Below are 144,179 nucleotides of genomic sequence, written 5' to 3' on the forward strand. Positions count from 1 at the left end.
GCAGAAGCAACTCTTGGGCCTCTCGACATCCCAACTACCAACGTATGGGTTACCTTCATAAAAAATCTACCCAGCTAATGTGTCACGTCTCTAGGACCTCACGGTACCTCAAATTACCAAGTCAGGTCTCCCCCTCAGAACTTGACCTATCGGCTGATGGATCACCACCTCTATGGGTAGCTTCCATGACATTCCTTCACACTATCCACCACGGGTACTTTTCCATAAATTTTCATCTTTATGGGTTTCCGACCTCTCGGGTATGACCTTACCTTTGTGGTGTGAACCATGACCTGATCCTTTCCCAAATTAATTCCACGTGTTGCCCGTAAGTGGCCCAATGGATGCCCGGGATGACCCACTGCTGACCATGTGTCCCGGAAGACATTGTGCCAGTCTGGTCTCCACGCGAAAGGAAAGGAATCCATTGGAAATTGATCTCATACTAGGCCCCACAAGTGGTCGAACCCATGAACCCGGGATATAGTAAAGGATCATTCATGCAGCTCCATGGGGTTTTGACCTTCCGGGTTCTCGGGGTGATTCCTCCTCCCGATAGCCTTTCCTCATTCAATGGTTCGAGAAATAGAAGAACTCTCATCACCATCTCTTTACAAAACCCAATTCTCTCCTATTTTTAGGTCTGTGGTTCCTAATTCAAAGTACCTTCCAGCTTCTGCCCTACAACCTTTTTCCATGTCATTCTAACCAATCTTGTGAAGGTAATCTCCTTCCACCAATCAAGAGTCTCCTTTGACTAGGGTATTGATCATTCTGAGGATAAGGTTGGACCAAATTTTCCCATAAGTTATTGGCCTCCTACCCTTGAGCTGCAACAAGGATCTTCCACTCCTTCCCGCCATGGCTCAGTTTAAGGCGTCCAACTCTGTACTACGCGGTGCCTTACGGGGAGGACTTGGCAACCCTCTCAGCAGCTAGCTCCGTTGTTGTGTGAGTTTTCTTGAACTAGAATTTTCGGCTATGACTTTCCCTCAAGAGTTGGTAGACCTCCATATGAGACTTACGGATTCATTGCAACACTCTTGGTTACCTAGGGCAATTTATGACGTTATCCCTCTCAATCTTAAGTGATTGATTCTCCAGCGATTTCCTGAGTTGTGAGTCTACCCATTCCATGAGGAGGCAATGCCCCCAATGGAGGCGTAGGTGCTCATACATGGATTACCTACCACAAACTTGGCGCAAACTCTAGAGAGGATCCACCCTCGCCTGCCACATGCCAACTGTGCCAGAACTTGTGTCGAACCTGCAGACAACTCCATTGCCGATAAGCAGAGCCTTCAGGTTTGTTGGCCATTGCTTTACGATGCCAACAATAATTATACAACTTGCTGAAAATAAAAGGTTGAAGGATATTAAAGTAGGTGGCTCAACCGATACTATGGAAACTCCCTCGGATGTTATGAGGTGCTCGTTGAGCAACACAACAACTTGTAACACAACCATGAAAGACTCACAAATGAATATAGACTCTACTTTGTAGAAGGTCTCTCTCTTTGTAATTTTATATTAATAAATTGTCACAGAGACCACCATTGACCCAATCTTTCATGGATCGATGTTGTATTATGACTTGGTCTTAGTTAACATGCAATTAATATGATTTTATGTACTAGATGTTTCGTGCATGTCGTTTAGCAATCATTAACATATTTTCACTTTTCATCTTTCTTAGGCATTCGAGCACATATTCCACACAGATACATGCACATATGCAACCATTTAATACATCACACAACACACAAGGGATATAATTCATAAGCGGTTCTTCATCAGTACAATGTAGTCCTTATATTCAAACCATTATCCATAAACATAGTAACATCATTCTTCATACGTTAAACACAATACAGAGTTACTTATATTTAAGTAGGCAGAGCAAGTGAGTCTGGGAAAAGGACTCTCCACCCAACCATAGACAATTGCAGCCACACTTACTTTGCAGTCGTCACCCCTGAGCCAGATTCCAGAGTTCACGGGGGGAATGCTTGCCAATCCGTCGCTGAATTTTAGGACTCCAGTGGACCTCCTTCCTCAATCCCACCAATTGGCAACTTCTTTCTTGGTTGACGCCAGGAGTCCATAGGTGCACAAGCTCACCCCCACGTGCTTGCAAAGTGATTCAACCCCTTCCAGGGAGTTCAAAATCCACTATAACATCCAAGCATTTAACCATTATTCTTCATTCCGGTCTTCCTCTGCTTCTATTTAAGGATGGCCTCTACTCAAGTTGTTACAGGGCTCCATAGTTTGTTATCTCAACCCACAACCTTAAGGGGACCCAAGCTGTTATAGGTATCCAGAGATTCTATCCCAACCCACAACCTCTAGGGACCCAAGCTGTTAAAAGAATCCAGAGACCTCTGTCACAACCCACAACCTCCAGGGACCCAAGCTGTTAAAGGGCTCTAAGGATTCCATCTCAACCCATAGCCTCTAAGGACCCCAAGAAACTAGAAGCTCAACCCACAACCTCCAGAGATCAAGAGTCAATCCCCTTCTCTTCTCTTCTCTTCGGCACTACCTGCGGAGACTCGTGTCGAACTTCTCATGTGCTCCACATTGTTTCTTGTTCTCTCCCATGTTTCTCCCATATTCCCATCTCTCTCTTTTTTTCTCTCTTGTTGATCTCTCCTCTCCTCTTTCATGTTCCACCTTTTCTCATTTTCTTCCTCGATCGTCATTATTGTTGCGTCCTCCCTAGACTGCAATGTGCCATCCCCTTTCATAAATTCCTTTCCTTTTCTTTCTTGTGGTTTCTTCCCAAGCTGCATGGACCTGTATACCTCTTGTTTTGCTCATTTAATTTCAAGAGCTATTTTCTTCAATTCTAGCATCTACCAATATTTAATGGTTGTCCTGTGTTTTCAGGTTTCCTCTCTTGCACAAGAAATCAAGAAATCACAAGCAAGCGACTCCCTTCTGTGCTTTGGAATCTGTGTCCTTGACTCAGTCCCCATTTTGACTTCAATCCTCCGTACAATATTTACAATGCCATTTGCATGGGATCCTAAGGGGGGGTTGTCACAGTCCTCTCCCCTTGAGGGAACATCATCCTCGGTGTTTAGTTTTCCATGAACAATCACAGAATCAAAATGCAATACATATTATTTTCACGGAGCTTTATACACACAACTCTATACAATATTTATAGTTATACATACTTGTTTTACCCATCGAACAAGAACAAATAATTAGTGTTCATGGCATCAACCATTTCCCACGTGGCCTCCTCTAGCCCGAAGTGCTTCCACTGTACCTTGACTTGCTCTATAGCCCGGTTCCGGAGCGTGAGACTCCTCCTGCCCATAAGGCACATTGGTTCCGGTTGGAAGTCTCTGTCTGGTTCCACTTGTAGCATAGACCAATCAGTTAGATGTTTAAAATCTTACACAAATTTTTTTAGTAAAGAAACATGAAAAACATCATGAATTGTAATTGATGGAGGTAATGCCAGCCTATACACTACTGGTCCTATCCTATCAAGTATTTAAAATGGCCCATAGTATCATGGTGCCAGCTTGGCACATGTCCCCACCCTTAGGGAACTCCTTTTTGGCTTAACCCTCAGATAAACGTGTTCTCTGACTTGGAACTCCTTGTGGATCTTGTGCTTATTTGCATAGCTCTTCCATATGTCCTATGCCACCTTTAGATTTTTCCTTATGATCTAAACTTATTGGTCCATGTCTTTAATCATATCAAGTCCTACATGAAATCTGTTAATGGGGTCACTCCAGCTAATACGAGTATTACATTTCCTGCCATATAATACTTCAAAGGGGCTCATCCTTATGGATTCTTGTTGTCCATTGTTATATGCAAATTCCACAAGTGGAAGATACTCTTCCCATTTCATCGGTTGATGCATCACATACATCTTTAATGTGTCCTCAAGTATCCAGTTGGTCCTCTCGATTTTCCCATCGGTCTATGGATGATATGCAATGTTGAATGATAATTCCATCCCTAAGCTTGCAAACAGTTCCTTTCAAACCTGGAAGTGAATTTTTATCATCTCTATCAGACACGATATTTTTGGGGATGCCATGCAGCTGCATGATTTTTCTTATGAATATTTGTGTTATTTTGCTAGCATAATGGGTGGATTTAACAACGACAAAATGAGTTGACTTGCTAATCTTGTCAACCACTACCATGATTGCATCATATTGCTTCTTAATTTTGGGTAATCCCATGATGAAATCCATAGAGATTACATCCCACTTCCATTCCAAAATGGGGATGGGTTGTAGTAATCTTGATTCGATCTTCAGTTGCTGGCATTCCAATCATTTTTCCATGAAGTTTGCTACTTCTTTCTTCAATTTCAACCAATAGTATCTCCTGGCTATGAGGGTCTTTTGATACCCTAGGTGTCCTAAGTAGGGCTTAGTGTGTAATTCTCTCATTATCAATCCTTTTATTTCATCATTGTTAGGCTCATAAATTCTACCTTTAAATCAGATTAAGTTTTCCTTAGTGAGGTGGTAGTCGCCATTCTCACCGTCTCGTCGTAATCCATCCTTTACTCGTTGGTATGCTTCATCCTGCTATCTAGGTCTTTTAATCTTTTCATCCAGTTTTGTATGACAATGGGCTTACAATTTCCAATTGTTTCACTTGGATCCTCCGACTCAAGGCATCAACAACATTGTTTCCCTTGCCCTTTATATACTTGATCTCGAAGTCAAATATGTTGAGAGTGGCTAACCATCTAGCTTACCTAGAATTCAACTTTGGCTATCCAAACAAATATTTGAGCCTGTTATGATCTGTCATGAGTGTGAACTTTTGACCAACGAGGTAGTTCCTCCACATTTTCAAAACATGAATGATAGAATCTAATTCCAGGTCGTGAGTCACGTAATTTTCCTCATGTACACTCAATTTATGGACTCATAGCACACAACTTCTCCTTCTTGCATTAAGACTCCACTGAGTCCCTCCTTGCAAGCGTCATTGCATTCTACGAAATCCTTATCTGGATCGACAATTCTCAACACTAGAGCACTGGTTTGAAATTTATTTAACTGCTCAAAGTTGTCTGCACACTGTGTGGTCCACTCAAATCTCTTCCCTTTCCTTTGTAAGGTTGTAATGGGATGCCTTATTTTGCAGAAATTTCAGATAAATCTCCTATAATATCTTTCCAATCCCATGAATGATCTGATCTCATCCACATTATTTGGGGTTGACAACTCTCTTGTGGCCTTGACCTTATCTGGATCAACTGACATGCCTTCCTTAGATATGATGCACCCTAAGTAGTGTATCTATGTCTAGAATAAATCACACTTATCAAGATTTGCATAGAGCTTGTGCTCTTTCAACAACTGTAACACAACTGCTAGATGCTGCTCATGCTCTTCCTCAGTTTTGGAATAAACCAATATATCATCCACAAATACAATGACAAACTTGTCCAAGTACGATTGCAACACCTCATTCATCAGACAAATGAATGTGGCAGGAGCATTAGTGAGTCCAAAGGGTACCACTATGAATTCGTAGTGCCCATATCTCGTTTTGAAAGTAGTCTTATGTATGTCATCCTCATTGATCCTGTTGATGGTGCTGGACCCGCCAACATGTCAAGGGGATCTCCCCAGTAAGAAGTCCCAATTAGACCTCAGACCATTTGGTGTAGGAGTCCCAGCAGTGGGTCGTAAGGTAATGCCTTGATCGCGATGTCGCACAGAGGCAAGTAAGATAACTCTGTCAGTAGAAAGGGTGTGACTGATGCAGTGAGTCAAGGAATGAGTATGAGAGGTTCCAACACTTCAAAGGGGGAGGAAGGTGAAGGTGAGTTCCAGGTTGAAAGGGATCAGTCCCAACTCGGCTAGGAACACACAACACAAAGGACATGCACAACTTCTGGCATAACAGTTTACACGGATGCGGCAGTCCCAACATACAAGATAACACGAATAACACTCACGGATCAGTATGAAACGAGAGTGACGGTTGATATAACAAGGTTCATAGAAAGGTTTGTCTGATGTCTAGTAGAGCAGTCGACACGAACGGTGACGACATTAACAACATATGCAACACATTAACAACAAGATTTATATAATTACATACAAATCAGTTCATATACAAGTATGTAAGTTAAACAACATATATCATTAAGGCAACCGGAGCAGTTTAGCTACAATAACAACATATGCATGAAAATGTGCTGGCTTTTAGTATATAAAGAAGTGTAAGTCACAATCATACAATACACCATGTAAACCTGCTAGCCCTATCAGTAGAACGTTACAACCACATCCACCTGCTCCTCCAAAGAGATGCACTAGCTCTGTGTAGTGAAGAAGCCAAGCTGCGTTACAATACTATCTAAGCCTTCTTCAAGATAGTCTTAGTAGAAGCTTGGCTGACCAAACGCCCATACAATGAGTTATGAGGGACTATTTATAGCAAAGGGTGGGGTGACCCTTGACATTCCCCTTTTTGATAGTTCAACTACCCTCATGACTCTTCACCTACTCAATCATTGTTACATCCAACTGTTGACACTCGAATTACACTTGACATGACTCAAAATTACAATGCACATGTACTCATGTGAGACAACATGGCTTGAGAAACCCTTGAAAGACATCATTGGCACTCGGTGCGCTATGGTGAGACCAACTCTTTCACATGCTTGTGATGGTGAAGCTAGTGAGCCAATGCCAAGCTTGGTTGTACGTGATGGTGTGCATGTACCTCATTGTGACATCTTGCCAAAGTGAACTCTTGCCTCTGTTGCAACCGGTGCATTGGTTCGGCCCCTTCATTCAACTCATCTGATAACATGCACATGGTCTTCTTAGGTATGGTTGAAACATCAACAAACTAATGCATAGTGTCTGTACTGATTTTCAAGTGTGTGTTGGTGGTCATGCGCATCAACTTGCAAAAGTGCATGTTCAACCCTAGTTGGACTTTCTTCTTGTCTTCGCCTTGGTGAGTGTGTTGAATGGGTTGGATTGCATGTGTGCGCTTAATGACATGCACGCTGCTAGATCCTTTGCACGTGATCAACAACACTGCTCACCATGTTTGCTATGTGTCAGCTACTGGGATGGATCCTTAACTTGTACTAGTGCAGTTTCATCCGTGAGTGCATGTTGCGCCCACTGTTGTTCCTATTCCTGTTGCAACTCATTGGAATGTCTGTGCAGCTTCATGTTCTTCCTGAGTTTCTGCTTCGACACATGCAACTCCTTATTTGTTCCATCTTCTGCCTTTGCGCAATCTTCATGTCACATCGTCACTTCATAGCCTGAGTCTCCAAAGTTGCTTTCATTATCAATGTATATGCTTGATCTTGCAACTTTGCTTCGCCTCTATGTTTTCAACAACCTTCCTCTTGTATTCGCTGCGTTCGCTTCATTTGGTGCATTCGATGAATTCGGTATGCTGCCTTCAGCTGCTATTCATGATGCTGCTCGTTGTGACGCTACTACTTGATGTCCTTCTCCACGAACTACTTGATGTCTTCGTGAGTAAGTGAGCCCATGGACACTTGATCAATTACATCCCCAAGCGTGCTATGAACGGTGTCTTCATCTCTGCTCTCATGGAAGCCATTATACCTATACTGTTGAGAGGTAGATGAACACCTGTGATAACTGGAGACATGGAAACACTCATAGCAAGCAATCTGTCAGTTGAAAACTAGAATGAACATGAGAACTGACTTGCAACATACCTAGGTGAATGATCATGAAGGTTGCGCAATTTCGTCCAGGAGGTCGGGAGACCGACTGCCAAGATTGCACAAGGCACAGTCTGGGCTGCTGAGAGACTTACTGACTGCTGGAACTGCACAATGCATAGTCCAGTTAGGCAGTTGGCTACAGGGATTGCGCAATGAGAAATCCCAGATGGGAAGCATTGCTGGCCCATGGGCAGATTTGTGCAAATTTTTGGGCCAAGCAGCCATTGACCTCTAGAAATGTGAAATTCAGTCTAGGAGGCCAGTGTTGGGCTAGAATGTGCAAATATGGAGAGGAAGGTGAGCCTTCCTTCTCCAGATTGCGCAATGAAGCCTTGGTGAAGGCAAAGACCAGGCCAAGGTTGGCTCGACTCGCCAACGAGAAACTGAAAGAAAGTAAGTCGATGAAATGCATGACGACACTAAGTGATAGCAGAAGTGATAAATAGTGCATGCAACATGAATGGAGGATTGAGAAAACAAATCAACATGCATGTGGGTGAGGCCGCTCGTGCAAAACAGTTTCATGCATGCGACAACAGTGAGATAGCAAAGAAAATTGAAACAGAGCTAGGAAAAGATAGAAAATATGTAAATGACAACAGGCGTTCAAAGAAATAAAGAAGAAAGCACTCACACAAGTGAATACACAAAAAGCGACAGAAATGATGAAAAAGACAAGCTGAGGCCACTTACCTGTGAATAGCTGAGCCAAATGTGTCGAAGAGTCCTGGATGTGCTGTGGGATGTTAGATCTCCAAGATCGATGTAAATGAATTAGCTTTGACACGTCGAATCAATAAGTTTTGTCTCAAGACGCGCATGCCACAAATGTAGGAAAAAGTGACACTTGGAGGGAAACTTCTAAACAACTTTGCATGTAACCCCCAGCTGCTAAAAATAGCTCCCTGAATCATGGGATGCCTTTTTCATGTTGCCTCTTGTTATTCCGGGAAGATCAAGTCATGCATGCATGCAAGTAAAGTTGCCTCAGTCCTGGGTGGACCTGGTCAATTGGACTATCCATGCATGCCAGTGCTCAACTTCTTGGGAAAAATGTGCATTCTTGACTGTAAGTTGGGTTGACTGCCCAAGGGGATTGCACAATTTCTAGGCCCAACAGCTGACTGTTGCCTAGATTTGCGCAATCCTAGCTGAAATACATGTTGATGGGAAAAATAGTGCAATTCCTGTTGGGGGGGTTCGCTGGAAGGATTACACAATCCTAGAGCCCAGTTGGCTATCAAATTGAATTGAGAAATTCTTGGAGGGAAAGGCTGGTTGCCCTCCATAAATGCGCAAATTTCACTGGGAAGTTTCTCAGCCTGTAGTTGGACCAAGTCCGAGTGAGCAGCCTATGAAGGGAAAAGATCAAACTGTGATTGACAGGCTGCCTTTGAGCAAGAAAGACACTGAAGCTTTAGGACTTGATGAAGCAAGGCAAGCTGCTATGTAAGGTTGGTAGGGAGGCTCCAAAACAGGCTAAGGAAAAATTTTGGAGGGTGGTTGTAGCCGCTACAACAAATCCTTAGTAGATGGTAGTCTAACCTCAAGTCAATTTTTGAGAATATTGCTACTCCCCTTAACTAATCAAAGAGATCATCAATCCTTAACAATGGAAAATTCTTCTTGATGGTTACCTTATTTAGCTTCCTATAATCAATTCATAACCTCAAAGTTCCATGGTTATTTTTCACAAATAATACTGGTGCTCCCCAAGGAGACACACTTGGCCTTATGTACCACTTGTCCAACATTTCTTTCAGCTACAATTTCAGGTCAACAAACTCCAAAGTGCTCAATCTATTTGGGGCCTTAGATTCTAGTGTTGCTTCAGGCATCAACTCGATAGAGAATTCTATCTCTCTATGAAGGGGTAATCTAGGAACCTCTACTGGAAAGACATACACATACCATCATAAGAATGGGTACCTATGGAGCATCTGATCTTCCTCTTTCCTTGTCACCCCATTGGCTCCCCCTCTTTGGTAACTTGTACTGTGAACAACGTACATCCCTTCCTACAACTGCGTTTGTCCTGCATAGCGGTGTTCAACCTCACTGATACGATATTTTCATTTCTTTTCAATGTTCTCTTTGTTCCTCGCTTATCCAAGAATTCTACTATTTTTTCGTAGATATCCACCTTGGTCCAGTTCACGTACAACCAACCCATTCCCAACAATATGCCATACTCACCCAATGGTAACACATTCAAGTGATTTGTTGTGATCATGTGACTGAGTTCCAATAAACATGACTTCACCCATTGGCCGATCATTCTCTTTGTCCTTGTTACCAACTAAACCAACCATGGTTCTTGGTGCAATTCCTTATCCAATTGACACTTTTTGACAAGCTTTTGGTTTACATAGCTACGAATTAGAACTTGGATAAATCAAAATAGAAGCAACTTGCTCTTGTAGCTTACCTTCCATCTTAATGATCAATGCCTGGTGATATTCTTGGTGGTTGTCTAATATTGCGTAAATCTTGGGAACACCCTGATCTACTTCTCCCACCGTGCTCGCTTCCTTAGCACTCTATATTGTGGGTCCAACCTCTTGTTAATGAGGACAATCCCTTCTCCTATGATTCCCATCGTAGGTCAAACACTTAAGTGGTTCCTAACTTTCAATCCTGGGTTGCACCGATGTCAGTTGTTGTACATTCCCTTTAACCATGTTGCTAGCCCTCTACTGAGACTGTCTTGTGTGAGTTGGGAATTTCATCTCCTTTCCTTATGGGTTCTTCCTAGACCAACTCACATTTATCCTATAAATGATCTTGGCTATCCAGTTACTCTTAGTCTCAAGCCTACATCTTACTTGCTCGCAACAATGTTCTAGCTTCTTAATAGCATCCTTTAGAGTTTGGGGTTCCAATAACTCAATTTTATCTTTGAATACCATAGGAAACCCATTGATGAACCTCTGTACTTTTACCTTATCGTCCTTGAGATATGGAACATATCCCAACAACCCCACAAACTTGGTGACATACTCCTTGCTAGTCATCTGTCCCATTATGAGTTCATAAAATTCCTTTTCCTTATTGTAGTAGAAGCGTTCATACATGTATTGTTCCCTAAAAAGATTCTCAAACTCATCCATGCCAGCTCTTCTTTGGTGATGGATCTAGTATTCTTTAGGTCCTCCCACCAGATATCTACCTTTCCTTTTAAAATGTAAGAGGCAACTCTGGCTTTCATATTCATCGAGTAGTCATGTATTCCAAAGAATTTCTTCATCCCTACCAACCATGCTTCTGCATCCTCTTCCTACTTCACATAACCATTGAAGGTGGGTGGCTTTTCCTTTTTAAATTAATTAGGCATAATCTCCCTCTCCTTTCTCCCCGAGCAATGATGGTGGCAAGAGTGATGACACCTTTGGATGGCAGATCTACATGGGTTGCTTGAGTGAGGTGCCTGTATTCAAGCCCTTCCCTTGGGAGTACTTAAAGATTCTCCCCCTAGCACAGTGTCCTCACTACCCTCCTTGAGCCTCTTTAGGGATCTGCTGCCATCTGTGCCATTGGTATTTTCTTTTGATTCTTGATGGTTCACCCTATCTCTAGGACTGGTCCTTACTTCATATTTCATTTTCCTTTTCTAGTCCAAGAGACTTTGCATGATAGAAACATTAATATCAGCATGCCTCTTTGGGGCTCTAACCAGCCTTTCATTATCGATCTTAAAACTTCTCACCTCATCTTGAAGGCTTCTCAGAGTTTCAATCCAATTCGGGGATTGATTTTCTCCCCCTTGCCCAATTGACCTATCTTCATCATTGGTTATGAACCCATCACTTCCATGTTGGTACCAATTAGAACTATATTCAACCATACCAGTTCTCATCATTGTATATTTTCTATGTTATGCTTCTTGTGATGTGCTATCAATCACACACGTTATTAGACCTTATAAAATGACATTTAAACATAATCAAGATCATGAGCTTGCATTTACGGAGTATCATGGGATTCCTGTGATAACAAAACAACCTGGTTAATATACAAGCCATCTATAATTAATTGCAATAATCATTCAATTATGCAATTGGTACATAGCTAATGACATAATTCATTTACAATCATAATTCCTACTCCCGTGGAGTTGTTAAACATCAACTAACATATCCTATAATAAATTTAGTAATCAATACGTGAGCACATTCCAACTGAATTAGTATTCTATATTCAAGTAACAAAACTTCCTCACTTTCCCATGATAAAGCCCATCCAATCCAAGTTTTGAACCCGGATGCTCTAATACCACTTTGTAACATAACCTAACCCCTTTAGTTATATTGGAGGGATGGGGTAAATATTTTAGGCAAACTTTATTTCCCTTGATTATTTAATATGGTATTTTTCTTTTCCTTTCTTGTACATATATGTATATACATTTTCTCACAAACACACACACACACATTTGTATATGGATATACATATTGTGGTGGCTTCAAGGCCTCTCAACACCCGCCGGAATACCAATGTATAGCTTCCCCCTAGAAAAAGTCTACTTGAATGACGTGTCACATCTCTGAGACCACCAGTACCTCAAATTACTTAGTTAGGTCTCCCCCCGGAACCCAACCTGTTGGCTGATGGATTTCCACCTCTATGGGCAGCTTCCACGTCATTCCTTTTCACTATCCACCATGGGTACTTCCCTGAAACGTTCCTTCCTTAAAAGGTTCCGACCTCCAGGGTCTGACCTTGCCCATGTGGCGTCAACCATGCTATAAGATTGTCCCAAAATAATTCTGCATGTCGTCCATAAGTGGCCACTTGGATGCCGGGATGCTCCACTGCTGACCACATGTCCCCCAAGACATCGTGCTATTTTAGTCTCCACACGAAAGGAAAAGGAATCCATTGGTGATTGATCTCGTGCTGGGTCCCCATGAGTGGTTAAACAAATGAACCTGGGATATAGTAAAGGATTGTTTATGAATCTTCCCAAGGTTCCGACCATCAGGGTTCCCAGGGTGATTCCTCCTCCTGACAACCTTTCCTCACTAAAATTTTTGGGCAACGAAATAAATCCCATCACCATCTCTTGAAATAACTCCAACGCTCTCCCACTATTAGGTCCCTTGTTTGTAATTCAAAGTACCTTCTGGCTTCTGCCCTGTCATTCTAACCAATCCCATGAAGGGAATCTCCTTCCACCAATAAGGAGTCTCCTTTGACTAGGGTCCTGACCATTATAAGGATAAGATTGGCCCAATTTTTTCTATAAGCTCTTACCCTTACAACAAGGATTTTCCACTCGTTCCTACCATGACTCGATCGAAGGATTCTGACTCCACATTGCACGGTGCCTTAGGAAGTGTACTTGGAAACCCTACCGGCTACCAGCTTCACTTCTGCATAGATTCTCCTGAACTAGCCTTTTCGGCTATTATTTTCCCTTAGGAATTTGGTAGACCTCCATATGAGACTTACAGATTCACTATGGCACTCTTGGTTGGATAGGGAGATTTATGAGGTTATCCCTCTCGAGTGTGAGTGATTGATTCTCCAGTGAGATCTTGACCTATGAGTCTACCCATTAGATGAGGAGGGAATGTCCCCATGGTAGGCGTAGGTGCTCCTGTGTGGATTACCTACCACGGACATGGCATAGAATCTACGGAGAATTCAACCTCACCTACCACATGTCAATGGTGCCAGACCTTGTGTCAAGCCTGCAAACAACTGCATGCCAATAAACAGAGCCTTAAGGTCCCTAGACCATCACTTTATGATGCCAACAACATTTATACAACCTGTTGAAAATACGAGGTTGAAGGACATTCAGATAAAGAAGGTGGCTCAACTAATACCAGGGAAACTCCCTTAGATGTTAAGTTGTGCTCGTTGAGCAACATAACAACTTGTAACACGACCATGAATGAACACAGACTCCGCTTTGCAAAAGGTCTCTCTCTTTATAATTTTATATTGATAAAGGGTCACAAAGCCCACCATTGACCCAAGCTTTCATGGCCTGATGTTGTATTATGACTTGGTCTTATTTATCATGTGATTAATATGTTTTTATGTACTAGTTGTTTTGTGCCTTCCATTTAGTAGTCGTTAACATATTTTTGACTTTCATCTTTCTTATGCATTCAAGCATATATTTCACACAGATACATACACAGATGCAACCATTTAATACATCACACAACACATAAGGGATATAATGCATAAGCGAGTCTTCATCAGTACAATGTATTCCCTACATTAAAACCATTATCCATAAACATAGTAACATCATTCTTCATACGTTAAACAAAATACAAAGTTAGTTATCTTCGAGTAGGCAAGGAAACTGAGTCCAGGACAAGGACTCTCCACCCAACTATAAAAAGCTAAAACCACACTTATTTGCAGTCACCACTCCCGTGCCAGATTCCATAGTCTGGGGGAATTCTTGCTTTAGGGAATAACTTGATAATTTTTTTTTGAATTATGGGACTCTGGAGGACCTCCTTCCTCAATGCCACCAACTCGAAGCTTCTTGCTTCTTCGACACCAGGAGTTGAAAGGTACCCAATCTCACCCCCAGGTGCTCACACAATGATTCACACCCTTCCAGGGAGTCCAAAATCCATTGTACCATATGGGAATTTAACGTTAGTATTCATTATGGTCTTCCTCAGCTTATGATTCATGATGGCATGTACCCAAGTTTTTATAAGGCTCTAGAGTTTTCTATCTCAACCCACAGCCTCTAGGGGACCCAAACTATTACAGGGATCCAAATATTTTATCCCAACCCACAGCCTCTAGGGACCCAAGTTGTTACAGGGCTCTATAGACCTATGTTTTAACCCAAAACCTCCAAGGACCCAAGCTGCCACAAGGATCCAGGGATTCCATCTCAACCCACAGCCTCTAGGGATGAAGAGCCAATCCCCTTCTCTTCCCTTCTCTTCAACACTGCCTGTGGAGAGCTTGTGTCGAACTTATCATCTGCTCCACACCGTTTCTTGTTACCTTCCCCATTTCTCCTATATTCTCATCTCTCTTTTTGATCTCTTGTTGCTCTCTCATCTCCTCTTTTGTGTTCCACCTTTTCTCAGATTCTTCCTCGGACGTCATTGTTACACTAAAAAATGTCACCATGACTATTTACAGTTAGTATGGCTCTATCAACAGTCATGCTATCCTCTTAGGCAAGTCTTATGCCTCTGCTCTCCATGTCAAACTCCAAAAAGAGAGAAAGTCTTTATAAATGTATTTATCTCTGGGTACGCAGGTTCTCTCAACCTTACCTGCGGGTACGCACCCAATGTTCACAAAAGCTGCGTACTTGTACGCTCTGTATGTAAAGGGGCAGGTGCGTCCCCCTGTAAAGGTCAAAATGCGCAAGTTTCATCTTTAAAAAGTTACTTGTGGTCATTTCTAGAGCATTCTAGAAGGTTTTTCGACGTGTATTGAGCGCCTCCAGATGTTTCATGTACCCCTACCAAAGAGGAACTTATCCCATCAATGAGGGAGCTATCCCATCCAAAGAGGGGATTATCCCATTGATGGTGGACCTGAATAACTTCCTCTAGACCACTATAAATACAGGCATTGGGCCAGAAGGAGTGGAGGTTGGAAGCTAAACATTTCTAAGGGTAGATGCTGCTGGAATTAGGACTCCCATTTAGAAGCTTGTGAGGAGAGATTGCCATCTTTGCTTGTTCTATTTGGAAGTGGGTGAGCTTTGTCAAAGTAAAGGAGAACTCTTGATGGACCCTGGGAGGGACTTGCACAACACCAAGGCTCAAGTTGTAATTGTTCCTTTTGTTTCCTATTAATGCAAATGAGTCCATTCTTCTCAATAACTTGTTATTTATGAGTTGTTTCATGTACTCCTTGGTCTATGTGTTAAATATGTTTTATTCTATGAGATTATCAAGTGCTATTTAATCATTTGATTATTAGTGGATGCAGGTTTCAAAGTGAAGGAGGAGCTCATCCGGATCAGTGAGGCTGGACTGCTACAACAGCATTGGATTACAGGTAGGATCTAAACACTTGATTTCTTATATAGTAAATGCATGTTTAGAGAAGGATTGCTCTTGTTTGTCTTGTTTGTCACTAGAGAGTCTTAGGCTCCTAGGGAGGTTGGTTGTGTCCGCACTATCGACTCTTTCCGCCTGACAAATTGGCGACTCCATTGGGGAATCCATTGATGTGAAAGTCTTTTCCTTTGTATGCCACTTTGATCTGAGAAAAGTCATTTATTTTCTGATTTTTGGCTCTGTGACTTTGTATTTGGGTGGGTTAGCTTAGGGTTAGATTGAATTTAGTTTTTCTTGGTTTTTTCAGTAGTACGCACCCTCTGAGTATTGCACAGTGCGTACTTGTACGCACTGTTGCTGTGTGCACAGAGCGGGCCCGCACCTGGCTTAACAGGTTGCCTGCGTACCCTGCTAAAAATTAAGAAATTTCCATTTTTTACATTTTTCCTCTTAGATTTTGCTTTTTCTTAGTTTTTACTGCCCAGATCCATTAGTCTCCTGTCAAAGATCTTCACCTAAGCTTGTTTCATTGGCATTCCTGCTTTAAGCTTTCATCAATTGGGTGTTTTGAGTCTCTTTTTGAGAAATTCTTGATTTGATTTCCTTTGGTCATTACTTGGAGGTTTCTCTCAGTCCTTTCACAATTTTGCATCTTTTTGCTTTCGTTTTTGCAAAATTGTGTATGAGTGTTAATCGCCTTTGAGTGTTTTTATTTTTGATCTTTGGAACTCTCACCCAATTTTCTCAATTTGCACTTGATTGGTTCTTAGATCACATTAGAATCGTCTTGTGTTTGAGAATTCTCTTGCATAGATCACATTTGCATAATTAAAATTCTCATTTTCAGAATATGAATGAAAAATGTGAATAGATTACATTTGCATACTTTTCAAGTGAATTGTGCTTAGATTACCATTGCATAGTTTACATTCTGAAAAATCAATCGTAGATTTAGATCAGCTTTCTTTGATTTGAATTTACACAAAAATAAAAATAAAAAAAATGGTTTGGAATTGATTTGCATTAGTTTTTCTTGATAAAATTAGTGCATTAGAGAATTTGTTATATTTTCTCTTAGTGATCAATTTTTTGCATTGTTGGAAGTGAATGGAAACTCTCTCCTTACTCTAGTTAGGATTCATCGAATTGAAAGGATTGCATTATCATATTCGATTGCATTCAGTTGAGTCGGGTCATAACACCATTGGTTTCATATCCATTTACCCATTTGAGTAATAACAGCCTTAATAACATAGTGCTTAATTAAAATTCATCTAGTAATTTTTACATTTCTAGGGCTCTGAAACACCAACATAGATCAGGCTAGTGTCTTGGCGTAGGAGAGTAATTAACTCTCCAAGACAGCAAAACCAAACAAGTAGCTCATCTTGTGGTAAGATAAATCCAACTGTTACATTTATGCTTTGGGAAAGCTCCTCTTAAAGGAGAAGCACGAGACCGTGTCCGAACCAGTGAGGGGATCAATCCTCCTTCATTAGGAAAGACGCCAGATACGCACGTACTACAAACGGTAAACCTCGGATTATTGTCGAGGAGCCTGGGGTCACTTGTCGGTAAACCTTGGATTATTGTCAAGGAGCCGGCAAGGGGATTGAGCTTGTTACTCTGCCCTTGCGTGCTATCGGGTCGTAGACTGTTCCCCCAGGTGTATTTGTTGCTGTTGGTGACCTTAGTGACCATTATCTTTAGGTTTCTACCCAAGGTGACGGTGGAGGGAAGATCCCACTGTACCTGGAGCAGACGTCGGCTAGACTCACTTGGATTTTCTGGGGGGTTCACTTCACTCGAGACGGTTAAAGTGGAGGAACTTGGTCCAGTCTATTCATTAAGCAGGTTGCCGGGGTAACTGTTCCACCCGCCACTTCTGTACTGAATTCTGCGATGTTGGATTTCATCCCCAACTAGTGTTTTCGGTCCGGAAGGTTACTGTTTGTGTATGGTTTGACTCCTAGATTTGATAGCGCGTGTTAATTTGTTTGTTTTTACTTTTAGAGACCATAGGTGTGAATTGTGAATTTTAATTGTTAGGTGTGAATTGTGAATTGTTAATTTTAGTTTTAAAATTGTTAATAAAATTCACTGAAGTTGAATATAATGGCAAATGTTCCGGAATTTATCAACCTAGGAACCCCTCCTAATGAGAATCCTAGTACTTTTCCTTACTTTGGAAATGTTGGTCCTCCTTATATGGCTACTTTGTCATTACCTGGATTTACAATAGGTTTACCGATATGGTTATTTTCAACTTCGTTGGCCAAAATACTCCAATTTTTCCATCTCAACCGGATGCTTCACCTCAACAGAGTTCACCATCTCAACATCACCAACCTTCTGTTGACCCTTTACCTTCTTTGCCTAATTTTTCTTCCTCCATTTCTTCCTCTTCGCCTGGTAAAAGCCTTGATGCTAGTAACCAGGAGGCTAAGAAGAAGAAGAAAGGGAAGAAGAAGAAGAAGAAGAAGAAGAAGAAGAAGCAAGATAAGAAAGAAGTCAACCAACCAACCATGGCTGTAAGTGTTGGTTGTGTTGAGGAAAATTCCGACATGCATGGTAAACCCAAATACCCTTGCAGGCTTTGTAAGGGTGACCACTTCCTTGTCAATTGTCCTGGTATTCCAAAGGTCTTGGAAGTATGGTCAGAAAAATCTCATCAACTTTCCATTGATCCATCAACCAGTGATAGTCAGGTTCCTGGGAAAAAGGGTAAAGTTAGGTTTCCTTGTAAGTTATGCAAAGGGAGTCATCAAACTCACATTTGCCCTCACATGGATGAAGCCTCAACGTTGCTGGAAAACCTTACTGTTCCACAGCAAGAATTTCCAACTGGTTACCGTAAACTTTCTCCCAACCTACCGTCAACTAACGGAGTGGTCGATTCAATTTCACGTACAGTCGATCACACTCTCCCATTGGAGAGTGAAACTCATGTCACTCAGGTTGACGATCAATTAGTTGATCAAGTGGTCGATTTAATTTCACAAAGAGTCGATCCCACTTTCCCTTTAGAGAGTGAATTTCATACCGCTCAGGTTCTTCTTGTTACATCAGATTCTTCTATGCCAGGGGGCATTTCACCTGTTTCTACAGAACCCCCTCCAAGTACTGAGGTCTTTTCCTTTGATTGGACTAGACTGACAGAACCTCGTCTTCCTTCCTCCATCCCTTTCCAAATCATTGTCAAGGCTGGTGGTAGGGACATACATCGTACTCGGGTAGATGAAGGTGCTTCTGTTAGTATTTTATCCTCAACTGTTTGGAAAGCTTTGGGTTCCCCTCAGCTTGTACCTATTACGCAGAATCTGAAAGCTTTTAACAGAACCATTAGTGAACCTTTAGGGATCCTTCCTAAGTTTTCTATTACCTTGGAAGGTAAAACTGTCTGTATTGATCTTATGGTCGTTCGAGGTCCCTTGGATTTCAATTTACTCCTTGGGTGAGACTATGTTTATGCAATGAAAGCCGTTGTATCGACACTCTTTCGCGTGATGTCTTTCCCTCACAATGGCAATATTGTGACTATAGACCAGCTTTCGTTCCCTAGTCTTGTTTCAACTACCAATCATATGACACCCCTAAATGTTCCTGATTCTAAAGTGGTATCTACCCTGCCACGGGTTAATTATGTGGCAACTGGTCCCATGTTTTCAGTTACCGATGTAAGTGAGCCTCTCACTGTTGATTTAGATCCGGTAATTGACATGGAAAACTCTATGGGATTATTTGAACACGATGTTCTTATCCCTTTTGAGTCCCTTGACATGTGTTCCTTCCAGAGAAGTGTTCTTCCTTCTGATGAAGACCTTTTGGAAGCCATGATCAAGGTGTGTCCATTGACATGTCTTTCTTCCAGTTGGAAGCCATGATCTGTGTGTGTGAGGATAGTTTCTTCTAGTCTCAACCTCATTAAAAAATGAAACTGGAAGTTGCGAGCATAGTTCCTTATCTTGTGTCAAGCTCGTTAAAAAATGAAACAAGGATAGGTTAGATAGGTAGATTTTAGAGAGTAGTTATGAGCAAAGTTCCTTGTCTTGTGTCAAGCTCGTTAAAAAATGAATCAAGGATTTTAAGAGCATAGTTCCTTGTCTTGTGTCAAGCTCGTTAAAAAATGAATCAAGGTTTTTAGAGTAGAATTTTTTGTTAGGTAGATTGTAGAGAGTAGTTATGAGCATAGTTCCTTATCTTGTGTCAAGCTCGTTTAAAAAATGAAACAAGGGTTTTGAGGATAGTTCTTTTCCTGTGTCAACCTCACTAAAAAATGAAACAGCTCCCACAAGTCTTTCCAAGATCTTGAAAGTAAAGCTTCATTCCATCCACCTCATTGAATGCAATGAAGCTTGGGAGGCATGTACCTCGTTTTGCGTCATTATGCTGGGGGCATGTGAACTTATAACAAGCATAGTTTTTCGTTTCAAGCTTGCGTAAACATGAAACCGAATCCGAGCATAGTTCTTTTCCTGTGTCAAGCTCGTTAAAAAATGAAACAAATCCTCCTCTACTTGAGTCGAGAGATTGACTAGATCTCGTAAATGTTAAGTTGTATATTTAGGTTAGTTATTTCAGTTTTTTGCATAATTTTCTTACGGTTTAGGTCAAGTCTTTCAAATGATCCCGTAACTCAAACCTTCATTTCATCCAACTGGTTGAATGAAATGAAGCTAGGGGGGCATGCACTCTAGCAGTTATGCTTAGGGGGCATCAAGCACTGTTTCAAGCTTGTGTTAAAATGAAACTACTTTGAAGCATAGTTTTTATCTGTTTCAAGCTTTTGTAAAAATGAAACCTATCTCGAGTCATTTTCAGTTATTTTCAAGACTCGTTAAACTCATGAAAATCTCGAGATTATTTTGCTATTTTTCATTCTCGTAAAACAAATGAAAATGCCGAGTTCTTTCCGTATTTTCCTGCTCGTAAATTAAATTGAAAGTCGGCCATATGAGTATATTTTTATCATTTTTTCGAACTCATTAAAAACTTAACGAAAAAATGAAAACCATGAGTACATTTTTATCATTTTTTCGAACTCATTAAAACTTACGAAAAAGTGAAACATTGGAGTTCTCTTTTAAGCCCTTTTCAGACTCCTAAAATATGAAAAGATTGCCGAGCGTTTCTTTTACACTCGTTAAAACGGAATTAAAAGACGGTCCCCTTATAGCCCTTTTCTGACCGTAAAAACAGGAAAAGATTGCCGGATTTTTGTCGTTTAAAATTCGATACTGGAAATAAAACGACGTGTCCTTGATCGCTTTTTACTTTTCAGGTCAAAGGCACTAATCATGAAAGTACTCCTTGGTCGCAAGATCAAGCGGTTCTCCCAGGTATTATTTTATACTTTTTCGGGCTTGGGGGACACAAATTTACAAAAAAGTTCAACTTGGAGTCTTCTTAAGTTTTTCAGACTCTCTAAAATTGAAAAACGCCGAGTTTCTCCTATACTGGGCTCGTTAAAATTTCACAGTAAAGGACCTGTTCAATTACAAACAGGAACGAACCACTCCTTCCTAGGGTTCGAATCAAAACTAGGTTGGACTCGTCCGAAGGATGAGCTTATAATCAAGCATATGTTATCCTCCTCAAGCTTGTTAAAAATAAAGAGGTACTTGCCAGAAATGGTGGGGGAAAAGAGAGAAGAATGAGCCTATTTGTTATCCTTTGTCTCAGAAGAAACCTTATTACCACTCTTGAACACGACACTTTTCATTCACCTGGGTTGGGAAATCCTTTGCCTCACAGTTGATCAAACCACATTGAAAGTCTTCAGTCGGGTTCCGGGGATTAACTTTGAGTCATTCGTCACCAAGCCATCTGTTGTGTCGTTATGTGTTCAACAGGTCTGTAAGCAAAACTTTCATCTGCAAAATACTTGTCATCCATTTGACCATCCCTGAGTCAGTCCTTACAGCAACATTTCTTCAACTTGAACAAATGATTTCGTGTTGTGGGCTTGCCTGCAACGGGTCGCTTTCTATTGACATCAGCACATTATCTAGAGAGATGACTTAGAAATCGTCAGTACCTTGAAGTCTGCATGCATCAATGGCAGGTTTCTCGCCTTTGACGTCAGTTTACATCATTGACTTTCGATCGAAGGATTCCGTGAAATGTTCGACATCAACTCATTCATTCACATCTCATGGATTGTACTGGGTACTTTGAGAACCATTGACATTACTGGTGGTCTCTCTCACACTTGTTAACAGTTTACATCATCGACTGGTAATCAAGTGGTTTCTACCATGTTCGACATCAACTCATTTATTCGCATGGCTAGAATCGTACCAATTCGGGAAGTAGAAATGAAGACCCTGGATCTAGTTTCCACCATCCAGGCTGCGAGGAGTTTTGTATTCATTATCTAAGTAGACTAATCATAAACAGATGGCTGCGCCCATACTGTGTCTACAAAAGTCTATGATTATGATGTACTGCAAGATCATTCCTATATCAGAGTAGTTAGCCTGTTAGTTAAAGTTTTGATCTGAGTATGGGAATGCCTACCTCAGCGATGATATAATCTTATACATGTATTTTGTGTTGAAAATTGCAGGTTCTGACCAGGCTCTCCACGAGATAATCCTTGAAATGATAAAGCGCTTCACCCTTCCTAGATAATACGAAACCCTAATCTATTACAGGCTTCGCACTTTAGGGGGCAATCTGTTACACTAAAAAATGTCACCATGACTATTTACAGTTAGTATGGCTCTATCAACAGTCATGCTATCCTCTTAGGCAAGTCTTATGCCTCTGCTCTCCATGTCAAACTCCAAAAAGAGAGAAAGTCTTTATAAATGTATTTATCTATGGGTACGCAGGTTCTCTCAACCTTACCTGCGGGTACGCACCCAATGTTCAAAAAAGCTGCGTACTTGTACGCTCTGTATGTAAAGGGGCAGGTGCGTCCCCCTGTAAAGGTCAAAATGCGCAAGTTTCATCTTTAAAAAGTTACTTGTGGTCATTTCTAGAGCATTCTAGAAGGTTGTTCGACGTGTATTGAGCGCCTCCAGATGGTTCATGTACCCCTACCAAAGAGGAACTTATCCCATCAATGAGGGAGATATCCCATCCAAAGAGGGGATTATCCCATTGATGGTGGACCTGAATAACTTCCTCTAGACCACTATAAATACAGGCATTGGGCCAGAAGGAGTGGAGGTTGGAAGCTAAACATTTCTAAGGGTAGATGCTGCTGGAATTAGGACTCCCATTTAGAAGCTTGTGAGGAGAGATTGCCATCTTTGCTTGTTCTATTTGGAAGTGGGTGAGCTTTGTCAAAGTAAAGGAGAACTCTTGATGGACCCTGGGAGGGACTTGCACAACACCAAGGCTCAAGTTGTAATTGTTCCTTTTGTTTCCTATTAATGCAAATGAGTCCATTCTTCTCAATAACTTGTTATTTATGAGTTGTTTCATGTACTCCTTGGTCTATGTGTTAAATATGTTTTATTCTATGAGATTATCAAGTGCTATTTAATCGTTTGATTGTTAGTGGATGCAGGTTTCAAAGTGAAGGAGGAGCTCATCCGGATCAGTGAGGCTGGACTGCTACAACAGCATTGGATTACAGGTAGGATCTAAACACTTGATTTCTTATATAGTAAATGCATGTTTAGAGAAGGATTGCTCTTGTTTGTCTTGTTTGTCACTAGAGAGTCTTAGGCTCCTAGGGAGGTTGGTTGTGTCCGCACTATCGACTCTTTCCACCTGACAGTCATTATTGTTGTAACGTCCCTAGCTTGCAATGTGTCACCCCCTTTCATAAATTCTTATCCTTTTCTTTCTTGTGGTTTCTTCCCAAGTGAAATGGGATTTCATACCTCTTGTTCTCCTTATTTAATTTCAAGAGCTATTTTCTTTAATTTCGGCATGTGCCGGTCTTTAATGGTTTTCTCGCATTTTCAAGTTTCCTCCCTTGCACAAGAAAGCAAGACGTCCCAAGCAAGTGACTCCCTTCCCCACTCTGGAATTTGTGTCCCTATATCAATCCCCATTTTGACTTCAATCCATCGTATGATATTTACAATGAATTTACGATGTCATTGGCATGTGATCCTCTGTAGGTTTTAACCCCGTACAGAAATTACCTGCATACGAATTCTAAAACACAGAAAATAAACATTGTGAGAGCATAACACATAAAACACATATACACAGAGATTTTCCCCTAGATGCCAAAACTACGACTACCACATTGATTTTTCATTATGTTCCTTTCAATGGTACAATACATTATACATGCCAAAGCATCCAATACCATGGATTGAAAACCATCGCGTCCAAAACCATGGACCGAAAACCATTGTGTCCAAAACCATGTGCGAAAACCATGCACAAAACCATAGGTAGGTCCGCCCAACCTAATATAGGGTCCAAAAAAAAATTCCTGGGGTGCTGCCTCAGACCCCGTAGAGGGGGGCTACCTGCCCCCCTCAAACCCCCTGTGACCCCCCGCTATGCAATCCGCGCAACGAAGGGGGGGCTCCACTCCCCCTCTAACCCCCTGGTTAACTACGTAGGCTAGTCATGGAAAGAATATAACACAACCCAACATTCTCCCACTTTTTGTTTTATTTCCACAGGGGGCCACAAGAGAGCTTAGTCATTTATCCAGCCCTACAATGCCCATTGTTTCTCTACACCAAGAGAACTTCTCAAAGTTGACAGATTTTGTCAATGCATCTGCAGTATTCTTCAAAGTGTCCACCTTTACCAACAACACCTTTTTGTCTTCTATCATATCCCTCACAAAGTGATACTGAACATCAATGTGCTTTGTCTTTGAATGATAAGGAGGGTTCTTTGCCAAGAAAATTGCACTTTGGCTGTCATAGTCTATCCTTATAGCTCCCTGTACTAACCCCATACTTGAACACAATCTCTGCAACCAAACTGCTTCCTTGCTTGCATGAGTGGTTGCCATTTATTCTGCCTCTGTAGTTGATAGTGCCACTACAGATTGTTTCTTACTCATCCAACTGACTACACCTCCAAATAGGTTAAACACATACCCACTTGTAGATATTCTCTGATCCAGATCTCCAGCCCAGTCTAAATCAACAAAGCCATGAATATCCAAGACTCTGTCCAATCCTGGTCTTGCTTGGTAGCACAAGCCATAATCACTAGTGCCACGCAAATACCTGAAAACTTGCTTCACTATTGTCTAGTGCTCCTTCCCTGGTTTTGACATAAACCTGCTCAATACTCCCACTGCATGTGCAATCTCTGGTCTAGTACAGATCATCACATACATCAGGTTACCGACTTCACTTGCATATGGAACACAGGACATGTCCTCTTCCTCTTCTTGTGTATTGGGACACTATTCAACAAATAACTTTACACCTACAAGAATAGGAACCTTCACTGGTTTACTATCTTGCATATTAAACCTCTGTAATATTGTCTTGACATACTTCCTCTGGTTTAACCAGAGCTTCCACTTTCCCTGATCTCTTATAATTTCCATGCCCGAAATATAGTTTGCAGCACCAAGATCTTTCATGTCGAATTTGGAGGAAAATTTGGTCTTCAAATCCTAGATAATTTCTTTGTCATTTCCAACCAGCAACATATCATCCACATACAAGACCAGATAAATAACACGGTCACCAATTAATTTAAAATACACACAGTGATCTGCTTTGCTTCTGGTGAAGCCAAGTCCCTGTATAAGTGTATCAAATTTCTGATACCACATCCTTGGTGACTGTTTTAACCCATACATAGAATTCTTTAACTTGCATACTAGTTCTTTCTTACCCTTCACTGCAAAGCCTTCAGGGTTCTTCATGTAGATCTCCTCTTCCAAATCCCCTTGAAGAAATGATGTCTTCACATCCATCTGTTCTACCTCAAAATCAAAAGCAGCAATAACAGATAAAAGTAATCTAATAGAAGCTTCCTTGGCAACAGGAGAAAAAATATCACCAAAATCAATTCCCGGCACTTGGGAATAACCTTTTGCTACCAACCAAAGCTTTATATTTCTCCACCTTTCCTTCTGCGTTTGTCTTATTCTTGAACACCCATTTGCTGCAAATGGGTTTCATTCTAGCCGACAACTCTACCAGATCCCAAGCCTCATTTTTGCGCAAAGATGCCATTTCATCAAACATGGACTCTTTCCAGAGTTTGCCATCCTTTGAATCTACTACTTCCTTCACAGTGTTGGGATCATCATCAGTAACAGATAAAGAAAAATTTGAACAGAAAGCATATTGACTATACCTTTCTGGTTGCATTCTTTCTCGAACTGATCTTCTCACACCCGGAGTTTGTGGCTCTTCATCTTCTGATTCCTCCTCTGCTATAGAGTCTAATTCTTCCTCCTTAAGCTCAAACTCTATCTTCTCAGATTCCTTTGGTTGGGCTTCATGTTTAATGACATCTTTCACCTCTCTTAACAACACATCTCGACTGTACACAACCTTCCTTGTTACTGGGTTCCAAAGCTTATAACCCTTTAAACCATCCTTATACCCAATAAAGTTACACTTCTCAAATTTACTATCCAATTTGGTTCTTTTCTCCTTTGGAACATGTACATATGCATCACATCCAAATACCCTCAGATGTGAAAGAGAGGGTTTCTTACCATTCCATACCTCTTGTGGAGTCTTATCCTCCAACGCTGATGAAGGTGATCTATTGACTAGGTAACATGTTGTCTCCACCACCTCTGCCCAGAATTCCTATCCTAACTGTTATAGACATTTTTGGGCACTGCAACCCCAATCATAAATGTCCATAAACCATGGGCTCCTAAGTCCCTAAAGGTGTTGTTCCAACCCCTAAAAGAACAAGGTCAACTAATTACAGCATCTCCCAGAAGTTCTCCATGAAAAACTACTCAGAACTGGTCAAAACTGGATCATTTCACTTGCTCCATGGTCAAAGTGCGATGCATCCCACCTAATACACATGAGAAGTGCAATGCATGTTGAAAAGCCCTTCTATGGGGTGTGATGGACGAGAAAAGACAAGTGGCGGAGACAGTTTGCGAGGTGGATGATCATGGAATCTTCCAGAAACTTCTCCTGTGACACTTGCCTCTCAGAATCGCCCAAGGATGAGTAAGAGATCAATGAGATCTCCAAGTGGAATCAAGAACTATCAGAGAGAAGACACTAATCAAAAACCTAGAGCTGACTCACACCTCTGAAAATATCTATATATGGATCTCTCATCCTAGAGACCCAGGAGGTTAGAGGCTGGAATTTTGTATCTTGTAAGGAAGTGCTGTTGGTTTCTTGGTGCAATATCATAGTGTTGGGTGATCTAAGCTTGTCATGAGGTGAATAAGGGCTTCTTGCTGAGAGGATGATGCTGGGTCAGAACAATCGGTTGTAATTCTCTTGGCTCTTTCTTGATTATCAATAAAGCTATTCAAGTTTTCCTCCATACATTTGTGTGATTGATGTTTTATGCATTTGTGTGGTCAATGTACATCTGATCCTATATTGTTTATGATAATAGATCTATGTTCTTGGATAGTATTATGCTACTTTGATTCTACAGGTACCCTGTGAAGCCGGGTGGACAAGGAAGCGAGTAGCAAAAGATCTATCAGAAGGGAGAGGAATCGAACAAGGAACCAAGCGCAAGATAGAGGTTGGTCTCCTTTATTCTTCTCTCATCTATCTCTCATAAAGGAAAATGAAAGTAGTTTTAGTTTGTTTGTTTCTAAGGTAGCTACCAGCCTTAGTGGGATTAGCAGCTCTGCATAGACACTATTCCCGGTAACAAAATTGCAACTCCGCTGGGGATCGAGTAGATTGTTTGTTCATCTACATTTGTTTACTTTATAAACATACAGACGGAGCCTGAAGTCAAGCTAGCAAGCCTTCGAACTGCATTTACTATGCAAGTGCAAAGTAGATCAACGCTGCTTCAGTCAATCTCCGGGTTTTGTTTATGAATTAAACAATTGATTTACAAGCTCTCTAATTGCCCTTGTGGTGGCTCTAGTAACCTCCTTAGATCTACCCCTGTGATTGATTTACTGATTACCACTTGCTCGGCCAAAATCCCTGAACTGAACTGCAAACTGTGACCCGGAACCCAATCAAAGTCTCGTCCCTGGTCTAGCGCACTGTCTGTTCTGTGAACTTCAAATGCAACGCACTTCCCGAGTGTAGTAGGTGCATTGCATTTCAGTTTCACTGTGTTACAGGTGCGCTGATCAGACAAGGCCTTGTTCCTAAATTTTGGTTTCTATGTTCACTCTTTTTAGATCTATTCAGGAGTTTTGCTGCCTGTAGTTAGTACATCTCTGTTTGAAACCCCTTTCCTTGCTGTTATTCCGCCTCCATTGTGCAAAGAACTGTAAATGTTTTTATGTATTTTTTGAGTCATTTTCAGTTCTCCTTTACAAAGAAGTAGCGTAATTGTAATGTCGTTTCTTGATTTGAAAGTGTCGTAATTGTCGTTTTCAGTCATAGAAGAGAATCTTATTGTTCTTGATAGTCGATTACACTGTTACTCTTGTATTTGATCTGAATTAGTAGTTTTTCCTAGTGTCGAAAGCAAGTTTTCAATTCCAAATCGCAAAGTGTTGTCATTGTCCTCATTTTATCTTGAAAAGAAACTTGTTAGTAATTGTCGCTTTGAAAAAATAATTCAGATTTGCGCTTAGCTTTCTTTTTATCATTTACACATTAAGAAGGCTGAAAACAAATACATGCATGTGCATTTTCATTTACACTGTTTGTCGATTTGATTTAGGACAGTGCATATAGTGTGTGCTCTTTGCTCTTTGTTGAAAGAATGCCATCTCTCTTTCCTTAGTAGATAGGATTTTCATTTGCAAAAAGAAGACTAAACGACTGTTTATCATCTTAGATTGCATTTTAGGAATTGTACATCTACATCATGCGGTGAACCTGAAAGGAAAATTTCTTAAGTAAGATCAACCATAAAATAAATTTAATGAATCTAAAAACGCTTTGGAACCTAATGCACAACATCTAGAAGTCTAGGCTAGAGACGTATTCCGACGTCGTAAAGCCTGGTAACTGTTGTTTTCATTGTTGGTTGGGTGATTCCTCCACTTTGAGACGATAAGTGCCAGTACGGACTTGTGCTCCCACGTACCGTCGAGTATATTTTTGGAGACCACAATAGGCTTTATCCTTTATCCGTAGGAAGCCATGTTTGCCGCCCTATCAATCGCAATGCACTAAACACAGCATTCGGGAAGATTGAATGCCGTACCGTAAAAAGTATTCTGCAGTTTTGCGATTGGTTTGGTAACCCCTCTGTCTAGATTTCCAGAGCAGTCCCTTTCGTTCCTTTTCAGACTCCTTAACGGAAAAGGTCCATCTGAGCACTTGTCACTTCAGGCTCATTAAAAATCGAAGGCGACTAGAGTCATCTTTTGTTTTTTCTCGACTCTTAAAAATTGAAAAAACAAGTTGTGTCAAAGCGTCTAAAATTTATTTTAATCGGAATAACGTCACTGTTCCGTCGTTGGTCTTAGAAGTTAGTCTCCCTTCATCGCAAGTTCTTGTAGAATCGCTAGGAAATCTTTTGAATGGACTAGATATGTCTGAACAACCATCAACATCTAGGACTGTGTCATCTGACGCAGCAGCGACAGAGCCTCCTGCTGCTACTCCAAAGATGTTCGCCGGTATACCATCTGTCCCGGCAAGTTATCAACAACAAGCCGGAGTCCAATCAGGGACTGTTTCGACGACATGGTCAGTTCCTATTTCTTCATCCGGATTATCATCTGGTATTTCTTATGTTGAAACTCAACAAATTGATCCAATGTGTCTTCTAAGGCCAATCTACCCTTCAAGGACTGGATTTCCACCATATGGAGGGCAGTATGCCTTTTCATTGTTCCCTCCCGGAGAACAACCATATGAGAGTTTACAACAAAGTTCAGGTCAAACTTGAATTACATCCAGCGGTTGGGTACCAATACTGCCTCAACAACCAAGGGTTGTATATTCAATGCAACCAGTCCACCCTGTGTCGAATATTCCCACTATACCTGCTATGGTGACTGCGTCGCAAGTACAAGCGCTACCTGTTGTATGTCAACCCCAAGTTTCTCAGGTTGCAATACAACAGCCTCTTGTCTCAACGACTCAATCACAACCTCAGGTTAGTGCCTCCTTATTTGGAGCGACTCAGGCTCAAACAAGTACTATGACTCCTCATCTTGGTCAATCATCCAGTATTGGGCAACAACAAATGGTCCAACAACCATGGCTAATTCAATCTCAACAACCGCCATTCCAACAATCATATCAAGGACTTGAGCAACAAGTCTTTGTAAGTAATGGGCAATCGCATTTCCAAAGCGGTTATAAACAACCATATTATAATGGTTATGCCCATCAACCTTATCAAAGTTACCAGCATCAAATACATTATGCTGGTATGCAAAGACCCATTGCTCAGGCGATTCCATCTTATCCTAGATATGCTTCGCCTAACCTGAATCAACAGTTGCCCTTTGTAGCAACTCTAGAATTACCAGATCTAAACCAGCTAACGAATGATCCAATTGCTTATGCCCCTTGGTGGCCGGCGATTCCGCATAAACTTCCGTCAGATATTCCTAAATTTAATGGAAATCCGGGTGAAGACCCATCGAATCATGTGATGACCTTTCATATGTGGTGTTCATCTAACACTCTAAATGATGATTCAATTAGGCTTCGCCTTTTTCAACGAACGTTAACTGGTCCAGCAACAAAATGGTATATCGAATTGCCTAGAGCTTCATTCAATAACTTTAGCACCCTAGCCACAACCTTTTTAACCCATTTTCAGTTACCAATAAGGTACGAAACAGGAACAAAGCTTCTTACCAATTTCAAACAGACAACGGCCACTCACATATCTGATCATATTCATGAGTGGCGACGTCGTCGCAGAATGGTAAAAACATATGTTCCTGATCAGCTGCTAGCTGAATGGTTCATTAAGTCATTATTACCTTCTATCACAGAAGATGTGGCAAAGGGAGGAGTTGTCACTAAAGAGCAAGTTATTGCTCGTGCACAATACCTAGACTTGATCTATACTCAGTCTGGCACGCTCTACGATAAAATCCCTGATGCTCCCAGACCGGAATTTTCCATTCCTCCTCCTCCTAAATCGAATAATGACTCTCATGCCGGCGATGGTGTGATTGGTACTGCAAACACAAAATAAACAAAGGCTACATCTAAAAAGGCCCGTAAGATTTCTAGTCAAAATGCAAATGAGGAACTTCTTGCCTCGGAAGTAAATGCGATGTCGATCGACAAGGGAAAACAACTGAAGCAACCAGGGGGCAAGAAGAAAAATAAAGGGAGAAAAAATAAGCAGGATGAGTCATCTCCTGAAAAACCTTTTGCAAACACTTCTGGGCAAAGGAAACCCCCTGTGGGGTGTCAGATATGCGATGAGGATCATCAGACGAGAGATTGTCCACATAAAGCTGAAGTTAAGAAACTCTTTAAGAGTTCAAAAACCTCATCGGTATTGACTGATCAGTTTCCAAACCCGGGAACCAAACTGATTGCTAATCAAAATGCTTCCTAATCCCAAGTGCTTATATTGTCTATCTCAAAGCAGAAAAACGATGCTTTGACAAGGAATAGTGATTACGGGAATCCACAGCTGTCGAATAACAAGGCTAATGAACAACCTAGTAGTTCAACAACAACTTTGACCAAAGTTGTGCCACCCATCATTCCTGAACCAATGAGAAAGCCACCAAAGGGAGTAGTACACAAATCGACATTTAATCCTCATGCCAAAGTAGCACAGAATTATAATATAGTAAAGGACCTGGCCCAATTGCCGTCCGCTATGTCGACACTTAAGGAACCACAAAATTGCCTCTCCCAAAAGCAGGATCTATTATCAGTAATAGGTGGGATTGACCCAACGGATTCCAATCTTGTATCCTTTAATCACAAAGGATATGACCCTCTGTTACCAGCTCAACTAGCTTTCCTTATTCAAGTGAAAGTCCTCAACAAAAATGTTCATCGAACAATTATTGATGAGGGGGCATCTACATGTATTATGTCGATGAGTTGCTGGAAAAATTTAGGCTCACCACCCTTGTCGCGATCATCAACAATGTTAAAAGCATTTGATGGACGATCATACACTCCATACGGGATTTTAAGTAACTTGCAAGTTGAACTAGGGGGCAAAACAATAGAAATTGATGTTGAAGTAATCGACGGAAACCTCGATTACAACATCCTACTGGGAAGGCCCTGGATATATGCCATGGCCGCAATTGTATCGACCTACTTCAGGAAGATTGCATTTCCCTTTCAAGGAGGAATTACAATCGTCGACCAACAAACATTTCTCCCCAACAGTTCACAAGTTACGGGAAGCATTGCAATGATCCATGGAAGCAATCATTCGCTTCAAAATATCAGAGTAGGTCTCCTAAAAGACCCTGCCTTAATGGGTACTTTTTCCCTACCGCCTCCGAGTAATCTGGTGGAAGTAGCCACAGTGGAAACCTGCAATATGAAATCTTCTATATCTAATGGATTCGGAATATTCATAAACATTTTGTCAGCATGGATCATCGCCATTTTAGAAATATTGTAGCAATCAATTTTCTTGGCCTGGGGGGCAAACCCAAATCAATGCTCATCGAGTGTTTGGATAGATAGATCTAAGGAATATGGTACCTCTTCAGATCCTTGGTTGCATGTACATTCTATAGACAAAGGAATCATTCAGTCAATGATGTTAGGAAAGGCACCATGGGAAGATTACCACCATCATTCCCATCTTCCGGATTACCACGAAGATTATTCCCGTGACCTTAATCATCCTTCAGTTTTTGATTTTCTATCAAATACTGTAAATACGGTGGATTATGAGGATAGTTCTTTTACTAAATCAACCTCATTAAAAAATGAAACAACTCCCTTTCCAAATCGAGTCTTTGATTACGAGCTCGTAAAATCCAAGTCGAGTCCTTCAAAGATATCAAAGGTAAACCTTCATTCCAGCCACCAAGTTGAATGCAATGAAGCTTGGGGGGCATGCACCTCGATTTGCATTATTATGCTGGGGGCATGCAAACTTATCACAAGCAGTGTTACTGCAGGGTTCAAGCTCGTTAAAAAATAAACCCGCATCGAGCAGTTTTAACGCGGAATTCAAGCTCGTTAAAAAATAAACATAAGCAATGAGCAAGTGTTTCCCCCAGCATTTAAGCTCATTAAAAAATGAACCAATTTCTGGTAAATAACCATCGTGAATGTAGTACTTCAGCCTTTGAAGCCTTGGTCATGTTCTCATCATCACCTCCACTCTGTATTGGCTGATCATTCACACTTGATTGTTTACCCCTTTTGAGGAACAGCTGCGAAGAGTGATCCTTTTAGCCATCCTTGTGACACTGCCGTGATTGGAAAATTCCAAACCTTACCTGGAATCAGCTGCTACCCGAATCTATCACTCGTTCCTAAAAAAAACAAGTCTCCTTTAAGCTCTTTTCGACTGACTCGTAAAATATGAAAAGATTGCTGAGCCATTGGCCTCTCCAGCTCATTAAAGTGACCGAAAGTGCTATCCCTCCTTTAGATTTTAATATTTTTGGACCTGAGGGATTATTACACAAAAATATCGAGTGCTTGTCTTGTTCGACTCGTTAAAATTACCGAAAATTCATCCCTTTCGTATTATTTTATACTTTTTTGGACTTAAGGGATTAGATGACGAACAAGGATTTTTGGAGTTTCCTTTACGTTCCTTTTCAGACTCTCTAAAATTGAAAAGGACCAAGTTATCTTTGTTGTTAAACTCGTTAAAACCTAATAGCGAAAAACTTGTCCATAACAGACAAGAACGAGTTTCACTATCGCTAGGCTCGTTAAAACATAGCGATGGGTTTGCCCAAAGGGAAAATTATAGAACAAGCATATGTTATCCTCCTCAAGCTTGACAAAAATAAAGAGGTACTGGTCAGCAATGACTGGGGAAAAATTGGGAAGAAAACTTGAAGAAACTTTGTTGGTAGCAAGTCGCTCTTGAACATGACACTTTCACTCCGCATCCGAGTCGGGTTGGGTTGTTCCATTCACTGGTCACATCACCATGGTTCCATCACACCATCCACATTTGGGGTTAATGCTACCAATCCATCATGTCAGTGTCGCCGATATGTTCAAGAGAAGTCGCTCAGAGAATTCACCTGTGTCTCACCCACTATAATACATTTCCGCTCCATTCTTTCATGACCGCCACCCTGAACCGTATATCACCAGATTGTTTTCACCTCCATTAAAATCATTTGCTCCGTTCCGTGTCATTGATGTGGGATTCACTAAGGCCCTCCTATGACAGATCGCTTCTTGTCGACATCAGCTCATTATCCAAGAAGTCGATCTAGGAACAACCCTTTCAGTGCTTTGAAGCTTGCATGCCTCAATGGCAAGTTTCTCACTTCCGGCGACAGGTTTACATCAATGGCCTTCGACCAAAAGATTTTGCGTGGTGTTCGACGCCAAGTCCCTTATTCACACCACGTGAATTGTACTGCAGTACCTTGAGGATCATTATCATTATCGGTGATTCCTCTCGCGCCTGTTAACAGCTTACATCATTGGCTGGTAATCAGGCGATGTCTTTCCATGTTCAACTCCAGAACATCTCTCACACAGATCGAATTGTACTTTGAGTGAATATCGAACGAGATTGAAGACCCAGGATCTAGTTTCATCCATCCGAGCTGCGATATATATTCAGGAAAATAAAGACATCAAATGTACATCATTGCTGCACAGATAATCATCCAATCTAAGGGATGATGGCTCTACCAGAATCATCAGTCTACACTCAGATGATTGTTTGTCCTATGTACATGAAAATCAATTTATAAAGCTGAGCATGGGAATGCCTGCCTCAGCTAGATCTTGAAAATAAAATGAAGATAATGTATTGTATTGTATCTTATTACAGGTCGCCTCCCAGCTCGAAAAAACTTCGGATCCTCATGATAAAGCATTTCACCCGACATCAAAAGATTAACGACCTCATGCTTTAGGGGGCAACTGTTATAGACATTTTTGGGTACTGCAACCCCAATCATAAATGTCCATAAACCAAGGGCTCCTAAGTCCCTAAAGGTGTTGTTCCAACCCCTAAAAGAACAAGGTCAACTAATTACAGCATCTCCCAGAAGTTCTCCATGAAAAACTACTCAGAACTAGTCAAAACTGGATCATTTCACTTGCTCCATGGTCAAAGTGTGATGCATCCCACCTAATACACACGGGAAGTGCGATGCATGTTGAAAAGCCCTTCTATGGGGTGCGATGGATGAGAAAAGACAAGTGGCGGAGACAGTTTGCGAGGTGGATGATCATGGAATCTTCCAGAAACTTCTCCTGTGACACTTGCCTCTCAGAATCGCCCAAGGATGAGTAAGAGATCAATGAGATCTCCAAGTGGAATCAAGAACTATCAGAGAGAAGACACTAATCAAAAACCCAGAGCTGACTCACACCTCTGAAAATATCTATATATGGATCTCTCATCCTAGAGACCCAGGAGGTTAGAGGCTAGAATTTTGTATCTTGTAAGGAAGTGCTGCTGGTTTCTTGGTGCAATATCATAGTGTTGGGTGATCTAAGCTTGTCATGAGGTGAAGAAGGGCTTCTTGCTGAGAGGATGATGCTGGGTCAGAACAATCGGTTGTAATTCTCTTGGCTCTTTCTTGATTATCAATAAAGCTATTCAAGTTTTACTCCATACATTTGTGTGATTTATGTTTTATGCATTTGTGTGGTCAATGTACATCTGATCCTATATTTTTTATGATAATAGATCTATGTTCTTGGATATTATTATGCTGCTTTGATTCTACAGGTACCCTGTGAAGCTGGGTGGACAAGGAAGCGAGTAGCAAAAGATCTATCAGAAGGGAGAGGAATCGAACAAGGAACCAAGCGCAAGACAGAGGTTGGTCTCCTTTATTCTTCTCTCATCTATCTCTCGTAAAGGAAAATGAAAGTAGTTTTAGTTTGTTTGTTTCTAAGGTAGCTACCAGCCTTAGTGGGATTAGCAGCTCTGCATAGACACTATTCCCGGTAACACTAACCTGGCACCACTGAGCATGCTTCTTGCCCTTTCCATCAATGTCTTGTTCATTCTTTGTGCGACTCCATTTTTCTCAGATGTGTATGGAGTAGTCTTCTACTGTGTTATACCACACTTCTTACATAATTCTTCAAATTCCTTGCTGCGAAAATCTCCACTGTTATCTGACCTCAACACCTTTATCTTCTTCTCTGCCTAGTTTTCCACCGGAGCCTTAAATTCTTTAAACTTGTTAAGGACTTAAGACTTCTTCTTAAGGAAATATATCCATGTATTCCTTGAGAAGTCATCTATAAATGATACATATTACACAAACTTACCCAATGATGGAACCTTCACAGGTCCAAACACATCACTGTGCACAAGCTCTAATATCTGTTTCGCCCTCTTACCACCAGAGGGTAAACTCACCCGATTCTGCTTCCCATATTCACAATTTTCACAGAAATCAAAATCCAGAGAGCTATTACTCATACCTTCTACCATACCTTTACCGTGAAGTATTCGAAGGACCTTCTCTTCAATATGTCTATCAGGCCAGGCAGTAACTCCTCAAAGCAAAATTGATTCGTATGTCATATTCCTTCAGGTGGTATTTATTATATACATGAGGGAGACACTGTTCACTTCATCTCCCGATGACTGTTCATATTACTTATTATTTATTTACATTATATTCACCCAATCTTGATGATTAGGTGTCAACATTCCCCCCCTTAATTTGAAGGGATGTTGGTGAGTCCAAGCATCATTCTGAATCGTTCAAGCTTTTCTCTTCCAAGTGCTTTGGTGAAGATGTCGGCAATTTTCTCATTAGTGGAACAATGACGGATATGGATTGTTTTGGCTTCAACATGATGTCGAATCAGATGATATTTGGTATTGATGTGCTTCATTCGATCATGGAACTTTGGGTTCTTGGCCAACTTTATTGCAGAGGTATTGGCAATCATGAGTGGAGTTGATTTTACTTGTTTTACCTGCAAATCTTCAAGAATGTTCCTGAGCCACACAATTTCTTTTGTTGCTTCAGCTACTGCCATGTATTCTTCTTCTGTTGTGGAATCTGTTGGAACTGATTGTTTGCATGATCTCCAGGAGACAACTCCTGATCCAAGACTCATAGCATATCCTGAAGTAGATACCCCAGTTTCTTTGTCTCCATCAAAGTCTGAATCAGAGTATCTAATCAAGCTGAAGTCGTCCACCTGTGTATACTTGATTCCAAAGTCTTGAGTTCCCTTCAAGTACCTTAGAACTCTTTTTGCAGCAGACCAATGTCCCTCACAAGGCTTTTGCATAAACCTGGAGAGGATTCCAACAGCAAACGAAATGTCTGGTCTAGTAGTAGTTAGGTAGTTGAGACTTCCTACAAGCTATATATACTTTGTTGCATCCTCAAATTCTTTTCCTTCAATAGATGTGAGCTTTAAGTTTTGTTCTGTTGAAGTAGTAAGAGGATTGCATTCTGTCATGCCAAACCTGTTCAACAGATCTCCAATGTATTTCTTTTGAGAAAGAAATATGGACTTCGGATGTTGGGTTACTTCAATACCAAGATAGTAATGAACATAGCCCAAATCAGTCATTTCAAAACTTTTCCCCAATTCCTTCTTTATGGATGCAATGTAGCTTTCATTGTTCCATGTCATCAAAAGATCATCTACATATACCACAAGATATACAACTGTTTTGCCAACTTTCTTAACAAATAAATTTGCATAATCAAGATCATAATGTTTGAAATTGAGTTTCAGAAGATGCTCAACTAGTTTTTCATACCAGGCTCGCAGTGCTTGTTTGAGGCGATACAAGGACTTCACAAGTTTGCATACTTTATGTTCATGTCCTTTCACAGCAAATCCTTCAGGATGGGACACAAAAACATTCTCTTTTAGATCTCCATTCAAGAAAGTAGTTTTTACATCCATTTGATGGACCTTCCAACCGTTCTGAGCTGCTAGGGAAAAGAGTGTCCAGATGGTAGCCCATTTTGCTGTGGGAGCAAAAGTATTCTCATAATCGACCCCTTCCTTTTGTGCAAAACCTTTTTCCACAAGCCTAGCTTTGTTCTTGTCAAATGAGCCATCATCTTTATACTTGTTCTTGTAGACCCACTTGTAGCCAATTGGTTTGGTTCCTAATGGAGGATCAACCAGCTTCCAAGTGCCATTCTTTATGAGGGCATCATACTCCTTTTGCATCGCTTTTTTCCATTCATCATGAGAAGCAGCTTCTTTGAAGGAAGTTGGTTCAAAATCTGTAGACAAGTTCAATTCACAATCATAAGAAACATCCATATCAACAGGTGAATTAGAGTCATCTACATCACCTCCATTTTGTCAGTTTGAATTTCTAGTTCCTGGCTTTCCAACCTCATCAGGATGAACACTTTCAAGTGTCTTTGTCAACCACTTTGGGGGACCTTTCTCAGATGGTCCAAGCTGCTCCGCTGATTGAGTTGGGACTCAATCAAGGCTGAGTCTCCCAATTCTGTCAATCACATCACTTAAAGCATCATCTGTTGTTGGAGTTTCATGCATGGGAGAGTGTTCTTCAGAAGAAGATTCCACATGTTGATCTAGTATAGGAATACCCCCTTCAAGATGTGGAATCTGATTATCAAATTCTTGAAATGATTATGCTTTTGTGAATCTATCCAAGCAATCAAGTTGCCGCTCAACAACATTGTCAGTTTTGGATGATTCAAGAAAAATTACATCTCTAGATACAACAAACTTTGTATTTACTTCATCAAAAAGACGATATGCTTTGGAGGTGTTTGAATACCCTAGGAAGATAACATTTACGACTTCTAGCACCAAGTTTGTTTCTATGTACCTTTGGTATCAAGTCATAATAGGTGGAACCAAAGACCCTGAGATGCTTTACTGAAGGAACATGTCCATACCACATTTCATATGGAGTCTTGTTTCTAATAGCATTAGATGGACATCTATTCTTTATATATGCAGCACATAGAACAGCATCAACCCAAAACATTATCTTTACATTTTTGAAGAAGAGCATGGATCGTACCGTATTTAAGATTTTCCTATTCATTCTTTCAGCTACATCATTATGTTGGGGATTATAAGGCACAATTGTTTGATGTTTGATCCCATGTTGGCGAAGATAGTTTTCAAATTCATTTGATGTGTATTCTTTTCCATTATCAGTGCGAATAGACCCAATATGAGATTGTGAATCATTTTCAATCCATTTATGAAAGTTCTTGAATGTTTGAAAAGCATCAGATTTTTTCTTCAATAAATAAACCCAACACATTCTGGTGTAGTCATCAATAAATGTCATCATATATTTGTTTCCATTTGCATAAGGAACAGGCATTGGACCACATAAATCTGAATGAATGAGTTCAAGTTTTCTAAGTGCTCTTGAATGTGAATCATGAAAAGACTATTTGCTATGCTTTCCTAGAATGAAAGCATCACATTGCTTAAGTCTCCTAGGAATTGTAGGCAAACCAGCAACACCATTTTTCTTCAACAAGTGGAGGTTGTCATAGTTCAAATGTCCAAGTCTAGCATGCCATAATAAACTTGATGGAAGTGTATCTTCTTCATGATGAGAATTGTATGAGAAATGTTGTGCACGAGCAAAGGTACCTTGCAGCTTGAGAAGCCTTTGTTCTTCTATTCCCTTCATGACAAGTGAGTGGTCAGATGCTTTTCTTACCTCAAGCTTGACATCAAACATATGAATGGAGTGACCTTGCTGGCGGATGTGGACCAAGGACAACAAGTTTCTCTTGAGCTGTGGGAGATATAGAACATGATGCAGAAGAAAGTCTAGAAGACCAGGCAGTTTAAGCCTGATTGTGCCAAGCCATGATGGCTTGATTTTTGATTGGTCTGCAAAGTATACTGCTCCATCAACATTGTCAGTGAATTCTTCAAAAAAATATTTTCTATGAGTCATCTGGCAAGTTGCTCCTGAATCAAGTAACCAATCATTTTTCCAATAAGAAAGTGAAGCATTAAATAAATCTTCATTTACTCCAATATTACATTGTGCCACAACATAGTGAGAGGATTCAGGTGCTTTACCTTTATCTGTATCATTAGTTTTACCTTTCTATTGGTTTCTTTGCTGCTCAATTTTGTCCCATGGTAACTTGCATGTAGAGGCATCATGTGATCCATTTCTTTTGCAGCGTATGTAGTGCAGATCTGCCTTTTCTCCTTGAGAGTGTCTACCCCCCCTGCCTCTGAAATATCTTCCTCTTCCTCTTCGACCACCTCTTCCTCTTGAAGAATCTTGAGCAGGATGATTTTCTTTATGAGCAAGGCACACAACGTCTTCAGAAGATTCAGGGGCTGTCTTCTTTCCAAAAGCTTTCTCTCTTTCAGCAAACTTTTTCACAAGAGAGTCAAAGGTGATATATTTGAGATTTCCATTTGCTTGCAATGACTCAAGATAATTGGAGTAAGTAGGATAAAGTGCCTTGAGAAAAGCGATAAGGGGAATATCCAATTCAACCTTAGTGGATTTGATATCATGCATTATAGACTTTACTTCAGATGCAAGAGCAAGAGGATCATTATTTTGCAGTTCAAGAGTGAAGAGTTTAATCATGAGTTGAATGACTTCAAGTGCATAATGTGAGTCATAGAGTTCTTTCAGCTTTTGTAAGGCTTCAAAAGCAGTTGAAAATGGCGAAATATGGTGACTCACCTCTTCATTTACAGATGCTGTGATTAATGCATAAGCTTTGCTATTCTTGTTTTCCCAAATGATGAGCTCTTTGTCTGAGGTAGGCTGTTCTAGTTCTTTGTCTCCGTCTCCAACACACACTCCTTTCCACAACTCATTGAAAATGAGCGTGTGTTTTATCATCCGAGACCACTCAGGATAGTTCTCTTTGCCAGTGAGAATTATGCCCACGATGGATATGATTGAATGCATACTATAACAAAAAAACTTTTGCTGCAAAACTTTTACTCTTAATGGGAAAAAAATAATTCTGATATGACGGGACAACAAATTCAAATGTCAATTGGCATTCATCTAGACAGCGTTGAAGTATAGAATATATATGGGTGAGGCAGCCTAAATATATGGTGAGTGACTGACTATATATATGGCAGCCTAAATATATACACACAAAAAAAACTGTATAGCGATGGACACAAAACTTTACTACGCATACAACAGAGGTATATATCAGTGTTCCAACAGCATTGTAATACCAACAACGTTGTAATACCGAGCGTTTTAAATACTCTATGGCATTCAACGATTTTTATATGCCAAAAAAAAACTTCAACCCACCATTAAAATCCAGAGAGTTACATCTCATCCATCAATCATAGTAGACAGAATGATCTGATACTAAATAAGCACTGCCTTCAATATGCTTGATTCTATCCTGAGCTACCTCGATTGGTAAGGAGTAAAGTATTTTGCATGTGCATTTGTTGTAGACAATAGCTCCGTAGGCGCATTCATCTTTGCTCCATTCAGATTCTCACCCTCACAGTTAGGCATCAATGCATATGCCAACACCAATCTGCAGCACCAATTTTCTTCAATGGAGCAGCGTTCAAGATGCAAGAGCAACAACTTGACCAACAGACCAACGCTCAAGATGCAAGACCAACGTAGTTCGCTCCTGCGTTGAGGCACCAATGCAGCAACGACTTTCAAAACTCAATGCACAGAGAAACTGACCAGGAGTTTAAACGTGCAGAGATGTAGAGATTCAACGCTCCTCTTCTGGAAAACTGAGAGATGGAAGTGGGTAAGGAAACGTTACACCTATACAGGAAAAACCTGCCAACAATGATTATGGTAGAGAGCTAAAAGAGCGTAGAGAGGACAATTATGAACAACCTAGGGAGCGCAGAGGGCGCAGATAATGTCAAAGATTTGCAGCAACAATTGTGGAGGGGGTAGTAGACAGACTCCACAAGGGATAGTGGACAGACTGTAAGAAAATGGCAGAAGGGAGTTACAACTAATTTGGGAGCTAGCTCTAATACCATGTCAGGCCAGGCAATAAATCCTCAAAGCAAAATTGATTTGTATGTCATATTCCTTCAGGTGGTCTTTATTATATACATGAGGGAGAGACTATTCACTTCATCTCTCGATGACTGTTCATATTACTTATTATTTATTTACATTATATTCACCCAATCCTAATGATTAGGTGTCAATAATGTCCAAGCCTTTGATGCCACAGCATGGTCTTCTCTCCAGAGACCACTAGATTTTCTACTCCACTTTCAGGAACCATAGAACTGTTGCACCCATCAATAATAGTGCTACCTTGTAGCTTGTATAGAGTTCCAATCTGAACTCCTCGCATCAATACCAGTGCTCCCCGAACCATCTTGCAGGTATCCTTCTCTAACACTATTTTTACACATGCATCATCCAGCTTGCTTACAGAAATCAGATTTCTGGCTAATGCAGGAATATACAGAACACCCAGAAGTGTTCTAACCCTTCCACCTTGAAACTTCAACTTTACTTTTCCACGACCAATGATTCTAGCCTTCCTATCATCCCCTAAGAAGACATCACCACCATTGTATTTCTCATACTCGCAGAACCACTCTCTATGGGGAGTGAAGTCAAATGATGCACTTGAGTCAATCAACCATGCCTCATGATCTACATGTGTACTTGAAGAAGCTAAGTACACATCCCCACCTTCATCTAAGGTGGTTTTTGTTTAGTCAATTTAGTATGTCTTAAATTGCTACATTAATTATCAATCCGGGAGTCGTAAACTGATGAAGTGTGGCGCACTATATGTGCAAGGCAACCTCTTTCTTACTTTTTATTGTTTTCAATTTTATCTTGTTTTTGTGGGTTTTATCTTCGTTTATCTCCTAATGTGAATGGAAATCCTATCCCTGAGTTTTAAGAATACTCTAGAAGGCAAGTATGGATATAGCTTTTAAGGCAATTCTGTCCTTTATGATGACTTCCAGAACTTAACACTTCAGAAGATCTCAAAACAGTCTAGTAATGAAATTGATACTTTGAACAAGAATGTAGATGTGCAGCTAAACAAGAATGTAAATGTGCAGCTACTTGAATCAAACAAATGATGAACTACTGATCATGAAATCTCTATCTCTGCTGCTCATCTAAATACAAAAATAAAAGTTAAGCTATTGCACTCAAACAAATCAAAAACTGCAAACTAATAAAAGTAAAATCAATTCACTTCATTTATAGTCCGATAGCTCGCCAAGTAGTCTTTTCGGGCTTAAGTTATGGCTCTAGAGATAACGTCAATAATATGAGGAATTTATATCTAATTGAAGAAAAATAAAACTAAAATCAAATCACATCATTCATAGTCCGATAGCTCGCCAAGTAGTCTTTTCGAGATTAAGCTATGGCTCTGGAGATAACGTCAATGACATGAGGAATTGATATCTAATTGCAGAAAAATAAAACTAAAATCAAATCACATCATTCATAGTCCGATAGCTCGCCAAGTAGTCTTTTCGGGGTTAAGCTATGGCTCTGGAGATAACATCAATGATATGAGGAATTTGATATCTAAACTAACTAACAAAGCAAATGAATAAAACTGAAATCAAAGCATAACTGAAATTGAAAAGCTAAGAAAAGCAAAGTCAGCAGAGAGGCTAATCTCATGTCACTAGTTATTGTAAAAATTGTATGAAAATTCCTGGGCCTAGCCTATCCTGAAACACACACTGATCAGTGTTAGCAACAATATACAATGCTTGAAAAATCATGTACAGGAATGTAACGTTGACATCATAACTAAATTATGAAATATACACAAGTGAACAAATTATGAAATATGTGCAATGGAAATAAGGAAACAACACATAAAAACTTTACAGAAAAGAAAACAAAACCTCAGCCAACAGGGGCCCTCTGCATGGCCTTGGTCAACACGCTATCAGTCTGGAATTATGCTCACACAGTCATATAAAACAGAGTTTTATTGTATTGCAAAATAGAGGAAGACTCCTCTTGTTACAAGAGCAGGACCAGTTCACAGCACAGTACAATGACTAACAGCAAAACGACAAAAAAAAAAAACTCTACATGCGTTTGCAAACGCGTTACTTATAAGGGAAATTACATAACTATTTTCTTATGAAACACCTTCAACAGAGGACATGTAAAAAGACAACATCCGTGAGTTTAGCATGATGGTTGCCAAGATCATTCAATTTATAAAAAGACGGCTGTTGGATTTGTGTCGTGGAGGCAGTCTACAGCTGTCAAAATGAACCCATTGATCTAGGAACGGTCTCAGACCCTTCACGTGTTTGAAAACAGAGACCTGTTTACCATAGAACTCTTCGTTTGACCACCATTTGACCAAGGGCTTCCTTTGTGAATTTGGCTAAACCAATAGGACCTGATCCATGTCCATATCATTTCTGACCTGCCCATGTGCCTCATTTTGCTTGATGACACTTGTAATATAGAGATCAACAAAAACAGCTGCGAAAAGTCGAATCAGCTGCGGAAAGTGGCTGTATTCCGCAGCTAATGAGAAAAATCTAATTCAAATAGAAAACACAAAAACATAGTTAGAAAACCACTTAAACGCTCTTTTAGAATCAATATGCAATGATCTTTGATAGCTTATGAGGTACTGGTGAGGGGAAAAAGTCTAGGAAAATGTGTAGGAGAGATGTAGTTTCAGGGCTCAACAGTTTTCGCCTCTGCAGAAGGAGCATCATCAAATCCCTTTCCTTTGTTATGAATTTAAATTTACAGTCCCTTTTGTAGTGCCCTTCCTTTCCGCATTTCCAACAAACCATCTTTACAGGTTTTCCTGGAGATTTAGGTCTCCCACTCGATGAATTATTTTTGTTTCTATTCTAGGACCGTCCTCGTACAGACAAGGCATCACCATTCTAGCTCTCCATATTTTTCCGTATCATCTCCTCTGTCAACAAGGATGAGACTATTTCATCAAACTGCAAGGTAGTTTCATTGCTACCTATTGCAATAACCAAACTATCCCACGAATCTGGTAGAGAACACAACAAACTGATGCACTTATCTTCATCTGAAATTTTAATATCAATAGATAATAACTGACCTACCATAGTATTAAATGCATTCAAATGCTCTGTCACCGAGTCTCCATCTTTCATCCTCAAGTTATACAGCTTTTTCCATAGGAACAGTTTATTCACTAGAGACTTATATTGGTACAAAGTCCCTAACTTGTCCCACAAAGCCTTAGCTGTAGCTTCCCCTGATACATTCAACAATACTGAATCTGGCACACACAATCGTATTGTGCTCTTTGCCTTCTGATCCAACTTCTTCCACTCTTCATCGGACACTCCCATTGGTTTAGTACCTAGATCTACCTTGATCCATTGATGTTTATCCACCAACAGATCCTCCATCTTGAGTTTCCACAACTCAAAACTCTGAACACTAAATTTCTTTATCTCTATCTTTCCACTGCTCACCATATTCTTTCACCACCAGAATCGATCCCGAAGATCTCCCACTGAACAAGGCCTACCACAAGCCTGAGCGAAACCCCTCAGCAATAAAAGCGTCCCCTTGAAGCCAAAATAGCTCTGATACCAAATGTAGGTTTTAACCCCGTACAGAAGTTACCTACATACGAATTCTAAAACACAAAAAATAAACAATGCGAGAGCATAACACATAAAACACATATACATAAAGATTTTCCCTGGATCCCAAAATCGGGACTACTAGATTGATTTTTCATTATGTTCCTTTCAATGTTACAATACATATTTATACATGCCGAAGCATCCAATACCATGGACCGAAAACCATCGTGTCCAAAACCATGGACTGAAAACCACCGCGTCCAAAACCATGCGCGAAAACCATGCACAAAACCATAGGTAGGTCCGCCCAACCTAATATAGCATCCAAAAAAAATTTCCCAGGGCGATGCCCCGAACCTCGTAGAGGGGGGCTACCCGCCCCACTCAAACCCCCTGGAGAGAGGGGGCTGTCGCCCCCGTTGCACAATCAGCACAACGAAGGGGGGGATCCGCCCCCCAGTTAACTATGTAGGCTAGTCGTGGAAAGAATATAACACAACCCAACATCCTCGGGTGGGGATATCATAGGTTCGTGGCATGATTTTCCCAACTCATAATATATGCCTTATGCTTCAGTTCATGAATACATAGATGGGTGAGATTAGATCATAATCGCCATCAATTAAGTAAATTAATAATTACCCTATCATTACAATCAATTAAATATAATTAATTAATATTACAATTAATTATTATCCTTCATACTTACAATTAATTAAATGTAATTAATTATGATTAAAATTAATTAATTGTGATGTTCAATGCTTATGATTAATTACTAATTTCAATGTTAAGGTTTAATTATGTATTTATTCAAGTGTTGAAAACATGATTAATGGTTACATAGGGTATTCACACAACTTGACACCAAGATCGAAATAATAATGAATTTCACTAGTAGTAGTATTTATTGCATAACAATGGAGAATATGTTACCAAATAGATATTGTGTTGAGATGATGAGTTACCAAAAATGTTTATAAATATCATATTGATGTAGAGGTGTTACATAGGGGTTGAGGGTGGGAGCCACCTATGAGGGATAAAAACTATCCCATGGGGCATCAAGGCTCAATCGAGCCTTGCAAAATCCTGGTGATAGAATCTTGGAGATGGGTAGATCATTCTTCCATTTAACATTGGAGATGGCTTGAGCCTATGTTTGACCTAGATTGGATAAGAAAAGACACATTGGAGGTGGGCATATCGTTCTTCTATTTGACATTAGATCTCACCTCATCTTATGTGATACCTAACTTGGAAAATAAAAGAATCTTGGAGGTAGGAAGATTATTCTTGCATTTAACATTGGAGGTTGCCTAGGAATATCCTCATCCTAACTTGGAAAAAAAAAATTGGAGGTGGGAAAATCATTCTTCCATTTAACATTGGAGCTAGCCTCACCTATGCTCAACCTAGCTTGGAGAAACGAAGCTGCATCGATGGGTACATTGTTCTTCCATTTAAAAGTGGAGATCACCTTGACCTATGCTTAACCTATATTGGAAAGAAAAAACATCTTGGAGGTGGGAAAATCAATCTTCCATTTAATAATGGAGCTCACCTTGCCCTAAGCTCAGCCTAGCTTGAAAAAAAAAAAACTTAGAGATAGGGAGATTGTACTTCTACTTAACCTTGTAAGTTACCTCAACCTTTGCTCAAACTAACTTGGAGGAATAAAAAACAACTACTAACAAAAAATAATTCAAATCTCCATCTCTCTTCTTGAAAGAACTGAACTAGTAAAAACAATTATTTTTTTGTTCCCCTCCTTGATCCACATGGCTCTGCTTTTTATTCCCCATTCAATTTCTCCCCTTTTAAGTAGGAATTGTCTTTCTTTTTCTAGAGATCTTAGGGAGGAAATGTTCCCTTCTATTAAAACTCCAATTGAGGAGTCATAGAGAGATTTGATGTCCTATTCAATGGCCTTAAGGTTTATTTGTTATCTCTCTTTATATCATATGGATTAGCCTTTTGTAGCAGACTTAAGCCTGGATATGTTTTCTACTAACTGGACCATGTAGGATTCAAGATGAGAAGAGTGTAGGTGAATTGATGTATCCTCTTCCACTTTTTTGAAATATTCTTAAATGAATCAAGAGTGATTGAAGCGAAGTGGCAAGGGAGTCTTATCTAAATTGAGAACCAAGTGAAGGAATGTAGGAAGGTGATCATATAAGTTGCCAATAGATATCCAAAACTAAGAAAAGATATGGGAGTTTATTATATCAGTAGAACTCAAAAATATATCATGTCTCTCGGACACCATCATTGTCATTCATACAAAAATCCATTCATGTGGGGGATATTTTGAGGCTTTTGGTTACCACTAGGTGAAGTCACACAAACAAAGAAGAAAAGTAACAATTGAAAGGATTGAATCTTAGATTGACCCCCCAAACCTATCTAAGAGATAGAATTAAGTTTAGGTTTGCCCCATTGCTGATCTAGGGGTTTGAAAAGGCCCTAGATCTTGGCAAGTCATCCCATAAAGAAATACAATCCAAATATGGTCCATAAACATTTTTGTTCCCAGTTCTTAATCTATATGTGAATAGAAATAAAGTAATTTTGGGTTATGGATTCTAGAGCCCTACACTTGAGTCCAACTCATGGGTAACCCAATTGAGAGACCCATGGCATCAAGTGTCACATATGACCAATATTTTAGCCAAGGATTAATAGCTCCCCTAGTTCTAGCCCCTTCGATCATAATTTCTTGTATAAGAATGACGTGGAAATTGTGAGATTTAATGAGGCACTTGAGGACAAGTATTTTTTGGGTTCCCCATAACTCTTTAGCATTCAAAGATAGAATAATAATTTTTAGAAGAAATTTAGGGCTAACCCTAATGTAAGGACCCTAGTGATCATAGCTTGTTTCCCCTTGCTACTATCTAATATTGTCTTTTGTTGTACTTTGAGAAGGTGGGACTTATTCCCAACAAGATTACAAAAGACTAGGTCCAATGCTAAATCACCCTAAGATGGAGAGGTCTCCATGGGTCTAGAGTGTGGCCATAACACTTAGGGGATTAAGGAGCCTTTAGATGTTTTTTCCTATTTGGGATCATCATCGACGAATGCAACTCTTCCTAGGGGGGCGAGGGGACATGAGGATTGGGAAGCTTAGAGGGGTTTTCCCAATTGGGGGGTGGGGGAGAGGCATATGAAAAGAGAAAAGAGAGTATTGAGAAGATTCCATGTGGATGGGGTGGGTGGTGGGGGGGAGGGTGGGGAAATAATTAGAGGCTTTGGATGGGGGAAGATAGAGAATAGTGGTGGTTAAGAGTTATCCTCTAAGACAAGGGGACCTCTAAATTAATCAGGTAAATAGTGTGAAAGACAAGAACATGGGAATTTATTAAATTATGAACAACATAATTTTCAAGACATCAGAGGATAGATGGGGAGACGTACCTGAAGAGTAGAAACCATTAGGGAGATTCCCTATTCAAATATCCATTTGAGAAGGAAGACACACTGAAGTGTGAGTTACTTTGATGGAGTCACGTGCATTCACTTGAAATTCCACTATTCCCACTGCATCATGTCTTTCTTTTTTCCTCCACGTTCCTTTGAATTATTTGGCCAATGAGGCAAAACTCGAGCACTAGTATCTTTTATTTCCCATTGCATGACATTTGTAACAACAAAAGGAGAGGCACATGTAGTTGATATTTTGAGTCCAAGATATGGAATTATAGATTATTTGAATTTCCCTAAAGGGTTCATCACTCATAACCTTTTCTACCTACATCCATAACCAATGGTGGTCTTGTTTTATTGCCCAACTTGGTTCTAATTATGAAAACCGATTGATTTTCCCCCAACTACCTCAAGAATAGTTTTGAACCTGAAGATGAGTGGGAGTCTAGGGAGGATGACACAAGCATTTTGACATGAGACTAGCTCTTGTGTGGTCAAATTTTATAGCCTATTGTTTCAAAAAAAGGTTGGGTAGTGTTGAGCGTAGCCCAACTTGGCCAGATTTTGGGCAAGGAATCTGAATTTTGTGGGTAGAGAACGCAATAGAAAGGATGTTGCGGAGTGCGAAGTGGACCACGCAGCAGAGCAACACAGCACATTGAAGACCACATAGCAAAATCACCGTGCAGTATAGGGGCTTCACACCGTTGTATTTTGGAAACCATGGTATTGAGTCCATGGTAATGTAGTGATGTAATCCCTTAATGTAGTAGTATATATAGGGATAAATAATAAAGAAGGAAGGCATCCTAAATGATAATTGGATCCAGATCTATGTTTATGGTTGTATCTTTATGATTTGTACTTCAGAGAAAGGGGAAAGGCTCTGGAGCTGAGTGCACAGAGGCCTGGGTCTGCAACTTACTGCGCAGACCGTCTACAGCATAGTGCGCAGAAAACTTGTAGTTGTGTTCACATGTGAAGAAATATTTTTTGTACCAAATTATCTATTATAAGAAATAGTTCTTGTGGACGTAGTCCCACATTGGGATAAACCACTGTAAAATTTGTTTCTTCATGTGTTGATTTTCTTATTATCTACACTTTATTTCAGTACTGTGAAGTTTATGGATGTCTATGATATGTTTAAACGATGAATGTAATTCTGGAAGTAGCTCATGAATGCGATGTAGTTTATAAGTGTTAAAGCATAAGAAGATACAAAATTGACACATTGCAATATCCCTCAAGGCTGCAGAAACCTAGTTCTACAACCTCCCATGATCACTTCGGGTGAGACTGGAACTTGCTTGCAGGTCATTGTTGAAAGGGCCATTGATTGAGGGTCTTTTTTGTGCACAGTAAAATTTGAACCTGGGTCAAGCCAACCTAAGCAAACAAATGTTTCCATTGTTGGGACTCGAACTCGGTTCTCTCAAGTGAGAGCCGAGTATCTTAACCAACTAGACTACAAAGGATGTTGCGGAGTGTGAAGTGGACTGTGCAGTAGAGCAACGGAGCACAACAAGGACTGCACAAAAAACTCATTGTGTAGTATAGGGGCTTCATGGTGAAGCCCCTCCCTTTTTGTAAAATCATATAATATTGTAAAATATGAATGGTTTTGGACCATAGTCCCTTGTATTTTGGAAACCATGGTATTGTGTCCATGGTAATGTAGCGATGTAATCCCCTCAATGTAATAGTATATAAAGGTATGAATAATAAAGAAGTAAGGCATATTGAATGATAATTGGATCCAGATCTATGTTTATGGTTATATCTTTGTGATCTGTACTTCAGAGAAAAAGGCAAGGCTCCACAGTTGAGTGCGCGGAGGCTAGGGTCTGCAGATTAGTGTGCAGACAATCTATGGCAGTGTGCGCAAGTGAAGAAATGTTTGTTGTACCAAATTCTCTATTATACGCAACAGTTCTTGTGGACATAGTCCCACATTGGGATGAATCTTGGTAAAATCCATGTCTTCATGTGTTGATTTCTTATTATCTGCACTTTGTTTCAGTACTATGAAGTTTATGGATGTTTATGATATGTTTAAGTGGTCAATGTAATTCTGCGAAGTAATATATAAGTGTGAAGTAGTTCATGAATGTGAAGTAGTTTATAAGTGTTAAAGCATAAGAAGATACAAAATTGCCACATCATATTATTTCTTAAGGCTACAGAAACCTAGTTCTGCAACCTACCATAATCACTTCGGGTGAGACTGTGACTTGCTTCTGGTCGTTGCTGAAAGGGCTAGTGATTGAGGGTTTTGTTGGTGCGCAGTAAAATCTGAACCTAGGTTAGCCCAACCTAAACCAACAAATGGTTTCATTGCCAGGACCAGGATTTATTTGAGGGATATTTTTATGTGGCATCCGTCGAAGAAATAAATTCAAGATTGGGTAGAACAGAATGAACGAGAATTTACAAAAGAAGAAAATAGAAGCCCTCGTATATCAACTGAAAGGTGGTTGGAGAAGTAATTTTTTGAAGATCAATACGAAATATTCTTCAGTTCGTTTCATGTTGAGCTATACGAGTGGATATCAAGGTTGACCAAGAGAAAGAATTGTTTTAAAGGAGACGGACCTAAGGAGTGGACTCCTAAACTGATACAATGACTCAAGAACACCGACAATAGGATCTCAAGAGCTGTTGCATTGTGGATTGATAAAATCTTGGGAGGATTCATTACTGAGTTCGCGATTGTGTCCTATAGCGAAGAGGAACATAAAATTTTCCAAGGACCGTGAGGTAATTTCTTGAGATCTCTAAAACTTTGGATTAAGATGCTTTTGTGCGAAAAGGGGATTTTATGAATGCAGTCAGATTATTAGTTACTTATGTTTGGGAGAAGATTTGATGAAGAAACTAGAACAACGGGAAGTGGAAAAATATATAGAATATATACTAGGAAGAGATCTCATGGCCAAGATCCAAATAATTTTATAGAAATTGACTATAGCCCTCTTTTAAGTGAGTCTAAAAGTGAATAAGACCGCCTTGAGGACCCTGAAGTAACTCCGCAGTGTTCACCCTTCCAGCCTGAAAGTTCACTAAAGCTAGAATCAAGTAGTAATCAGGGTGTTTTTGGGTTTCCCCATCCCCCTAACCCCCCTACCCCTCCTAGCCCCGATCCACCTCCCCTTACGAATCCCCCTCCCCCTCCCCCTCCCACTCCGAGAATAACTATGGCCAATGATATTAAGCTACCTATCTCTAAAGGGCCTGGATCAGAGGATCCAAAGTAGTTATGGTTTTTATGCAAAGCAGTATGGACAACGAAGCAGGTCCATGACGAAAATATGAAGAAATTGCAGCTTGTCACGGCATTCCGAGATAGATCATTGATGTGGTACATGAAGTATTCGAGCAATCAGATCAAATCATTTGCAAACATTAAAAAATTGCTAGTAAAATAATTTAAGAAACTAAAGTCTAAGTCACAGTGTATCATAGAATTAAAAGAAATCAAACAAAATCCTATTGAGTCTATTTGGGAATTTGATCAAAGATTCAAGATATTATTAGATCAAGTGAACTTTGAAATAGCTCCGCAACAACACAAAGAATGGTTTATAGCTGCACTGGTTCCACATATAAGATTTCCTTTGTTGCAACAGAAGATAGAAAATCAAGCTGAAGATTTAGAACTTGAAATGAAATTAGAAGCTTTTCCTATAGGGGATACCAATGCAGGTATGCAACAGATCCAGAGTGAGCTGGAAAATTTGACTCTGCAGATACAAGATATGAAGAAAAGTAAGGAAGTGAGAGAAGAAGTATGGTGTACAAATTGTAAATCAGAAGGCCATTCTAAACAACAATTCCCTCTCTTACAATGAGGCTCAAGGGCCTTTTTATTATTGAACAATAAGAGCAAACCTTAAGCAACCAAAACCCTAGCCCGAGGAGATGTAACACCAAGAGTTTATGGGCCCCGTTGGGATTAGTTGGACAGCCAACTTCCTGGGGTTTTGACTTGGTCATATTATCTCTGTTTGATGCACATGATACCCCATTTGAAAGATCTCTTTGAGGGCTACAACAAAAAAGACAATTTTATTAAAATACCATTGGTAGTAGATTGCCAAAAAAACGTCGTTTAGGGCCTCAAAACGGCTCTGGAAGTTTAAGACCTGAAAAAATTCTAAAAATAGTAAACTGTGCTACAATTAAGGAAACTGAAAGATTGAAAGAGATAGTTGTGGGGGTCCAAGTGGGATAGGCGAGTGGCCACCAACATCCGCCTAGATCATCTGGATATAGCCCTAAGAACTAGTCCTACTAGATGGTGTGGTACACATAAGAAGAATATAGGAACATAGCAAGAATGTCGAAGGATGATATAAATAAGGTTTTTCCAAGTAGAAACAAAGTTGGCAGATAAATATAATGGTCAAATTGATCCTAGAGAGCACATCTAGCTTTTACATGGAAACATGGAAGGAGATTCCACGAGAAGAATGGGTGCATGGGTTCATCCATACATTGGACACAATTCCTCAAAACTGGTACCTGGAAACAAAACTTCGACATGGTACTGCGAACTGGGAAGAGATGGTTGATGGGTTTATATTGAAATTTAGCTTTGAAGATGATTGTCCATGTATAGATTCATCCCTTCAGATAGTTAAAAAGAAGATTTTGAGAATGAAATTCCACTCACTTGGCAACCTGATTGGGTTGCGTAGCTACAAAATGCACTGGAATGCTATAAGATCACTGCAGAAGAAGATGAAGACCCTCATAATATTGACATAACAGAATCTGAAGGCTACTACAAAGTGAATGGACCTAAGTTAGAAATGTCTAATATAAAAAAGCCATTGAAGACAAAGAAGGTGAATATAGGATCAGAAGACGAGCTGAAGTTTGCAACGATAGGAGATTATAAGGATGAAGAAACAATCATCAAAGTGACAAATCTTATGCATGAATACCAAGAGATATTTCCCACTAAGTTTTCAGATATGAAGGGCATAGTAGGAGAGTTAGGAGTTATGAAGATTCATCTAAAGCCTGATGCAAAGTCAGTTAAGAAGAGGTCTTATAGACTAAATCCAAAGTACAAAGAAAAAGTGAAGAGAGAACTTGACAAAATGATAGCAGTTGAAATCATTGAATCTGTGGAAGAATCAGAGTGGGTAATTCCTGTGGTGGTACAAGAAAAAAAAAACACAAGGAGAAATCAAGATTTGTGTTGATTTAAGGAAGTTAAATGATGCATGTCTACATGACCCATTCCCTACTCCTTTCATTGATGAAGTATTGGACAATGTAGGAGGTTAGGAAGCCTATTCATTTATAAATGGATTTCCAGGATACGATCAAATTAGAGTTGCACCAGAGGATCGACATACGACTACCTTCGCTACAAAATGGGGTTCATATGAGTATACAGTGATGCCTTTTGGACTGAAGAATGCCCCTACCATATTTTTAAGAGTCGTAGTTGCATATTTCAAAGAATATATTCATAAGTTTTTAGAAGTATACTTCGATGATTTGACAGTATTTGGGTTATTGAAGAAACATGTTGCAAGCTTAAGACCGATGCTTGACACATGCAGCTAGTATCAAATCTCTCTGAATATCAAGAAGTGCATATTTTGTGTACCTTTTGGTATATTTTTGGGACTTCTTGTTTGCAAGTAATGATTGATGGTGGATCCAACGAAGATTGCTATTATTGTGAATTTAACTCCACTAAAGACAATGATACAACTTCTCACCACATTGGGACTTTAGGATATTACAAAAAAATTATTAAAGGATATGCAAAGATCATTGTGCCTATGGAAAAACTGCTAAAGAAATATGAAACATTCCTATCGAATAAAGAATGTCAAAAGAACCTCGACACACTAAAAGAAAGGATGGTAATTGCGCTATCTTGGTTTTCCCAGACTGGAATAAGGAGTTTCATGTTCATGTCGATGCTTCATGCATAGCTTTAGGAGTGGTATTGGCATAACCTGGTGCAGGAGAAATTGATCACCCTATAACTTTTGTAAGTAGGAAAATGTATAAAGCAAAAATGAACCATACAACTACAGAAAGGGAAGGACTGGCTATGGTATATGCTTTACAGAAGTTTAGACATTATTTTTCGGGATCACATTTCAATATGTTCACAGATCACCCTGCACTAAAGTATTTGGTCAATAAGCATGTTTTAGGAGGAAAACTTTGCAGATGGCTATTATTATTTCAGGAATATGACCTTGAGGTTGTTGTTAAGGCATGAAGACTAAATTTTGGACCTCATCATTTGTCAAGGTTGGAAACAATAGAAGAACCAACAAATATAGAGGACAATATTCCTGATGCACATCTATTTGCGATCAGAATAGCAGACGATCACTTCGCTGATATTATTCGATTCTTAACCACAAGGATGGCTCCTTCATAATAGACTATGTAGCAGAAGAGAGAATTGGTGGTTAAGACAAAAAAAATTCACTAATAGCGAGACATTTGTATAAGATGGGACCAGATGAAATACTACACAGGTATGTCCCTCAAAACGAAAGACATATAATTTTAACAGAAGATCATAGTGGCGCAATTGATGGACATTATGCAGGGAAAGCTACTGCGCAATTTTTTTAAGAGTAGGGTTATGGTGGCCTACACTACACAAAGATGCAAAGGAGTATTTTCGAGCTTATGATGTCTACTAAAGAACAGGAAATAATTCAAGAAGAGATGAAATGCTACTAGTGCCACAAGTATTATTGCAGAATTTTGATAAATGGGCTATTTTGTTGGACCTATCAATCCACCAGGAAAAATGACTGGTGCGAGGTATATAATCATTGCGACTGATTATTTAACAAGGTGGGCCAAAGCACAACCAGTGAAGGATTGCAGTGCAAAAACTATTGCGCAGTTTATCTTTGAATACATATTGTCCAGATTTGGGTGTCCGAAGATATTGATAAGTTACCAAGGGTCACATTTCTTGAATAAGACCATTGAAGCATTAACTGAGGAATTTCAATTTTACCACCAAAAGAGAACTCCTTTTCATCCTTAGGCAAATGGAACTGTGGAAGCATTCAATAAAATTTTGGAGAATGCACTCACTAAAGTATGCAATGTGAACAAAGATGACTAGGATCTGAGAATTCCAACAATATTATGGGCTTAAAGGACTACATGAAAAAAGTTGATAGGTCAGACACGCTTTATGTTGGTTTATGGGAAAGAAGTTGTGATGCCCATGGAATATATTGTCCCTAACCTAAGAATTGTAGCTTTTACAAATATGGTAGACCCTGACATAATGGAAGAAAGGATGTCGCAGTTACTTGCTCTAGAAGAAGACAGGTTTATAGCAGGATTTCATCAACAAGTACAAAAAGCGAGAGAAAAGGCTTGGCATGACAGGCACATTAAGCAAAAGAAGTTTCAGGTAGGAGACCTTGTTCTCCTCTATGACAATAAGTTTGTGAAATTTCCAGGGAAATTCAAAACACACTGGTTAGGCCCATATGTTATTAAGTATATTACTGATGGAGGCGTAGTGTAGTTAGCAAAGTTAAATGGAGAATTAATTCAGGGAAAATTAAATGGCAGTAGGTTGAAGTTGTACAGGGACAACCCTGCCCCTACAACTTCGCCCTAAAGAAGAAAGAAGGAAAGTCTTAGTGTCACATGCAGTTGAAAGTGGGCACTGGACTATAAACTACGTTGTAGAGAGAGCTTCGATGAAGAAAGTACTTCACTACAATTAGGAATATGTCGAAGTTCGCAGGAAGTCGCGGCCTAAGACAAAGGTGCACTACAATAAGGGACGTATCGAAGTTCGCTGGAAAAGTAGAATTATGACCGTTAAAAGGGAAACAACACACGCAAATTTTCATTTAAGATGACAGATTGGCAGAATTTAAGGATATATATGCATTTAATTGTTGAAAATAGCAGCAAGAAATGCTAAAAATAGAAGTGTTAAAAGTAGAACCACTATAAATAGCATTTCGGGATACCTTCCTATATTTACTTAGTCCCTGAACTAAAATAAAGTAAAATTCGAATTTGATCTTAGCAGTTGTTTGTAAAATAATTAATTAATTCATCTTGAGTTAATTATTTGGAGAAAATCAAACATGAAGTCTATGTGAAGACATGCAACAATTTCTCCATTGATTGAGGAATTTATCCCTTAGTTAAGGAGATGAGGATGAGTTGTACTTTGAGTTGTAATTAGTTAGCTCAGTTATCTGAGTTAAGTCCAGTTAGATTAGTTCAAATAGTTTGTTGAACTAATTGTGAGTTCAGTTAGTTAATGCATGCATGCATGTAACTACTGCACTTCAGATAACTGAATATTCTCTCATAAATAACTCATGCATGTCAGTTCAGTCAGAGACCCAGTTGAGATCAGATGGTGGGACAATGTACTATTAGTTGCAAGAATATTCCTTGGTGGATATCTCTTGCATGCAGAAGGAATTCATTCCTTAAGGATTGCACAGTTACTTCTTCAGTTTAGTGAGTGTGTGATGAGGCCAATTCACACAGTTGGCATCATTGGACCCCAAGAAAAACTGCACAAGGAAATAGGAGGCTTGGAGGGCTGAGGAAAGGCATGTGTTGTCTACTCAGTCTGTGAGCTGTATTGTTCTATTGTAGAGAGAGAAGGATAGCTTGTGAGTTGATTCTTTGTTAATCTGAACATTTTTCCACTTGTATGATATTACAAAGATCGAGGTTTTAGACTGAGGCTTTCCCCAGAGTATTCTTCTATGTTCATGTGTGATTGCTTTCTCATTCTCTGTCATATGTTTTCTATTTGATTTTGCTCAAAATCGATTAAGCTTCCAAAAGTTTGTTGTAGAAGTAGATCAACTATTTTGCTTTAGTATATTGCATAATTTTTTGATCTACAGTGAGAAATTCTACATGGTATCAGAGAAAAGGTGATCAAAGGAGAGAACTATATACAAGAAGGGAGAAGTTTGAAGTTTGAGGTTCCTGAATATAGAAATTGAGTTCTTATCACATCTCATTTTCAGCAATGGTGTTCAATGGTTTAAGGCTTGAGTATGCCCTTGATGACAGCTCGAATTATATATCCTGGAAGGATCACATGGAAGCAATATTAGAGGATAACAGTCTAAAGGACTTCATTTATCAAGAAGTCCCCAAGCCCACAACGGCTAATGCTACTAAATTGGCGGAATGAAAGAAATGTGTGGCTAGAGCAAGGAGAATCCTTCTGGAGGGAGTTCGAGACCACATAGTCTCGAGTCTCCATAGGAAGGAGACATCGTTTTCGATGTGGAAAACATTGAAAGATCTATATTAGAGAAATAGCGATCAGAGGAAGCTAGCGTTGAAAGACAAGCTTCGGAAAATCAAGTGTGAAAATGGCGACACGATCTCTACATATCTGAACAAGCTCACCACCAGCGGGGATGAGCTTAGAAGTGTAGGGATCACAACAGCCAATGATGACATGGTGAGTCTTGCGCTCCTCGGTCTTCGTAAGAACTGGCATAGCTACCAAGACTCAGTTATTGGAAGAGGAAAACCACTAGATTGGGAACGACTTTGGTCAGATCTGATGCAGGAGAAGATAAGAAGAAGCACCATAGATGGATCCTCATCAAAGCAAGATGATGAGGAAAATCTAGCCTTAGCAAGTAAGGCGAGGAAGGGGAAAGGGAAGGCATCCCAATCCAAATCCAGTTCTTCCCATGGTGGGAAGAAGTTTGACAAATCGAAGTGCGATGCTTTCATAGTCATGAAGTAGACCATTATGCTATGAATTTTCCACAAAAGAAATCCAAGAAGGGATCCTCGAAGGGATTTGATGGTGAGGCACTGGCCTCATAGTTTGAGTTAGATTTCTCCCTTATCGCATGCATGATTTCATCCATGGTGGGATGTGTTTGGTACCTGGACAGTGGAGCTTCATTCGACATGTCAGGTGACAAGAATCTTTTCAGTACCTTGGAGGAGAAGGATCTCTAGATGCGGACCGAGATGGGCGATGATGGAAAGTACTGTGTTTCAGGTGAAGGTACAGTTGTTTTTCAAAGGGAACATGGAGCTCCCCTCACCCTGACTGATGTAAATTATGTACCAGGTCTGAAGAAGAATCTTGTGTCCATTGCTATGCTAGAAGATAAAGACTATGATGTAGTCTTAAGTAAAGGAAAAGTATTTCTGAGGCATATCAGCATTAGACAGACCAAGTGAATTGGGATTCAAGTAAAGAATCTCTACAAGTTGGAGGTAGAAAATTGCGCTGCATTGAGTTCCAAAGCTGAGTTGGTGCAAAGCCAAGATGTTGGCGAGCTATGGCATAGAAGACTGGGCCACTTGCACCATGGAGTCCTGAAGATCATGCAACAGATTTCTACCAGACTTCCCAAGGGAAAACTGGAGCAGACGGATACATGCAAAGATTGTACCTTGAGTAAGTATGCGAAATCTTCCTTTCCGGATTGAGATAGTAGAGCTGGAGCAATCTTGGAGTGAGTTCACTCAGATGTTTGTGGACCATTCTCTACAGCCTCCACCACTAAACAAAGGTACTATGTTATTTTTATTGATGATTTTTCTCGTAGATGTTGGATCTACTTTATGCAAAAGAAGGATCAGACCTTCTTGAGATTTTTTGAAATTAAAGCCTTGGCAGAGAAAGAATTTGGAAAGAAAATTAAAGCCTTGCATAGAGACAATGGTGGAGAGTATGTCTCCCAACAGTTTAAGGACTTCTGCGTTGCAGAAGGAATTAAACAGGAGTTGACGACACCCCATAACCCATAGCAGAATGAGGTGGCCGAAAGGAAGAACAGATCGATTGTGGGAGTAGCTCAAGCGATGTTGCATGACCAAAGCCTACCACTGCATCTATGGGCTGAGGCATGCAATACAGCAGTATACTTGTAGAACAAAAGCCCGCACCGTATACTAGGATTGAAGACACCTATGGAGGTCTTTTCAGGGAAGCAACCAGATGTGAGTCACTTCATATATTTGGATCATCAGTTTACTGCCATGTGACCAAAGATGCTCGAAAGAAGCTAGATCCAACAACTGAGTTGGGAATACTTGTGGGGTAGACGGATACACCCCAAAACTATCGAGTATTCCTGCCTACCAGTTAGAGGACAGGGGTACGCAGGGATATGAAGTTCGACGAGCAGAAAGCCATGTGAGTATCACTTGAGAGGGAGCTCAAGTTGCATGCAGATGAAAAACTTTCAGTTCCTACGGAGGAGAGGCCTCAGATTGATGCGGAGTAACCACATGTAGAGGATCCTGGAGTGGAGACATCCACTCATGTTGTTTCCTAGAGATGGGCGGAAACGCTCAAGGGAAGCTGACAGGTTGATGCTAGATGCGTGGGAGAATGTGGGACAACCATCTTGTTAGCGCAGACAGAGGAGGTCGCTCGAGCGATACACTGGTTACATGGCCCTGGTTGGGGAGTGTGTAGATTTCGAGCCTTTTGCATTCGAGGAGGCAGTGTAGCAACCAGTCTGGGTTGATGCAATGGTGGAGGAGTACGAATCCACCGTGCGGAACTATGTTTGGGATGTTGTCCCAAGACCTCAAGACAAGTTAGTGGTGAGTTCCAGATGGCTTTACAAGGTAAAGCAGGTAGCTGATGGCAGTGTTTAGAAACATAAGGCAAGGTTTGTTGCCCGTGGTTTCTCATAGGTCGAGGGGATCGACTACGATGAGACCTTTGCTCCTGTAGCAAGGTACTCATCTATCAAATCAATGTTGGCACTATCAGCTCAGATGGGTTGGAAGATCCATCAGATGGACATGAAGACAACATTCCTCAATGAGAAGATTGAGGAGGAGATGTACATTGAGCAGTTAGAAGGTTTCGAGACGTTCGATCGTGAGTTGCATGTGTGCCGACTCAAGAGGGCTCTATATGGGCTGAAGCAAGCACCCTGTGCTTGGTACACCAGGATCGACAGCTATTTCAACAGGTTGTGCTTCACCAAGAGTGAAGCAGATGCGAACCTTTACCACATCATGGTAGAAGGTAAGCCATTGATCATTGTTCTTATGTCAATGATCTGATTTTGACAGGTAATGATCAGCTGATCCAGTCTTGCAAGGAGGACCTTGCAAGAGAGTTCGAAATGAAAGACATGGGTCTTATGCACTACTTTCTAGGCATGGAAGTGTGGCAGAGATATGGAGAAGTTTTTATGTCTCAAGGCAAGTATGCCAATGAGATCCTAAGGCAGTTCCATATGGAGAAGTGCAAACCCATGCAGACTCATCTAGTTGGGAACTGGAGGAAGGAGGATGCTACTTCAGGTGAGGTAGTAGCTGCTACTATTTATCGACAACTGGTGGGTTCACTTATGTATCTGGTGAACACACGACCTAACTTACGCTTTGTGGTGAACCAACTTATTCAAGCTATGGTTCAACCTACCAAGCTGTTTTGGAAAGCAGCAAAGCATGTGCTGATATACCTCAGAGGCACATCTCAGTATAGTTTGTGGTACAAACGAACAGAGGGAGTGAAGCTTCATGGCTTCACAGATGCGGATTGGGCAAGGAGTCCATTAGATTGGAAGAGCACTTTTGGAGGAATATTCAACCTTGGTTCAACTGCAGTTTCCTGGTACAACAGGAAACAGAGATCAGTTGCACTTAGCTCAGCATAGGCTGAATACATGACTGCTAGTCAGGCTGCATGTGAGGCCATTTGGATGTGGAAGATTCTAGTGGGATTGTTTGGTCAGAAGATGGATCCTACAGTGATCTATTGCGATAATCAGAGTTGTATCAAACTCTCTGAGAATCCAGTTTTTCATGACAGGTCCAAGCACATTGATATCCAGTATCACCATCTTCGAGACTGTGTGGTCAAGAGGATCATGTTGTTGCTGTATGTTTCGATTGAGGAACATGATGCAGATATTTTGTCGAAGGCATTGTCAAAATTCAAGTTTGAGTTCCACAGAGACAGGATTGGGGTTACTGATAATCCCTTTCTTGTTGAGAGGGAGTGTTGAAATAGCAACAAGAAATGCTAAAAATAGAAGTGCTAAAAATAACACTACTATAAATAGAATTTTAGGATACCTTCCTATATTTAGTTAGTCCCTGAACTAAAATAGAGAAGTAAAATTCGAATTTGATCTTAACAGTTGTTTGTAAAATAATTAATTAATCCATCTTGAGTTAATTAGTTGGAGAAAATCAAACATGAAGTCTATGTGAAGACATGCAATAGTTTCTCCATTGATTTAGGAATTTATCCCTTAGTTAAGGAGATGAGAATGAGTTGAACTTTGAGTTGTAATTAGTTAGGTCAGTTATCTGAGTTAAGTCCAGTTAGATTAGTTCAAATAGTTTGTTGAACTAATTGTGAGTTCAGTTAGTTAATGCATGCATGCATGTAACTGTTGCACTTCAGATAACTTAATGTTCTCTCATAAATAACTCATGCATGTCAGTTCAGTCAGAGACCCAGTCGAGATCAGATGGTGGGACAGTGTACTATCAATTTTAGGAATATTCCTTGGTGGATATCTCTTGCATGCAGAAGGAATTCATTCCTTGAGGATTACGCAGTTACTTCTTTAGTTTAGTGAGTGTGTGATGAGGCCAATTCACACAGGTGGCATCATTGGACCCGAAGAAAAACTGTGCAAGGAAATAGAAGGCTTGGAGGGCTGTGAAAAGGCATATGTGTTGTATACTCAGTCTGTGAGCTGTATTGTTCTATTGCAGAGAGAGAAGGATAGCTTGTGAGCTGATTCTTTGTGTAATCTGAACATTTTTCCACTTGTATGATATTACAGAGATCGGGTTTTAGGCTGACGCTTTCCCCAGAGTATTCTTCTATGTTCATGTGTGATTGATTTCTCATTCTCTGTTATATGTGTTCTATTTGATCTTGTTGAAAATAAATTAAGCTTCTGCAAGTTTGTTGTAGAAGCAGATCAAGTATTTTTCTTTAGTATATTGCATAATCTGTTGATCTACAGTGAGAAATTATACATTAATGACTAAATTTAAACAAAAACGGGACAAAATAAAATCTAATGATGAGGTTTGAAGGCCAGAATTGTTATAAATAACTGACTCCCACTCAAATTAAGAACTTTTTTGAATCAAGAGCTTGAGTGATTAATAGTGCAAAGAATTTGCAGGAGAATTCATTGTATGTCATCTGAGCGATCTTGAGAGGGGATTGTGCAAAATTTCTGTGAGAAGGGATTCTCTGGAGTCACCAAAGCCATTGATATGTCTGCGCCAATAGTTGAAACACTTGAAAAAACATCAACTACAGTAGCAACACCGTCGTCAAAAAAACAACGACAATCGCCAAGGATGAAGCCAACCAAGGAAGAAAGAACCAAGAAAAAGCAAGACAAGAATCCTGCCAAACCTGTGAAATCTTAGAAGCAACCTGAGCAGGTCAATATTGATGAAGAATAAGTGGAGGAAATATAGATGGAGGAAGGTGGCACATTTTTCATCTTGCCTCTGCCCTCATACATCCCGTCAAGGAAGCCAAGTGCCAAACCAGTGAAGGATTCCAAAGACACGAAGTATGGGACATTTACACCACTATTTCCAGAAGCTGTGTCATTTTCAGGAGAGATTTTAAGGAAAATTCCACAACTCAAATTTACAGATTATGATTTTAATGACTGGAAGAAGTACCCTCAGTTTGCACCAAACTGGTACTTGAAGCAGGTTCACTACCCAGAGAGCGAAGCGACGAGATTGGAACCAAAACGGTGGGCGAATGGGTTAGCACAGTGAGGACTGCTCAATATGTTGAATGTGTCACACTTTGGTAGAAGTTCAGCAAACAAAAGTTGTGTGTGAAAATTGTTGGTACTAATACATGATGGACACCTGTGGATGGGGAATAATATCCCCATTAACCAAATGTTGATTTGGAGGATCACAAGATTACCATACCAAGGGCAGAACCTCACAGAGGCATTTGTGGGAAAGGATCGGGACCACACTTTGGTGGAAAATATGAAGAAGAAGTACACGTTGATCAAAGGCAAAATGGGCTACGAAATAAACTTGATCGATGACCAAGCAGTCCGCTTCACCATACACATTTTGGCCAGAAACATTATGAGGAAGTGTCACGCAAATGGAGTTCCTGCATCGGTAGTGTATTTAGTCACATAGTGCGCAAATGGAGTCCAGTATAACTGGGATGGATACCTATGCAAGGAATTCCTGGACAACTATCGCGAAGTCTAGGAGAAAGGTACATCTTTCCACAACGCCTGGTTAATCTTGATCATTGCTATGTAAGCGTGGAAAGAGCCAGAGGACACACAGTTCCCTTTGATGCCTTCATATGTATATGAGGTTGTGAGGTATGCTTCACTGTGGCAAGCCACTCAAGCATCACGAGCGCAAGAGAATAAAATATTTTTCATATTATATCAAATGGATTTACACATGTTAGTAAACCAGAATCCGCTCCTTTCACTGAGTTTGCACAAATTGTCCAACCCTGTGGCGAAGTTCAAGGAAGATTTTCATAAATTATACATATAGGCACAATGGCATGCATTTCCATATATGGTCACATAGGATGATATGGTACAATTAGTATAGACATGCCCACATAATGGATGACTCTGCTCGAGGAAGCAGGAGACAGTGCGACGAAAGAAGAAGAGCTAGACAATTAGCAGCATGGTGAAGCTAGTGGAAAATACAATGAGCATGAATCAGAGAAAGAGGAAGAGGAGGAAGAAATCCATGATGAAAAACACCATGAGGAGGACCCTCAAGGAGGTGAGGAGACAGAAAAGGCAGAAATAGATAAAACTGTTGTGGAGAAAATAAAGATGCAAGGCGAAGCTACCATTAAGAGCAAAAAGAAGCATAAGGCTGATAAAACAAAATAAATCACACCAATGGTTCTCACTGAAGGTGAACTGGATCAAATCAGAGACAAGGTTCAGGAGATAACAATGGAATCCTAGAATAGGGTGGAAGATTGCTATGGAAAGCTTATCATAGGTTTGCAACAAAGTATTGCGGAGCTAAATATTTGGGTGCAAACATCTAGACCACCAACATTGATAGGCCAAGGAATCCATCGAGAAAGACTGATAGAAACAACATTTGGGATGAGGATAATGCAGATACTTGTCGGAGCTCTACAATTCAACTCTGTCGAAGTCAAGCAACAAGAAAAAGGTTGGGACCATGTCAATATGAACATGGCAACACTTCCCACTCTGGTCCTACATCAATTGCACTAAGATATCACAAATTAGCTCAAGGAGCATGAACAACACACCTACACTTAAACATTCAGATAGAAAAAGAGCACATCCCACTGAAGAAACAACTCGACCAGGCCATTAAGGACAAGAAACAGTTAGAGCTACAACAATAGAGACTAAAAGAGGTGGTCGAAGCCACTTGCAGAGAAGTTCTAGAAATAGATGTCCACAAGGAGGAATCCACGGAAGATAAAGTCACAAATCTCGACCATGCAGTCAAGGAATCAAAGAAGAAGATCGTGGATGTACAATTTTCATATGAAGTAAATATCAATGAGCTACAATTGAAGATGTAGCAAGCCACACCACCAAAAGTGCGCGAACAGAGGTAGATTGACTTAAAGAATTGGATGGCCAACATCTTCGTAGCATTGGCAGACTATGGAAAACATATTGATGATAGCATGCAAATTTGGAATTCGTTGTAGGAAGATCCAAATGTTTAGAAAATGTAGGAGGAAATGCAACAAAAGAAACATCAATTAGAGGAGATTTGGGGAGCTGCGAAGAATTTTCCAATTTCGTAGAGGCTCACAAAAATTAATGAGTCAAAGGAGCTACAAAATAAAATTGAAGAGTTGAAGAAGGAGGAGCAGAGTTTGATAGGAAGGGCTCGGCCTTGGCAAGATGAGGTCCTCCAACTATCAGAGGCAATGGATGAGAAGCTTTAGCATCTTTTAAAAAGGGGGACAAAATTGGCAAAGAAGGTTGCATAACATGTCACATAAGCATTATTAAAAGAAGTGTGCAGTGAGGAAAAGCAGCTGGAAGAGATTCTGCAAAAATTCAATAAGAAATACAACAACATTGAAGACAATATCATAGGCAAAGCAACTAAGTGACTCGGGACGAGTCACATGTGAGTGTTGGGGGCCTATTGGGCGTGGCCCAACCTGGCCAGATTTTCAGCAAGGAATCTGAATTTTGTGGGTAGAGTGAGCAATAGAAAAGACAACGTGGAGTGTGAAGTGGACTTCAAAACAGAGCAGCGGAGCACAATGAGGACTGCACAACAAACTCACCACGCAGTATATGGGCTTCACGGTGAAGCCCATCCCTTTTTGTAAAAGCATATAATATTGTAAAATTTGAATGGTTTTGGACCATAGTCCCTTGTATTTTCGAAACCATGGTATTCAGTCCATGGTAATGTAGAGATGTAATCCTTCAATGTAATAGTATATATAGGGATGAATAATAAAGAAGGAAGGCATCCTAAATGATAATTGGATCCATATTGATGTTTATGGTTGTATCTTTGTGATCTGTACTTTGAGGAAAGGGGCAAGGCTCCGCAGCTAAGTGTGTAGAGGCCTGGGTCTGCAGCTTAGTGCGTAGACCGTCTGCAGCTTAGTGCGCAAACTATCTGTGGCTTAGTGTGCAGACCGTTTGCAACTTAGTGCGCAGATAATCCACAACTGTGTGCGTAGGTGAAGAACTCTTTGTTGTACCGAATTCTCTATTATAAGTAATAGTTCTTCGGGATGTAGTCCCACATTGGGATGAACCAGTAAAATCTATGTCTTCATGTGTTGATTTGCTTATTATCTACACTTTATTTCAATACTGTGAAGTTTATGGGTGTTTATGATATGTTTAAGTGATGAATGTAATTATGCAAAGTAATATATAAGTGTGAATTAGTTCATGAATGTGAAGTAGTTTATAAGTGTTAAAGCATATGAAGATACAAAATTTCCACATCGCAGTATCCCTCAAGGCTACAAAAACTTGGTTCTGCATCCCCCATAATCACTTTGGGTGAGACTGCGACTTGTTTGCAGGTCATTGCCGAAAGGGCCAGTGATTGAGGGTTTTGTTGGTGCACAGTAAAATCCAAACCTGGTTCAGCCCAACCTAAGCTAATAGGTAGCCCCTAGCTCTAATTATTGAGAAATGGCAACAAGAAATTCCATTTTAATTTGTCCTTGAATTAAACTGTGAATTAAAATAGAATTCTTTTCTCATATCAATTTGAAAATAATTAATTAAGTTTAATTAACTTAATTAATTTAGGAAATTTGAATTGGAAGTCTTTTAGAAGACATTTATATGTTCTCCCTAAATTATAGGAGTTAAGGATGAGTTATGAATGAGTTGTAATTAGTTAACTCAATTTATTGAGTTAATTCCAGTTAAATTAGTTCCAATCAGTTTCAGGAACTAATAGTGAGTAAACAGCCAGTTGGGACACTATTGACCTAATTAGTGCTACTCTAGTTAATTGAAGATTCCACCATCAGAAACTCATGCATGTTGATTCTGAGAAAGACCCAGTCGAGACTAGATTGCAACGGCAATGTACTATTTGTTTAAGATTTTTCTGAGTTGCACTGATAGTGCATGTATTCAGGAACTAATCCTTGAGGGATTGCGCTATTTTTAGAGGCTTTATTTCACTTTAAATACAAGCTATTCTTCATAGTAATTACACATTGGAATAGAGACTTGGAGAGCCTATGAAGAGGCTAAGATTTGGCCTTGATCTTGCTTATGAGTTGGAGATTGAATTTGCTGAGTGCTAGGATTGTTCTTGAGAGAACAAGGATTGTAATTTCATCTTGATTTTCTGAATTAATACAAAAAAGATAGTGGGGTTTTGAGCTGTGGATTTCCCTGGATATTTATTTTGTTATGTGCCTTTGATTCTCTTCCTCTATTGATTATTATTTTCTTGATGTTTATGGTCTTTCGCAATAAAGAGTAGAAATAGATTCTAGTCTCTTGTTTTAGTTGATTACATGAGCTTGTGAATATACATGTTTTTCTACATGGTATCAGAGAAAGAATTTTTTTTGGGCCAAGAGTTTGCAGAAAAATTATGAGAATTTATGTGAAAAATTTTCAGAAACAAATTACATATTTGGATTCATGGGAAAAGATTCCCAAATCCGAAAAAAAATCCGCCGAATCAGAGTTTGGATGACGGAGATATCGTTGATATAAAATTAGCGCTCTAGAGGAGATTTCGAAGTTTTGAGTTTCTGGGTTACAGGTGAAAGTCGAATTTTCATACATACTTCAGGATCGATAGATGGCATTCCATGGGTTGAGGCTTGAGTATGCCTTGGAAGGCAGCTCGAATTTTATAGCCTAGAGGGAGAGGATGGAGGTTGTGCTAGAATATAATCGCTTGAAGGAATTCATTGATCAAGAAGTCCCCAAGCCAACAACTACTGATACACAGAACTTGGCCAAATGGAAGAAGTGTGTGGCAAAGGCAAGGCAGATAATCCTTGAGGGAATTCGAGACCACATTGTCTCGAGTCTCCATGGCAAGGAAACTCCACATGCTATATGGAAAACATTGATGGACTTGTATCACAATAGCAATGATCAAATGAAGTTGGCACTGAAGGATAAACTTCGTAATATCAAGATGGATAAAGGCGAGATGATTCCAAATTACTTGACAAAGTTCACTCAAAGTCGGGATGAACTTGGAAGTGTTGGAATCACAGTTGCCGAGGAGGATATGGTGAACCTTGCTCTTCTTGGACTCCCAAAGAGTTGGCATAGTTATTAGGACTTTGTCAATGATCAGGAGAAGCTGCCAGGTTGGGAACGACTATGGTCGGATTTGATGCAAGATGAGATCAGGAGGAACACCAAGGATGGCTCTTCATCAAAGACTGATGATGAAGAGAACTGTGCCTTAGCGATTAAGGCAAGGAAGGGGAAAGGTAAATTTTCTCGTTCCAAATTAGATTCTTATCATGGAGGTAAGAAGAAGGACATGACGAAATTTAAATGCTTTCATTGTCACAAGGTGGGCCACCTTGCTACAAATTGTCCATTGAAGAAGTCCAAGGAGAAGTCCTCAGGAGGATATGTGGGTGAGGCTTTGGCCTCCCAATTCGAATTGGACTTTTCCCTCATTGCATGCATGGTGTCTTCAATGGTGGGTAGTGTCTGGTACTTAGACAGTGGAGCTTCTTTCCACATGACTGGCGACAAAGAGTTATTTAGTTAACTAGAGGAGAAAGATATCAAGATGCATATCGAGATGGGTGATGACGGTAAGTATAGTGTTACTGGTGTGGGCAATATTACTTTTCAGAGGGAGCATGCGACTCCACTCACCTTGAAGAATGTTACACATGTACCTGGACTAATGAAGAACTTAGTATTTGTTTCCATGCTTGAGGATAGAGGTTATGATGTGATCTTTTCGAAAGGAAAGGTGTTCCTTCGACACATAGCCATGGGTCAAGTAAAGAAGGTAGGGATTTGAGTTTAGAATCTCTATAAGATAGAGGTAGAGGATTGTACTACTTTGAGTTCAAAAGAGGAAAATATGTTGAGCTGAGACGTCAGTGAGTTGTGGCACAAGCGCTTGGGCCACTTGCATCATGGGGCTTTGAAGATATTGAAGCAAATATCTATTGGTCTTCCCAAAGGTACGCTTGAGTAAGTTGATACATGCAAGGGTTGTACTTTGGGAAAATGCACCAACTCTTCCTTTGGAGAAAGAGACAGTCGAGCAGAGTCTATTCTAGAGAGAGTCCATTCATATGTGTGTGGACCATTCTCAATAGCATCCACTTCCAAACACAGGTATTACGTTATACTTGTAGATGAATATTATTGTAAATGATGGATATTTTTCATGCATAGAAAGGATTAGACATTCACAAAGTTTTGTGAATTTAAAGCATTGGTTGAGAAAGAGTCAGGCAAGAAGGTTAAAGCTCTACGGAGTGATAATGGTGGAGAGTATGTCTCCAATGAATTTAAGAACTTCTGTGTAGTAGAAGGGATTAAACGAGAGTTGATGGCACCTCATAATCCTCAACAGAATAGGGTTTCCAAGAGGAAGAACAGGAGCATAGTAGGGGCAGCAAGGGCGATGTTGCATGATCAGGGCCTACCACTACACTTGTGGGTTGAGGCATGCAGAGGTTTATGTTCAAAACCATAGCCCACATCGGATACTTGAGAGTAAAACACCAGAGGAAGCTTATTCCAGTAAGAGGCCAAATGTTGGTCACTTCAGAATTTTTGGGTCATCGATTTACTGCCATGTGATCAAAGATGCATGGAAGAAGCCTGAGCCAACAACAAAGTTGGGTATCTTTGTGGGGTACATTGATACTCCCCACAACCATCGGGTGTACAGGCAAACTAGTCGGATGACAGTGGTCCGTAGGGATGTCAAGTTTGATGAGGAGAAGGCCATGCAAGTATCCCTTGAGAGGAAGCTTGAGCTACATGCAGAGGAGGAACTTTTAGTTCCTAAGGTTAAGGAGCCTTATATTGATGTGGAGCAGCCACATTCAAAGGTTCCGAGAGTGGAGACATCCACTCAGGCAGAGTCTTCGAGAGAGGGAAGAAAGCGCACTAGAGAGGCTGACAAATTGTTGGATGATGCACAGGAGAATGTGGGAGCACCCTCTTCTCAGCACAGACAGAGGAGGTCACCAGAGAGGTACACTAGATACATGGCACTTATGGGTACATGTGTTGTGGTAGAGCTATCTTCATTTCAAGAAGCAGTGTAGCAGCCAGTTTAGGTTGATGTGATGGTGGAGGAGTATGACTCCATAGTTCGAAATATTTTTTGGGATGTGGTCCCGAGACTGGAGGACAAGTCATTTGTGAGCTCCCGTTGGATTTACAAGGTAAAGCAAGATGCAGATGGTAGTGTGGAGAAGCATAAGGCCAGATTTGTGGCCCGTGGCTTTTCACAGGTAGAGGGGATTGACTATGATGAGACCTTTTCTATTGTTGCAAGGTACTTGTTAATCAAATCTATTTTGGCACTATTAGCATAGATGGGTTAGAAGATCAGTCAGATGGATGTGAAGACTGCCTTCCTCAATGGCATGATTGAGGAATAGGTGTACATGTTACAAAATTATATATTACAGAGCAATGGAACACATAAAAATATTGCAGAAATATAAACACAGAAAACGCATAAAACAAGAGAGACATAGATATATGTGGTTCACCCAGTTTGGGCTACATCCACGGAGAAACAACCAGTCCTTCTTTTATTATATTATCCAGCAAACTGAAGAGATACAACCTATAGCAGATCTGCTGTAACACCCTCTTCGCTCTCAATCTCCTCTCTCTTCCTCACTCTGAATACATATATACATAGACACAATAAAATTCCCTCATATATAGTGAGGGGTTCCCTTCTAGGGAAAAAAACCCTAAATTAGACATAACTTCTACCGTCAGATCTCCACCTAATGAATGGCCCAGATTGACTAGAAATTACTATACTTTTACAAGGCAATTTTACATCTATTTTTAGCTTCAGGGGTGCTGCCCCCGAAACCCCCCGCCAAGGGGGGGGGGCTCCCCAAAGGTCGCAGCCGCACCCCCTGGACCCCCCCACAGTGAATATTTGAATTGGGGTCCAATGCGGCGATACCTTTGAATACAGAAGATAATCAGGCTTCACACCCAACAATCTCCCACTTGGAGACTGATTATAGCAACTCCACCGCTGCTTCATTTGCTCGACAATGACTCCTCTTTGCACCTAGTTGTTTCTCATCTTCTTCATCATACTTGAAGACCAATTGAAACTGAGCATATTCTCAGTTTCTCCTTGGTTACAACTTTTGTTAGCATATCTGGAGGATTCTGGCTAGTGTGTATCTTTTCCAGCTTCAACTCTCCATCTTCCAACACTGATCGTATGAAATGGTACTTGAGCTATATGTGTTTAGTTTTGGAATTAAATGCTGAGTTCTTTGCAAGATGAATGGCATTTTGGCTATCACTGTATAACGTGCCCATATCATGCTTCTTACCCAATTCACCCATAAAACTTTGTAACCAAATCATTTCTTTACTAGCCTCTATAGCAGCAACACACTCTGCTTCTGTTGTTGAAAGTGCAACAACACTTTGGATTTTTGAAACCCAACTGATAGTTGTTCCACCTACAGTAAACACATATCCTGTAGTGCTCCTCCTGTTATCTCTGTCACCTGCCATATCTACATCAACATATCCCTGTAGAGCAATGTTTGAACCACCAAAGAATAATGCTTTATTTTTGGTAGCTCTCAAATACCTGAGAATCCACTTCACTGCCATCCAATGTTCTTTTCCTGGATTTTCCATGTACCTGCTTACAACTCCCACTGCATGTGCAATATCAGGCCTTGTGCAGACCATTGCATACATTAAGCTTCCAACTGCTGATGCATATGGAACTTTAGACGTATAATCCATGTCTTCTTGGGTCTTTGGGCACATTCCCTTACTAAGTTTTAAATGGCTAGCAAAAGGTGTATTAACTGGTTTTGCATTGTGCATATTAAATCTTTTCAACACATTTTGTATGTACTCATTCTGAGACAATGTTAGTTTGCGAATTTTTCTGTCTCTAGTTATTCTCATACCAAGGATTTGTTTTGTAGCTCCCAAATCCTTCATTGCAAATGAATTTGCCAATTTTCTTTTGAGTAAATTTATTTCCTGCATGTTAGACCCTGCAACAAGCATGTCATCTACATACAATAATAATATAATATAGCTGCCATCATTTTGCTTTTTTAGATAAACACAATGATCAGAGTGACATCTAGTATAACCTTGTTCATACATAAACTTGTCAAATTTTAGATACCACTGCCTTGGAGCCTGTTTTAAGCCATACAAGCTCTTCTTCAACCTGCACACTAGTTTCTCCTTCCCTTTCACCTCATATCCTTGTGGCTGTTGCATATATATCTCTTACTCCAAATACCCATGGAGAAAGGTTGTCTTTACATCTAACTGCTCAAGATACAAATCTTCAGCTGCTACTAGACTTAGAATAGTTCTGATTGAAGTCATTTTAACAACAGGAGAAAATATTTCATCAAAATCAATACCTTTCTTCTGTGCAAACCCCTTCACCACAAGTCTAGATTTGTGCCTCTGTTTTCCTCCATCTTCTTCCTTTAGCCTGTAAACCCATTTATTATGCAATGTAGTTTTACCTGTAGGCAACCTGACTAAGTCCCAAGTCTGGTTATGCATTAAGGAGTCCATCTCTTCTTCCATGGCTAGCTCCCACTTCTTCCTGCTTTCAACCTGCATTGCTTCTTCATAACATTCGGGTTCACCAGAATCAGTCAACAATAAATAATATAATGAAGGAGAGTATCGTTCAGGGGGTCTACTTATCCTGGTAGATCTTCTAACACCACTTTCAGGTGTTTGGGGTGCCTGTTGCTGTTATGGTGGTTGTTGTTGTTGTGGTTGTTGATTATTATTATTTTCAGGCACCTTTACTTTTTTAGTGATCTCATCAAGAACTGTGTATTCATTGTTTTCTTTTTCTTGTTTCTTTTCCTGCAACTAATTCTTATACAAGACCTTTTCATTGAATATTACATATCTGCTCCTAATGATTTTGTGATTTTCATAATCATATAAGCAATAACCAAAATCATTAACACCATATCCAATAAAGGTACATTTCTTTGATTTTTCCTCAAGCTTTGTTCTATTTTCTTTATTAATATGGACAAAGGCCTCGCAACCAAAAGTCTTTAAAAAGGAGTAGTTTACCTTTTTACCTATCCATGCTTCCTCTGGAACACCACCATCCAAGGAACTTGAAGGCCCTCTGTTTATTAGATAAACAATAGTATCTATAGCATCTGCCCAAAATTGTAAAGGCAATCCTACATGCAATATCATGCACCTTGCACGCTCCATGATTGTTCTGTTCATCCTTTCTAACACACCATTTTCTTGTGGTGTTCTTGGAATTGTCTTCTCTCTGCGAATTCCATGCTCTGAATAATACCTATCAAACTCATTGCTGCAATATTCACCTCCATTGTCTGATCTGAGACACTTCAATTTCTTTCCTGTCTCAATCATAACCAAAGCTTTCCATTTCTTGAAAGTATCAAATACATCAGATTTATTCTTAATACAATAAATCCAAGTTTTTCTAGTTGCATCATCAATAAAAGTAACATAATAACGAGAGCCACCGAGAGATGATACCTGAGCAGGTCCCCATACATCTGTATGCACAAGCTCTAATTTTTCGCTCTTCTTTTCTTTCCCAACTCTGAGAAATCTGACTCTCTTTTGTTTTCCATAAATGCAATTCTCACAAAAGTCCAAATCAACATTCTTCAAACCTGACAACAAATTCCTTGAGTGAAGCATCTTCATCCCCTTCTCACTCATGTGTCCAAGCCTATGATTCCATAATGTTGCATCTGCTCCTTTGGAAGTTAAAGCATTAACAAAGTTAGAAATACCATTGCATAAATACAATGTACCAACCTTTTTGCCCTTTGCTATTACCAGGGCTCCTTTGGTGACCTTCCAAACTTTATCTATGAAAGTTGTCACACAACCTTCACTGCCTATCTGCCCTGTTGAAATCAGATTTTTCTTCAGATCTAGAACATTCCTTACCTCCTTTAGTAGCCATTGGTTTCCATTCTGCTATTTTACAAGAACCTTACCCATTCCAACAATTTTACAGGGTTTATCATCACCCAAATGGACTTGTCCAAAATCTCCTTGAACATAGTCATGAAAGTATTTCTTATCAGGTGTGGCATGGAATGAGGCCCCTGAATCTACCACCCGGGAATCAGTAATATTTTCAAAAGAAAGGCTCAAAGCATCTTGTAACACCTCACCTGTCACATTTTCTTCATGATTGTTTTCTTATTGTGCATCTCCTTCTTTTCCCTTCCGAGATCTACAGTCTTTCTTTAGGTGTCCTTTTTTTCCGCATTTCCAGCAGACTATCCCCGATCTGGACTTGGATCTGCCTTTCCTTGATTTACTTCGATATCCTGAGCTCTTTCCTCTTTCCATTTTTCTTCTCCTAGACTCTGCACTCAAAGCATTACCCGATGTCTCAACGGAGCTTTTCCGTCACATTTCCTCGCTAAGGATAGCACCGACAACATCATCAAACTTTAAAGTACTAGATCCAAAAACTGAGTTACTAATGGCCATTACTAAACCATTCCAACTTTCTGGCAATGAGCACAAGAATAACAGAGCTTTAACTTCATCATCAAAGTTTACCCCTACAGAACTTAACTGACTTGTAACAATATTAAAATCCTTTAAATGGTCTGCAACAAATCCACCTTTCAACATCTTCATATTAAATAAACGATTCATAAGAAATATCTTATTTGAGGCTGGGGGTTTTTCATATAGTTTTGCCAACGCCTTAATCAAACCCTCCGTCGTTGTTTCCTTCGAAATGTTGAAGGTAACCGACGCTGCGAGGCACAACCATACTATTCCGAGTGCCTTTCTATTGAGAAGGTTCCATTCTTCATCTGTCATACCCGTTGGCATCTTTGTTTTTCTGCCCAATGGTAGGTACAGAACTTTCTGATACAGATAATCTTCCATCTGCGTCTTCCACAGCGAGAATTTTTGGCTGTTAAATTTCTCGACCCTAAACTTACCATCTTCCGCCATTATTCCCACTCGAACCAGGAATCCTTCTCTCTTGCGAGTTTGTCAGCCAAAAAGACCTTCGGCTCTGATACCAGTTGTTACAAAATTATATATTACGGAGTAATGGAACAAATAAAAATATTGCAGAAATATAAACACAGAAAACGCATAAAACAAGAGAGACACAGATAGATGTGGTTCACCCAGTTTGGGCTACATCCACGGAGAAACAGCTAGTCCTTCTTTTATTATATTATCCAGCAAACTGAAGAGATACAACCTACAACAGATCCACTGTAACACCCTCTTTGCTCTCAATCTCCTCTCTCTTCCTCACTCAGAATACAGATATACATAGACGCAATACAATTCCCTCATATATAGTGAGGGGTTGCCTTCTAGGGCAAAAAACCCTAAATTAAACATAACTTCTACCGTCAAATCTCCACCTAATGAACGGCCCAGATTGACTAGAAATTACTATACTTTTACAAGGCAATTTTACATCTCTTCGGGGGAGCTGCCCCTGAAACCTCCCGCTAGGGGGGGCTCCCCAAAGGTCGCAGCCACCCCCCTGGGACCCCCCTACAACGAATATTTTACTGGCGGCGTTTCCGCCCCTTTTCGAACTGGGGTCCAATGCGGCGATGCCTTTGAATACAGAAGATAATCAGGCCTCACACCCAACAGTACATAGAGAAGCCCAAAGGTTTTGAGACCTTAGACCATGACTCACATGTGTGCCAAATCAAGAGAGTGTTGTATGGGCTGAAGCAAGCACCCCGTGCTTGGTACACCAGGATAGATAGCTACTTCATTGGGTTGGGCTTCTCGAAGAGTGAAGCGGATGCGAACCTGTATCACATAGTGGTGGAAGGTAAGTTGTTGATCATTGTACTTTATGTAGATGATCTTATACTGACAGGTGATGAGAAGTTCATAAAATCTTGCAAGGAGGACCTTGTAAGAGAGCTTGAGATGAAGGACATGGGGCTTATGAATTACTTTCTTGGCATGGAGGTATGGTAGGGAGATGGGGAGTTGTTTGTTTCTCAAAGGCAAGTATGCCAATGAGATACTCAGGAGATTCTGCATAGGGAGCAGTAAACCCATGGAGACTCCTCTAGCAAGTAACTGGAGAAAGGAGGATGCTACTTCGGGAGAAGTAGTGGAAGTTACTGTTTACAGGAATCTTGTGGGTTCACTCATGTATTGGTGAACACACGACCAAATATGCGTTATGCAACTAACCAACTTAGTCAAGCGATGGTTAGGCCTACCAAGTTGTATTGGAAGGCGACAAAGCACGTATTGAGATACCTCTGAGGCACTACTCAGTGTGGGTTGTGGTATATACAGACAAAGGGAGTGAAGCTTCAAGGCTTCACCAATGCAAATTGGGCAGGAAGTCCATCTGACAAGAAGAGCACATCAGGAGGGATCTTTAGTATTGTGTCAACTGCAGTTTCTTGGTACAGCAGGAAACAAAGATCGATTGCACTTAGCTCGACAGAGGCAAAGTACATGGCTGCAATTCAAGCAGCATGTGAGGTTATCTGGATGAGGAAGATCCCCGTTGGTTTGTTTGGTCAGTAGATGGATCTGACAATGATTTATTATGATAATCAGAGTTGTATCAAACTCTCTGAAAATCCAGTTTTTCATGATCATTCCAAGCATATAGATATTTGGTATCATCATCTCAGAGATTGTGTATTGAGGCAGATCATGTTGTTAGATTACATTCCCATGGAGGAGCAAGATGTTGACATCTTGACAAAGGCATTTCCAAGATGTAAATTCAAGTTTCACAGAGACAGGATCGGGGTAGTGGATAATCCCTTTCTTGTTGAGAGGGAGTGTTGAGAAATGGCAACAAGAAATTCTAGTTTAATTTTCCCTGAATTAAACTGTGAATTAAAATATAATTGTTTTCTCATAGCAATTTCAAAATAATTAATTAAGTTTAATTAACTTAATTAATTTAGGAAATCTAAATTGGAAGTCCTTTAGAAGACATGTATATGTTCTCCCTAACTTATAGGAGTTAAGGATGAGTTATGAATGAGTTGTAATTAGTTAACTCAATTTATTAAGTTAAGTCCAGTTAAATTAGTTCCAATCAGTTTCAAGAACTAATAGTAAGTAAACAGTCAGTTGGGACACTAGTGACCTAATTAGTGCTACTCTAAGTAACTGAAGATTCCACCATCAAAAACTCATGCATGTTGATTCTAAGAAAGACCCAATTGAGACGAAGGTGCAGGGACAATGTACTATTTGTTTTAGATTTTTCTGAGTTGCATTGATAATGCATGCATTCACGAACTGATCCTTGAGGGATTGTGCTATTTTTAGAGGCTTTATTTCCCTTTAAATACAAGGTATTCTTCATAGGAATTACAAATTGGAATAGAGACTTGGAGAGCTTGTGAAGAGGCTAAGATTTGCCCTTGAGCTTTCTTATGAGTTGGAGATTGAATTTGTTGAGTGATGGGATTTTTATTGAGAGAACAAGCATTCTAATTTCATCTTGATTTTCTGGATTAATACAAAACATATAGTGGGGTTTTGAGTTGTGGATTTCCCCGGATATTTATTGTGTTATGTGCCTTTGATTCTCTTCCTCTATTGATTATTGTTTTCTCGATGTTTATGGGCTTCCGCTGTAAAGAGTAGAAGTAGATTCTTGTCTCTTGTTTTAGTAGATTACATGAGCTTGTGAATCTACAAGTTTTTCTACACTAATCGCTCAACAAGATTTTGTTTTTGTCACCCTTCGAAAGGAAAACAAAAGCTATCTAGCTTCATACTAAGAGGTAGTAAGAAGGGGAATAGACGAGGATGAGCTTACAATTAAGATTGGTCCATAAAATCCTTTTCAAAGAGTCTTTTCCATAGATCTTACCCATCGGGGATTTGCCATTGAGTTATGGGATGGCCTAAAGGAAAATTTATTTCTTGACCACCAATGATATTGGAGATGGCTTCACATTGATAATTTATTTTCACAAAGTCATTGCTACAGACTGAAAATTTGGGTAGGGAGGTAGAGATACAATGGAGGGAAAAAAAGCATGAGACGAGGGGGAAGGGCTTCCATCGGAGGAAGGAAAGGGCATTTTTGTTGGATCCGCATCAGGGTAGAATAGATGCACATAGTTATTTCCATTATGATTATTCATTGGGAGAGAGGTGCCCTCACTAAGATCTGGTCATTGATTCATCACACCTTTGAGAGAGTTCAAGGGAGGCTAACAACAGGTTGCATTGATATCAGGCTAGAGGAGGCCATCCACATCATACTCCTCTTAAGAGCAGAAGACCAGTGAATGAAGGGGATTGTCAGAATAATCCACTAGCTCAATCTCCGAGTAGTCAAGCACTTATGTGTAGAGAGTAAAACTTAAAGGGATGGCAAAAAAATTTGAAGGACGAAAAGGAGGGAAAAAGGCACAAAATGGAAGGATTTCGATAAAGGAAGAAGTTGGTTGGGACTAAGGGAATTGTAGTGAAGAGCAGTAGGCCCCAACATAGGCTCGATTCTAGTTACCTAGCAAGTTCTTAATGGAGCAAAACCTTCGACTTCTTTCTCATCGTGTGAGTTGTTGGCCTGCAAAAACCTTATAATCAAACACAATTGCAAAGCCACTCCATTATCAATATTTAAATCAATAAGTCATATTAAATTCCAAATAATTGCACTTATTTTTATTGAGATTTGGTAGCTTGGGAGGTATTCCAAGTCCTAGGGTTCAGGGTTTCAAGGTTGGAACACCAAAAAAGTGCTTTGTGGGCTTGGAACCCAAGCTTGGGGTTTTGTACCTGTTAAGGGAATAAGTCCCCTAGGGCTTTGGGTCAGAACCCTATCAGAGCGAGAGTAATCTACATCAAGAAACACGCATAAAACTTAGGAAACATGCTAAATAAACTAACTATGCGAGGATGAACATACCCGGATGTCCTTCGTTTGGGTAGTTCCAGCCAAGGTTCAAACCCTCTGTAACTCATGATGATCTCCGAATATGCAAATAAACCAATTCGAGTACACATAGTAGCATATAGATAAAGCATTTTAGTGAAATCAACTTTATATCATATAAATAGATGGTTAGTTATACATCAAAATAGTCATTCATACATAAGCCATAACAATAACATCTAATGCATAAACAAAGTCGATCTCAGGAACAAGACAACATTTCTTTTTATTGTAGAAAACTATAATAAACATGGAAAGAGTTCACCTAAGTCTTCCTCTTCCGATTCCAAGTGGAACCATCCTCCAGGTCCATCCAGTCCCAGTCTTCAACAATATCCTTCCATAACCAATACCATGATACCTCAAACAAGTAGGAGAATATCAACACTCAAGGAAACAAGGGTTTCCTGAACTTGGGGAAGTGCTTGAAGCACAGGGATACTTCAGAATTGATCAGGGGATAATCTCAGTATAGTAATTCTATCCTTTCTCTCCTCCTTAAGGCCTTCCCATTGAAGCCTTTTTATACTTCTCCCAAATTAGTTTTTTAGTTGGGAAACAGTTGGGAATAATTGGTCCACGGGCACTAGGAGGTAATCAACAGGTAAAACCCGTGAACTCCACCCATAATTAAGGATATATTTTTTTTTAAGTGTTTTAACACATATACGCGGGTTGGGTATAGACTAACCCGTGTGTACATGCTTTTATAACAGGGAAAAGTAGCGTACAGGAAGTAAAACACTGTTTTTAAAATATTTGGACCAAGTCTGGAAGGAGGGGTTGCCCTAGGTCATAAACGAAGCATCACAAATACCAAGGGTGATATTTGGAGCTATAACAGATGCCCCCTAATATATGAGGTCAGAAGGGGAACATGATGGCCAAAATGTATTAAGTATATGGAAAGGAAACTTGTCAAAAACTGAGAAGGACTTCACTAGATTTCAGCCTGCCAAGCCATCAAAAGGAAGATCATAAAGAAACAGTTGTCTGAGGCGGGCATACCTATGCTCAGAGAAATTAAAGCATGTCCACATATCAAGTACAAGCAGATCCACTATGAATACAAGTATAAAGGACTGAAAGTACATAATGGATCATCTAATTGTGATCGAACAAGTACATGTCTGAATATCACATATAAGAAGATGATCAATGAAGCTGTAAGATGAAGCTAATCATTGATGTCAAAAAACTGATCCCAATAGTACCAAATGAACATGATGGAATAAGATGATACTACATCGCAACTCGGATGCCAGCATATAAGATGTCGTTGTGAAGGACTGCAACATATAGTGTGCATGGTGTCAACTTAGCAACAATGAGAGCAACTGACAACTGAACCAAAGAATGCTGATGCAACCTGAGGTCTTCACCGACCGTCGTGGTACATTTCTACACAATGGAAATAAATGATCTGAACTCGACCATGTGAGAAATCGTTTGATTACCGGTCATTGATGTATACCATTAACAAATGCGAGACTACTCGTCGTAATGATAATGAGAATCAAGGTACCCAATACAATCTAACAAGTGCGAATAAATGAGCTGAGGTCGAACACCTGGAAGAATCTCCCAATCAGGGGACAATGATGGTTTCCCACTGTCAATAGCGAAGGATCAGACACTGATGACTACAAACCCCAAGGTACTACCAAATGGACTCTAGATCTTTGCCCCAGAGCAATGAGTAGTAGTCGATAGGAAAAGATCGCTAGAAGGAAGTTATTAATGCATCCTTCATCAATCTAGCGCGAGTGTAACCCGTAGGCCAATAATGTGGAAGGAATCGGACGAAAAAAGATGTAGTAACCTGACCGAAGCACATTTCTGACATACACAATATGTAGCTAGCGCACAATAGAAACCCTTTGAACCAAACAATAATGAAAGATGACATAGAGGCAAGGAATCCACTAATAGGGTAAAATGGAAACCAAGGCACTGCATGAATCCCAATGTGTGATAATGAAAGTTGATGTCGAACACAAGGGAAACCACTTAGTCAAAGACCCATGATACTGATCGATGATGAGAACAAGGTGACCTAACAATAATGAAAATAGGGCTAGGGTGCAGCTCTAGGCCTACACTCAGAGCAATATGTCATTGTCGATAAGGACAAGATACACCAGCAAGAAGTCAATGGAGACCTTTTCAAACCAGTACAAGTAAAGGACCAATATAACTGATGTGATAAAAAACAAGACACTGACAACCAAGGATGGCTGACTGAAGAATAGGTCAAGAGACACCGCAGAGAAGCCGACTCAGGCTTACTTCCCTTGAACAAAATCACAACTCAATGATGACTATGTGGCAGCATATGATAACTCTGTATAAGTTCGTCATACAGGAGGCATGAACGAACTCTCCATATGATTGGAAGAGATAACCAATCAAAGGAGAACTGACTCAATAACATGGTTAAGGCGTACCTAAGTCAAACTAAATCCCACCCAAATGGAGGAGAGACATTCTTTGAGTGCTTTGTTCAAGAGCGACACAACTGACTCTAGATGCCAACAATATATGGAAATGTTGTCCTTTTACCACTCTTTTTTGGAACATATAATTTTTTTTGTCTTTTTCTTTAAGCTCGAAAAAGAATAAAAGAATGCTATAGTACAGTGGAAAGAACAAGTGTCAGTGAAATAGATGATCTAGTTCCTGGGATGGGAACAATCCTATGCTCAATGCAAGGAGGCGACGCTGGTGAAGACACTCAAAGGGATGTTCCTTCCACAGGTTAGAGGGCGTGTCAAGTTGCAGAAGCTAAGGGATTGCAAGTTTGAGTTTGCAGAAGACATAGTCAAAAGGTGGCTTAAACATGAGTCCAAGTGAAGCCAGCGCAAGGCCAAAAGGTGCAAATGGTCAAAATGCAATGCAGTAGTACAACTCAACACAAAGGAGCCTCTAGGGTATAAGGCCAGAACGAAGCAAAGAAGCAAAGAGGAATGAGTCTTCAATGCACAAGTCATGGCGGGACTACAAAGGACTCCCGAGCCTACTCAATAAAACAACATGGGCAACAAATGTCAGTGAGGTGCTAACTACGATGCCCATGTAAAGGATGGTTCTACCATTGTGTCATGATTTAAAAATCGACGAGTGCACATGGTTTACTAACCATAACACGATGGGATCGACCCTATGGCAAGTGTATCGAAAAATGGAGGCTAGTATGCAAAATGCAATGGAAAAAATGGTTTCCCTAACCTATATGCCAGTGAGTAAACAATACCTGCCATGACGAGTCAGCAGTCATGGAACCGATATGAAATTTCGAAAGAAGCGTCAAAAAGTCCTGAAAAACAACCTATTCCTGACAATCCAAGCTCACAATTTAAGAGATTCATGAGACGAAAAAAATCAAGTTTTGAAAAAATTTGACATTTTCAAAGCTATAAAATGACATTATGACTCACCATTTGTACCATTTGTGTTGAGAGAAAAAGTTGTGGAGAAAAAAGAGAAAAATTTCCCCCCAAAGAATTGGACCGTTCAAATTGGATCAAAATCATCAAGTAACCCCCAATTCTAGCTTTCATTACTTTATGATTGTTTTTAGAAATTTTAATTAAGATTTGACCGTAGGAATTTATGTTAAAAATTTCAACGTGGCATATACGTGGGTTGGATATTATAAACCAACGTACATGCAGGCCCTACACGCGACTGTGTATGAAAAGGACCCGCGTATATGTGGTTTGAAATTTAAACACAAAAAACTAACGGTTGAAACTTAATTTTCTTTCAAGATGACAATCACATAGAGAGAGAGGGAGCATACTAACATTGATAATGAAGTTATGAATGATCAGCAGGCCTTAGATGCATTGAGGGGATGTGGCTTATTGAAATTTTTCAAAATTCCCAATATGAAGGCCAACACCTGCTTGCTTGAAATGTTAATCCACTATTGGAGTATCAAAGATGATGCATTTATGATTGATCAAATGCCTTTGCGGATAGAGGTAGAGGATATTTACTTTATCACTGGTCTCTCCCGAAGAGGAGAAGTTGTACATTTGACTGGCTGGACACGAGGTAGTCTTTCAGTGGAAGACTACGTACATATATACTGTCCTGGGCATCCAGAGAAAATTTGGAGCCAAATTCCAATAAAACATGTGGAGAGCTTGTCCCTAAGGATCTCACTATTCACCATAGCCAGGATAAACGGATCAGCCTCATTGCACCAAGCGTCATGAGTGTCCATGAGCTTGGTCGTGGAGTGTCTCACAACTATTTTTGATTGGTGTACACCTCTTATTACCAATATGAAGAGCCAGTTGTCCTCCATTTAGAAAGGGCAGACCAAAAATTTCGGATATGGGACCATTCTATGCTCCTTCTTCTTCGAGAAGGTTCCTAGGCTGCGTCCCAGAGTATCAGTTTCTATCAGTAGCCCCCGAGATCCTTGGATGGGTAGGTGGGCCGACCTTATGAAACGCCTTGGAGGCGGGGACATGCCGAGGACTGCTTTCGATGATGAGTTATTCTCCTGGTGGGAACAACAAATCATCGTTGTGGACGACTATCTGTTAAAATTGGCAACCAGGGAAAAACTTCATGTGGGTCATCTTATTCATGACTAATAATATTTTTATTAGATTCCTCTCGTCGAGAGGTGTAGGATTGATATAAAGATCATCCAATTCCGATAAGTATTCATGGAGATATGAATTTATTTTGATTATGGAATTATTATCAAGCCAACCTACAACTCATGTAGGCTCAGAAGCCCAACGGTCGCATCTATTCACCCACCAACGTTGTGTATAAATATAAGAGGACTTTTCCTCATTTGGACTCACTCATCTCATCACATCTCTCTCTCTCTACTGCGCAGATATGAGTCTCTTCTCTACTGTGCTGAAATGGGTCTCTCTCTCTCACACATATGAAGCCGGAAGCTGTTGAATTTGAAGCTGCAACTGCAGAAGTAAAGATTGACTTGAATGGCCTAGAAGATCTCCTCTTTGGAACTGCGTTGTAGGTTCATCTGAACCTCCTTTGAAAGCCGCAACTTTTTGTGGTAGAATGAAGTCAATCCGATGAACAGTTTGCAAGATATCGACTGCCCTAGTTTGAAGCCGGAAGCTCTTGAATTTGAAGTTGCAACTGCAGGAGTAAAGACTGACTTGCGTGGCCTAGAATATCTCCTCTTTGGAACTGCGCTGTAGGTTCATCTGAACCTCCTTTGAAAGCCGAAACTTTTGGTGGTGGAATGAAGTCAATCCGACTGTCGGTTTGTGAGATATGGTCTGCCCTAGTTTGATAATGAAGCCGCTAATGCTGATGCTACTGATCTAGGGTTTGCTACTGCTGATATGAATCAGATTTATTGTACTATTTCTCTCTGCTGAATTATTGAAGATAAAAGAAGATTTGATCAAAGGGTTTCCCCACACATTGTGGGGTTTGTCCCTGGCTAGCCGCCACACCTTGTGTCTCTTGTCTTGGCTTGTTTTCTGTCGATCGTTTAATGTTCTATCTGCACTTTACTTTATGTACATGTGATTGCTAATCGGTGGAATATAATAAGAAAAAGAAGTAAACTATTATAAGCATAGAACATACCATAACTTAACATGGTATCAGAGTTGAGGTGAAGACAAAGCCCGAGCAAGAGCAAGAGCAATCATTGAAGAGAAGATTGGCAAGGCTATCCTAAAAGAACTATGGGGTCCTCAACACTCTTTCCTGCCGAAGACAAGCTCCGTGAGAAAGCTGACTATCACGGATGGAAGATGTCTATCGATCTAACCCTTGAAGATTAAGGAGTGTTGGACCATGTAAGAGGCAATATTGTTGAGCCTTCATCAAATTCATCTGCTGCTGCCTGGAACAAATGGAAAAATGGAGAAGTCAAAACAAAGAAGATCATCCGGGACTCTATCGACAAGCGCTTGGTGGCCTACATCTTTGATCTAGACACCTCCAAGGAAATCTACGACAGACTGGTGAGTTTATTTAAAGTTAATGATGCAAATCAAGTTTTGTTTCTTAGAAATAAGTTGAGGGAAATCAAGAAGGGTAAAGATGAAAGTATGCAAGCATACTTCTTAAGAATCACCGAGATCAAGAACGATCTCCTATCTATTGGGGAAACCATTACTGACAGAGAAATGGCACTCACAACTCTCGGAGGATTACCATCTGAATGGTATGTGTTCAGGACTACTCTTCTGAACAATAATGTAATTCCTAGTTTCGAGGAATTAATGGCTAGATGCATTCAAGAACAAACAAGGGTAGAAGAGCAGGAAATGCCCTTGCCTAAAGGTCCTCCTACTGTTTTTTCTTCTCATGCTAAGAAAAGAAATAATTCTGGGTCTAAATCGAAAAGAAAGGCTGGATTTAAGGGTGGAAGAAAAGGACGATGTTTCATTTGCAATAAATCAGGTCACTATGCAAGGGAATGCCCTGATAGAAAGGACTCTCACCGTGACGATGATCAAAATCCCTCTCATGGTAATCGAAGGAATGGAAAATTCAACAACAAAGGAAAAAGGAATGCGGGAAATCAAGGAAGAGGGCAACCATTCAATAAGGCTAGAAATTCCATGTATGAATCTAACACTGTTGACAATAAGCATGCTGAATATTATCTACCAGCTTCTCTATCTACCTCCGCTCCTTCGGACTCAATGGGAATTTGGCTCATTGATAGTGGTGCCTCAAGACACTTCACTGGTTACAAAGAAGTACTCTATAATCTGGTAGAGAAAGAAACTAACATGGAAATTGTCCTTGGAGATGACATGAAATACCCAGTGAAAGGTGTAGGCAATGTTTCTCTTAAACTGAATCAAGGTAATACGATTCACTTACAAGATGTATTATATGTACCTGATCTCAAAAAGAACCTGGTATCCATCTCGGCAATGGAAGACAAAGGCTATAAGGTAACCTTCAGTGATGGTAAGGTACGCATATGGAAAAATAATGTTAAAGATGCTTTCACTCTTGGGTTTCGAGTTGATTCTTTATATCAAGTCGGTGGAAGTCTGCTAGGTGTCATGTCTTGTGACACAACGCTTCAGTCCGAACTTTGGCATCAGAGGTTTTCCCACCTTCATTACAAAGCTCTATTCGATGTAAGACAGATGGTAATAGGGATGCCCGAATTCCAAGTAGAGAAAGAAGGTGTATGTCCGGGATGTGCCGAAGGAAATCTCAAAAGGGGACCATTCCCCTCAAGCCAAAGCAAGACCTCCGATATATTACAGTTGGTTCACTCAGGCATACCTGAGGTTGGCATTAAGAGGGAAACTACTACACCACATACTCCTGAGCAGAATGGTGTGGTGGGAAGGAAGAACTGCATGATTATGGAAGCTGTCCGGGCCATGCTACATGATCAAAGACTTCTGAAGTTTCTATGGGCTGAAACTACAATCACCGCTGTATATGTACAAAATCGATGCCCTCATCAAGCATTGGGTTCCAAGACTCCTGAAGAAAAATTCACCGGTAAGAAACCTGATGTTTCTCATTTTAAAATTTTTGGAAGCCCTGTATACTTTCATGTGCCGAAAGAGAAAAGAAATAAATTGGGAGCATCTGGAAAGAAGGGAATTTTCGTGGGCTATGGTGAAAATACTAAAGGCTATAGAATCTATGTAGCCGGTCAAAGGGAAGTCATAATTAGTCATGATGTCACCTTTGACGAAGATATGGCTCTCAGCAAGGTGATCAATCTTCCGACTTTGAGGAGCTCTCAAGAAGCCGACACCAGGGAACTGAAAGAAAAGGATGATGAATCAATGCCTGATGTAGAAGATCCCATGGATCTGATTGATCCTCCTCCATATGAGCCTTCCTCTTCTAGGAAGAGGCCTTCATGGCTTAAGAGGTTACTTGATGATGCTGAAGGACATGCTGCACCCCGAGGAACCTTTCGTGAAAGTAAGAAACCTAATAGGTATCAAGGATACCTGACCATCATGAGCATGATCATACAAAATGAGCCTTCGTCATTCTCAGATGCCGTCAAGCATCAAGTATGGAAGGATGCTATGACCGAAGAATATGAGTCTATCATAAAGAATGATGTTTGGGAAGTAGTTCCCAGACCCCAGGACAAGAATGTTGTTACTTCCAAATGGCTTTACAAGATAAAGCATGCAGCAGATGGAAGCATGGAAAAGTATAAGGCTCGAGGAAGGTATAGACTATGATGAGATATTTGCACCTGTTGCCAGATATACGACCATCCGCTCGATCATAGCCCTTGCCGCTTCACAAGGATGGAACCTACATCAGATGGATGTCAAGACTGCATTCTTGCACAATTTGATCAAAGAAGAGGTCTACGTGGAGCAACCCGAAGGATTTGAGATTTATGATTGAAAATCTCATGTATGCAGGTTGAAGAAGGCTCTCTATGGGCTGAAGCAAGCACCCCGAGCATGGTATGAGAGGATCGATAGCTACTTGATGAAGTTGGGATTCACTAGGAGTGAAGCCGATCCTAACCTTTACTTTAAGGTTGAAGATGAAAATCCTATCATACTGGTGTTGCATGTGGATGACCTCTTTCTACATGTGCAAACCCTCTCATTCACAAATGTAAGAGGGAGATGGCTTCTGAATTTGAAATGAAGGACCAAGGACTTGAAGTGTGGCAAAAGCCAGGAGAAATTTTCCTATCTCAAGGAAAATATGTGGTGAAGATATTGGAAAGATTCGGAATGGTGGACTACAAGCTTGTAACTACTCCGATGGAGCTTGACTTCAAGAAGTTAAGCGGTAGTGCTGCTGGACCTATTTTACGAAATGCTACCGAGTATCGGCAACTCGTCGGAGCATTAATGTTCTTAGTGAACTCCCATCCAGATATATTCTTTGCAGTCAACACATTGAGCCAGCATATGGTTGAACCCCACCACATACACTGGATTGGTGCCAAGAATCTTCTGAGATATCTTCGTGGCACAATGGGTTAAGATACACTGTCGAAGATGTGAGACTACTTGGATATACTGATGCTGATTGGGCAGGCAGTGTGTGGACCGTAAGAGCACTTCCGAGTGCTGTTTCACCTTGGGATCTGCTTCGATATCCTGGATGAGCAGGAAGCAGAAGTCGGTGACTTTGAGCACCGCTGAAGTAGGATATACTGTTGCTAGCATGACCTCGTGTGAGGCAGTCTGGTTGCGAAAGCTCTTCAGTGAGCTGCTTGGATACCATTGTGATTCTCTATAACAACCAGAGGTGGGATTCAATTATTGAGGAATCCCGTATTCGTCGATTGCTCCAGCAGATAGACATCATCTGGGATATGGTAAGTTGATGAGCAAGGAGGCTCCATCGCATTAAGATGATGTACAGGTTGATACACCTTGTCAAAGCCCTGACGAAAGATCTAATTTGTGATTTTCCCAAACGACTTGGAGTCATCAAGAAACCCTTGTACAAGGGTCCTGCATGTTGCATACATTGACCTATGGGAGCTCTGAGGGCTTGTGGTTCTTACTGGAGCAACATACAACCACAGGGTGACTCACCCTCCCCTGGTGGTGCGCACTGGAACAAGATGATTCGCTCTCTTGTGGAACAAGATGATTCGCTCTCTTGTGGGACAAGATGATTCGCTCTCTTGTGGAATAGGATGATTCGCTCTCCTGTGTAGCAAGATGATTAGTTCTCCTGTGAGGCCTGGATTGATGTGTTCTCCATGGCGATTGTAGTAGGATTGATGTGTTCTCCTGTGAGGCCTGGATTGATGTGTTCTCCATGGCGATTGTAGCAGGATTGATGTGTTCTCCTATGAGGACAGGATTGATTAGTTCTCCTGTCGAGGCATCCTACCCATGCAGTCTGGGACTCATGGGAAGTACCTCTCATCTGATCAATGAGCAGGGAAATGAAGTTAGGGACCATAGTAGTACCGATGGACGCATCGTTGTAACTACCGTACTCCCTACGCTAGGATGACCTCCATTGATCTGGGATCAATGATACTAGTCTGGGACCAGTGGTAGGAGTTGTACCATGCTATGAAGCTGACTTCGGGTCGGTTGAGACTGGTCTGGGATCAGTGGTACATACTCTGAGACTGACTTTGAGTCAGTGGAGGATGATATTGGTCTGGGACCATTGGAGTTGTACTCACTATGACGCTGACTTTGGGTTGGTTGAGACTGGTCTGGGACCAGTGGTACATACTCTGAGACTGACTTTGAGTCAGTATGATACATCCTCGATCATTTCTTCTTCTTCATAATTCGGACAAAAGCAGAGTAGAACAGAACAAAACAGTACAGATCAGTGCAGGGCAGAACAAGACAAAGAAGAACAGGAAAGATAGAGTAGAGTAGGGCAAGGGTCAGGTTGTACAAGGCAGTGCATTTGATGGATGAATAGTAACGACCGATAGACAGATTGCAGATGAAGTTCTCCATGGTTGAGAGGGAGTGTTAAAATTGGCAACCAGGGAAAAACTTCATGTGGGTCATCTTATTCATGGCTAATAATATTTTTATTAGATTCCTCTCGTCGAGAGGTGTAGGATTGATATAAAGATCATCCAATTCCGATAAGTATTCATGGAGATATGAATTTATTTTGATTATGGAATTATTATCAAGCCGACCTACAACTCATGTAGGCGCAGAAGCCCAACAGTCGCATCTATTCACCCACCAACGTTGTGTATAAATATAAGAGGACGTTTCCTCATTTGGACTCACTCATCTCATCACATCTCTCTCTCTCTACTGCGCAGATATGAGTCTCTTCTCTACTGTGCTGAAATGGGTCTCTCTCTCTCACACATGTGAAGCCGGAAGCTGTTGAATTTGACGCTGCAACTGCAGAAGTAAAGATTGACTTGCGTGGCCTAGAAGATCTCCTCTTTGGAACTGCGCTGTAGGTTCATCTGAACCTCCTTTGAAAGCCGCAACTTTTGGTGGTGGAATGAAGTCAATCCGACGAACGGTTTGCAAGATATCGACTGCCCTAGTTTGAAGCTGGAAGCTCTTGAATTTGAAGCTGCAACTGCAAAAGTAAAGACTGACTTGCGTGGCCTAGAAGATCTCCTCTTTGGAACTGCGCTGTAGGTTCATCTGAACCTCCTTTGAAAGCCGCAACTTTTGGTGGTGGAATGAAGTCAATTTGACTGTCGGTTTGTGAGATATGGTCTGCCCTAGTTTGATAATGAAGCCGCTAATGCTGATGCTACTGATCTAGGGCTTGCTATTGCTGATATGAATCAGATTTATTGTACTATTTCTCTCTGCTGAATTATTGAAGATAAAAGAATATTTGGTCAAAGGGTTTCCCCACACATTGTGGGGTTTGTCCCTGGCTAGCCGCCACATCTTGTGTCTCTTGTCTTGGCTTGTTTTCTGTCGATCGTTTAATGTTCTATCTGCACTTTACTTTATGTACATGTGATTGCTAATCGGTGGAATATAATAAGAAAAAGAAGTAAACTGTTATAAGCATAGAACATACCATAACTTAACACTATCCCTATGCCGGCATGGATTTCAGAGGAGATCCAGATTTGGTGCTGCCACCAAACGCAACATGGGGAGAGATAGGTGACCATTTTTTAAGGTTTTATCAATTTTAAGATTTTTATGTGTTTTTTAAATATGAGAATGAACTTAGAAATATTTTTGATGGGATTAAAATACTGATATAATGATCATGTTCCAGATGTGGGTCCTGTACGACCAGATGGATTTCCGTGGCATAGGCGTTGCGGAAGAGGTGCCGAAGAGGCGGCTGCTGAGACAAAGAGGGTCTTATATGCAGTCCAAAGAAACTTGGTGAGGTTGACTCACCAGGTACCTATGGTGGCCATAGAAGACCTACCTGAGGAGATGCAACGCCACGTGGTAGGAGTACCACAAGACTGGGTTTGCATTCTTTGACGTGTGGCCAATGCAGTGGTCAATTTCTTAGCCGCTCATCCTGAGCCGGGTCGATAGATAGACTGGACATGATTATGGGCATTTTAGTCCCGATTTTGTATATTATTTTTGAAACACTTTATGTACACTCGGGCAGCTTTATGATATATATATACAATTCCAAATTTTTGATGTTTGTTTTTATCTTGATGAATGATTGATATGCCAATCTAATGCTTGGTTAGCGATAGAATTCGCTAATGAATTTTCAGATCGTGGAATGTGCAAATAAGTAATATAAACAAATGACCTTTGCAACACCTTCACTCTCAAGAATTGGCGATATAAATAAGGATCTCGAACCCGATAAATGTTATTAAATTGTGACACTACTAGTTGTGAATCAAGATACACTACCAACGGATCAATTCCATAAGAAATAGCTTCGGATAGTAAATTAATGACGACAATATATTCGGCAATATTATTTGACGCAGAACCAATACATACTCCCCTTGACACCATCAACTGACCAGTTGGATAATAAGTCACCCAAGCTGTGGAAGTGAGATTCCGAGTGTGCCGACTAGCACCATCGGCAAATCCGAAATAGACCAAGTCATCCATCAACACCTGCCAAAGCATATCAAAAAAGTGTTGATATCACAAAACTCCCAATAAAATATGTACAAAATACAAAATATACAAAGAAGCCATTGCTCGCCCATAACCTAAGCAAAGTACTTCTTGAGGTAGAGCCCATTTCGGGGCTCTGCCAACTTGTTCCCTTCGAAATTGACTAATTCATAAGCCCCTTTTCCTAAAACTCATTTCACTATAAAGGGACCATACCACATAGACTTGAATTTTCCTGCCCCCAAGGCGTCTTTATCTTGGTCATAGACCAAGACAAGGTCTCCTTTAGAAAATACTCGAGGATGGACAGCTTTATCGTACTAAGTTTTAACCCTTTTCTTATGAACCTCATTGATTATGGCGGTATCTCGACGCTGCTCATCGAGATGTTCCAAATGAAGGAGGCACTCTTCAATACTAGAGGTCTCTAGAAGGAGCTCAATAGCCAGCTTAATGGATGGAATTTTTCACTCAACAGGAAAAATAGATTCCAACCCATAAACTAACTAAAAATATGTAAAACCGGTGGCAGTCTTTACCGAGCTTTAGTACGCCCAGAGAGCCAGATACAGCATGAGATGCCAATTAGAGCAATTTTTGTCAATTGTCCTTTGCAGGATCATCTTGAGGGACTTATTCACGGCTTCAACTTTCCCATTGGCCTGAGGATAATACGGAGATGATTGCTCCTGCCGGAAGCCCAACTTAAGAGCCAATTCGGACATCAGTGGGTTCTAGAAGTGACTGCCATGATCAGTGACAATCTCTCTCAGGATACCAAAAAGAGAAATAATCTGATTAAAGAGGAACAATGCCGCTATTTCACTATCATTTTTATAAGTGGGCATGGCTTCATCCCACTTCATAAAGTAGTCTACGTCCACTATAATGTACTTGTGATTCATCGCTGAAGGCAGATTACAAGTAGTAAAGTCAATGCCCCACTTTGTAAAAGGACCAACAGTGATAACAGGGAAAAGAGGAGCTGGATGCGCGTGAATCTTCCGAGTATAGACTTGACAAGGGTGGCAACGTTTGACCGCTTCAATACAATCTTTGAAAATCGAAGGCCAAAAGTAGCCGGCATGCGATATTTTTTGGGTTGTTGCAAGCCCAGATAGATGACCACCACAACCTCCACTGCGGAAATCATTAAGCACATACTCTGCTTCCTCTAAGGTTAAACAACACCTAAGGATTGAATCAACCCCTCAGCGATATAATGTATCACCAATGATGACATAGTTCCTAGCCAGGTGATGTAATTTTCGACATTCATCCTTGGAGGAAGTAGGAGGGAACTTCGAAGTCTGGAGATAGATGATGATATATCCATACCAGGGATCTTGTGAAGAGATGAGGAATAGATGTTCATCTGGGAAACTTTCCTCATAAACAGTATCATCTTCACAAGGCAACTCGGAAATTAATTCTGCAACAACCAATGATTTCTTAGACTTGGCTGACAAGAACTCGAGATAAAATTCTTGTAAAATAATAATCCATTGATTGTATTTGTCCCCAATCACTCGCCTACTAAGGATAAATTGGAAAGGATTGACCGCCGCTAAGACAAATGTTTTGCGTAGCAGAATATAATGATGAAGCCGCTGGAAAACATGGACGACTGCCAAGGCCAATTTCTCAACCGGAGAATAGCATAGTTCAGGGCCTACCAAGCCTCGACTCAAGTAGTAAATCACATGCTCCATGAGAGCATCATCTTCCTGAACCAGAACCATACATATGGTTGATTCTGCGGCTGCAAGATATAAAATGAAATCTCTACCATAATCCGGTGGACTCAAAAGCGGGGCAGAGATCAACACCTGCTTCAAGGCATCAAAATATTGTTGCGCAAATTCGTCCCATAAAAATGGAACTCCTTTCCCCAGCAAACACATAAATCCTTTAGTTATCTCAGCATAATTTTCTATAAACCGTCTCAAGAAATTCGCCTTTCCCTGAAGACTTTGAAGTTGTCGGATGGAAGACGAGGGAGGCAACCGAATTATTGCCTCAACCTTGAAGGGATCAACTCAAATCCCTTCAGTTGATACAATGAACCCTAATAACCGACCAGATGTAATCGCGAAAACGCACTTATTTGGATTCAACTGGATCTTGTAAAACCGACATCTCTCAAAAACTAACCGAAGGTGACTAGGATGATCGATTCTCTTTCGAGAATGAGAAGCTAAATCATCCAAGTATGCTTTGATGACATGCTTGATGTCATGGAAAGCGTAAGACATGGCCCGCTGAAACATGGCTCCAACATTTTTAAGACCAAACGACATCTTTTTATATGCAAAGGTACCCCAGGAACAAATGAAAGTTGTCTTATGTTGGTCTTCTAGACGAATAGATATTTAATTATAACTAGAGAATCCATCCATGAAGGAGAAAATCTCATTACCCGCACATTCATCAACTATCTAATCAATAAACAGTGTGGGGTAATTATCTTTCGGACAAGCTTTGTTCAAATCCCTAAAGTCAATGCACACGCGGATCGTTCCTTGTTTTTTATCAACTGGGACTGGATTAGAAACCCAATCTGTTAGAGGAATGGGGTATATGAAACCCGCCTTGAGCAGATTTTCTACTTCAGCTTTAATAGTTGCTGCTTTCCTAGGATTGACCGGCCGAAGGTTTTGACGAATCAGCTTAGTGTTTTCATACGTCTTGATCTCATGCTGAACGATGGATGGATCGATACCAGGCATTTCTTCATAAGACCAATCGAATACATCCCAAAACTCTTTAAAGAGGTCGGTGTAAATTTTAACCTCTTCAGGGGAACACTCAGCTTCGATGAAGACATTTTCTATCACATTAGGATTCTTAGAGATGTTTATCGATACAGTTTTTTAAATGACCGACATATTACCTTCAGCACGAATGTGTGCTGGAGCCAAAGGGTTTGAAACCGTAAAAACATCGCTAGTACGCAGATTGGAGAACCTAGATTCGACTTCCTGCAATGGGAGAAGAAAATATGAATGATGGTGTAAATCTTCCCAAGGCTGATCTACACCCATCATTGCTTGTAAGATTTCTTCCTCAGATGGTAAAACTATATCTAAGCAATCCATAATAGAAGTAGAGTCAAGGGTCCAAGCTGGGGCCACATCACCATCTAGCTCTTCTTCTAAAAAAGGAGTAGGATGGTCGTCTGCAGAGTTAACGATAGACTGATATCTAAGCTCTGCTGCAAACATAAGGAATGCCATTCCACCCACTTGTCCTTCATCTAATGTGGTTGTAGGCGAAGGCAAGGTCCAAGGGTTTGAAAAAAAATGAGTCTACAAGAACTCTTCCCGTGAAGACTCTTTGGAGGACGAAATGGCATTGATTCTAGCTATAGGAGTGGGAAGATCAAATGTACCCATAAATGAAGAATACATCCCGACTCCTACATTCTCGATAGGTTGACGGGGGTTATCCACCAACCAAACAGTAGAATCCAAAGTTGCACGAGGGTTAGCTAGAGAATAATCCAATTGATCAACCTTAACAATTTTCCCTTCATGAGGAAAACAAAGGACTCAAAACAAAGTCGAAACTAGGGCATCCATTTCATAAATCCAATTCCATCCTAAGAGGAGATTGTAATCTAGGTTGGCATCAACAATTTCTACTTCGACATTAACGACCTTTCCTCCAACACATATAGGAAAGGCCGGGATAATCCCGTGTGGCCTATGATAATGTCTGTCAAATGCTGTCAGGAGAGTGGGTGAAGGAACAGCTGAAGGCGATCCAATGGCCTTCCAACATGACATAGACATTACGCATGTGGAAGCTCCCTCATTTATAACTGTTCGAAAAATATTAGTTTTCCGATAAGTAGACTTTATTTGAAAAGCCATATGAGGAGAAAGTCTCTTTTTGACATTGAGCATATCAAAAGTGAGCACTAAAGAATTGTTTGGATCGACTGCCCCGATCGCTGAAAGCAAAGCACTTCGTTGAGCAGGACATGACTGGAGTACCTCTAAAGCAGACATAGCGCAAGGACTTTGAGCCAGATCTTCTATAATGGAGTAGTTTTGGGCTACCTTAGCATTAGGGTTAACAGTCGCGCACTTGGTGGAACCTTTCAGTATTCGAGGTATAGACTCGACAGAGGGTTGCTCAACATGAAGTGGATTCGTAGTTCTAGGAACAGATTTATCCTTAGATGTTTCTGCTTCACCATAATCTCATGACAGTGTAGCCACATTGACATTATAACTCATCATGAAAACATTTGAGGAATTGTCCCCCTCCTGGTTGCCCCCTGCAGAGGTACTAGGATATGAGTTCGTGCTAGCAAGTAACTGTTTCCCTTGGGGGAAAGGGTTGGTTAATACAACTTGGGAGCTAGAAGACCCTTGCTGTACTAACAAGTGCTGAGCATCTTGAATTTTCGGGCAGAGATGAGTCAAATGGTCTCCACTGCATAACTTGCATGGAAATTTAACTTTCTTCTTAGACTCTTTTCCACCCTCGCCAGCACCATTGCCAGGCTTGTTCGCATTACCCTTCCCATCTTAATTCTTCTTTTTACCTCGTCCCTTCTTCTTCCCATCGGAATTTTGATTTCCTTTGGGGTTAGAAGCCTGAACGACATTTACGGAAGAAGGTTGGGAAGGTGAAGGAGTAGACGGTGCAGCCTGATTGGAAGAAGCAGTTTGTAGAGACAACTGCTGCAATTGGCTCAAAAGGTTCACCGCATTTGCATCAATCGATCCAACAATACCATCAGCATGAGGACTTGGCTTCAGATTGGCTATATCAACCGTGGATCTAGGAGCATCAGGAAATATTTTCTGAAGAGTCCCAAACTAAGAATATATCAGTTCTAACTGCTGGGCGCGAAAGAGAGCTTGCTCTTCTGAATACACGCCGGACATAGAAACATCCTTGGAGATCTCGGGTTGTAATGATTTTAAAAACCATTTGTGACAGAATTCAGGTGGAATTTCGGCTTTGATGAGCCTCTTTCTCCGTCTCCATTCCTGGATATGATCCAAAATGTGAGTAGCCGTGTCCTGATGAAAATTGGCCAGAAGTTCAGTTCTAGTTTCATAATGGACAGGAAACTAAAAATTGTTTAAGAAAATGTTAGCCAAATCGGCGAAAGATGTAAAGGTGCCCCCTGGCAACTCTATATACCACTTATCCGCATTCCCAGTTAAGGTGCACTGAAATAGTCTCAACCTGATCGAATCATCGATCAGGGAGTTAGATGAACACCATAAATGGAATGTGGTTACATGGTCGCCCGGGTCTTCACCACTCTTCCCTTCGAATTTTTGAATATCTGATGGAAGTTTGGTTGGGACCGGAGGCCAAGCCAGATTGTATCTGATTGGATCGTTCGTCAACTTAGTCAGGTCTGGCAAATTGAGCATGGCCAGAAAAGGAATTCGTGGAGGACCTTGGGGATTCCACCCATATTGGGTGGGGTTCCCAAAAGTTGAAAAAGAATGACCTGGATTTTAAAAGGCACCAAGTTGCCCAAAGTAACTGGTAGAACCTACTGAACCAAAAGGTGACCCTTGTGGTCGAGCAAAACTTGGAGTTTGACCAACTCCAGCCGGAAAACCTCCGTAACTGGTAAAGTTTCCCCCTAAGGAATTATTGTAAGGAGCTGACAGCCCCTGGTAAGGATTCCAAGCATTATCTAATGGTGGAAAACTTTGAAATGAATTGACTGAGGAATATGGAACATTCCCTTGTTGGCCGAAAAACTAATTCCCAGTTCATATTCCGCTAACCGCGGGGTTTGTCCAACTCTGAAAAGGATTACTACCTTGACCTATGAAAGGAAAAGGCATAGACCCTACCGTCAAATTGGAATGTGGTATATGACCACTTCCAAATGGGAAACCCTAAAAATAAGTCGATCCACTTATCATGGACGTGGAGGCGGTTAATGGTACATTCAATGGAACTGAAGGAATACCTTGAGAGGGCATTCCAAAAGGAAAGAATCCAAAACTGGATGCATTGGCTTGGGAACTTCCACTCGTCGATGGAATGGAAGTAGACCCAAATAAGGATGTAGAGGGGATGGAGATAGTTCCTCCCCCTTGCACTGACATGGGAGTCTGCATACTCGCAGCACTCGTGGTGGATGCCATGCTTCTAGCAGTGGTCATTGAAGGGATAGATGTGTGTGGACCCAGGCTTGAAGGCATGTGAGTCGAAGTTCCAACGTATAACAATATGTCTAGATGATTGGGAGGCAGAGGAGAATTCGGAGCCGCAACCGACTCTAAAAGCTCTTCCACTTCAATACTATCTTCTGACTGGAAGAGCACTCGAGAAATAACTGGTGTGTTCCTCTCTAGCTCTGTAGTAGTACCAAGTCTATCTTGCGAACTAATGTCCCCAAGCGGAGGATCAATATCTGATGCACCTACTGCCACTGGTTGAAAACCACTCGCAGAATCGCTCCTACGCCTTCTAGGAGAAGGCTCTAGACTCGCAGGTGAAAGCCCACGAAGTCTACGGGACCGCTGAGGTGGTCAGTCAGCCACTTTGAATTATTTTTATAAGATCTACTTAAATACTCAAGAAAATTGAAATCTAGGCCGACTAGGAGCATAGAACACACACTAAAAAATGTCCCTAAAGAATTTAGCAATCAAACAACTTCCAAGTATTTCCGCTCCGGGTGATTAGGATCGGACACCAAGATACAAGTTAAATAATATGGGCCTTTCGAAAATAGATTAGGGTAATTACGCCCCAAGTCTACTAGCGAAGGTATCAGAGGTAGTTATGCTGACCTCCAGACAATAGCCTTTGCTGGTGCAAGCCCCCAAGCTTCTCAAGGGTGCCCTCCATAAGTACCATTGAACGTGATGCAACGTCAACCTCAGGTGCCATGGGATTCCCCTCCACAGCCACCTGTGTAGATCCCTAGGATAGGCAACTAAAGATACCAACTCGTATCAGAAGTCGGGCGAAACAGTCGTGAGGTAAGATCCGACAAGTAAGAGAGGGGTATCTCTCGTCCTTATCTTTACAAACCCTTGTGCTTAACTCCCAGTCATGGAGCTTTTCTGGTCTCCCTAACGCTATTGGATTTCACTCTTTAATCAGACTTCTATGTTTTAAAATTTAGAATGGCCTTGGAGAGTTTACTCTCCTCTCGCCTAATCCAAGGCCCTAATAACCTAAAACTTGTTGGTGTATCTAATTGACAATATAAAAAGTTCTAGTTTATTTTATTAAGCGCTTGATTTTAAGTGGTTGTTCTTTTAAGTCAAGGGACAATATGGAAATGAAACCAATAGTGTTTTATGATGCAAAAGAAATTAATGAAAAACTAACTTATATGCAATGCACTTGTTTGTTCTTTGATGAAAAGCAACTTCTACTTGGGTTCTAAGAAACTTCTATAAAGCAAAAACTTTTTTCCTTTTCTTTTCTTATAGCAGACTTCACACTCACAAAAACTAAAAGACTGTTGATGCTTTAATAATTCAAAACTACCCTAATGCAAGGTGTACATGATAATGCAAAATTCTAGATTACTCTAAAAAGAGATGAAAGCAATTGTTTAAAAAATTTTAATAAGCCAACTTCAATGTTTGAAGAGAATGTAAGTTTCAATTACAAATTTTCCTCCAAATAAGCAAGGCAAATCTCAAAAAATCATAATTCACTTTCACAAAACCAAAGAAACCAAAATCAAATTCGACAAAAGAAAGCAAAAACAATGTTTTTGAAGAACCTTTTTTTTTCAAGAAGCAATGAAAACAACTTTTCAAAAGCACTCAAAATTCCAGCAAAGACTCAAAGACCGAAAGCAAGGCATAAGGAAACTTTGTAAGTTACCAATTCAACACGAATGATAACTTGAACAAAAAGATGTTTTGACTTGCACTAAACGATCCAAAAGCAGCAAAAAGAGCTTTAAGAAATTGATCAAGAAATCAGGAAAGACAAACTTTCGAATTCATCAACAAGAAACTTTTGAAAAGCAAGAAAAGGGTGTATGGCCACAAAAACGACGGGAAGAAAAGCAAGTAGATCAATAATGAAGTTTGACACAAAGATTGCAAACAATCTTATGTTCCAGAAGACCAGAACAATCAAGAACCTCTATAAGAAGCCTTGTGTGTTCAAACACAAATCATAAAACTCACTCTAATGCAAATCGAGGCCACAACTTTTCAAAGCAAGAGAGAATTCACAACAGTAAGCTCACTGAACAATTAAATTCTGAAGACAGAAACTGACCACTCAGAAACCACACAGACCAAGAAACAAATCTTTCTGGACAGAAAGATTTGGAAAAAACATGCAATTTTTTTTATTTTTTTATTTTTTTGAGGAAAAATTTGTGAACAGTTTTGAAACCAACGTTTCGGACTAGCTTAGTGAGTCCATCATCAGGGCAATGAGATTTGTTTTTGAGAAGAGAGAGCGTGAAAATTACGGAGCTTATTAATAGTTATTTGAAAAATATTGTTGTTGGCTTCATTAGAAGTCGGCTTATAAATGGTAAATTAATTAATACTTATTTAATTTATTTATTTAGATAGGTTATTTATTATATATATTATTATTTATTTATTTAGTTATAATTTTATTATATTATTGTTTATTTATATATATATAATTTATTATTTAAATTTCAAATAAAACGAATCTATTATCTATTTGTTATTATTTTTATTTTTATTATTATCATTATTATTTATTTATTTATTGATTTATTTTTATTTATTTATTATAAATAAAAAATAATTTAATAAATACCTACTTATTTAGACAGGTATTTATTATATTTATTATTATTGTTTATTTATTTGGTTATAATTTTATTATATTATTGTTTATTTATATATATCTAATTATTATTTATATTTCAAATAAAATAAATCTATTATTTATTTATTATTATTTTTAACAAGGATCCACTGTGGTGGCGGTAGTCCCTGCCGGGGTCTGCAGGGAAGTGCAGAACTTGGAAAGAATAAATGGAGTGAACCAGAGATAAGTTATATAAGCATTCTAATCATAGATTCAATGAGATTCAAAACCGTAGGAGCCTAAAAGGACACGATTCATGAATTGGAATAGCTTCCAGAATTGGAAGCGCTTACTAAATGATATTACAATCTTGAATAAAAGAATAATTTTGTTTCAAAGGTTTAGCCCATGAGCCAATACACATCTGCCATTCTGAGATATGATCCACATAAATATATGAGAGCATCATCCATTGACATTGCATTGAAGCATGAATTGACGCTCTTGTTTTAAATACTTAGCGCAATATGGCTTGTATTTATTAATACCTATCTGTAACCACGGGTTCAAGTTGCCATTAAAATGCAAAACAGGAGATTTTTCTATATCAAGCTGATCAATTCCAAAGTCATGCCCTAAACCAACTGAAAGCCAAGAGTCTTGCAGGCTTTGGGTCATATTGTAGAATGTAATCAGACTTGCAGGCAATGTCCCAAATCTCCACGGAATATTATACCTATTTTGCTGTCGAACAGGGAAAGAGCAACATTAAGATCAATAATATTCAATCCAGACATCTATGCACAGGCATTTCTATCAAAACCATTTGGGAAAAACTTTGAAGAGTTAAGGTACTTACTCAAGTGATGAAACCTTACTTCACAAATCACCATGGCATCATTTACCTTCCCATGCAAATTAATAGTCCAAAGAGGTGTCAAGTCCCTTTGCACGACCACATCATCATCTAGAAATAGCAGTTTGTTCAGTCTTGGAAAAATTTCAGAAACCGAAAAGTGAGGATGATTGAAGGTAGACAAGTATTTACGTGTGTACCTCCTGAGAGTGGATGCTTGGTTAATAATATATCCAGATTTCCATGAGTTGTGCTAGAGAAGTTGTAACCAGTGTTGAAGTCAGTATCTTTGGCAATTATATATGGCTTTGTCTGGGAAATAATAACCTAAAACCATTCATAACTCTTATGCTTAGAGAACACAGAGAGAATACAAGTAGTTTTTCCAAGTTGGAAAAGAAAGTTCAACAATAAGTTAATAATTTTTGGACTTCCAAACGAACTTCAAATGTTGAGCGAAAGAAAAAGTACATAGAGAAATTAACAGGGAAATTTATGATAGTTAAATATTAGTTTAAGAGATAAGCCACCGATGAAAAAAAACTTCAAAAACCATAAAACTCTTCCAAAACAAGAATTAAGGAGTTTTACCTTACGTGGTTAGGAGTTTGTTCCAGAATCCCATATGATGGAGGGAAGCAAGACAATATCGAATCAGAGAAATGAATACGAATATGAATGCATTCTGGATATAAACGAGCATGAATATATATATAAATCCAATTATTAAGGAGTAACTGTGTTTATGAATATAAAGTACTTCAATTTCAACAAATATGTAAAAGAACGGAATGCCTTCTAGGGTAGTTTTTGTAAATAGATGTTTAATGGAAACGGAAACACTAACAACAAAGGAATTCTAGATTATTAGCCTGGCAAAAGGCACGAAAGAAAATTGTATTTAATACATAGCCACTAGATCTTGGTGAAATCTTATGTAATAAACGTTACCTCTGTTTGTTGTGAAGCATCATCGTGTTTAGACACACTGACAGTCCTGGTAAAATCTGTTTGGTTCTGAACACACCAAATGTAGCAAGTAAAACGTTAGAAAACTTTGATGACATCATTACAGAATTCAGTACATATACGACTTGCAGAGAAGAAGAAGAAGGAAAATTGACTAAGTTATTGACTTTGGATGTCTTTCCTTCAAATTCTTAATGTGAAGTTAACAATATATTGATGTTACACAAGTTAATAGAATGTATACCAGCGTTGGAGGGACTTCATCATTGATATAGCCTGCAAGAGAAACATACAACAGGTTACAGAACAACCAAATGACTTCTTTGATGTTGAAGAGATAAAGAGGATTCAAAATTTCAAAATAAGATCAAGCTGCTCAAAGGTACTCTATCACATGCAAGTTCCTCATCGCAAACTATTTCTAGTGGCTACTGAAGATTGCAAATTAAGCAATCCTACTACTGGTTACAGATGTATCATTATCAAATGAGACAAGGTTGCACCAAGATGGGAATCCTGTGTTCTGTAATCTTTGGCATCTAATGTGCGCAAATGCGACAACCTTAAACTGTATCTGCCCTCAAACCTCACACTCACCCTAAGTAGCTAAACATGACAATGCAGAAGGAGAGATCAAAACCCTGAGCCTACAAACTGATAAAGTTCTGAAATAAGCCTCGCAGTGCCTGCTTTTCAATGAGATCTAATACAAACATTGGCCCAAAATATTCCACAGTGCTGAGGATCTAGGCAATTATCAAATGTCCATTGTCGTAGTATACAACAAAGGGGCAAAATGGTGCAAAAAAATGCAAACAACTGACTACAAATTCCAGGAACGGGTTTCATAAAAACCTTTAAGTCCCCTTGCCCAAGTACTCCAAAGCCAGCTTCTCCATACACGACATTCTGTGTGAAGGGGGCTTCAAATCATATAAAAAATGAAATGGGTTCAGATAAACTTACTACTGTGAAATCCAACATTGAGTCCGAGCAAGAATACCAATGGAATGAGCATGGATAGAAGCACCAAAAACAGCACTATTCCATATCTCTTCCATCCCTTCTTCATAGACATAATTTCCTGCAGAAAATGCTAATCAATGGGTGCTATAGGCCCTCCGTGCTTGCACCATCAGATCTGGAGGTTCAATAGCCACAAACTTATTAGTGGCTGAACAGAGATTTATCACCAAATCAGCAAATGACTTCAGCTTCGATACTATCAAAATCTCAGAAGAGCTTGCAGTTGCTCAGCCTTGTTAATTCAGTAAACTCTAAGAGAAATTTGCAGCAGACATAAATTTAAACCATACATAAAGATTAAAAAGCTTCCCCTTAGACAAAATCCAATGAAAATCCCAGATATAAGTTATTGAAATGGATGTTATTTAACTGTTCCAAGGTTTTGACTTACATATAATCAAAATTTGTCAAAACACTAAAACATAATATACAACTCAAAACAACTGCAAGATTTGTAAGAAATAAACAACGCTTACTGAAATTTTCGTGATCTGATTATGGTTTGAAGCCTAAAGTTACATCAGATATTATAAAATATCACAATATACCATAAGATAGTTTATATATAAGTTATTTTGAAAAAATTCTAATCTCAGAACGGTTGGAAGCTTGAACTTACATGGGACGGTATAAAATATCTTATCAAGTTCACGGCGAATTGCCACCAAACTGTACCAAAAATGTAACCTGTTACTCTTTGCATCCGGCGCATGAGGCAGACAGAATGGTAAGCCTTGGGTAGATATTGAAATAAGAATATTAGGAGCAGCAGTGTCATAATATAAGTGATTTCTACCCTTTTTATAAGGTCTGGCACAACCAACCAGAAGACCACCTGCACAAATAAATAGGCATTCAGTAGCAATAGGAATTAGAATGTGATAAAGTGTATGTAGTATTTATGGAAAAGATTAAATAATTATAATAAAAAAACTGTTTATACTTCAAGATAAGTTCATCTTTGCTTCACCTAAAAAGATATCTGGATCTCTATATTTAAATAAAAATCAGAGAATCTAAGAATCTAGAAATATGTAAATCCAAAGACTGTCAATCCAAATGGTCTAAGAATTTAGTAAAATGCCAATCAACACGCAACTGCTCTAGGACTTTAGTAAAATGTCAATCAACACCCAGCTGGTGTAAGAATTTAGAATTGTCAGGCAAAATGCATTGCAATCTGAATTTGTAATTGTCAACATCTATTATTTCTTCCATCATTTGCAATTGCTTACCAGAGTTGCCTTTTGCAATTGTCTTCTACAGCTTTGCAAAAAATATTGATCAAGTTAGCAAAAAGTGAAGATGATTATTTCGAACAAAATATATATATTAAAAAAATAGGCTCTTGCATTATGTTGCCAAACAAATATCAAATTTCTAGCAACAAGTCATATTTATAAATAACAAAGAAATTGGAAATGGAAACAATGGAAAGACATAATGAAAAAAAGGAGCATAACTTTAAGAATATTTCTGCAAGTTAACAAAAGGAAGCAATGGAAAGACAAAATGAAAAAATGCACCATAAATTTAAGAATATTTCTGAAAGTTAACATTATTGTCGATTGCATTTGTGAAATAAAATAACTCTGAGGCTATTTATGAGTTGTGTGACATTGATTTCTTTTGATCATTTAGTTGACGATATCCTTCTCTAGACTAAATGACGATGAAGTTAGATTTCTTTCCCAATTATTCCCATACCAACAGGTTAGCTTTCAGGAGAGGCTGAAATCCTTGGGCTTTTATCTCAAGCCTAAAGATTATGGTAAAAAGGATTGGCTATCGCTTATTGCCAAGGTTAAGAAGAAATTGAATGTTTGGTATAACCGATAGCTTTCACAATGAATGTAGCATTCCCAATAATCCGTCAATGACTTATCTGGAGGATAGGAAATGGGTAGAAACTAAGGATTGGTATTGGTGCTTGGGTTGGATGTGGAGAAGGTTTCAAACTATCTGAGGGCTTAATTGAGGTTCTACATAGGACTGGTTTTTTCTTTCTGCATCAGGTGGCACATTCATATTTAACCATTATTTGGAGGCAAGAATGGAAACAAGTTCATCTTTTAGGATTGTATGCGAGGGATGCTGAAGAATGGGGAAGATATATACACACCCTTAGACCTAGTCATGCTAGCATCAGGGAACATTAAGATGAACTCATTTGTGGGAGAAAAGCCCTGCAAATGGGGTCTACACTCCTAAACTAGGTTCTCACACTACATATGCAGCTAAACAAAGAGGGATAGGGTCTGATGGTGGAAGGGTTTGTGTAAATTTAAAAGCCCCTTAAGGCTCAGATCTTTATGTGGTCAGAATTGAATAATAAATCCCTCTCTTGGGAAAAGCTACAAAACAGAGGCATGCAAAGTCCTGGCTGATGTATACTTTGTAAAGAATGCAATGAATCTATTGATCATTTACCAATGAATTGTCCATATACAAAGAAGGTCTAGAGGGAATTGGAGACACTGACAGGATTAGGGGAGGTTTGGGGAGGCATCATAATTAAAGAGAGTTTTACATAAGTGGTGCAGCAATTCAGCTGTCAAAATATACAAAGTATTGCCTCCAATTGCTGCTAGGTCGCAACTCCAAAATATTTCAAGGAAAAAAGTTTCCTCCTATTCAGTATGAGAATATGGCTATACTATATGGATCTACACAGAATTCAAGGATCAAGCAGCCCAAACAGGGCATTCAGAAGCAGATAGGAGTAGTGCATAAGCCTACTTCCATAAGACTTGTCAAGAAGATCCATCATTATGTGATGCTGGAGGTATGATTCATATAAATGATCAACATGTAATATGTTCAAAGGACAGCTTTGGCAAACACACCAACAACCTACCTAAGCAAATTGCCCCAAGACTGCTGCCGATTCTGGCACCTGAAAAAAGATGCCCAAAAATTACAGATCTTTGATGATTCACAAATTGTGGTGAATTGGATGAATGGAACAAATTCATTGGATAATTATAAATTTCAGCCTATATTTGAGGAGATTCAACTTGCTTGAACAGAGTATTTAACACATTATCTTTCAACATGTGTACAGAGAGAGGAACATGGAAACTGATGGACTCTCAAAAGCTGGATTACACTTGGAAGTACGAGCTTGGATCATTCAGAAGAAAGTGGAAGGGCAGCTCATGGAATGTCTTCATACACCTTTCATATAATCATGGGACTGTTTAAATGTGAATATCTATATGTATATTTTTTTATGGGACTGTTTATGAACATATCTAGGAGCTAATTTTTTATGAGACAAAACTGGTTTCAAACCTGTGATATATGTTAGAATGACTGTGATAGGGCTGTCATATTGACATTTTTGAAAATTGTTTATGAAGCAAGATATCTTCTCAGCCATACTTTTATCACTTCCTATGCTTAAGGATATCTCTGAAATGCAGAAACACATATAGTAAATGTAATTTTGTTTTCATAATAAAATTATTTTTTCTCCCTGAGGAGAATAAGGTAGCCTAACATCATATCAGAACCAATCTGGTTATAACTACCTAACATGAGATTTTAATCTAAGGGTTAAATAGAAAGAATCTCTTCATACATCATTATACGCAGCTAGTTGGATCCATTACCCAACTTCTACTTGTTGGGATCATCTCAAACAAGACTCCCAGTCTAAACTAACATCTAACTTTAACGTGGTCAAGTGTTTCTCTAACATTGTAGCTTAAAGTTAAGATATACTTTACCAACATAAGATAGTACAAATCATTAGAATCGAGAATAATTTCTTAATTAATTATATGAAGTGCTCCGAAACTGGAAAGTTGAAACATATGCTAATTCAAGTTGTCTGCGCTATTGACCCCAATTAACATCATCGCAATACATCCACTTTGTTATGGATGATAAAAGTACAAATGGTTATGCGGAATGACCCCTTCTCAACTACAGGGTTTACCCGCAATATGGTACAAATATGTATTTTGAAATAGCAGAATAATGTTGAGAAGTCATTTGGATGCATAGATAGAAGAAAGAAATGTCTGTAAAGGAAAGCACAGTAAAAGAAACATTTCTTGTGATCCGCGGAGGATTACCCACAAAAGATAGCAAAAATAAAATGTAACCTTGCAACTTTAAGATATTGGTAAATATGAGGGTGTATGGTGTATTTTCCCTGATTTTCTTGTATGCATAAAACATACTAGAAATAGATCAACATAGCAGGCAAAGGGATTTTACTATGAACGTTCCTTGGGGAGAAATCACTTATGGAAAGCAATTTCATTCTTGCATATATGGTACGAGGTCAAATAAAAAATACTCTTCCATTTGGAAGGAAACAATGATGGTACTTTTTGAGTGACCAATAATATACACTATGCAAATCTGCTACAGTCATTAAAGGTCAAAGTGCAAACTAGAACAGGTGATGAAACTTATTTCATTATACCACTCATCTGTCAACTGTTAGTTCCATTCTAAAAGATAAATAATATATCATTGTAAAGAGCACTGGCACTTGGGAATCAAGTTTTTTAGAACTATAATGCTACCATGAAATATGATTTTCCAGAAGGAGAAGTGGACATCTCCAACTAGAAGCATAATATAAGTGAATTTGACATGAAAATGCCAGTACCTCAATAATCAAAAGTGCTGCAGGAAACTGGAAAAAGAAAACTAGTACGTCCAAAAAGGAAAACATATTAAACAGAACTTCAGATAAAAATTGAGTTTAACTAAAAGTAAAGCGTTCAACTGCATCCTTGATTAATGATCTATAAATACAATAACAAGTTCGGTGTATCTCACATGTGGCAGAGAAGTAATAATATACTGCTATAATATATGAATAAAGGATCCTAGACTTAAATAACCCAGTAGCATGAGGTTCATATATATGCAACACAATCCTTGTATAAAAAATAAACCTAAGTTCCATACCCGGTTATAGGTGGCATTTGCAAACCGGTAACCGTTAGAACAGTCATTGTGGAATGAAGAATTTGAGTCCCAAAGGCACAAGTCAATTCGAACCAAAAGCATAAAATCAGGACAGAATACAGGTATATCTATTATTATTTTTCAGTTGTCTCCCCTCATCTGTAAAGCAAAGGTTTAGTAAAGCCGAATATAACCCAAAGTGTGACAACTCTGCCAGCACTGTTTCAAATATTTGTGATGCTGTGTTTGACCAGAAAAAGGTATATGACTTGACCTATAATCACAAGCATTCTCTTAAGAAACTGGCAATACCAAAGACCAATCTACTCAAAGAAGCACACAGTGGAAGTAATATGACAGAGAAATTTACTCCCAATATAACTGGAGTGCCATTGGATTACCCCCAGAATAAACTTGACTCTCAGAAAACCTCAGCTAAGGACAGTTGTGATAGGAAACCCAACAATGCTAGACAAAACATGTCCAAACTGATGTAGCAATGAAATTTACCAATCAGAGCTTGCGAGTTTTAATGGGCATACAACCTCAGTGACAAATCCATTACATCCTCGAACTGTAATGAGCTCATGGCCATACCAGTAAGACCTGCACTCTCTTTAAGGAATACAGAGGAAAAGTATTAGGCTTTAACCTTCAATCTCCCCCTGGAGCTGCTTTGTTGGATTATTTTGGGAGTTTGATTTGCAAAGCGCCCTAGATGACAAGGGTCCATGAGTGCTATGATCAAAGTCATAATTGAATAGACCATGATGACTGGAAATTCATTGTGTACCTCCCAACCCACAGTGTGAACATGACTGCGTACTAAGAATGGAGCTACATTTGAGCCCTAAGCCTCTAGGTCGAAATCAAAATCAAAACTTACACTGCACAAAATATGAAACATAACAACCTTTTAACATGGTGAAAGGAAGACATTCAACCGCCCAAAAAACTTACTTCCAGCGATGAGATTTCTCGGTTTAACTGATCCAATTCGGCCTGTTTTTTGTACTTTCCATTGATATCCGGATGACGAGGAGCTGTCCTGGACTCTGGCTGTAACCAAATTCTGAATACCGGAACAACTACAACACCGCAAACACCAATCTTAGAAGTCTCAGATACGCATTTCGCAAGATCCGAAAGGAACAATATTACAATACCCAGAATGAAGGAACACAATCTAGAACCGTGGGCACGATAAGATTTTTCGGCCTCCTGGCATAACCCACCAATAAAAATTCACCTCAGGATCATTGTAAAATCGAAACTAGTAAGTGGGAGGAAAAAGAGAGTACCGGAGGGTTGGGACGAAAACTCGTTACCCAAACAAACACAATAAAAGTTTCTCCTCTGCTGAAGAATCGATGAGGAAGATTAACCGTCTATAACAACAAGAACCTTAGAGGCATAAAGAAAAAAAAAAAACCCATTTTGGCCTTCGCCATGAAGTGCATAAGGGCCACACAGATAGAGAACAATCCATAAGGACCAACCTGTACTGCAGGAACCACTCGTCAAAACTGGAAACGAGGGGAAATTCTTTTATCAACTTCAAATTATTTTTCCTTTCCCCGTCTCTGCATACCTGCATACAAATTACCTCATGAGGTTACTCGATTGAAATATGCAACTTACAAATTACCTCATGAGGTTACTCGATTGAAATATGCAACTTAGGAATGGGATTTCAAAAACAAACAAAAAAAACCTTGCCGCAGGAAGGAAAGGGAAATAAAGGAAAATAAAGAAGGAATATTTACCTAGAAAGTGGCGGGACGAAGCAGTTTATCACTGCCATAGTAGATCGGAGAAGGTTAAGAGATAATTTAGGCACTGAAACCCTTGACTGTTGGAGTCTTAGGTTAACATGAAATTGTGTAGCAACGTAGCTAGTCCGGTTACCTAAGATAGCTCGCCAAGAAAAAAAATCGTGACCATAACCTCTTTCAACAACCCGTGACTCGGGAAATCCTGGGTTTCATGACATGTAGCAAATAATTTGAGGAAAAAAGGAATTAACGTTGAAAGTTAGCTTTGGGAAAAAAAAGTTTAGTAACAATTGTATTATAACAGTCAAAGAGGATCGACCAGTGAAGGCCTGATGAGGGAAAGATCACAAACGCCAAACCGTCGCTTAGGAATATGACCCCTCTCCACGACGGTTCCATAAAAACAAAGTTATAGCCATAAAATGAACCCCAGAGTGGGGAATTACTGTTATCAGGAAGAGATAGAACGCAAGAACAAGAGACATGACATGGAAACAAAATTTCTCCTCATGATGTTAAATAAATAAGAAAACCTGCGAACAAAGTTCTCATACCTGGATAGCTAGTTTGCACACGGTAGAGGTGGTAGCACCAAACATTACAGGTGTGGAATGTAGGGTTTCATTTTCCGTGGTTACCAGGATAGGCTCTGCTTTAGACGGTGCCAGCTGAACCAAATTGAGCCAAGAGTATAGAATGCGACCCTTTAAGAGTGCTAAGCTAGCGTTCGAGTAACAAAAACGCAACTCTCTGAGCAAATTAGAATCGATCGCCAGCATTGATGGTGTGTATGAACGACAGGTGAGTATCACATGGCTAAGGACAAATGCCCAAACCCGTGACAGACGCATTCAATGACAACGCTGTCCTTTGCATCGAACAATGTGAAACCTGTAATAAGACTCCAATAATTTTCCACCCCAAAACTTTCGTTCGACTTAGGTTAAAATCCTAATATAATGAAAAAATACCACGGTCAACCTACGGTCAGCGATCGATCGATCGCATATAGTCCCAGGCAGGGACTAATAAGTACCTATTTGTTTAGATAGGTATTTATTATATATTATTATTATTTATTTATTTAGTTATAATTTTATTATATTATTGTGTATTTATATTATATAGTTTATTATTTAAATTTCAAATAAAATAAATCTATTATTTATTTATTTATTATTATTATTATTATTATTTATTAATTTATTAATTTATTTTTGTTTATTTTTTATAAGTAAATAAAAATAAATTAATAAGTACCTATTTATTTAGATAGGTATTTATTATATTTATTCTATATTATTATTGTTTATTTATTTGGTTATAATTTTATTATATTATTATTTATATATATATATATTATATATATAATTTATTATTTAAATTTCAAATAAAATAAATCTATTATTTCTTTATTATTATTATTATTATTATTATTATTATTATATTTATTTATTTATTTATTTATTTATTTATTAATATTAATATTATTATTATTTATTAATTATTAATTATTATTATTATTATTATTATGATTATTATTATTATTATATATATTTATTTATTATTATGTTTATTGCTTTTTTATTTTATTTAATAGGGGTTTCCAGGTGTCACTTAACTTTAGTCCGTCGTCTCTATTCATATTATTGGAGGATTTTTCGATTTCAATTGCTTCTTTTACTCTTCTTTTTAAATAATGGTCTTCTTTATGAATTAATTTTGCTTGTTCCATGCAAATATAATGTGAGGAGGAACAAGCATGCTCAGCTAGCCCAGATTTTTCTGACCTATTTCTTGAGATGTCATTAATATGCTCTTTTAGCCTAATGCAAAAAATTGTATACGCGACTGTGTCCCTACACAGGTGTGTGTACACATGCTTCTACCAAAAGAAACTCGCGTATAGGCAGTTTCAATTCACAGAAACAAGCGTGTGTATGCTTTTGTAAACAGACAAAGATGCGTATATGAAGTTTTACAAGAAAAATAAAAAAATGAGGCCTAATGAAAAAGATCAGACTTGAAGTCTCAGTTCCTACAGGAGCAGGCAATATTGTCACAGCAAGCAAACTAAGAACTGATCCCTGATTGACACTAAACAACCCAAACTAGGAATAACAAGATTTTTATCCCCGGTGGAATCGCCAATTCTGTTAAGGGAATAAGTCCCCTAGGGCTTTGGGTCAGAACCCTATCAGAGCGGGAGTAATCTACAACAAGAAACATGCATAAAACTTAGGCAACATGCTTAAATAAACTAACTATGCGAGGATGAACATACCCGAATGTCCTTCGTTTGGGTAGTTCCAACCAGGGTTCAAACCCTTTGTAACCCTTGATGATCTTTGAATCTGCAAATCAACCAATTCGAGTACACATAGCAACATATAGATAAATCATTTTAGTGAAATCAACTTTATATCATATAAATAGATGGTTAGTTATACATCAAAATAGTCATTCATACATAAGCCATAACAATAACATCTGATGCATAAACAAAGTCGATCTCAGGAACAAGACGGTGTTTCTTTTTATTGTAGAAAACTATAATAAACATGGAAAGAGTTCACCTGAGTCTTCCTCTTCTGGCTCCAAGCAGAACCATCCTCTAGGTTTTTCCAGTCCCAATATTCAACAGCCTCCTTCCATAACCAATACCATGATACCTCAAACAAGTAGGAGAATATCAACACTCAAGGAAACAAGGGTTTCCTGAACTTGGGGAAGTGCTTGAAGCACAGGGAAACTTCAGACTTGATTAGGGTATAATATCAGTATAGTAATTCTATCCTTTCCCTCCTCCTTAAGGCCTTCCCATTGAAGTCTTTTAGTTGGGAAACAGTTGGGAACAGTTGGGCCACGGGCACTAGGAGGTAATCAACAGGTAAAACCTGTGAACTCCGCCCATACTTAAGGAATTTTTATTTTTTTTTTTAAGTTTGTTAACACATATACGTGGGTTGGGTATAGACTGACCCATGTGTACACGCTTTTATAACAGGGAAAAGTAGCGTACAGGAAGTAAACACTGTTTTTAAAATATTTAGACCAAGTCTGGAAGGAGGGGTTGCCCTAGGCCATATACCAAGCATCACAAATACCAAGGGTGATATTTGGAGCTATAACAGTACCCATTGGCGTGGGGCCAAAACAAAGAGATGTTTCAGTGATTTGATGCTTGGAAGTGATAGAGGACCCATAGAGGAACAAGTGTAAGCTTCAAGCATTGAGATACAAGGCCTAGAAATGGAGTTGTGATTTTTTATGTTATTGGTGGGTTTGCACAAGAAGGTACATGTTAGTTAGGGAAGAAGTAGCCCTCATGATAGGTTGTACAAGCCCATAAGGGCAATTCGTTGGAGGCACTTGATGTCAAATAAATAAAGGTCGAGTGTGATAGGTTATAACATCATCCAAGCAAGTGAATGTAAGGTAGATGCATATTTTTAAGGTCACGGAGAGGAGAAAACTCCAATAAGGAAGAGGAGGCCAACAAGGTACATTAGTTATTGCTTTGGAGGCCGAGATACATTTGTAGTAGGACAAGAATAGTCGGGGAAGTTATGGGCATGTTTTATGGTAATATTGTGTGTGGCTTGTCTCAGTTTATAAGTCGCATCCCCGAGGAAGAAGTACAAACTTAGGGAAAGTTCATAATAGCTCTATTTGAGTACTGAAAAGGCCTATAACGAGGTTGTAAGGTGGCACAAGGAGCAGCGAAGGGGAGAAAACCTAAAGGAGAGCAGGCCTCAGCTGAGATAGGGTGTTTTGAGGGGATATTAGGGATGATGTAAGCCCTAACCAGTAGCAGAACCCTACAACAATGAAACCAACATCCCTAGAGGTATGTATTATGAGATGTCATGGTTTTTTTTCTAGTTGGATGAGAGTCTAGTTGGACAATTTTTTGAGAATTTGTGGTATGTTGGAGGGTAGCACAAAAGTGCCCAAATCTGAGCCCTAAGTGTAGTACCTCGAAGGAATAAGGTGGCTACTAGAAGAGGTAGAGAAGTGAAGCTCGAGGTCTAGCCAACTACGAGAAGTTTTTTGATAGCCCATGTTCATTGTCGGACAAGAAACATTTGGCAGTGATAGGTGGCAGTCCTCCTGCCCTATGTTAGTCCTCTTTGGAGAAATACATGAAGACTATAGTGGGAAGAAGTCCCTCAATAGATGAGAAGCAGTAGTGGACAAAGTGTCTCAAAGTGTTGTGGCCTTGAAGGATGAAGGAGAAGCTAGTGAGCATGAAGATCCTGTGTGTTAGTTGTAGATGGACTTATGATTAGCTAGATGACAGATTGGAGAGTTGAGTTCAGTGGCCTAAAGGAGCTAGTGTATTGATAGAGGCATGTGTTTCAGAATGGAAGTGATGGATCCACAATGTACAAGATACGGCAAAGAAAATGTGATTGCATGCTAGATCAACTAGACCATCAGTGCATCTTGTATTGTTGTACTAGTGGATGTATGAGGGCCATTATCCCAGGTACGAGAGCCCTAAACTATTGTATTATTAGTTTGATTAAGATAATGAAGTTGGGTTGTTTTATAAATTTGAAAAAAGTTGTGTATATTTTGTGCACTAGTATATTTACTGCATTATATTGTTCCGATGTGAAAATTGGTCTTGTTGTGATACTTAGATTGGTAGAGTGAGTGACTTAAGATTCTATCCTAGACTCTGGTGCGGTGGAAAAAAAACATGGTTTCAAAGCTACTTTATATGGCGAGTGAATTAGAGTGCGCACAACAAAGTTAAACTTAAGAGGGAGTTGGTCACATTGTTATTGAAGGGCACACACAATGTCGAAGTTATAGGTTGGTCTCTAGTATGAGGACAGGTTGAAAGGGTTTTCCAACTACAATCCATGGAAGGAAAGGATCAAGTTGGTTTTGATGGTCAATAAGATCTAGGAATTCATCGAGAAAGTAATCAAGAAGCAAAAAAACTCTAAGGAGCTGGAAGTGTATGAGGAGTTGGATACAAAGGAAAAGTTGATCATCTTAGATGGGGTTAAGGATTCCCTAATACCTCATCTTTCCAGGAAGGATACTTCCCATGAGAAGTGGTAGGCTCTTTAGAAATTGTTTCAAAATAAGAATGAGAACCAGGTATTGGTATTAAAGGATGAATTGAAGGTAACCAAGATGATACAAGGTGAAGGGGTGACTTTGTATCTGATGAGATTGTCTCAAGTTAGAGATGAGCTTGTTATCGTCAGTGTAACTATTGTAGACTCTAAGATGGTGAGGATTACCTTGAAGGGTTTTACTCCAAAGGGGATCATTGCTAGGGACAAGATGCCATACTGGAATAGTTTGTGGGATGACTTCATTCAAGAAGAGTTGTGAGATGAAGATCTTCATCTGAACATGAAGGTTTCAGAAGATGACATGGCACTTGCAGCAAGAATCAAGGGCAATCAAAAGAAGGACTTGAGTAAGATAAATTGTTTCAACTGTAGTGAGATGGGTCATTTTTCGACGAGGTTTCCGATGAAGAAGAAGGGACATGACGAGAAGAAGAAAGGGAGGAAGGTTGTAGGTGTCATCATTGTTGGGAATAATACTGAGAGGGGGGGGTGAATCAGTATTATCAAATCAATATTTTTTCATTTCCATACTCAGATTCATATACGCTAATTCAGTGAAGGGAACTTGCGTGTACACGCAACTGTGTCTAATGAAACTAGCGTATATCCAGTAAACTTATGATTCAGTTAATCCATTAAATGTTGATCTTTAGTTAGTGCATCAGAACTTTTATTAACCATATGAACAATAAATAGGTGCAGTAAAACAAAATAGATCATCACACACAAGAAGCACGCATGAACACCATGATGTAAGGTGGAAACCCAATGTGGGTGAAAACCACCTGCTGCAAGTCGTCTCTATCTTCTTTTAATAAGAAACTTTGTTTTACAATATTTTTGTACTGGTGCAGTCTTATACTAGTACATATGCTTCTAAAGGCAGAAGGCTACAACCTTCTCTCATTCTCCAGCTTCTCCTGGAAGGGAGCTGCAACCCCCTTAGCTCTTGTACTAGCCGATGTACTAGTACGTAGGTGCCAGCCTACTGAATGCTCCAACCTTCACTCGTTTTCCAGCTGCTACTAGAAGGGAGCTACCACCCCCTTAGCTCTTGTACTAGCTGATGTACTAGTACGTAGGTGCCAACCTACAGAAGGCTATGTTAGAGTCGGTCTTGTCAGTCCTCCGTCAAAGATCAAAACTCTTTCTGCGTTTCATTTTTAGGTGTCTCGCTCCATTCACTCAGCTGCATTCCGCTAGGGGCATGCCATAACCTGACGGAAGGGCCTTATCATTAATTCCCCTCATGTCTTGTATCTGCTGGCTTAGGTCTTTTCATCAATGTGTATTAAAGTCCATGACAGTTAATGTTTGATCTTTTAATGGACGAAAGTCATTTCAGTCATTATGTCTAAGGATTAGTCATTTGGTCTTCAAACAATGTCCAATAAAGCTAGCAAGGCCAGAGGGAGGCTCTTATAAAGTTGTGATTTAAAGATTTTCATCGTCATATCGATAAATTACGACTGTTCTTCAAAACTCTGTTTTGAAGAAAAGTCAACAGTTTGTCATTTGTAATAATTTTCAAAAGTTTCTCAGTGGATTTCTCCAAGCGCAACCCTAGTCTCCTTAGCCAAATCCCATGTCGGCTACCCCTGCAAAAAATTTCCAAAAATTTCATCATTTTAGTCAAAGAAATCAAAAGGAAGTGTGAAAAGCAGAGTTGTATTAATTGTGAAAAAGTGCCAAAGTGAAAACATTACAAAATGGGTTTTGGAGGAAGAAAAAATCAAATCCAACTCTTGCAACATATTTCTCCAAGTTATATAAATCATTTGTGTCAAGTTACATTCATGAAATCTTATAGCAAAGTCGAATTTGGAGGTTGAAGAACAAACCGCAGTTGAAAGGCCGTGACTGTGTCAAAGGATTGGAGCGCGGCGCACAGGTGGAGGAGCGCGGCGCACATAGAGCGCGCGGCGCACTGGGGATTTCCGCCCAGTGTTAATTTGAACGGGCGCGACGCACATAGAGAGCGCGGCACACTGGGTTCTTGGCACGGCGCATATACACAGAAGCCCGATTTTGCTCAGAATTTGCAACCAATCGCCTTCAATCCCTTGAATTTTCCAGGTGGGGTCAATCTCTCAGTGTTTCATCCATTTTTATGTTAGTATGATGATAGTTTATGGTGGCTTATGGTTGCACAAAAACTCTTAAACCCTACCACTTAAAATCATCAAAGCAAATGCTGTTAGGGTTACAAATTCATTGTGTTGGTGCCAAGGTTCTTCCTCCATTTCATTTTTCCTTCTTGCCCTCATTCCCTTCTTCCCTATTCCACTTTTTCCATTTCTCCCTATCCTAAAATGCTACTAAAATCCTATTCCCTATCCCCTCCGCACATTTGTCAAAGGTAAAACCCCAAACCCTACCCCATATAAAATCTCCTAAACTCCCTACTCCCTAAATAAAATTCCTCCTCATAGTCCCTAATCCCTTCATATTATTCCCCTTCCTAACAGTCCCTTGTTGCATTTTCCCCTTGGTGGTAGATTTCAACACATCAAAAAGAGCAGTTCAAGCATAGTTCATACACAGCAGTCATCTTGTCTTTAGGGTATTTTGCATAACAGTCATGGCATCTGAGCATTCATCGGACTATGAGGTGGAAACCCAAAGTGACTCTCCCTTGGAAGAACAGGCACCCCGGAGGCCTCATAAAAGTGGCAGACATGTCAGAGAAGAACCGGCCACACTTACAGAATTGCAAGCCTGCCCTCTTGCTATGTCATGTTTTCAGCATCAGTCATGCTATGAGTTTTGTCAAAAGGTGGCTAGTGTCCAATTTCATCATGAGTTGGCTCGTATTTTTGTGTTGCACTTGCACGGAGATCAAGCTATCTTGGCTGGTGTCACCTTCACACTCACACCAGAACCTGTCTCATTAGCAACCGATATACCGAACATTGGTGAACCATGGCATAAGAAACAGAAGATTGACCGGCAACATTATGAGCCATACATCAAAACCAGTTTCTTAAGGCGGCTCAAGAGAGTGTTTCCATTCCGGTATCTGAAATATGAATATGCTCCACTAATGAGATTGATTATGAAATATTTCAGCTGTGAGGGGCGATTCTCTCATCTTTATGCTTATCACATCAGGTTGCTCATGCATTTCACCAGGGTACGGATGATGAACATTCCGTATTTCATTTGCCGGAACATAGAGAGGATGACCACCTTTATACAACGCAAAACACCTCAGCAGCAACTTAACAGTGTCTATCACTTTGGTCTTATTAAGATTTTGGTGGTTCATCAACTTGGATTGCAGGGCATCACTTGGGATGATTTCATCTCGCATGATTTCTTCAGAGCTTCACGGGGAGTATCAGAGGTTAAGCATGAGGGTGAACCTTCTCATCGGTATGAGCACCATGAGACTGCTAGTGTGCTGGTTTTCATCACATATCAGAGGGGTGCTAGACATTTGTTTGCAGCAGCAAAGCGAGTGTTATCTCCACCCGGGGTGGACGGGGCCTCGCTTCCGACATCAACACTACAGGTACAGGACAGAGGTAAGGAGCCAATGCAGGATGAGGGGCCTTCAGGTGAGCCATCAGGTGAACGAGAGACCGACTTCATTCTCCTTCATGATGATGATACAGATACGGGTCCACAAAGCGCCAAACTTAGAGAGATCATCCAGGAGCAGCAATAAGAGATCGAAGCCTTATCCCTTGACTTGGAGAGGGCTAAGTGGATGATGAAATACTTGGAGCAGAGGAACAAACAACTTGAGGATCAGCAAGCGATCATGGAGCTACAAAACATTCGTGAGAACCGCCAAGCTACGCAAAGGAGAAGGGTTGAGCTCACGTCATTGGAGCAAAAGATTATTGAGGATCGAGAGTCCAATCTCAAGAGAGTTAACATGCACTTAGAGAGGCTGCTGGACAAGGCCGACAAGGACCACGCATTGCTGAGACACATGGATTTCCACTACATGGCGCGAAACAAAGTGTGCAAGCCCTGAATCAGGAATTTGAAGGCAAAATTGAGGAAGCCAATCAAGAAGCAAAAGAGGCAAAGGGAGCTCGATTGACTTCAGATATTGGCCGAAGCCTCTTTGGCCCAGCATAACACTTGATAAGGAAGCTCCAGCCCAAATTTCAAGAAATTTGGGGCATTTTTGGTGTTTTTGGAAATTTTTGTGCAAAAAACAGGGTTTTTCTCCCTGTGCGTCGCGCCACGTGGCGCGCGCTTACAATAGGAAGCTCCAAATGACAAAAGGTTTGCATTTTTGGATTTTCCATGGAAAATCACGATTTTTGGTGCATGGCCAAGAATTTTGGGCCAATTTTGAGTCCTCAGGAGGTCAAAAACACCCAAAAAATGACCTCTCTGCCCCTATTTTGACACACAGGAAGCAGTCTTGGGCGATTGACGTTTTGGAGGGGAAAATGGGCACCAAATTTAGAAATTTCACTTGGGTTGGAGAGTAGACAGGTAGGGCTTTCCAACAAGCACACTTGGGATCACTTTGGACTTCAGTAGGTGCCTCAAAACCAGCTCCAAAGTGGTGCGACGCATACAGTTTTTGGCGTAGCGCACAGACACCCAAAGGCCAAAATCATTCCCGCTTCGCGAAATTTCGATTCGCAATTTTCTCCAAGTGGGCCTGCTCATTTACAGTACATTTTTCCCGACATCAAAGGCAAAGTTTAAAAATCATTTTTGGGGCCAAATGAAGGCGAACAGCCACCCAAAAAATCTGTGCTCATATTTTCTTTTTTCTAATTGGTCCTCATAGAAAATTGAATGTAATTGCTGATGGTTGGCTTTTCATTCCCTGGGTTGGTCAACTTTCTCATGGAAAAGATTATTTATTGTATTGAGAGTCATTTTGTAAAGGGTTGGAATTTCTGGGAGCAGTGGGAGAGAAACCCAGTCACTCACTGTACATTTTGACAGAGAATTAATGAAAGATTGCAGCTCTGGTTCATGAGATTCCTGTGGCGTGAGTTTAGCAAATGTATCTTCGTTATGTTTCATATGTATTTCGTTATGTTTCATATTTTCATTCATATTCATTTCTAGTGAAAGCTTTCTAAGTAAAAAGATAGAATTCAGTGCGCTGCTCTGCCTTGGGATAGTTTTCACGTTCTATGTTTTCTTCTGTTGAAAAGGATTCATGTATTTATGCCCTTTTCACACTCTTAAACAATCTCTCCACTTCATATTATTTCGAATCTAATTGCTAGACTTTCTGCCTGTCTTGCCTCACAAAATAATCTGCATCTTTGAGTTAAATTCTCTGCTCATGTTGTTCCTTGGTCCCACACATCCCAGAAAACTCAGTCATTCATCAAAATACCTCTATCACATTTATTTACCTAGCCTAAGATCAGTATTCATTTTCGAGTCATCTCAGACCCTATTGTTTATTTTCCTGAGTGTGACTTGGAGAGAGCCCTCTCTTGTTTGGGTAGGGCTAGCTACCAGACTGAGCGTGGTTTGTGGTTACCCTAAATGTTGCCTTCCTTCAGTCTAAGGCAGATTTAGGTGATAACGTAGTGGGGACGAAATTCTTTGTTTGTTAGTCTTCTCCGTTGCGTAAACGGCAGGCTTAACCTACAAACACCCCATACTTCTGATAATTCTAAGCTTCTGGATGATAAGTTTAGGATTTGATAGGCTGAGTAAGTTGTTCATGTCCTTTTGATTTTTTCAAAAATAGCACGCTGGCTTCGAGACGATATACCAAGGCCAATCCAGATCCAAATCCTCCTCATATCTATGAAAACCCCAATTTGATTCCAAGACTCCTTTGTCAAGAGAGCTCTATAACTCCCATGTTCAAATCCCATTCATGTCCTGACATTTTTGAGTATCTTGAAGAGCTTGAGTTTGATGAGTGGTTTGAAATATCATTGTTCGAGACCAAATCCGAAAGGGCTGTTGACTATACTATCCCCAATCCACAGTTTCTTGTAGACCTAGAAACTGAAAGGGCTAACCGGTCAATCGATAATTATATTGCGACACAGCTTCAAACTCAAATTGCTAAGTCCTCACAAACTGCACACACCCATCCAACACCTCCAAGACCAAACCCACCAAGAGTGATGGCTGCTCGTTTTGCACCTCTTGTGCTGCCTCAAGTTCTAGATGATATGCCCACAGATTATCAAAGCAAAATCCCTTTGTTTGATGGTGCCCCTCACAGCGTTACCGCTCAGCAACATGTGGACAGAATGGCAGATTTCTATGACCTTCATGAGATCAATGCAGAAAATGTAGCAATGAGACTCTTTGTACAGACATTTGTAGGTGAAGTTAGGAAATGGTTCAGAGGTTTGCCGGTTGCACGTATCGCTACCTTGGCCGAACTGCAAAGACAATTTTTAGACCGCTGGGAAGTGAAAAAGAATCCTCTTCAAATTCTTGCTGAGTATGAGCAGATCAAACGAAATGTTGGTGAGTCGGTCCAAGACTACTGCATTAGATTCAATTCCGTTTATAATGAAATTCCTGATCATCTAAGGCCACCTGTGGGACTAGCTATGATGAAATTTCCGGATGGTTTTGATGCTGACATGGCTTATCAACTGAGAGAGAGAGAGCCAGCTACAATGGAAGACATGCAGAAAATCGTGGTCAGCATTGAAGCAAATCTGTTGTCCAAGAGAGCTAGAGAAAAAGCAGAAAAGAAGGTCACAGTCAAGGAAGAGTCTTCCTCGATGGATCAATTACTCAAGAAGGTAGAGTAGATGCTTGAAAGGGTGAAACTCGACAAACCTGAGCCACAAGTTAGAAATCCTAACTTCCGTGGCCAGCAGCAGCCACAATATAGGATAAGGCAGAGAGATCAACGAGCCCAAGATCAAACAACACAGCAACCAGTACAGCCACCTCTGCAGCAAAATTTTGTGAATGGACCGGAGTCTGATGAGGAAGGGAAGGTAATAGGGGAAGAGAACCACTTCTTTACTCTGGATGATTTGCCTACTTACATTACTGAAGAGGAGGAGTATGCGGAAAGTTCAGCTGCACACAAAGACGCAGATTTCATTCTAGCAAGTGACACAGTTTTGGAAGAAGAATCAGAGGAGTATCAAAGAGGCTATATGAATGCTTTGTCCGCTCAGCAGCGGCAATATTCACTTAGAAATAGAGATGTGCCAGTTAACCCAATTCAGAAGAGGAAGGAAGTTTCGGCATCAAAGAATGATTCGTCAGTTGCACAAAAGAAAGGCAAAGAGGCACTTGGACCTGACAGCAGCAATTCACCATCAGCAGAAAAATCAAATCAGCAAATTGTATCAAGAGAAAAGGAGAGGAAAGAAGTCTCGGTCAAAGAGGTAGAAAAGACTTCCATCTTTAGTTTAGAGAATGAAATTTCTAAATTGAAGGTATCCATTCCCTTGACTGAAATAATGAAGAACAACAGTTATAGAGGGCAGGTTTCTAAAATTTTAAACTGTGATCCAATGTCTGATATGGTGAATGTCGAAGATGATCAACCCGAAATGATTTTTGGGCCAGCATTGAATGGTGAGTCTCCAGATAATGATGTGCCACCTTTTTATATCAGTTTAAGATTGCATGATTTTGTGTTACACAATGCCATGTTCGATTCCGGAGCTTCTCACAATCTCATGCCCAAGGCTATCATGGATAAGCTGGGTTTGGACGTCACCCGGAAATACCATGATCTCTATTCGTTTGATTCCAGCAGAGTAAGATGTATCGGGCTCATCAAAGACTTGGTTGTAAGTCTGGATCAAATCCCAGTGAAGAATGTTTTGATGGATATTGTTGTAGCGGATATTCCTCCCAGGTTCAGCATGCTTCTTTCCAGGTCTTGGGCAGCAAAATTGAAAGGGACACTACAACTAGATTTCTCCTATGCAACAATTCTGGTGTTTGCCTAGATGAGAAAATTGTATCGGCAACAAAAAATGAAATACATGATTACCACCAAGGAGAAACCCATTAATCATCCAATTAATTATGTACATACAGATCTAGAGTCTTTTGTTTTGTATTCAGATAGTTTTAATGATGTAGATAGTCAGCTAGTTGAAGCAGAAAGCATTCCAGAAATAGTAGAAAATTTGAGAGAAGTTTTGAAGAAAGAAGGACGAGAACAGCAAAACACCGTTGAGAAATCAGCTGAAGGTAACGGACAGCAAGTAGGAAAAATAGAGCCAGCAGAATTTCGGCACTTGGAAGAAGAGGAAGAGGGTTTGTGGACCATGGATTTCGACGGTGCAGTGAGGAATGATGGTGCTGGAATTGGTATTTGGGTACGTAGTCCTTTCTCCGCCCCGAACAAGGTGCCTAGTAATGTGCGGGTATGCCCTTATAAATTAGCTTTTGATTGTTCGAACAATGAGGCTGAGTATGAAGCTCTGATTGCTGGCCTAAAGATTCTAAGAAAGCTGAATGCTAAGAGGATTGCAGTATACGACAACTTCGAATTGGTGATTAAGTAGGTCAGAGGCGAATATCAAGCAAAACATCCTCGGATGCGGGCTTACCGGAATGCAGTCCTAGACATCCTGAAATTATTTTCAGAATATACCTTGACATGTGTGCCTCGTGTTCAAAACAGCATTGCTGATGCTCTTACTAAGGCAGCCAGTAGTTTGAAGATTCCAATGAACTCCAGTAATAAATTCGAAATCCATGTCAAGCACCATCCCACTGTCCCCGACAATCAGAGGTATTGGCAAGTCTTCCAAGATGATGAGGAGATTGATGATTTTCTGCAAAACAAAGGTAATTTCGAAGAGACCTCAATTGATGAAGAAAATGATGATGGCAAAGATGAGGTGCAGATCAATCAAATGGACGTATTGCAGCTGAAGGATAACATCATCCCTAAAGGCTTGATACCTTTAGAAGAACTCTTTGATCAAGATGACGTAGCCCGCAAACCAACATTGCAACCAACAGAGAAGGGTGTTGAAGAGGTCAATATCAGAACAGTTGCTAATCCTAAAATGGTAAAACTGTCTAAAGCATTGCCACAAAAGATGAAAGCCAAATATATCAGTTTGTTGTCTTCATTTGCTGACGTGTTTGCTTGGGACTATTCTGATTTGAAGACATACGATACCAATATAATTCAGCACACTATACCCATTAAGCCTAATCAGAAACCTTTTAGACAGAAGTTGAGAAGGCTAAATCCAAAACTGCTGCCATCAATTGAAAAGGAGATAAACAGGTTGTACAAATCAGGAATCATCGTTCCCATCAGATTTTCGGATTGGATCTCCAATTTGGTGCCCGTGCGGAAGAAGACAGGTGAGATTCGCTTGTGCATTGATTTTAGGAATCTCAATAAAGTTTCATTGAAAGATAACTATCCACTGCCCAAAATGGACCATATACTTCAGCGAGTAGTTGGGGCATCTCGTATGTCACTACTTGATGGTTATTCTGGATATAACCAAATTTCTGTCCATGAAGATGACCAAGACAAGACAGCGTTCACCACTCCGTGGGGAACTTTTCATTACGCTAAAATGCCTTTCGGTTTGAAGAACGCGGGTGCCACCTTTCAACGGGCAATGGACTTGGCTTTCACAAATGAGAAGGATGTCTTTCTAGTTGTATACCTTGATGATCTGACGGTGTTTTCCAAATCTGATGAAGAACACATGTATCATCTGAAAACTGTCTTTCAAAAGTGCAAAAAATATGGTCTATCGTTGAATCCGAAAAAGAGCTTGTTTGCCATGGAGGAGGGCAAACTACTTGGGCACATTATCTCAAAAGATGGCATTCGTATTGATCCAGCGCGTGTGCAAGAAATTCAGCAAATCGATCTGCCCCGGAATAAGAAGGAGATTCAATCATTCAATGGTAAAATGAATTTTTTACGCCGCTTTGTACCTAATCTTGCTGAGCACCTAAGAGAGATCACAAACATGCTTAAGAAGGACAGCCAAGTGAAGTGGATGGAAGAGGCTGTAAAATATTTCAATTTAGTCAAATTGGCTCTTTCCTCAGCTCTAGTTCTAATCAGCCCGGAATACACTCAGGATTTTATATTGTTTTCATTTGCTTCGGAGCATACTATGGCAGCGGTGTTGATGCAGAAAAGAGATGATCATGAAAGACCCATTGCTTTCTTCAGCCAAACTATAAGAGATGCAGCCTTAAAGTACAACATCATTGAGAAGCAAGCCCTTGCACTTGTGAAAGCATTGAAATATTTTCGGGTATACATTCTGCATTCTCATATTTTGGCTTATGTTCCTAACGCTGCTGTCAAAGATGTTTTAGTGCAGACCGATCCGGAAGGAAGACGAGGCAAGTGGATCGCAACTTTGTTAGAATATGATGTGGAGATAAAGCCCACAAAGCTGGTTAAAGGACAAGGATTGGCAAAGTTAATGGCCGAATCAAACTTGCACGCCTTAGACATAAATCTGATCGCTGCTATGTCCGATGAGAATGAGGAAGGTTCGTCAATTCAGGTATCTAAAATGTTTGCTCTTTCTCCGTGGTATTCAGACATCATATATGTGCTTCAAAATTTGTCACCACCACCTAGCATGACTAGAAACAAAGCTAGAACTCTCAAATTAAAGGCTGCCAAGTTTTTCATTCTAAATTCTGCACTTTATTGGAAAGATCCCGGTGGTGTTCTTTTGAATTGTTTGGTGGAAGAAGAAGCAAAGCAGGTCATGGAGGATTTCCACGAAGGGGATTGTGGTGGTCACCTTTTTTGGAAAACAACAGCAAATAAAGTTCTGAGAGCAGGATACTATTGGCCAACATTGTTTGCTGATGTATATAAGGTTGTCAAGAGCTGTCATAAATGCCAGATTTTTGAAGGAAGGCAGAAATTACAGCCTTTGTCGCTTAAGCCCATTGAGGTGAGTGCCCCTTTTCAGCAATGGGGGTTGGATTTCATTGGTGAAATTCATCCCGCTTCTTCCGATCAGCATCGATGGATTCTCACGGCAACAGATTACTTCACAAAATGGATCGAAGCAATTCCCACCAGACAAGCTACAGATGCAGTAATTATTTCATTCCTTGAAAATAACATCTTGTCTCGCTTTGGTTGCCCGAATAAGTTAATCACTGATAACGCAGCAGCTTTCAAATCAAAAAGGATGGTAGAGTTTTGTCACAAATATCACATCATTTTGGGTCACTCAATTTCCTATCATCTGCAAGGCAATGGATTGGCGGAGTCCTCTAACAAATCTTTTGTCAACATCATTAAGAAGCTGCTGGAAATCAACAAGAAGAGCTGGCATAAGAAGTTGGTCAATGCACTTTGGGCAGATCAGGTCAGTCAGAAGAAATCCATTGGTATGTCCCTCTTTGAGCTTGTGTATGGAGTTGAGCTTGTGTATGGAGTTGATGCCTTGTTTCCTACCTCTCTCGTAGCTCCGGTAGTCAAACTTCTTCAGGAAGCCGGCACTGAAGATGATCCTATGCAGAGAAGATTGAATCAAATGATCCATTTGCAGCAGACCAGAGAAGAATTTTTCCAAAACACATCCAAGTTGCAGGAGAAAATTAAGAAAATTTATGACAGAAATGCAAAGGCGAACAAATTCTAGCTGGATGATGTAGTACTGAAGTGGGATGAAATGAATGAGGAAAAGGGTAAGCACGATAAATTCGAGAATCTCTGGAAAGGTCCCTTCAAGATTGCAGCATATCGGGGTCAAAATGCCTTTCTTCTGAAGGAAATGAACAGGGAAGATTGTCCAGGAGGGTCGATCAATGGTCGGCTACTTAAGCGGTACCATTTCTGAGTTGTTTCTACTGTTTCCATTGTCACTGTAAATACCATTTTATTTCAGTTTTGGTTAGAGTTTGTCAAGTTAGTCTTCGAGTCATTTTAAGATCAAGTTTGAGTCAGGTTTTAGTCAATAAATGAGTCAGAGTCTGGTGTTGTTTGTCGAAATAATGACTCCATAGCCCAATGGACGAAGGCACTGTCTGCTCTCCCAAAGATCTGCCATTCTTGGCACCTCCAAGGAGCTACCATCCCCCATTGGAGCCAATGTTACAATCGGTCTTGTCAGTCCTCCGTCAGAGATCAAAACTCTTTCTGCATTTCATTTTTAGGTTTCTCGCTCCATTCACTCAGTTGCATTCCGCTAGGGGCATGCCATAACCTGACGGAAGGGCCTTATCATTCATTCCTCTCATGTCTTGTACATGTTGGCTTAGGTCTTTTCATCAATGTGTATTAAAGTCCATGACAGTCAATGTTTGATCTTTTAATGGACGAAAGTCATTTCGGTCATTAAGTCTAAGGATTAGTCATTTGGTCTTCAAACAATGTCCAATAAAGCCAGCAAGGCCAGAGGGAGGCTCTTATAAAGTTGTGATTTAAAGATTTTCATCGTCATATCGATAGATTACGACTATTCTTCAAAACTCTGTTTTGAAGAAAAGTCAACAGTTTGTCATTTGTAATAATTTTCAAAAGTTTCTCAGTGGATTTCTCCAAGCGCAACCCTAGTCTCCTTAGCCAAATTCCATGTCGGCTACCCCTGCAAAAAATTGCCAAAAATTTCATCATTTTAGTCAAAGAAATCAAAAGGAAGTGTGAAAAGCAGAGTTGTATTAATTGTGAAAAAGTGCCAAAGTGAAAACATTACAAAATGGGTTTTGGAGGAAGAAAAAATCAAATCCAACTCTTGCAACATATTTCTCCAAGTTATATAAATCATTTGTGTCAAGTTACATTCATGAAATCTTATAGCAAAGTCGAATTTGGAGGTTGAAGAACAAACCGCAGTTTGAAAGGCCGTGACTATGTCAAAGGATTGGAGCGCGGCGCACAGGTGGAGGAGCGCGGCGCACATAGAGCGCGCGGTGCACTGGGGATATCCGCCCAGTGTTAATTTGAACGGGCACGACACACATAGAGAGTGCGGCGCACTGGGTTCTTGGCGCGGCGCATATACACAGAAGCCCGATTTTGCTCAGAATTTGCAACCAATCGCCTTCAATCCCTTGAATTTTCCAGGTGGGGTCAATCTCTCAGTGTTTCATCCATTTTTATGTTAGTATGATGATAGTTTATGGCAGCTTATGGTTGCACCAAAACTCTTAAACCCTACCACTTAAAATCATCAAAGAAAATGTTGTTAGGTTTAAAAATTCATTGTGTTGGTGCCAAGGTTCTTCCTCCATTTCATTTTTCCTTCTTGCCCTCATTCCCTTCTTCCCTATTCCACTTTTTCCATTTCTCCCTATCCTAAAATGCTACTAAAATCCTATTCCCTATCCCCTCCACACATTTGTCAAAGGTAAAACCCCAAACCCTACCCCATATAAAATCTCCTAAACTCCCTACTCCCTAAATAAAATTCCTCCTCATAGTCCCTAATCCCTTCATATTATTCCCCTTCCTAACAGTCCCTTGTTGCATTTTCCCCTTGGTGGCAGATTTCAACACATCAAAAAGAGCAGTTCAAGCATAGTTCATACACAGCAGTCATCTTGTCTTCAGGGTATTTTGCATAACAGTCATGGCATCTGAACATTCATCAGACTATGAGGTGGAAACCCAAAGTGACTCTCCCTTGGAAGAACAGGCACCCTGGAGGCCTCATAAAAGTGGCAGACATGTTAGAGAAGAACCGACCACACTTACAGAATTGCAAGCCTGCCCTCTTGCTATGTCATGTTTTCAGCATCAGTCATGCTATGAGTTTTTTCAAAAGGTGGCTAGTGTCCAATTTCATCATGAGTTGGCTCGTCTTTTTGTGCTGCACTTGCACGGAGATCAAGCTATCTTGGTTGGTGTCACCTTCACACTCACACCAGAATCTGTCTCATTAGCAACCGGTATACCGAACATTGGTGAACCATGGCACAAGAAACAGAAGATTGACCGGTAGCATTATGAGCCATACATCAAAACCAATTTCTTAAGGCATCTCAAGAGAGTGTTTCCATTCCAGTATCTGAAAGATGAATATGCTCCACTAATGAGATTGATTATGAAATATTTTAGCTGTGAGGGGCGATTCTCTCGTCTTTATGCTTATCACATCAGGTTGCTCATGCATTTCACCAGGGTACAGATGATGAACATTCCGTATTTCATTTGCCGAAACATAGAGAGGATGACCACCTTTATACAGCGCAAAACACCTCAGCAGCAACTTAACAGTGTCTATCATTTTGCTCTTATTAAGATTTTGGTGGTTCATCAGCTTGGATTACAGGGCATCACTTGGGATGATTTCATCTCGCGTGATTTCTTCAGAGCTTCACGGGGAGTATCAGAGGTTAAGCATGAGGGTGAACCTTCTCATCGGTATGAGCGCCATGAGACTGCTAGTGTGTTGGTTTTCATCACATATCAGAGGGGTGCTAGACATTTGTTTGCAGCAGCAAACCGAGTGTTATCTCCACCCAGGGTGGAAGGGGCCTCACTTCCGACATCAGCACTACAGGTACAGGACAGAGGTAAGGAGCCAATTCAGGATGAGGGGCCTTCAGGTGAGCCATCAGGTGAACGAGAGACCGACTTCATTCTCCTTCATGATGATGATACAGATACGGGTCCACAAAGCGCCAAACTTAGAGAGATCATCCAGGAGCAGCAATAAGAGATCGAAGCCTTATCCCTTGACTTGGAGAGGGCTAAGTGGACCATGAAATACTTGGAGCAGAGGAACAAATAGCTTGAGGATCAGCAAGCGATCATTTAGCTACAAAACATTCGCGAGAACCACCATGCTGCGCAAAGGAGAAGGGTCGAGCTCACGTCATTGGAGCAAGAGATTAATGAGGATCGAGAGGCCAATCTCGAGAGAGTTAACATGCACTTAGAGAGGCTGTTGGACAAGGCTAACAAGGACCATGCATTGCTGAGACACATGGCTTTCCACTACATGGCGCGAAACAAAGTGTGCAAGGCCCGAATCAGGAATTTGAAGGCGAAATTGAGGAAGGCAATCAAGAAGCAAAAGAGGCAAAGGGAGCTCGATCGACTTCAGATATTGGCCGAAGCCTCTTTGGCCTAGCATAGCACTTGATAAGGAAGCTCTAGCCCAAATTTCAAGAAATTTGGGGCATTTTTGGTGTTTTTGGAATTTTTTGTGCAAAAAACAGGGTTTTTCTCCCTGTGCGCGCGCCACGTGGCGCACGCTTACAATAGGAAGCTCCAAATGACAAAAGGTTTGCATTTTTGGATTTTCCATGGAAAATCAAGACTGTTGGTGCATGTCCAAGAAGTTTGGGCCAACTTTGAGTCCTCAGGAGGTCAAAAACACCCAAAAAATGACCTCTCTGCCCCTATTTTGACACACAGGAAGCAATCTTGGGAGATTGCAGTTTTGGAGAATTTAGAAATTTTACTTGGGTTGGAGAGTAGACAGGTAGGGCTTTCCAACAAGCACACTTGGGCTCAATTTGGACTTCATAAGGTGCCTCAAAACGAGCTCCAAAATGGCACGACGCATACAGTTTTTGGCGCAGCGCACAGACACCCAAAGGCCAAAACCACTCCCGCTTCATGAAATTTCTATTCGCAATTTTCTCCAAGTGGGCCCGCTCATTTACAATACATTTTTCTCGGCATCAAAGGCAAAGTTTAAAAAGCATTTTTGGCTTCTATCCAAGTGGCCAAATGAAGGCGAACAGCCACCCAAAAAATCTGTGCTCATATTTGCTTTTTTGTAATTGGTCCTCATAGAAAATTGAATGTAACTGCTGATGGTTGGCTTTTCATTCCCTGGGTTGGTCGACTTTCTCATGGCAAAGCTTATTTATTGTATTGAGAATCATTTTGTAAAGGGTTGGAATTTCTGGAAGCAGTGGGAGAGAAACCTAGTCACTCACTGTACATTTTGACAGAGAATTAATGAAAGATTGCAGCTCTGGTTCATGAGATTCCTGTGGCGTGAGTTTAGCAAATGTATTTCTTTATGTTTCATATGTATTTCGTTATGTTTCATATTTTCATTCATATTCATTTCTAGTGAAAGCTTTCTAAGTAAAAAGGTAGAATTCAGTGCGCTGCTCTGCCTTGGGATAGTTTTCACGTTCTATGTTTTCTTCTGTTGAAAAGGATTCATGTATTTATGCCTTTTCACACTCTTAAACAATCTCTCCACTTCATATTATTTCGAATCTAATTGCTATACTTTCCGCCTATCTTGCCTCACGAAATAATCTGCATCTTTGAGTTAAATTCTCTACTCATGTTGTTCCTTGGTCCCACACATCCCAGAAAACTCAGTCATTCATCAAAATACCTCTATCACATTTATTTACCTAGCCTAAGATCAGTATTCATTTTCGAGTCATCTCAGACCCTATTGTTTATTTTCCTGAGTGTGACCTGGAGAGAGCCCTCTCCTGTTCTGGTAGGGCTAGCTACCAGACTGAGCGTGGTTTGTGGTTACCCTGAATTTTGCCTTCCTTTAGCCTAAGGCAGATTTAGGTGATAACAGGCTACAACCTTCTCTTTCATCCTCCAGGTACCACGTTTCATAAATTTTTAGACTGGATACTCCTGAAGCACAACACCATAATCTGAAAGGCCATGTTTCATCCAATTTTCATATTGGACCCATCAACAACATTAAAGCACAAAATTAATCATCACAACAATACACCCATCAACTACGCCTGCATCATCAATCTCTGAATCACCCAATACTGAAGCACTGAAACCCTGTCAACACCACAGTCACCAGAACACAGAACAGACAACAATAACCAGATCCAACTACAACTTCAAATATCATATCTCATAATGTATACGCTACTATGAAGAACCAAACCAGCGTACATACGCGCTTTCACCAAATCCAACCCGCGTACAGATCTGCAAATATTTACTCATAACTTTGCAGCTGTTCCAGACATTAGTCATACCCAGATCATAACATTCATACAATAAAACATACATCAATAATTCAGATTTAGTCTATCCATAATCAAATCATATAGAGATGATTCATTCCAAACCATTTGATCCCAATCTATCCTTAGATCTTGTTCTCCATCAACTAGTGAGATTCCTCCTTAGCTTAGATCAAGCAATGAACCCACAACCTGCATATTGGATCTCATCCTTCATCAGATATTCAAGACTTTCTCAATGCCTTTGCCTAATGATCTTCTTCTCCTTTTATAGTCTTAGGCCTTACTCAATACTATGGTCCAAAACCATTGAGAACCAATACTAGGGACCCAATACCTGGGTTCAACATTTCGGATGCAATACCAAGGACCAAAACCATAGGTCTAAATACCACAGACCCAAAAATAAGCTTTCCCACATGTACGCGCTTTTCTGTGCATGAAAGTGCGTGCATACGCATACGCGACTTTTGATCAGCAATCCCGCGTGTATACACGCCTTTGTATATAGTGAACCTACGTGTATAACCTGCGTGTATACCCTACTTGGTATATAGCGAACTTGCATATATATGCGACTTGGTACATAGTGAACCTGCGTATAACCTGCATATGTACGCGACTTGGTATATAGTGAACCTGCGTATATACTCTTCTTTCTTCATTCTTTGTAGTCTGATCATCAACTCTTTGCTACTGACCTGCTGCACTATGATCTGTCATCTGTGTGAGTTGCCATCAAGGACAACACTTGTATCATAATGCCAACAACCACTTCTGCTGAGATAGATGACCTCTCCCAGAGGTTGGAGAACAAGGATAATTTTAGGGGCGAATGTTCGCCCTTTGGCGAAATTAAGGGGTTTTAAATTTTTAGTGGGCGAATATTTTGTATCATAGTACATTTTTACAAATCACCTCAAATAGCCCACCTTATTTTAAGGGAGAGGGTAAAAAAGGTAAATTTAGCCCTTGAAATTAGGACTTACAACCTTCCATTCGCCCATTTTCAAGAATAGGTTTTATTTAAGTGAATCCATTCGCCCATTTTCAAGAATAGGTTTTATTTAAGTGAATCCTATGGGCCAAATACCATATTTATAAAAGAGGTATGGTAAATTAATAAAAATATAAATAAATGAGAGGTATGGTAAATAAATAAAACATTTTTTATATTTACTCCATAAGTCACCTTATATACATGTAAGGGTGTAAACAAATAAAAATATAAATAAAGTGGAGGTATGGTAAATAAATAAAACGTTTTTTATATTTACTCCATAAGTCACCTTATATACATGTAAGGGTGTAAACAAATAAAAATATAAGTAAAGTGGAGGTATGGTAAATAAATAAAACGTCTTTTTATACTTACTCAAAAGATAATGGTAAATAAATAAAATTATAAATAAACTAGACGTATCGTAAATAAATAAAACCTCTTTTTATATTTAATCCATAACCCTCGTTCTATTTATGAAGGCTCAAGAAAGAGGTTTTATTTAAGTGAATCCTATGGGCCAAATACCATATTTGTAAAAGAGGTATGGTAAATTAATAAAAATATAAATAAACGAGAGGTATGGTAAACAAATAAAACATTTTTTTTTATATTTACTCCATAAGTCACTTTATATTTACGAACACTCAAAAAATGGGTTATATTTAGGTGAAACCTATGGCCAAAATACTATGGGACAAATACCATGGACTAGATTGTTATTAATACCATGCAAAAAACCATTATTAACCCTAATATTAGAATTAATAAAAACAAAAATGGCACATGGTATTCACCCATGGTATTCACCAAAATGGCACATGGTATTGACCCATGGTATTCACCTGGAATGTAGCCTATTGAAATGGAGGAATTAAACCAGCATGTAGCCTATGCTAAGATTCACTAGTACTTTACAAAGTTTTATTATTTAGTGAAAGACTCGCCAAGATCTTACAAGATTTTACAATTGAGTAAAATATTCGCCATGCCTGGTGAGAGATTCGCCAAAAAATTATATATACATATTATATTATTGATAAAATCGCCTTCCATTTTTCCTATATACCATGGAGATTCGCCCATTTATTATATTTATAAATTTAGGGGGGCTTCTTAAAATTTTCCTTGTTGGAGAAGGAGGAATTTTCCTTAAACTCTCATTTCTTTCAAGGTACCATTGATGAGGTTTCATGGTACATGGACATTGGAGCATCGAAACATATGACAAGGTCACAATATATGTTCGAGATTCTAGTTGAGTGGGGCTCGAAGTTTGACATGGTGTTGGGTGATAAGATTTAGAAAGAGATCAGAGGATCAGGGGTCGTTCCATTCAGGATGGATTCATGTAAGGTGATGAAAGTTTAGGATGTATTATTTGTATTAGGACTAAGATATAATGTGATTTTTGTCTCAGTGATCAAGCAGAAGGGGTTTGAGGTCTTGTTCCAAAATGGGAAGGCAAGACTCAAGCCTAAAGGTTATCGCTTTGTAGGTGTCGTGATTGGATTTAGAGGGCATGGCCTATACAGATTGATGGGAAATATTATAGATCAAGGAAAAAGGAAGGAGAACCAGGTACAAGTTCGAGAGAAGCAGGTACATGTTTAAGAGGAGCAGGTACAGGTTCCATAAAAGAAGGTCCAAGTTCTAAAGGCTCAGAGGGAGTCGAGTTCTAGAGGGATGATCCGGATTTAAATAGGAACACAAAAAATTACAAAGATAACCATAAACACAGAGATGCAGCAGAAATAATACTTCATTTCATTAATGTAAAATATTGAAATATACTTACAAACAACAATGGAAATAAACCAGCTAGGGCGATGGTAACTTATCTCTGAGAAGAGATGTGGCGGCTACATGCCTCTGAACCATGTTACAATGAGGCTCGAATGTCTATTTATTGTTGAGAAACAATGGAAAACCCTAAACACCAAAAAACCTAACCCTAGAAGATGAAATGCCAAACTATGGGCCCCGTTTGGGTAAATTGGTACATCAACTTCCCGGGGTCGTAACTTTGGCATACGATCTTCGTTTGACGTGCACAATATCTCGTTAGAAAGATCTATTCGAGAACTACAACATTGGGAAGAGAAACATTAGTCCATGCACATATGTTGCTCCCAGTTTTCCCAAAAAATGTCGTTTAGGGCCTTAAAACGGCTCTGAAAGTTCAGGACCCGAAAAACTGCTAAAAATGGTACCTTGTGCTACAATTATGGAAACTGAAAAACTCAAAGAGACAGTTGTGGGGGTCCAAGTGGGATAGGTGGGTGGCCACCAACATCGACCTGGATCATTCCTCCCCCCTTAGGAAGCAATTGTCCCCATTGTGTTGAGTTCCTCCATCTGTTGAACTTGGTCCCTGGTGAGCTGTTCTGCAATCTCGGATGTGTCCAGTAATGGTGGGAAGCATGGTCGAGGGCAGTACACATTGAACACTTGGTGCAGGCAAAGGAATTGAGGAATGTTGTGCTCCAAAGCATTATTTCCCACAGCCTTGGTAATGGTGTAAGGAGCATTTCAGCGTGGTTGAAGCTTCTGATGGGATCTTGTAAGGCGTTCTTTCTGCAAATGCAACCAGACTTTGTTGCCCACTTGAAGCTTGTGTGGTACCCCTGTGGGTGAGGAGAAGTTGTTTCTATGTTCTTTCATGATCGTATCCCTCTGCCACTGCTACTGTGTGGAGGAACCCTTCATGGGGGTCATGGATGTGACGGCGATCTTCCCCTTTCTTTGGGAGCGAACCAGACAGAAAATGAATTTCCTAGTCTGGGAGACGATCTTACTACATTTCTTAGCATAGATCAAAGAGGTGGCGATAGGTGGGGCTACCTCCAGTATCCTGTATAATGAATTACCAAAGTAATAATAACAGCGCGAGGCCTTGACTCATACACAGCATGTCGCCTCCACAAGTATGGTTGGCCTAATAGTACATCACAAACATCCAGAGGTGCAACATCACACAATACCTTGTCTGTGAAGGGTTTGATGCTGTAGGGAAGGTAGCACTGCTGGTGAACTCAGAGATCTCGTCCTTGGTGAAGCCACCCTATACTGTACGACTATGGGTGTGGTGTAGTTGGTAGGCCCAAGCGCTTCACGACCTCTACTTAAATGAGGTTCTTTTGGCTCCCATTGTCAACAATGAATTGCAGCGGCGAATGCTTCACCCACATCTATGAGTGGAAAAAACGCTCCCCCTCCTCTCGATCTTCAGGCTCATTCTTCTAGATCTTGGCAGTGGCAACAGTGACGCTGGGCTCCACGTCAATGATCTACTTCCCTTTTCCATTCCCCTTGTCGGGTTCTGACTCAGGGTCGGAACATGCATCTGATTTTGAAGCCTTCAACTCGGCCACCAGCGACTGCTTGTTCCGACACTCACTTGTGTTGTGAATGGGGCTCTTGTGGAACTCACACCACTTTCCCATGTCCTTCTTCAACTTCGTGGTGTTGTTCTTTTTTTGCAGCTTCGACGGGTTGTCTTGGGTCACCCCGCCTTAGCTTTGTCCTTTGGTCTTCGGATTTGCAGACCCAAAGTATCGCTTCTTCTGTTTAAACTTTTGCTCTATTTTGACATCATATCGGTACGCCGTACCGAGTGAGGAGATGTCTAGGAACTCCATCTCTTCCTGGATGTACCTGTGTAGGCAACCACGGTAATTGAGTACCAAATGTAGCTCAGAATCCTTGATACCCAACTGTGTGCAAAGGTTATGAAAAATGTTTGTGAACTCTGGCACATCTTGGTCCCTTCCCTGCCGCAGTGTGGTCCACTTTATGTATTTGTCCTCATAGCTTTTGACAGGGTAGTACTGCTCCTTGATGGCATCCCGGAATGAATCCCAAGTGGGTGTGGCTGAAAATAGTGAGCTTGTACTTTCATCCTTATGCTCATAGTAGGTTTCCCACCAATCCTTGATGTGGAGGGCGGCTTTGAGAAGAGAAAAAATAATATTTTCCCAACTGGAAAAATCATGAACAGAAAAAATAACCCTATAGAAAATTTAACCATTTATCGATGACATCTGCGTCTATCTAACCCTCGAATATGGGGATTTCAAAATTAACTTGTACCTTAAACGGTGTGGCATTTCCAAAGTAGCTGTTGGAAGCCGATGCATCACTCCTGGGTAGCCGCTGAAGGATTTGGGCAAAGTTGTCCATCGTCGCGTTCCTTTGTCGCTCGAGGGCTTCTTCGAGCAATATTTTGATAGGATCTCCTACCCCCTCATCTTTCTTTTCATCCACCATGGGAGGCCGTCGGGATTTTCAAGGCTGGTCTTGCAAAGGTTCGACCAGTTCAAGCCCTAACTCCTTATATCCTGACCTCGTTGGGGACATGCAAAAACAAACAAAGAAAAAATAGACCCCTCTAATACCAATGATCTGGATTTAAACAAGAATGCAAAAAATTACAGAGATAACCATAAACACAAAGATGCAGCGGAAATAATACTTCATTTCATTAATGTAAAATACTGAAATATGCTTACAAACAGCAATGGAAATAAACCAGCTAGGGCGATGCTAGCTTATCTCTGAGAAGAGATGTGGCGGCTACATGCCTCTAAACCATGTTACAATGAGGCTCGAAGGCCTATTTATTGTTGAGAAACAATGGAAAACCCTAAACATCCAAAAACCTAACCCTAGAAGATGAAACACCAAACTGTGGGCCCCATTTGGGTAAATTGGTACATCAACTTCCCGGGGTTGTAACTTTGGCATACGATCTCCGTTTGACGTGCACAGTATCTCATTAGAAAGATCTATCCGAGAAATACAACTTTGGGAAGAGCAACATCGGTCCATGGACCCATGCTGCTCCCAGTTTTCCCAAAAAACATCGTTTAGGGCCTCAAAATGGCTCCAAAAGTTAAGGACCCAAAAAACTGCTAAAAATAGTACCGTGTGCTACAATTACGGAAACTGAAAAACTAAAAGAGACAGTTGTGAGGGTCCAAGTGGGATAGGTGGGTGGCCACCAACATCCATCTAGATCAAGGGAGTTTACAAGTTCAGAGGGAGAATGTGCATCCCAAGAAGAGTGTGTGGTCAGCGGGGAGCAAGGGTGCTTCTAAATCTGGCAAGAAGGAATCATGAAAATATTGGAAAGTAATTGAGTAGAAGAAGAAGAAGCAGGAGGCTTCTAATGACAGTGGCACTTTCGAGAGAGGCATAGCCCATGCTACAAGATTTTTTGTAGTAATGGGCATCAGGAGTTGTGCGAGTGTTCCGAGGAGTGACAGTGATGATGACGAGTTACTTCCTAGTCTTGGAAGTACCTCCCTCGCTAAGAGGGGGTGTTGAGATTTGGTAGCTTAGGAGGTACTCCAAGCCCTAAGGTTCAGAGTTTAGAGATTGGAGCACCACAAAAGTGCTTTGTGGGCTGGGAATACCATACCACGTGCATTCATAGTGGGGGATATATATTGATGAAAAAATGACATAATATATTGAGCATATATTAGGGGGTAAAGGGTCTTTACATTGGCAGGTATAAAAAATGGAGCTCAAAGTTAATGAAAAAGTATAAAGGGGTATAAAAAATGTTGATGAAAAAATGGATACCTACAATATCTATGGAAAGTAGGGGTTTTTTAAATTGGGGAATTGTATCGAGCTCATATTGGTAGGGGGTTAAATAATGTGATTTTTAGAGGTATTTTCTAATATGTAGTCAAATTAGGGGTATTGATTAGTATGTGATGAACGCATGTGACATATCAGAGGTTCATTGAGTGAAGCCCCTGTGGGTTTTGTACCCATCAGTGTGGGGAAAAAACCAAGAGATGTTTGAGTAATTTGATGCCTAGAAGCGATAGAGGACCCCTAGTCAAAGGGAAACTTCAAGCATTCAAATATGAGGCCTTGAAATGGACTTGTGAATTTTTATATGTTGTTGGTGGGCTTGCACAAGAAGTTAAATGCCGACTAAGGTAGAAGTAGCCCTCATGATAGGTTGGACAAGCCCACAAAGGCAGTTTGTTGGAGGCACTTGATGTCATATAAATAAAGGTCAAGTGTGAGAGGTTAGAGCATCATCCAAGCAAGTGAATTTGAGGCAGAAGCATATGTTCAAGGCCGAAGAGAGGAGTAGACTCCAAACAAAGGAAGAGGAGGCCAACGAGGTAAATTAGTGATTGTTTTGGAGGCTGTGATACATTTGAAGTAGATCGATCCTAGTCTGGGAACTTCTGGATAGGTTTTATGGTAATATTTTGTGTGGTTTGTACTGGTTTATAGGCTGCAACATTGAGGAAGAAGTACATACTTAGGGAAACTCTGTAATAGCTCTGTTAGAGGACCGAAAAGGCCTAGAAGCAGGTTGGAAGGTGGCACACGGAGCAGTGAAGGGGAGAAAACCTAAAGGAGAGCAGGTCACAACTAAGATAGGGTGTTGTGATGGGAGATTAGAGCTGGCGTAATCACTAACTAGTAGTAGAACCCTACAACAGTGACACCAACAACCCTAGAGGTATGTATTATGAGATGTTATGGTTTGTTTGCTAGTTAGATGGGAGTCCAGTTGGACAATTTGTTTGGGAATTTGTGGTGTGTGGGAGGGCAGTGTGAAAGTGCTCAAATTTGAGCCCTAAGTGCAACACCTTGAAGGGCTAAGGTGGTTGCTAGAAGAGGGAGAGAAGTGAAGCTCAAAGTCTGGCCAATCAGGAGCAGTTTGTAGACAACTAATGTTCAGTGTCAGAGAAGCAACTTTTGATAGTGATAGGTGGCAACCTTCCTGCCCTATGTTAGTCTTCATTAGAGTAGTGCAGGAAGACTATAGTAGGAATAAGTCCCTGAGTAGCTAAGGAGAAATAATGGGCAAGAAGTCTCAAAATGTTGTGGCCTAAAGGAGCTAGTGCATTGATAGAGGTAGGTGCTGCAAAATGGAAGAGAAGGACCTGCAATGTACAAGATACAACAAAGCAGTTGTGATTGCATACTACATTAGCTAGATCGTCAGTGTATGTTGTATCTTGTATTGTTCTACTAGTGGATGTATGAGGGCCATTATCCCTGGTAAGGGAGGACTAAACTGTTGTATTATCAGTTTGATTAATATAACAAAGTTGGGTTGTTATATAAATTTGTAAAAAGTTGTGTGTATTTTGTACACTAGCAAATTATTGTTGTATATTGTTTAGTTGTGCAAAGTATTCTTGTTGTGATACTTGAATTCATAGCATCAACAATTTCATATTCTATCCTAAACTCCAATATCATAGAAAAATAAAAATTTCAACGATCACATTTATTTTGGCAATATTTAAATCTTTCCACTCTATTTTCTTGCATTTTACTTTCCTTTCATACAATTTAATTTATGATCTGTAATTTAATTTCTATATTTTCAATTCATAAATATTTTTAAACTTAAATTTTACATTTTAATAATTTATAAAACATAAATTAAAAATAATAAAAATACTACACTATTATATTTATTTCCAAATAAATATAAAACACTAAAATTCAAAACTAAAACTTTTAAATAATAATAATTAACTTTATAAATAATAACACTAATAAACTAACATAAAACTAATTGATAAAACATTTGTTTTTTTGCACGATATGCGACTTTAATGAATACCTTTCCTGAATAACTATTGAGTATTTTTTTGGGTCCTAAATAACATTTAGGAACCAAAGTAGTCGTGATGCTACTTTATTTAAATGCTATGATATTGAAAAATTATAATTATATATATATATATATAAAAATTAACATTATAAATTATTAATAAATTATTTTTTTCCCTTTGGATAAATTGTAATTTTCATTATGTGAAGGAAAATTATGTGTTGTATATGCAAAATGCATATGTTATATGTGAGGCAAAGTGTCTGTCGCAAAAAGGAGTATCCAATTTAACAAAAATTAGTGCCTTGCATCCACGCAGGGTGGCACTGATCTACGAAGAAGTTCAGCGAAAATAAACAAGATAATTCTACATAGAGAGTGTAAGTCTGCTATATATGCATTTGATAATTTAAAAGCATGTAATATTTACAAATGGTAGAAAATGTAAAAAAAAACCAGACTCCAGCAAAGCCATTTAGTCTGTGATGTCCATAAATGGTCGATGGTAAAACTGGTAATGATTACCATCCCTCTGTTCCCGAATCAGCCAAGTGCCGAGAGGCCTGACCGCAACTTCTTTGGATAGTAGATCGGCAGTTGTGTTTCATTCCCTGTAAATATGATGACATACAAATGAGTCAAATGTGTAATGATTCGGTGCACCTCATCCAAAATATGTCTCAGAGAATATGCAGAGCCATTTGATGTTTTGTGTATCTAGTTACAGACAATTTTTGAGTCACCAAACAATTGTAGATTACTACAGTGCTTTTCCAATGCAAATTGTATGAGATATTTTGCTATGATTAGCTCAGCGAAGTTGTTTGTGCCCCTCCCCTGTCCCATTTGAATATGAAAGTGGTGGGATTCAGATAAGTACAATATGGCACCTCCCCCACATCCAGCTTCTTGTGCTGAACCGTCAAAAAATGCCCATGGTTGTAACTAGTTTATGGCTTTAGGGGCAATGGTTCTGGGCAAAGATGTTTCCTCATCTTCAGGGATGATGTTGTAGTCTGTCAGGATACGAAATGTGATGGAGGGCTAGTGGGGAGCAATATTCTGAAAAATGTATCTGTTGCAAGCTATCCAAATTGCCCAGCAAATAAGGAGGGGTAAGTTCTGGCCTTTGTCGGGGCTGCATTGGTCCACCATGTAGACTAAGCATCCTTTACTGTCAAGCACTACCATCTATTCTGGGAGGAAAAGTTCAATAGGATCGAGTTCCAGAGATCCTTTGCAGCCTGGCAAGCGAGGAAAACGTGGTCTACATCTTCGTTGTTGTTCTTGCACAAGCAACACCAAAATGGTCCGTGTTGTGCACATTTGAGGAGGTTATCACTTGTGGGGATCTTATTTTTGAGGATTGTCTGCATGAGAAGTTGGGTGCTGGGGGGCGCTTTGAGCTTCCACATTTGCTCCACCAGAGCTTGATAGCTTGTGATCGATGAGTCTCGGCTAATACAAGATAACCCTCCTTGGGGGAGTATTTACCTGATTTTGCAAGTGCCCAGATTATCTCGTCCTCCTCTTTAAAAATTCTAATGTGAGATTTAGTTAAGGCCACAATGTATTTAGCCCATTGCTGCCCCCATTACTGTGGAATGTGCAGGGTGCGGGCGGATTTCCAAGCTTGTTGAAACAAGGTGGTATGATCAGGGTCCACAATATGACAGATATGGGTGATGCCTGCAATGTTGAGGTGGTTTTTAAGCTCTATAGGCAGCCTGTGAGCGTTCCCGTAGCCAATCCAGGGATCTTCCCCTATACGCACAGATGTGCCAGATTGTATTCTCCAAGTAAGGCCCACTCGGATAATGGTCAGTGATTTCAGCACTGCCTTCCATATGACTGATATCCCTGTGTTACTTTGGTGTGGTTGTCGTAGCCAGTCCATCAGATTTAGAGGTGCAATATATTTTGAGATGGCCACCATACTCCACAAGCTGTTCGTGGTGATTAGTTGCCAACCAAGTTTTGCTGCCAGCGCTGAGGAGAAGTCCTCCAGCTTCTTTATGCCCCATCCTCCCCATTTCTTTGGTAGGGTAAGCGCCTCCCATTTGACCTAGGCAAAGATTCTCCCTAACTGTTTACCCTTCCAAAGAAACCTGCAACATAGATTTTGTATTCTAGAGAGGATACCCCTGGGTATCCATGCTAAGGACATCCAATATACCAGAGTGGCCTCAAGAACTGCTTTTATGAGTACTAATCTACCTGCCCTGGATAGGTACTTGTGGTACCAGATGTTGAGCCTCCTTTCCAATTTGGAGATAAGCCATGTCCAATCTGCTATTTTATATCCCAGGGGCTTTAGCCTGTATCCCAGATATCTAAGGCCATCCTCCATTCGTAGAAGGGTAAAGGGGAATCTATGGAGAGAAAATTGTATCTCATGGGGAGAGCATCCAGGAGCTGTAATGGTGGACTTGTTGCAGTTGATAACCATGCCAGTGGCAGTTTGGAATAAAGAGAAGGTATTCTTCATTATAGTCAGGTCCCCTATGCCTCCATTGAGGAATATCAGCACATCATCCACAAATAATAAGTGAGTCAAGATGCATCTATCAGTGATTTTGATTCCTTTGAGCCTTCCCCTATTATGTTCCTCTTTAATAAGTCTGCTAAGCCCTTCCATGATGAGTAGGAATAGTAGAGGAGACAGAGGGCATCCCTGCCTGAGACCTCTTTCTGAGTGAAAGAAAGGCGATGCTGCTCCATTTACAAGAACACTGAAGGATATATTTGTTTTTTTTTTAGACTGTAATGGTTAATATTATTATTGAGCGGCAAACCAGCTGCCACGGACTGGAGCATTACAACAGTGAAGGAACTCGCTCTTTCCACAAAAATCGAGCCTCGTCATGTCTGAAAACTTAATTGAATTTACATTGCTGAATTGGTGGCTAAGAATAGATCGATCCAAGGAGGCTTTGCACTGGCATAACGTCAAACCTCCATTTCAGAATAACCGGAGTCCGTCTGTTGTTTGCCCTGGAGTTGGCTTGTCGATCCAGAGAGAGACCTGGTTCAAAACCTTAATATTTATGCGAGCCACTCTGCTGTTTTTGCAAACAATCCCATACCACCGCTAGCAAACGTTCTTTGAGTTCCCAACCATCTTCTTTGTCGAATCCCGCCACGTCTATGGATGCAACTGGTGAGAATAGAGGAGTTGAATCCTGAAGCACGTGTTCTCTGGAAACAAAACCACTTCCAGTAGGAGATTAAGGAATGATGCAGGTAGACTCATCAGAGTTGACTAACAGGGATCTT

This window comes from Pinus tabuliformis, chromosome 1_2, assembly GCF_031772625.1.
Source record: "Pinus tabuliformis cultivar Carrire ecotype Pingquan chromosome 1_2, CPIR1, whole genome shotgun sequence".
Taxonomy (NCBI): Eukaryota; Viridiplantae; Streptophyta; class Pinopsida; order Pinales; family Pinaceae; genus Pinus; species Pinus tabuliformis.